Genomic DNA, 144,179 nt, shown 5'->3' with positions numbered 1-144,179 from the left:
GACCTCCAAGGACAACTCCAAATGTCCAGCGGTGCTAGAAGAGCGGAGGCACAGTCCGCTGGATCAGCTCCCGCCGCCGGCAAACTCCAACAAGCCGCTGACGCCATTCAGCATCGAGGACATCCTCAACAAGCCGTCTGTGAGAAGAAGCTACCCAGTGAGCGGAGGGCTGCAGCACATCTCTCCCGGAGAGAAGTTGCCCTCGGCGGGTCACAACCTGTCCAGCCTGCCGCTGCTGTGTCAGACTTCCCCGCTGTGCGCACTGGAGGAGCTGGCCAGCAAAACCTTTAAGGGCCTGGAGGTCAGCGTCCTGCAGGCTGCCGAGGGTAAAACCATTTTTTGCTTTTCTTTCTTTTTCATTTTTGTAATGGGTATTATCATCGTTTTGTACCACAATTAAAACAACATTTATTTATTCATTTAAACTGGTTAAAAGAAAAGGAAAGGAAACAAAGAAGTTGTTTCTTGTAAAACAAAAGTGCATTAGAACGGAATCTAACTGCGTTTACATTCAATATACTAGCAAATATAAAAATACTAAAAACGTTTAAATTAAAAACAATAATAATAATAATAATAATAATTACAACAATAATAATGTTATACATTAGTATCATTATTATTAATAGTAGCCTATTTATAGCGTCTACATTCGATTAACTAGTTTAGTGAAATTCTGACATTAGTAAAGACATTAATAATAATAACAACAATAACAGTAATACCGTATAACATTACAAAAACTATTGAACTAGTTGTTTACTAGTTATTTTCATAAAAACGAAAAGAACTGTATAATCTAAATTCATTTTGAAAATGAATGTCGATCTGCACATATCTTGTGAAGAAGCATCCTATAATATTAACAGTTAAAAGTTGTTTTTTTAATAGGCTACCCTAAATTAAAAAAAAATAATAATAAATTGTCCTGCAGTGATGTAACTGATCACATTAATCATTCTTCAGTATTACTTGAGCAGAATATCATTGGAGTGGCTCTGAAGTTTTGAAAGCTTACAGTCGTTCTGTGCGCAGGTGCGTTTCGTGAAGCCTTTTTTTTTTTTTTTTCTTTTAACCTTATATGACCTAATCTGTTCATAATTTCTGCCAGGTCGAGACGGTCTGACGCTCTTTGGCCAGAAGAACACCCCGAAGAAGCGGCGGAAATCTCGCACGGCGTTCACCAACCACCAGATCTACGAGCTGGAGAAGCGCTTCCTGTACCAGAAGTACCTGAGCCCGGCGGACAGGGACCAGATCGCCCAACAGCTCGGTCTGACCAACGCGCAGGTCATCACCTGGTTTCAGAACCGGCGGGCCAAGCTCAAGCGGGACATAGAGGAGATGAAAGCAGACGTTGAGTCGGTCAATGTCGCGGGCGCTGTAGCTCTCGAGAAGCTCTCCAAGCTGGCCGAGCTGGAGAAGTGCGCGGCCGGCGGTATGGGCGAGGGGACTGCATCCAGGCCTGAGCCGGTCTCCTCCCGGCCCCGCCACGACACCACCGAGAGCTTGGACTCCAGCAGAGCAAATGCGTCGCCTCCCTCGCCGTCATCGTCGTGGTACACAGACCGGCTGAGTGTCAAGTGTTGCTCAGAGGACGAGAATGAGGAGATTGACGTGGATGACTAGAGGCGCTATGTCAGTGGTCATCTGTGAAGGGCCAAATAGCGCGATGTTTACAGACAGAACTCTGGCTTCACGAGGATTTCTTCGTTTTTGGTTGGAGAGCCACAGGACAGCTGCGGGACACCGTAATAGAGAGATTATGAGAAGGAAAAAGACAACAAACATGCAGGTGCTTATTCTGGCTAATCAGTGAACTATATCACAGCATGTATAGGCTATGTTTAGATTTTCAAACAATACAAATCATTTTATAAGCTCGAGCCAACTGTTTTCACCTTTTTGATATATTCTTGATTAATTCTAAAATGGGAATTGCACACAGAAAATGTGAAGCTTATATCTTGTAATAAATCAAGATTTTAATATATTTATAGCTAATGCTTTGTACAGACATAAAGTGCCTTCAGAATGCATAAAACTGTACATATTTTTGGCCAATTGTAAATTTTACTGACAATGTTAAAAAAAAAAAAAGAAGAAGCTTTATCAAATACCAAGCACTGGGTACGTTTCTTTAAAATCTTGCTGTTGAACACATTTATCATATATCATATATAATATGTCGAATTATCACTGGGTCTTTCGTGTATTTGGGAGTCCTCTGTGGGAAACACACAAACTGATGTCGAGAGGCCCCGAAGTGTGTGTGTGTGTGTGTGTGCGTGTGTGTGTGTGTGTGTGTGTGTGTGTGTGTGTGTCTGTGTGTGTGTCTGTGTGTGTGTGTGTGTGTGTGTGTGTGAGAGAGAGAGAGAGAGAGAGAGAGAGAGAGAGAGAGAGAGAGATCCCGAGGGACAGATCTCCAGCAGCGCGCAATAAGGACACAAGCGCCGCACCGGCTGCCGTGTCTGAGCGCACAAAGGCGGCCAGAGGAGCGTGTTTCAGAGGCCATATGGTTTCAGGATTTTCCTCTCAAATACGAGTCACTTTGATGGATTGACTTTTCAACAATATAGCCTCCTTTCCTTTCAAAGCACACACGCGCTGTGTTAAAACACGGCTATGACTGTGAATGCAGCTCGGGGGCTGCTGGGGTCACCTGTTTCTTTCTCAGCTGTCTGCACTATCATTGTGTTTATGTAGCCTAGTTAAGACCAGAGTTCGCAAAAGAACTGCAGGTATAAATCAGCAACGTCAAATTAAGACGTCCCCTTTTGATTCAAAATAGTTCCCAAATATAAGTTTTGCTCACGTCCTAACTGGATAATAAACTGTCAAAACGTCGACATATTTTTGGGATAAAATATATGTACACAGTGTGAATTCAGCAGCACAGACACGGCAGAAAACGATCTGCAAAAAAACTCTAAAAACTAACTTCAAAATACAGTAAATCGACCTCCCCGCTGACGGTCCCGTACTGGGCCGCTGATCCATCCACTTGTGCTGAGTGAACAGAGTTTAGGCAGAAGCCTGAAAACAATCTTTCCCCGTAAACCATCAAACACCGCATGGATGACGACTTCTGGCTCTTTCAAACACGGCAGGGTTCAAACTATAGGCCTAAGTCCTATATTTCACATGTGGGTATGTATAAATGGCCTAAATCAATATATTTTTAATATGGTTAAGTAATACCAGTCTTTGGACGTGGCGTCGCCGTCTGATCACAACCATTACGCAGCCAAATACATTGTAAACCAAATGTTTTTAAATGTACACATGTTGGTTATAATATAATTAGTAGTTCCTGGTTTGTAAGAGAGGGTCTGACTGGACCATTAATGAATATGGAAAAAAAGTCTCCATCTGGCCTTCCACCTCATAAACACGATGCAGTTGGACCAGGGCCACTTTTGGCCAGTACAACGTCACCGTCCGACCAAATATGAATTAAATTGATAATTATTTTCTAATTGTAATGGAATTCCCAATATCATTGCTGTAATTTTAAATAAAATTAATCATTGTAAAAATGGTTCCTAGTTTGACAAAATCCGAACTCACGGTCGACTTTTCTTAGTCAGATGGAGCATTTCTTTTTAAACAAACCAACATCATGTCGATTTTCACCAGTGTATTGTTTCCATGAATATATGTAAAAATAATATTAATAATAATTACTACTAATAATAATGATTAAAAATAATTATGATAACAACAACAATAATAATAATAATAATAACAATAACACATACATTCATACAAGCGACCATCTGGCGGTACATTCTCAGTTTAAATCAAATGTGACTCATAAATTCATGGTTCAAAAATAAAGAAAAGAAACATGCATGGAAAAAATGTCTTATTTCTTGATTTTATTTGACTTATTAATGTATTTCTATTACTATGCGTTCAGGCTGCTTACACAATAGGTTATCATTTATTTAATCGGCCAACAACTAAACAACTGGCTTCTGTTTTTCTGTCATTTATTGTTATTTAAATTGTTATACAATTTCCCATGGAGTTCATCATTGTTTAATTTTTGAGAAATAATAATATTAATACTAACAATAATAATAATTGATAATAATTATTATCTTATGCCATTATTGCATTACAAAAAAACATTTCAAGTTCAATTGAAATATAGCCTATAAACACGATACAGTTACTTTCATTTAAATGAAAATTATATAATCTAAATCAATTTTAAAATTAATTGTTAGCCGTATTCATTTTTTATCTTATTTCATTTTATATTGTTTTTATTATATGCAAACACAAGAGACAAACAGTGTTGTTAAGAGGATGTTCCGTGACTAATGGTTACTGATGTAACACATATAGTATTCTGTTTTTACTACAAAATTTACATTAAAATAATAATAATAATAATGTTATTATCTATTATGTTCTTTACATAATTATGTAACTGAGTTATATTTTCTACTACTAATATATAGCGTAATGCAGTGCTGTCCTGTGTTGTGTTGTGCTCTGCTGTGCTCCTGTGTAGTACTGTACAGTACAGTACAGTACATTGCTGTGCAGTGCAGTATTATAAACTGTTCTGCTAGCAGAGGACAGGAATGCACTACACTTTACAGCACAGCATTGCATAGTACTATACAGGAATGCACTGTACTGTGCAGTGCTGTAAAGTACAGTACTGTAAAGCGCAGTGCTTTGCTGTGTGAGCTGCAGAGTAAGCGTGGGAGTCTGCAAGCAGTGTGTTAAGCATTTGCTTGTGCCCTGTGTTTCTATGTGACAGGATTGAGCTGGAAAAAATGAGCTGCCTCTGCCGCAGGGCACAGCTTGATTGATCACTAAATAGGGTGGATTTGAAAGTTTTAGTTATAACGTTCCTGTTGAGCCCCTTAACACTTCAAACTTCAATTTTACGGGCTATTGAACTAAGCGTGTCCCTGACAAAATTGATATATGTATTAATTTACTATAACCGGTGATTAATTACTATCCACAAAGAGAATTATCCTAGAAGTTCTCCCTCCCCCCCTCTAGATTTGCATATTAATCAAATTCTAGTTGATAATTCAGATGGAGAAATGGATTTAGCATTGCTGGAGGGCATAACTCACTCTCTCTGTTTCTCTCCCTTCCCTGGGGCCTGAGCTCTCTCTCTCCCTGGCTGCTAAGCTGCTTGTCGAGTGTATTAAAATCAGAGATGCAGAACGAGCTCGGCTGGCTATTTGGTGAAAACAGAAATTGCATGTCCACTTTTATGATGTGTTCATGCTGAGCAGGCTCTTCTTAATGTGGCCTGTCAGAGCAGCCTGGGATTTACTTATAGCAGGCAAGGAGTGTGTATGTGTGTATGTGTTGGTTGATTAGGGTTGTGTATGCATAGCATAGGCTTGTGGGGGTCACCTGTGTGTAAATCCAAGTATAATGATAAATGGAAATGAATGCTTTGGAAGATGTGAAGAAAGAAATCATACTGTAGATTATTCAAATAATGTGTTGACGGAAGCAGGAAGCTTCTGCATGCCCTCTAAGCAGCCTTATCTAAATACCTCAGAAGTTTAAATATATCAGTAATATCATCAGGTAGGAGCTCGCTAGTATCTAACTAATTTTCATGCATTTTTCATACATGCTTCCCTGCGTTGCACATAATCAAAGCGGACCATCCTCCTACAAAAAATGCTCATGTATGTCATCTGTGCAAGCAGCCTATTGTGAGCCATATTTGTATTTGTTGTATGCACTGATCCTCAGTCCTCTAGTGGCTGTAGTAATTATGATGTATGAAAAGGAGGAAGTCAGGTGAATTATTATAAATGGTGACAAAGTCCAAAGATGAAGCCAGTCAGGGTGGATCGATGGGTTAACAGGACTTCCAGGAGACCACTGTTTGTTTCCTGTGTGCAATGAAAAGTAAACATTAAATTATTTTAAATGGTGTTGGTATATTCTGTGACGTCACATAACCAAAACCATGATTTTTTTACTGAACATATCTAAGTAGTTTTGTTGTTTTAATCATAGAAAGGAGTAGTTTTGGTTGCCACTCCTTACCAGTAGTTCCGTTTCACAACGTTGTTGTCACATGGTTAAACTTTGACAGTGCAACTGTTTCACACAGTTAAATAGAATGGACAATAGTTTTGAAAGGCGATGACAAATGCATTTTTCTGTCATAAGGCAAAGGTACATGTTAAATGAAACATACATGTTGGCATGTGTGGGTTTTTTTTCTATTTGTACAGATTGTAGGTATAACTTACAGTGGCCGACAAGGGTCAAACGGACGGCAACGGCCCAATACGTCTCAGTTTGAGAAAACAGCTTCAAGTACAGAAACGATGCAAAATCACAAACTCAAACACAAGTCTAAACGAGGTACAAAACAAGGAACGTGGTGCAAATTAAAAAACGTGCTGCAAAAAACAAAGACAAATGCATCATCATCATCAAACGCGCTGCAAATGGAGAAACGATCTGCAAACCGAGAAACGATCTGTATGGGAGACTGTGATAAGAGGGCTTTTTAATGTATTATTAAAACGGGTGTTTTATGTCAAGCAGGCTAATCTACATGCAAACATATATAAACACATATATACATATATATAAAATCAAGTAAAAGTCACATTACCGTTCCCGCTGTATCTTCATACACTGTTGGGATTCAGTCAGCTGTTCTGTCTCTCTCCATCCCGTGTGTCTCTCTATTGAGCTGTTACGCTGAGGGCGCCCCCTGCAGGTTTGGAGCATGCAGCGTTTTTCGTTTGCAGATCGTTTCTCGGTTTGCAGATCGTTTCTCCATTTGCAGCGCGTTTGAGTTTGTGATTTTGCATCGTTTCTGTACTTGAAGCTGTTTTCTCAAACTGAGACGTATTGGGCCGTTGCCGTCCGTTTGACCCTTGTCGGCCACCATAATAACTTGTGTCCACTCAGTAGCAGAACAAAATGTAAAGAAAAATTACAAGAAAACAAACCACCACATTGACTTTATCAGCATGACATTGCCAAAACTGGCAACCATATATAAGTGTCTTGAAGAGGAACTGGATTTGCTCTGCTTTGCTTGAACAGTGGCTCTCAACATGTGAGTCCTGACCAACAAGGGGGTTGCAAGATCATTTCTGGGGGTTGCCAGCTTGAGCAAAAAAAACACACATTTTAGATAGAAAGTGGTTTACATTATGTAGACTACATTATGTACACTATTACTGTGTAGGTTTAGTTGCATTCATGTGCGTTATCCAGTGCGTAATTTGTTAATCAGGAGGTTCAACAATACAGAGAGTGTGCTGTTAAGATAGGTCAGTACGAGCCTGGTTACACTTTCAACACCTAGGAGCTGGAAATGGCTGTTAATTATAAACAAAACTGTCATCATAAACAAAGAATATTTAATTTACCAGAGCATTCACAGTAATAACTCAAAACCAGCAGGGCAGGCTATGTAGAAACAGCTGTTTGGATGTTGGATCAGCTAATCAACTTTCTTCACACAGAGGTCAAATGGCAATAGGGCCACTCTGAGTATGTTACTCATACCACCCTTTTCTGTCTTCTCAGTCCGTGGCCTAGAGGTTAGGAATCGGACTTGTAACTGGAGAATCCCGGTACTGACAGGTCAAGGACTGAAGTGCCCTTGAGCAAGGCACATAACCCCCCTGCATAGCCCCCTGGGCGCAGTTATGTGCAGCCCACTGCTCCTTGCATGGTGTGTTCACTTGTGTGTGAAAAAGGATGGGTTAGATGTAGAGGTTGAATTTCCCCATTAGTATTATTATTGTTATTGTTATTATTATTATTATTATTATTATTATTATTATTATTATTATTATTAATAATAATAATAATAATAATAATAATAATAATAATAAATACAATGTTTTGTGTGTATCTGCAGAAACACAATTATAAGTAAAGGTGGAATTGGTTTGATTTCATAATTAAATATGCACAATATGTTGTTGTTGTCTACAAAAGTCTTTGTAATTGATAATTAATAATCATTGAAACATATTTGGATTTTAAATCTATAAAATATTACATTATAATTTAATGAATTTCTGTCTCTGTCAATATGTTTATTATATATTTAATTATCCCCATCCCCTTATTATCACCATCACATTTTCAAGTGACATACAAGAGGTCCGTGGTGTATTCTTTATATTTTAGGGGATCCTTGGCTGAAAAAAAAAGAGAACGTCTGGACTTGTTTCATCCATCCAGTAGCTTAGCATGTGGGGACTTGGCCTGGGTACCAGAGGATTGCTGGTAAGTATTCTCACAGACCAAGTCCAGAGTGGGCACTTGTGTCCTGTGAGGCAGCCCCTTCGCTCTCTCATTTCATAATGCATGAGAACATGTGTATTTGGGCCTATGTATGCATGAATGTTGTCAATGTTGTTTGATGCAGCTAAAAGGCTGCATCAAATTAGGGAGACAACACAAGCTGGCTACTAATTAAAGTTATTTATTTGTACCACAGGACAGATCAACCAAGAGAAGTGGGAGAGACCCCATTACCTAGGGGGGTCTACATGAGCAGAACTACTGGGCCTGACCTGTCTTGTCTCTAACCATGCCTTGTTGGAGTTTGCCCGTGGCAGACAGAATACTAGGGCAGATTAGTATTCCACTACTGAGTGGTGTAGGGACTTTAAGTGTATGGATAGTTCTAAATGGGGCACCATTTATGTTGGGAACATATGATTACAAATAAATGAGCACTTGCAAATGGGCACTATTTATGTTGTCAAAGGCATTATCATAAATGCTATCAGTCACATGGGGAAATCAAATGGATGAACCTGAGCAACACTTGTGTGAGTCTCATGGTTCAAAAGTGTGGTTAGATGGCTATCAGAATTATTAGATGGCCAAACCGCATGTCTTCAGAGAAAGGGTAGTAAACCATAAAGATGGTTGTAGGGGAGGAATAGCCTCTCCTGTCTTGGAGGACAATGGGCCATGTGCCGAGGTGTAAGCTTTGAATTCTTCTCCAAAGCTGTGTCGGTTAAAAGCCATTAAAGTACATTACAGCCAGGTTAAAGTACATTGCATGTGAATTAGTGTGTGAGCAAATCAGGTAAGCTGGTAGAATTATTCTGCATGTGTAACTTAACTTAACGTCTGTGTAAAGCAAGATTAACATTCAACTTCAAGTGATGTGGCTACACAAACATTACAACAATAATAATTAAAAACACATAAACCAAATCACTGATTACACTGATCACTGATTTGCTTTCTTGCAAATTAAGTTTTGTTGAGGCAGTCTTCTCTGGCTGTTGCAGTGAAAGTTATATTCACAAATCCAACTTTTGATGCACAGATCAATCTGGAGAGTAGGTTGTAGGATACCTTGTTCCTTTCCTGCAACAGCATGCCTGGCAGACCTTACCTGACAAAAAGAGAAGAAAAATGCATTCAGCTGTCCAAGTAAAGAATAGTGGTGAGTTGAGATTCTGTTCTGTGGGGATGATACCTTGGACGCATTAACAGGCTCCCCATGGTTAAGCACTTAAGATTTTTGTAAAGGCTACTGGGAGGTTGAGGTTGCGAGAAGAAAACAACTGTTATGACAGACGGGGCCTCCACAAGTGCCGCACTAATGCACCTGAAAATCAGCACATGATGGATGATGCTCAGAGGGCTTCCATGGCAGTTATGCATGGTGTACCTTGATGATGTTCTGGTATACAGCTCCACCTTGAAGGACCCACTCTCTGCACAAAATTGTCTTCAGGATTCAGATGGTAGGTCTCAGATTTAAAGGTCCCCTATTATGCTATTTTGAATTTTTAATACACGTCCAATTGGCCTTTAAATCCAAGTCCACCTGAAGTGGAATAAGTCCCTGATTACGGACGGTTTTCTTTTTGTTGTAATCTGAAATTAGAGGAAAAATAGCGTATTATGTGAAATTTTAAAGGCTTTAATTTTGAAATTATACAGAATGTCCCTAGGGATGTCCACTGTCCACCTGAAGCGGAATGAGTCTCTGATTATGGAGGGTTTTCTTTTATTTAGGGCGAAACCCTCCATGCATGGTGAGGAGCTTTCTTGTCTTGATATCAGTAGCTTCTATCTCCTCCTTTGGCCAGTTTATGATCCCAGCAGGGTGTCTGGTGACTGGCTGTGTTGATGACTCGGACCTTATTCCTACCATTCAGCTGGCTTTTCAGGAGCTGTCTTACTCTCTGGAAGTATTTGGCTGTGGTTGACTTCCTTGCAAACTCCTCATGGTTTCCATTGGCCTGTGGTATCCCAAGGTACTTGTAACTGTCCTGGATATCTCCAATCCTGCCCTCTGGTAGGTCAACCCCTTCAGTTCTGATCATCTTGCTTCTCTTTTATACAATCTGGCCACATTTGTCCATCCGAATGACATCCCTATATCATTGCTGTAGATCCTGGTGGTGTGGATCAGTGAGATTTCTCGTTCATTCTTGGCATACAGCTTGATGTCATCCATGTAGAGCAGGTGGCTGATTGTTGACCCGCTTCAGAATCTGTATCCATAGCCACTCTTCGTGATGATCTGGTTGAGAGGGTTCAGGCCTATGCAGAACAGCAGTGGTGACAGTGCACCCCCTTGGTATATGCCGCATTTGATGTTAATTTGGGCAATCGACGTCAAGTTGGCCTCTAGGGTTGTCCTCCACATTCCCATCAAGTTCTTGATGAAGGATCTTAGTGTCCTGTCAAACTTATACAGTTCCAGACATTCCAGTATCCATATGTGCGACATTGAGTCGTGGGCTTCTTGTAGTCAATCCAGCCAGTGCACAGGTTGGTCTGTGTGTTCTTACAGTCTCTGTGGACTGCTCCCTCTGGTGTTACTGCCAATTCCTTCCTCTGCACTGCTCATGTATTTATCCATGTGCCTGCTCATCTTAGCTGCAACAATGCCTGATAGGAGCTTTCATGTTGTGCAGAGACAGGTTATTGGTCAAAAGTTGGATGCGGTAGTTCCTTTTTAGGGGTCCTTCATGATTAGGACCATCCTGCCCTCAGTCAGTCACTCTGGGTGGGTGCCATCCCTTAGCAGTTGGTTGAATTGCACTGCTAGGCATTCATGGAGTTCCTTTAGCTTCTTCAGCCAGTATGCATGGATCATATCGAGGCCCAGTGCTGTCCAGCTATTCATCTTTGACACTCTTACTTGGATGTCTGCCATTTAGATGGTTACTGGTTCCTATTCTGGGAGGTTGCTGCGGTCAGCTCTCAGATCAACCAGTCATTGGGCATCGACACTGTGGCCTTTCTCCCATATGGCCTTTCAGTATTTCTCCATATCAGCTGTTGGTGGGTCTGACCGGCTGCTGTTATTTCCCTGCCACTGAGAGTACACCTTGGCTGGGTCAGTGGAGAACAGCTTGTTTATTCTCCTGGCCTCTGCCTCTCTGGTGTATCTCTTCAGCCGGGTGGCCAGAGCGGATAGTCGCTGTTTGGCAGTTTCAAGTGCTTCTTGTATGGAGAGTTTGCTGTATTTCCTGGGCATCCCTATATTCATCCAGTTCTCTTTCTGCAGTTCAGCCAGCTGACTCTCTGTGTTGCCTTTATCTTGGCCTCTAACATTCTCTTCCATGGGAGGTACTGTCTCCGTGTGTCCATCTTGTACCCTAGCTTCCTGAAGATTACTGTTGCTGTACTGTGTATCAGCTTATTGGTCTCTGTGATGGTTTCTGTGGGGATGGTTCTTAGTGCAGCATTCACGTCCTCTAGCAGATCTTCTGAGGGTACTCGGCAACTCAGCTTCGGTATTCGCTGTGGGTTCCAGTTTTCTATCTGGTTCTCGATCTTCCTTCTCAGGTCAGCATCTCTTGTATTGAGGCTTCTGGGGCTTGGTACCCAATCTCGGATTGTGGGGACGATGATGACATCCCTCTGCTGACCTGTAGTCCTGGCTCTCCCCATGCCATAGCATTGTTGTAGTATCTCATCTCCTCTCATCAATCTCTATGTTGTAAGTTGTAATTTTCACAATAAGGGATCTTTAAACCTAAGTAGTACCATCCATCGAAAAAATCCTGATCAAAGGTAACCCAGAGATTCCTTGTGGTGGTGTTGGAGGCCAGACTTGTGACGTTAATTAAATATTTCGATTATGTATTGTGTATGTATTTTCCAGTCTTTTTAACAGGATGTGATGGTCAAGTCTAATGTACAGAGACAAATCCTTTATACGAAAGTCTGTTGTGTTTTAGCAATAGACATGGCAAGAGGAGACAATTTAAGTGACAATTTGAAATTGGATTAATTTTTCATTGACTGAGAATCCGTCCAAAACTACATACATACAGAGAGACGGACTGCAGTGCATAAAGCCCTCATTACAAAGATGTTTACACATTTAAGAGTTAATTTGCACTCTTCGACAGCGATGTGGAAAACAGTGAAATGCTCAGATGTGTCATCAGATGCTTCACCATATTCTCAACAGATGGGCAAGTGCATGTGTGGCGTCCACCAAGAGACCAGTACAGGCCTGAGTGCTTGACCCTGACATTGTTTTGGTCCACTCGGCCCCTCAGAGGTAAGGGTCACTGCAGATCAATACAAAGTTGTTCGAAGTGATCAAAGTTATCCTGTGATTAAATTTTTCAATCCTGATGGGACTGGTCTATCCACAATGCGCAAGGGCTCACTGAATGCTTTGATGACAATCAGTGTTTCCCCTAGGTTTACAGCTTTGAAGGGGGTGAGATAATTTCTGACGTGCATGCCCTGCGGGAGAAAATTTTGTACAATTTTTAATAAAATGTATCAATATTGTTCACTTGGAGAGAAAAATGTGAGCAAAATCCTCACATACATTTTTTCACAGTTGGGAGATACAGTGACGTAGAATCTTTATTGTCATCCTACTGTGTTACTGTGTTGCTGTTAACATGCTTTCCACTCGGGCATGGAGTAGCCAGCCCGTGTGGAAAAATAACTGGCTAGGGGGCATGCCCACCTGGAGAATGTTTTTTTTATCCATAAAAAGCCCAAATTTGGTGCCTCTCACACATTCTAATGGCACTATTCCATCATATACACTGGTCTTAATCATTGCATATTTTAATGAATTATTGTAAAAAAGAATAATAAAATAAAAGGGTATGTATTGTATGTTTTATTTTAGGCATCGTATTTTGACAGTCTTCTTGTAAATTCTGTAGTGGATTCTCTTAACACACACATTAGCTAACAATTAAAGTTGTATAAACTGACGGATGACAGACTATACAGACACTCTGCTGAGCAATGGCAACACAACGCAAAATAACTTAATATAATGAAAAGTGTAAATATACTTTCAGTAGCTTAAAATGTGACGTTATAGCGGCAAATTAGACTACACAGTCACAGTCACGCCACAGTCGATTAGTAATTAATAGGAAACCCTGGTGCGTGTGTTTGTGTGTGTGTGAAAAAATACATGAATTCTTAACACACAGATCCATCTTAAACTATCTACTACTACTACTACTCTCTACTCTCTCAGTAGTTTAAATATGTTAAACATTTTAAAAACATTTTTAACCTTTTTTTAAATGACAAACATTTTAACATTTTCCACAAGTTTTTAACAGGTATTTTTAAATCAATCTTTATGAAGTTTACCTATTTATGAATTATTTACTCTTGATTTATGCTCTTCTATGACCTATCATATGACAATAATCCATCTATCACAAAAACTCACTTTTTTTAGCATTTGTGCAAAGGCATTTGTATGTCTGTAGTGCCTACCAACACACATACTGTGAAATTAATCAACCCTGTCGTTTAGGGCCGCTAACATAGAAAACAACCAACAGGTAATGTTTTTTTTAATCACTTTTTGAAATGACCGAATTTGTCCCCATAACTTTTCAAAAGCAAAAAACGAGCATGAGCAGAAATCTTGATGAAACACATACACAATATTAAAACCAGGGGTCCCTGAGAGCCTTACTGCATTATACGTATTTGCAAATACTCTGTTTTTTCATTCACACAAAGAAAGACATTTCAACATACATTAGTGCTGACACAATGTATTTGACATAATTTTTTGTCTCCATTTTTATTTAATTTCTTAAATCATATTTATTCTTTTTTTCTCTTTTGTCCAATCAAACTGGTGTTTTGTTATTCTGATAAGATACCAACAAATATTGAAAGTTTTCTAAATCACATACTTTTTAAAAATTATTATTTCACTTTTTATGCCCTCAAATGACTATCAATAACGCTGGAGTTGGTTTATTAATTTTAAGATACCTTTTCTTTGTAACTTCCTGATGGCTTTTGGCCTTTGGTCCTACATGGGAACCCTTTCAGAGCTCCACTTTGTTCTGTTGCTAGGTGTCTTTTCCAGACTAAGCAGTCAGAATGTAAGGAAACTTAAATTGCTTGTTTCCACTGAAAGTGCAAGTAATATGAAAATAGTTTTTGAGTTTGACCTTCAGGCAGAACAGAGAATTTACACTTTGATGCACAACATGGGTCAAAAGTGATGTTCTATATCTTTGCAATAAATTAATTTCATCATTCAGTATTCCAAGTTTTCCTGAATTAACTTGATCATCGTGCATCCTTATTTTTTGTTTTCATTCCTTACTTTTGAAATAAAAAAACATTTTTGTATCACTACCCTTCTAATGCACAACATGGGTAAAAAAAATGACCCATATCCTTCACTGTTATTTCATGTATGGTTGAGTGTTTCTATGATACATCTTCAAAAATAAATGTATATTATGATTTAATATTTCAAATATTCAGTAAATATCTTGTTTTTGTTTAGCACAAATCATAATTTTACTTTATGGACAAGCACAGCTTTTGTATTTCCACATCAAGTTTGCACACATGGGTTGCAAATGACCCACATGCATTTATTATAGCATTTGGCGGGAACCTGTGAAATTAGGTTTTTTGCAAGTAGGAACATATTTCCCCGGACCACTATTCACCTGCCAGACATTTCACACCTCAGCACTCAGCATTTTTTCAATTATTCTAACCTAAGAAAATATTTTATTATAATTGTGAAAGATAGCAGAACATAGTATTTAATTAGGTTAAGATTACCTTGAGAGTGAGTGCATTACTTGTCAAAGTACAAGTTATAACTGTTACTGCTAGCTAACTGTTGACATATTCTTTTTTAGTTCGCTAATTGTATTGTAATGAGATAACTATTGTAGTTACAGTGTACCTGGAAAGTATTCACGGCGCTTCACTTATTTTCCACATTTTGTTATGTTACAGCCTTATTCCAAAAAGGGATTCAATTTATTTTCCCCTCAAAATTCTATATTCCCCACAATAGCAACATGAACATTTTTTTTTATTTTTTTTTTGCAAATTTATTAAAAGCTCCTGTTGCATCCTGTTTCTGCTGATCATCCTTGAGATGTTTCTATGACTTGATCAGAGTCCACCTGTTGTAAATTCAGTTGGTTGGACATTATTTGGAAAGGCACACACCTGTCTGTATAAAGTCCCACAGTTGCAAAAATCCAAGGAATTGTCTGGAAAGAGGAGAACCTTCCAGAATATTAACATATATGGAAAATGTGTTCTCAATTTTAAAGAAATTAATCTTAATGTTGTATTGTTACTCAGACAAACTTGATGGGAGAGAATAACTGACAATTATAACAGCCAATGAGAGGTGCTGTAATTGACGTGTTTGTGCATGTGTGTCAATAAAGTTTCTTCTTCCAGTTTGAGCAAGACTGATACCCCACTGTGTTTTTACTGCTCCAGAATCATCTTCGGTCTAGCACTGGGTAGGCAACACAGAAGGACAAGCATCTCTGCAGCACTCCACCAAACAGGCCTGTATGGTGGAGTGGCCAGACAGAAGCCACTCCTCACTAAAAGGCACATGACAGCCCGTTAGGAGTTTGCCATAAGGTGAGAAAGAAAATTCTCTGTTCTGATAAAAACAAAGATTGAACTCTTTGGCCTGAGTGCCAAGTGTCATGACTGGAGGAAACCAGGCACCACTCATAAGCTGGCCAATACCAGCCCTACAGTGAAGCATGGTGGTGGCAGCATCATGCTGTGGGGATGTTTTTCAGCAGCAGGAAGTGGGAGAGTAGTCGGGATAAAGGGAAAGATGAATACAGCAATGTCCAGAGACATCCTTGATGAAAACCTGCTCCAGAGTGCTCTGGACCTCAGACTCATCTTTCAACAGGACAACGACCCATAATACAGCCAAGATAACAAAGGAGTAGCTAAGGGACAACTCTGTAAAAAGTGGCCCAGTCAGAGGCCAGACTTGAACCTGATTGAACATCTCTGGAGAGATCTGAAAAGGGCTGTGCTCGCCATGAACCTGATGGAGCTTGAGAGGTTCTGCAAAGAAGAATGGGAGAAACTGCCCAAAAATAGGATTGCCAAGCTTGAAGCATCATACTCAAAAAGACTTGAGGCTGTAATTGAATTCAAAATGAATTGAATCCATTTTGGAATAAATCTTTAAGATGACAAAATGTGGAAAAAAGTGAAGCGCTGTGAATGCTTTCCAGATGCACTGTATGTGTTACAAAATACATAAACATGTTGCACATATTAAACATGAGCATTTGGCCCCATTCACTGCTAAAGTAATTATTTGAAACAAATTATTATTATTATTATTATTATTATTATTATTATTATTATTATTATTATTATAGTGTTAGGTCATTTAATTTTAAATCACATTTGGATGAATGGGTAATTTTTACAAAAAATATTTTTCTTCATAATGTATGGAAGGAAAAATGGAAATAATGATCTGTTGTAATCAAAAACAAGATATTTAAAGAATACTTGGAATATTAAATCATAATATAATTTTTTTTTAAAAGATAGAGCAAAGAAACACACAGCCAGCATGAAGTAACATGGGAAATGAATGTGGGTCATTTTTGACCCATGTTTTGCATTAGAAGGGTTGTCCATATGTTGTAAATCAAAGGGTTAAAAAAAACATAATATTTCATGTTTACCAGACTTGTCAACAGCAGCCTGTGGGGAAAATAGGGTACATCTCATGTCCCTTAATTGCATCCACGTTTCCCTAAGTTTCAACAGGAAGCCAGGCGAGGAGAGAGGAAATGACAGCAGCATCAGATCACAGCTGGATCAACTGTCAGTCGGCTTTAACAGCTGTGTTTGTTTGCACAGATACAGCCATGCACTAATAATAATAATAATGGTTATAATAAATAAAAAGTGTTTTCTCTGTTTAGCAATAACAACCTGCATTCTGTATTTAAACCTTAAACTGAGAACTCTGTCCAGCTCAGAGGCACGGGAATGTGTTATTTTATTTATTTATTATTTGCTTCGTATATATCCTGATTATGAATTCATTATTAAATATCCCAGAATATGATTATGTGTCTAATGAATACTGGGAATGTTTTATTAGGTTAGATGTTGAAAGGAAAACTGAAATGATGCTCCTCAGAGGTCCTTCAGAGATCCCCCCTCCTAATAAGAGCTTTGGTACATTCATAAAGTTGGCACACTAGAACAACTTCCAGTTCAAGTGAGGGACGAGAAGTGAGGAGGCATACAATAAGATAAATGAGATGCACCTGTAGTCTGCTTCACTTTAATGACCTCTCATGCTCAGAGCAGTGGTGCTCAAGCGACCTGTCTGTTATTCCTCTACTGACCCCTAGTGGTGATATAATAATATTACATGCAGGCTGCAAATTGTGCTAAAATTCAGGCAGGTTTAGTAGTTAATTTGCATCCTTTGTAAGAGTTATGTCACTGTTGAGACTGGAACATGAGGGACATAATTTCTGTGATGTGACATTGTACCGTGACATCATCTAATAAGAAGTATTATATTAAGGGACTTATATTTTGTTTATTAAAGTTCTTGTTTTTTAAACAACATAACTTGTTTTTAATAAAAATTGAGCTGAATTTCGAAGGGCATAGGTCTTTTAAGGTTAAGTAACTGAGATCCAAGCCCTATTTTAACTTACAAATTATTACAATACTACAACACGTAAAACAGTTAAAATATAGTTATCTTTTGTGTAGTTGGGATGATAGTCCTAATAAACAGATCAGTTAAAGCTTCGAGTCAAATCAACCGTGCAACAGCTTAGTCGACTTACAAATTGAAGCTACAACTTGGAATACTGGCTTTCTCTGAGGGGTGACTTCTCTTGGGAACAGAGTTAAATGTGCTGGGGTGAGAAGTTGGATTCTGGATCCTGTAAAGATGAGGAAATAAGCAGCTCCTAGATTTGAAAGAGAACTCCTGGTTTAGGCTCTTCTAGTTTGGAGTGTTAGTTTATGACTAATGAACTGTTTAGTGGGAATTTTACGTGAATGTTGGCATGTCATTTAATTTAACAGATTGATCTTGCTATATTATTTTGAACAATGGGACACTAATTGCACAGGGTTGTGTTTGTATAAGGGCATAGGTGACAGGAAGTGGTATGCCCAGGTAGGGGAAGCACGTACAGTTCTCACCAGACCAGCAGTCATTGTTTAGACCAGCACTCAGAGCGGCAACAGGAACTGGCTACATTTCATTGCATTTCACTGGAAAATGTATGTTTGTTATACAAACATACATTTACTCTGTTTTTCACATGGAGAATGTTCTTGCATTCGATGTAATAACAATAATGAGTCATCTGCATAAAAATGACATCTAACTCATTATCCCTCTAGGTCCCATGGTGGTACAGTTTTCTGATAAGTAAAAAAGGTATAAGTTTAACTGATAAGTGTATATGTTAAAAAGTCATTAAGATAAACTTGTATGATGCCTATAATGTCCAGTCTTCATTAGTTACTGTTGTTGTTGTTGTTGTTGTTGTTGTCCTGGATTTATTCATATATTGAGACATGTTTGTTGTTTTCTTTCGTGAAGGTAAATATGAGAAACAAAAATTACAACCCCTTTCAATATAATCCAGTCCAGTACAAAACCACGTTTAACTATGACTACAATAATAAACAAGTGATTGGATTTATACATTTCCAACATTGGCATTTAAAGTTGAATATTACCGAATTTTTGTTTTGGGCTATTATTTGGTGTCATATTGTCCTAAGGTTGTTGAGGCTTGAATTTTGAAAAAGAAGTGTTGTTCTGCTGTGAACCACAAGGGGGCATCTCCTCACTATGTATGGATTTTTATTTTTTTAAAGAATAACTGTAGAGTCAATTTTCTTAGTCACCACTAAAAAAACTTGTGAAACTCCAGTTATGTGTGTTCTGCTACAGGTTTGTTTTCCATATCAAAATAAAAACAATTTTCAGAACAGCTCACTGAGACTGAGACTGAATTTTTTTTCCTAACACATCTTTATTGATTGTGGCATTTTTCCTGGAATTATTTTCACTGTTTCAGTTGTTAAGATAATAGGATGTTCTTGTGGCAGTCAGAAGGAGAAAAGCAAACAAACAGGAAAATGTCTTCTCTTCACACTCCATTGTATAGGAGAACACAACTACTGGTTACAACCGCAATGACCATGGTGTTGCTGACAATCAATCATACCTGACCTCACTCAAGACAAGCTGTTTGAACTTCAAGCCAGTAGATAAAGTCAGACCTCTTTCTGAAGGCCAACGTTAGCTCCAATTCCCATAATGGGAACATCAGTGAATGTTCTGCAGCGGGATGTGAAGCAACACAATTAATAGTGTTGTCTATAACTGTTCAACAAAGGCAATGATCACACACCTCCATAGTTTTTACAATATTTAATCCATAATTGGAAAGTGCAAAAATAATAAAGAAAGTGCCACCTCATTTTAAATCCTTTTGTGGACTTAGAAGAGAGCAGAGAGTTCTAATAAATATCTTTCACATACTTCTTCATCTGACATTAAAGCAAACCTTCACACACTGAATATTGTACAACTTCGCAGTTCAGATCAGATGTATTTTATGTTTTATACCATTTTAAAATGCATTTTAAGACTTGAATGAAAATGGCTTTCAAACGTTTCCAATTAAGAATTAAAAAAAAAAAAAAATCAGAAATCTGACTGATACACTAGATGCCAAGAGTTTGATAGGGACACAAGCGCATTTCTAGACATAACTCCCATGTGATCATTTCCATCACAGACATACAGCATGACAGTACATCTCAGAACTTTGACCCTTTCACATTGTGTTTTCCATCATGAGTTTATTTGAACATTTTGTTAATTTAAAATGTCTTGTTCAGTGTTTGCTGTTGTACTAAAAGACACTCCAGGGACTTGGCTGTTAGGTTTTTCCGGTAGGTAAGTTACATTTTGTCTTGGCATTAAGAGTTTATTTTTAGATACATCCATCCTTGTGCCTCTCCAGTCCAAATACGGTTTCTGCCGGTTTCAAAAAACAAAGATGGCAGACTATATACAGTCTGTGGGTTCAACAGATGTTTCAAACATTATGTGCTGTCCATCTGACATCAAAAATTGAATGTCCAGATTTTTTTTAAAGCTCAATGACTCTATATCAGTGCTTATAATTAACCCCTCTATAATTCCCCCTGAGCATTGCAAATAACATCTCGTCTAATCTGGGTGCCCTATCAAAAAATGATTGCAAAAAGGCCTGCAACCCTGTGATTTATCATGTCCTTCGACTCATTAGGCCCATAGCAGCATAACTAGAGGTAGGCTTTATCAAAGAGGAAAGTTTCAAGCACACTGTAGTAAAAAAAACGGCAGCTGTGGTTGCCAGAACTTTACCGTAATAAATACGGTGCAACTTTTTCTAATATAACGGTAAAATCATATGAGCACTGTTGATTTCATGTTTAAAATTGCCATTTTATTCCATATTTTATCGTAAAAAATAATAATATATAAATACTATACTAAATACTATAAATAAATAATAAAAAAAACGCTGTTCTGCCATATAATTGACAAGAAAATACTTTATAAATGTTGCATAAATTGAAGATTTTTGAAGATTTTGTTAGAGATATGGCATTTAGTACATTTAACAGTGAGAAAAAGTATACATATATATTTTATTTTTATTTTTTTTAGTGTGCAATAATACAATACAGTGATATGGACAGAAAAAGTATTTTTTACAAAAAATGTACGCAAAAATTACAGTGATGGATTGTATATTACAGTATATTTTTGTTACAAACACGGTGCCAGTGGATTTTACAGTGGAGTAATGTTTTTTTTGTTTCTTTTTAAACTGTAAAAAAAAAAAAAAATACTGTTTTGGCTGATTTATAGATTTATGTTATTTCATTGTTACTGAAACATAATTAACCCATTTATCTTTTTACTGTCGTGGTTTAGCAGTTTTTCACCATAAAAAACAGACATTTTTTACAGTGCAGTAGGATTCTGAACCAAGAGTTTTAAGGGATTTATTGGAGCAGCCTGACTGTAGGGAGTTACAGTAATCTAATCCTGAAGTAACAAAAGTTTTTCTGCATCCTCTTGTGACAGGATGTGTCTGTTTTTTTGCCATGTTACAAAGGTGACAAAAGGCAGTCCTTGAAGTTTGATTTGTATCATTAAATCTTCGGATCATGATATGTTCAGGCCCCAGCACAATTTGAACAGTTTAATATAAGGGAAATTGTGGACCATCCGGTTTTAATGTATTTAAGGCATGCATGAACTTTTGAGTCTTCTTTTATGTTGTAGTTCTTGAATTGTCAGTTTAATTTTTTTCAAGGATTGAAAAAAAATAAAAAAAATAACCGGAGGACTCAGTAGGAAAAAAGTATAAAATAAATCTCTCTTATTCTGTTGTTTTCTTAACCTCCCTAGGAGATGAGGAGATGAGATCAGACGAGATGAAGCTCCACGCCAACCACAAGTATGCAGAGCAGTTATCCAGCAGTTATTTATTGTCCATTCAATAAAAATAGTTAATCAAATGATGAGTCCGACAAAATTACATTTCACAATTACCGCAATGATGTAAGAATGGATTGCCTCCAAGATATACATTTCACCGAATGCATTTACTAGCCCTTTAACTTTTCACATAAACAAGAGAAAACTGTTAGGACAAATTAGCTAAACACACTTAACACATAGCTAAACACGGCGATAAGCCCCCGCAACACATGCTCTCCAGGTAAAACGAGCAGCTAGCATGTAAACTTAGCCTAGCATCAAGGCCGTCATGGCTACCTCACCAGGTTGGTCAGTTTTCGTATCTGAGAATGCTGTCGGAGTTCACCACAAAGAATTCTACATGCCGAATAATTCTCTCTCTCTGTCAACTACCAACTTCAGTCTGAACTTACTTATGCTGTCCTCTACGCTGATCGGCAGGGCCCAAGGAACTAGCTGTTTCTCCTTTTCCATCTCAGTCGGATCTGCCCTCCCTTCGTGTTCTGTCTTGAAAATAATAAATATTAACATAATAAAGAAACAGATAAACAATGAAATTTTGTCACTTATGGTGCCTAGTCATGTGACGTGTGGTCATTGGCTGCCCCCCCTTATGTCATCTTTTTTTAAATGCCGTTTTGTGTGAAGACGTTTCATTTGTATTATCTTGCTAGCTAGGTTGAAATAAAGCAACACTAGCTTAACACAGTTAAGCACATTTTTTGCGCGGTTTGCACTTTCATTGTCTGTCTTGTCTCTAACTTTGTTAGCGGTCTCCAGCTGTGCTTCTTTGCGAATTTACTTGTAAGTTAATAATTATATAAACAGACAGTTGTATTATATAGCCTGGTTGGCTCCATGGGCAAACAAAAACGGGAGTTCCACCCTCCGTGAAACAGCAAGCGGAGCTGCTCAACACCAATGGATCTCGCCTGGGCACCAAATGGGCTAGAGCCGGCTCTGACACAACCACTAGCGGCGCCAGGATTTTGATCGTAGGTGGGCCTCCAGAAAACTGAATGGGTCAGTTAAAATAAAAAAAGCCCAATAAAAAAAACGTGTTTCCCTTTTATCTCCATTTCAGCGTTTTTCTGCAAAAGGCGAATCAGTAGCCTACCTGTGTGGCTTGTGTGTCGCTGTCCTCAGCTCAGTGCTGAAGCGGACAAAGTCAACTTCATTTATCACCTTTGGACGTTCAATACACAAAAAGACTGAAACGGAATTATATCTTTGGAGGGTCTGTTTCTCTCTCCATTTATTCACCCAGCAAGGTGGGCAGGGAACAGTCTATTTTACTGTTTTTTATACAGAATGACAGAAGAACTGAATCGACATGAAATAACAGCATCATTAAATCTGACACAGCTACAACACAAACAGCAAGAAAACGATCCAAAATTATTCATCCTGTAGCTCAGTGATTCCCAACCGGGGAGGCCCGACCCCCCGGGGGGGGGCGCCAAACATCCATGGGGGGTCGCGAAGCCCTCTTAATTTTAAGGGGTGTAATAAATCTAATGGGTTAAATATATACATTTATACCTATACATTAGAAAAAGCCAATCTACAAGCTCACAACACAATGACAAGGCTTCCTGCAAGTTTTAATGTCAAATGCTTTTTTAAGCATTAAGTAAGTAATTAAACCAGGCTTTAAAGTGAACAATTCATTGAAGAAAACAAGGGTCTAATAATTTTATCCATGACTGTATAAATCAAAGTCAAAATCTGGTTAAAATATCAGGTTGAAAAAGAAAATGAAAAATATTATATTATTTGGTTTATTTGTGATAATGTAAATCTATAACAGGTCTAGTATTTTTCACACTGCAATAAAGGTGTGTCTAAAAAACAGATAAAAACACTAAATCTGAGGGAAATGATCTTGCTGCATGTACAGATAATTTCACTTGACAAGATTTCTCAAATTAAGATTTCTAGATTTAATAATCTTCAATCTTTATGCAAGTTTAAATGTCTGCTTTTTTCAAAAGTAAGTAATTTAGCATGTAAGTGTAAATTTAACCTCTTAAAACCGAAAGTCCAAACAAACTTGGTGTCCCGTGAAAGCAGAAACGACGCTGATTACAAAGATACGTGTCACATCACTGTGTGGCAAAAACTTGGCGAGCTAGGCCCCAAAGAGGGAGGGGGGGGGGGGGGGGTCGCCAAAGTTTACAATGGTAAAAATGTGGGTCCCTCAAGAAAAAGGTTGGGAACCACTGCTGTAGCTTATTCCTTCAGAATAACTAAATGAATAACATATCTAACCATTTAAACAGTAGCATAACAATCCTAGATAGCTGATAGATAATCACACATGAACACAATTCAACTCAAACTGGCTTGTGGGACTTGGGGCTACTTACAGCAGGAGGCGGCTGGGTTTCGCGCTGAGGACAGCAAGAATTTCTTGATATTCTAGTGACTCAGTCAATTTCCTTTCAAATGAAAGCAGGGACAAAGAGTTCAGTCTACCTGTCAACATTGTTGCCCTGGTGCCTGTTTTTATCCGACTGACAGCTGAAAAGAGTCTCTCCACAGTACATGTCGTCATGGGAAATGTGAGAAGGGCCCGAAGGAGACCGTTCATGTTGGGGAAAATATCACAGGGGCATGCGTCGAGCACTCCTACGAGTGTTTCTTTTTTCTCGTTTGTGGTCTTATTTGCCTTTGCCTTTCTTTTAAGCTGCTGCACAAACACACTGTGCTCTGTGTCTTCCACGGGAATGGAAAAGTGTGCGCAGGCGGGCTGGATGAGAACCTTGTCACCAAAGGTGTCTGACCGTGGCAAGCAGGCAGCAGCGGCTCTCATAAAGCCGTATGTGTCTGGCTTAAAACGAGTGTTGAGCTCCATCATCTGCTTGTCCGGTATGCCATTCCATAATTTCTTGCATGATCCACTGATACCCCAGCGCACAATCTCATGTTTATTCATCAGCTCATCTGTCAGTGCCATTACTTTATCAAATGCATCATTATCATTATCATCACACTGAATTGTGTTTAGCTGTCCTTGAGCCCATCAGATCAATACATTCCGTAACTGATAGTGTGGAAGATTGCAAGCCCTTGGTGGCGTAGTCGCTGACTTCAAATAACTGGTTTGACAAGCAGAAACAAAAACTTTTTCAATCCAATCCAATCCAATCCACTTTATTTGTAAAGCACATTTAAACAACAAAAACGTCTCCAAAGTGCTGTACATAGAATCAACAATAAAACAAACATTTCCATATAACAATCAGCAATAAATAATAAGTGTATAAATCTAAAATGATGCTATAACTAAAACAACACAATCAAACAGATAAACATAGTAAAATAAATAAAAGACACAGAGGACCACAAAACTCACGCAGTGTTAAAATGCCAGGGAATAAAAATGGGTCTTAAGACGAGACTTAAAACACTCCACTGTGGGGGCTGTTGGGACATGGAGGGGGATGGTGTTCCAAAGTCTGGGGCCCACCACAGAGAAAGCCCTGTCCCCCCTGGTTTTAAGTCTCGCTCTAGGCACCACGAGCTGGAGCTGGCCCTCGGACCTCAATTCACGCACTGGAGTATAAATTTGGATAAGATCCTTGATGTACTGTGGGGCCAGTCCATTCAAAGCTTTAAAAACAAACAATAAAATCTTAAAATCAATCCGAAAATTAACAGGAAGCTAGTGCAAAGACGCAAGGATCGGGGTAATGTGTTCCCGCTTTTTTCGTTTGCATTTGGTGAAGTAGGGAGTCAGCTTCAAGTTTTGTTTGGCCAGAACTTTTGGAGAATGTGGCGAGGGTCTCCTAAATAGGTCCCAGGATCGTCAACACCTTACTGACTGCATTTGACCATGAGCTCCACCTCACACCTCAGGATCTCTCCAGCTCCAGTGTTTTCTGCCCTGGTCGCATCTGCTTTTGAATTTCCAGAAATTTGGCATGTCTGTGCGCCCCAGTCATGAAATTATGCTAGTTGTTTATAATTTCAAAACGTTAACGTTAGCCTAACTGTTACTTGCCTTGCTGGGGAGGCTGAGCTGGATGGTAAAATGGCAGGAGTTTCCTTGTTTCTTTGTTCATTTAAATGAAAGGAAGCTCCTTTGCTTTGCTATATTGAAGTTTTATTTTAGCTATCTACCATCTGTGTCTGTCTTGAGCTTGCTTGAAAAGCTTGCGTGCAAACTTAATTAATTTCATTGGATCACTTGCTGGTGACGATGCAGCCTGTGGGCGGGCTTAAGAGTCCACACGTGGGGTAGAAGCCGCTGATTGGCTGAGAAGCTTTCACTCACTTTCCTCAGGCTGGATGAACAGCTAGAATAAAAATCACTCACTACTCACTATAGGCCTGGGTCAAAATGGGTGGGCCGTGGGTGTACCCAACTCTTGTACAGCCTAATGTTTGCGTATGTGCAAACACCGCTCCTCTCACTCATGCTCACTTTGCCCCTCCCTTCTTCCTGTGCTGTGAGCTGTTCCTGGCGTGCATGACTCAGAGTCAGACTCAGCAGCACATTGCTGCCCACAGAGAGGAAGAGGAGCACTGTTTGGAATTACTTTATACTTAACTGCAAGCTGCGACATTTGCAGGAAACATGCCTGCCACTGTAGCAACACCTCAGCATGGTCAAGAATATCCAGGTCACTGATTTATAGAAGTGAAAGTAAGATTTAGTCATCTCCAGCAATAGTTAATATTATTTTTCAAAATTGGTCATCATAGTTGTAATTTTAGCAGTCTGAGCTTCCACAAGCTTAACCTTTTGGAGTCTTGGGCTTTCTTTTGAGTTTTTTTTCCTTCTGCCACTTAAAAAGATGTTTACCATGCCATGTTGGTTCAGTTTTTTCAGCACAACCTCACCTATATGACCTGATCACAACTTTTTCACTTTGACTTACTGGATCAACATTTTGAACCCAAAGGAAACAAAAAGAAAAAAACAACAAAAATGTTTTTTAAACTTTCTAAACACAATCATGCTCACTGAAGAATTTTAAATATTGTTTACAAGTATAACATATAAGAGGTAAAGTGAGGATAACATCTAGTTATACGTATATTTTGAGCAGATTTGGTTCCACCCACTGAGGTTGAACTCTTCATATCTTAGCAAAAGCCAGCCAAATGATCTACATATTTGATAAAGATAAAAAAAAATTAGTGCCCTCCAGCAGCAGTGAGTAGATGTATGGAAGTGCTTTTTGTGTGGATGATGTGCTGTAAACTGAGCCTGATGTACTCTGATTTAAACCAAACCAAGCATACTGATTCACACTGTGAACCCCATAACCATAGAAGCATGGGAGACATAGCAGAGTTAACACAAGGGTTGTGTGCGTTAGTATGTGTGTGTGTGTGTGTGTGTGTGTGTGTGTGTGTGTGCGTGTGTGTGCGTATGCGTGTGTGTGTGTGTGTGTGTGTGTGTGTGTGTGTGTGTGTGTGTGTGTGTGCTGAAAACAGAAAGAGAAAGAAGGTTTTTTGCTCATGTGTATGCATATCTGTGGTGTGTGTGTGTGTGTGTGTGTGTGTGCATATGCAGTGGTGCCTGTGCTCTGTCTCAATCTGTCAGCCTCTCTGACACTGAGATATATCAGCAGTGGGCAGGAGAGAGGGAAACCGAACAAGAAGACAGTAATTAAACCTCTTGGTGGATGGTGTGTGTGTGTGTGTGTGTGTGCGTGTGCGTGTGTTTGTGTGTATGTATAACATTTCTTCCTCTACGTCTTTATTTTTTGCGCACATGTGTGCAAACTTGTGTGTATGCAGGTTTGAGCCTGTATATGTGTGTGTGTGTGTGTGCGCGCGCACACGTGTGTGCGCATGTGTGTTATTGTATGTATTTGAATGTGTGTATGTGTCTATGTGTGTGTGTGTATTTGTGTGTGCTCGTGTATGTGTCTGTGTGTGTGTTTGTTTGACACTTTTATTGCCCGGGGATAGAAGCAATATCTCGTCTACGACGGCCAGACGTGGGTGACAAAACGGTGTCTTAATTTCCTTGAGGGAGCTGTGACTCTCTCCATCAACTCCACATCAGCGCTAAACTCAATCACCCAGCAGGCTGAGCGACAGGCCCAGGCCACGCTCTACATTTCCATGAGCTTAATGTTTATTTACAGCTGCAAACCGTTATTGTGCCCTGATCCCATTTCATCCCGTACAACTATAAAGAAGTCAGGAGTGGGTTAAGATGACGAGTGAAGCAGTGTTTGCTGGGTTGGAACTTGTTTAGGTTTCATTAAGGATTAATAAGTGGCTTCAGGATCCAGATGGAGGAACAGGATCAGGGCTACGTTCACATTGCTCAACAAGCTTGTTTTTTTTCTTCATATATATACTTTAATTTATTTTTTCTACAACAAAAAACAAAACAACAACTATAGAGATACAACAACACATAATAATAGAATAGATAGTTGGTCACCTACTTATTCACACAATAGTTTACTGGTTGAATGACAACACTTTGTTTCAGTACAGAGCAAAACACATCTTATGATGACACAAACATAGTCCATTTTTCCCAGTACCTCAAGAATTTACCGGCCCCTAGATTCAGTGAGAAGGTAATTCTCTCCATACTTTGAAGATTAGTAAAAAAGTATCTCCACTCAGTCTCTGTTGGAGAGTCGGACTGCCACCATTTTCATGTTACAGCTTTCTTGCTGGCAGCTAGTAAGACCTTTAATAAATATTTGTCCTGCACTAACAAGTTTCGATATTGACCAGATAAATTGTAGGAAAAGACCAGCCAATTCCATCAAACATTTTCTGAATTGTGCATTTTATTCTCTGCCAGTATGGTTGGATGGCTGGGCAGCTCAAAAATATATGAAAATGGTTTGCAAGATGTTCTCCACATTGCCTCCAGCATAGATCTATCTCCATATCACCTGCTTGTATAGATTTTAACTTGGGTGTTATAAAATATCTTGTCAAATGTTGCCAACAGAATTGTCTCCGTACACCTGAACTAGTGAAAGTAGACTGCACAGAGCTTATATTCAACCAGTACTCTTTTGAAAAAAAAGTCCACTTTCCTTCTCCCATTTTAATCTAATCATATTTCTCGAGTGTTTCTTAGTGGATTGTACGCTTGAGTATATTTTTGAAAAGGTTATGTTGGTATCACTTTGGTTGCTAGCTTTTATCTCATTATTAAAATAGGCCTGAGTTTGTACCTAAAAAGTCACATTTTTCCAAACCATGTCTTTTAGATATGTTCTTAAAGCTATCCAATTTTATTGTATTGAATTGAGCAACTGGAAGTAATGCCAATTCTGTACCAGTGCTTAAATCTCCCACCAATTGTAGCCCAGTTGAAATCTTGGTCAAAAGCAACTAATTTTAACAGTCTTGTCTGTCTTTCAAGTAGTGATGATTTACATTCATTAGGCCTGTCCATTGATTTAGGTTATTTAAGGTTTGCTGCTCAACATAGATTGTAATGGGATATCGATCTGTGAGCTTTCCAAGTCTTTCCACCTTGCAATATACTCTAGGATACAGAGTACAACAACTACAACAAAGTGCTACAGATTTTAATTGTGCCACCTAAAAGTAATCTATCAAGCATGGTGATGATCTACCTCTTAAGACAGTTGAAGTGTTTTAAACTGGATTTTGTCTTTTTACCTCCCTATATAAATCTTGAAATCCATTTTTCCCATTCATTAAATTGTTTTGGTGGTACTTCTACCGGCAAGGATTGGAGTCATCTTTATTGTTTCTATCCTATTATGCATGTATAAGGGCAGTTGGGCCAATCTATCAATGTCTGAATTGATGTCCTTGCATATGGGACCATAATTATTACTTTCAGATAATTTGGAAATATCTTTTGGTATTTGAATCCCCAGATACCTAATTCATGATGTCTTCCACTTAAATTCAAACCTATTAACCATGTCTTTCTCTGGAATATAGTTTACGTAAGGCTCTGTGTTTTTTGTACACTTAATTTATTTTCGGGAAAAGTTCCAAACTCTTTTAGTGAATCCATCAATGTAGGAATGGTAGCTTCAGGCGCTGTAGGACACAATAACACATTGTCCGCGTATAAGCAAATTTTCTGCTCTGAGCCTCTAATCATTATTCCTTTTATCACCTGGCTTTCCCTAATGTTCTGTGCTAAAGGCTCAATAAATAAGGAAAAAAGGGCAGGGCTGAGAGGGCAGCCTTGTCTGCAACCTTTCTCCAGGTTAATTGTCTGGGAGAAGTGTCCATTGGTCTTTATTCTAGCATTTGGTGAGGAGTACAATGTTTAATGCTTCTAATAGATTCCTCCTTAAATCCAGATCTTCTTAATGCCAGGTACAGATACTTCCAGCAAACGGAATCAAAAGCCTTTTTCGCATCCAAACTAATGAACATGGTTCTAGTACACTGCAAAAAAGCCAACTTGTATTTTTTGGCCTAAAACAGTGATTTAATTTGGTAAAACTTGGAAATATAAATTACTGACATTTAGGGCAATAACGTAAGCTAGCACAACAAAGGAAGCCAGTTGTATGCTCAAAAACAAGTTGGTGAGTTGTTGTTACTTATATCTTTAAGTTGGGGTTCAAAACAAGGGACAATAGTTCTGCTAACTCTTATTTCTTTGTTGTGAAATTCGGTCATTAGCGAAAGCTAGCGGCTAACTGATGCTAGCCCCGCTGCTTGTTAGAGCTACAAGAGTATTAGCGTATCAATGCTAACTCAAAATTGTGGTCACAACATTAGCTGACATTCACAGCGGCGTTACAATTGTGCCAGAGAAATTCGAGTTGAGCAAACTCAAAAACAAAACTTAAAATATTTAGTTTAATTGTCCAACTTAAAATGTTATCGAAGTTTGTTGCCTTGAAAATTTGAGTTTACCCAACTTTTCTTTGTTTGCAGTGTATTTCCCTTGGTCACATGAATAATTACATGCAGTACTCGTCTAATATTATCTTGTGTCTGCCTAGCCCGTTTGGTCTGAGTCCACCAACTCTGGTACTATATTTTCTAACCTTTTAGCTAATATTGCATATAATGCATATAATTTAAGATCAATCTCAGCGAGTGGCTGTAACTCTTTTTAAATAAAGTTGTTGTTAAATTGCTGCCCATTATCTGCCTCGGTTCCCTCCGAAATGCCATAAATGCGGAGGTTGTTTTGCCTTGATCATGCTTCCAGGTCCGAGAGCTTCACCTGAAGGCTTTCCTGGGTTTGCAGTGACTGACTCAGCACCTTCGAGAGGTCCACGGTCCACTCCTCAATGTCAGCTATCCACCCCTCTGCCTCGTGCACTCCACCCGTTGTGGTTTTGAGATCGGTTGCTACCATAGACTGTATATAAATAATGGACGTAGTGACCGTGACGTCACCCATTGGTTTGTGGCCCGTTGGAAGCCTCGAGTTCAGCGTTATACTCGTCGCCATCTTTTTTTTTTTTTTTTTAAGATATTTTTTGGGGCATTTTGTAGCTTTATTGAGAGAGAGAGATATTGAGAGTGAAAGGGGGAGACAGAGGGGAAGACATGCGGGAAAGGGCTCCGAGCCGGATTCGAACCCAGCCCGCCCGCTTACGAGGACTGGGCCTCTGTGGTACGCGCTCTACCAGGTGTGCCACCGGGAACGCCCCCTCGTCGCCATCTTGCGTCGCCATCTTGTTTCCAATACGCGGAGCAGACCATAATTGGACTGTGGCGGAGCACGAGGGATCTGACGACACTGACTACACGCCTCTCTACACTGGCAACCCGACTGAGAGAAGACGCTGCTAATTCATGTTAGAAATAAATGGAGAATTAACTGGGATGTTAGTTTTGGCTAGCAAAAAAAACAAAAACAAGAGGTATCTTTCTTACCTCAGAAAACTGAGCAGCGACTCCTTGGAGTGTCTGTTAGTCCAACCAAACACTGAACAAGACATTCTTACTGAACAAAACATTCAAATAAACTGTCATTAAGTGAAAATACAGTGAAAGGGTCAAAGTTATGAGACCAAATCAGTAAACGTCCTCTTTTATATCTATATAACGTTATATATAACTTTATTGGCACGTTGCCATGGATACGCATTGCTCTGCTTCTCTCCTGGTGACGGCTCGCCTTGTTAGTGACCTGTCAATCAAAGGTAGCCACGCCCCAAATCATACGATTCTTTATCTTCTATTTTCTTCTAAATGGGGCCATTATTAGAACTATTAACATCAAATTGTCTTGAAGATGATTTTTTACTAGCGATTGAGACCATAATGTTGTCCTGAAAATTTTTTCTGAGGTAATAAATCAAGTGAGAAGTTTTCAAATTTTGCACTGAAATGAATGGGCAGATTTATTTTGCAGCCAAACTTAGCACCCCCTACTGGAATTTTCGGTTTAATGCACTTCCTGGTTGGCCTCCATGCTCAGGCACGGAGATTGCCGCCTGGTTGCTACTTCTGTTAGCTTCTGTTGGATTTCCTCCCTAATGTCAGCTAATTCCCTTTTTAGATCATCTCTGATGATCGGAAATTGCGAAGCTCAGATTTAATTTCCATAGCCAAGTCTTTATGTCTGCACAAATAGCAGTGATGCTACCTTCCTTTTCCAGCACAGCTAGCTTTATTTGACCACGTCCACCATTACCCTCTCCATGATCCTCAGCAGTATCACCCTCATTATCTATTTTATCGACCTCCTCCACTCAGTTTTCCCTTGCCTTTCTTGATTTTTCTCCCTCCATCACTTGTCAAGATATAATTCAAAGATAATTGATATTTAAATTGTGGGATAATCTCTGATCGACCAGGAGGGATTGTTTATGCGGCCATGCGCTTCAGCCTTGCCACCAGAAGTCCAGATCTAATTTTTGTTTGGCTGTTCACATTATTGAAAACAGCATTACTGAACTGAACTCAATGTATTTAGACATGTAGACATGGTGGAGACGACCTACTGAAGTTCAAAGCGAGCATCAGAATGGGGAAGAAAGGTGATTTAAGTGACTTTAAACATGGCATGGTTGGTGGTGCCAGATGGGCTTGTCTGAGTATTTCAGAAACTGATAATCTACTGGGATTTTCACAAACAACCATCTCTCGAGGTGATATAAAGGTAACAGCTACTCAAATTACAACCAAGGTATGCAGAAGAACATCTCTGAACAACACCATGAACCTTGAAGCAGATGGGCTACAGCAGCAGAAGACCACACCACTTTATTAGGTACACCTTGCTAACTAATAAAATGAGTGTATATGGGTTCTAAATATCACAGGTCTCGGGTCTTCTCATGGATACAATAAATATATTACCAAACTGTATCAGATCAGAAATGACAGTCAATGGAAAAACAATATCTACTTCATACAGCACTGTAACCTGACTGATCTGTAAAGACAAAATCACACACACAACACAGCGACACGGACCTTGCTTCCCTTCCCTATCCAGCTTCCACCTGGTTCATCAGCTGTGTGTGTGTGTGTGTGTGTGTGTGTGTGTCTGTGTGTGTGTGTGTGTGTGTGTGTAGGTAGGTAGGTGGGCGGCTGTGTGGCCAGCTTTGAGAGGGTAATCCATCTCCATCACTTAAATGATTATCCCCATTAATCTGCTGTAAAGTAATAAAGTAAACACCATTCCCTCCTCCTCCTCTGCCTCTGCTCTGGATGAGTTCATTAAGTCTTTAGTACATTAATACGTCTTCATGTCTCCCTACTGTTCCTATCACCTGGTGTCTGGGGCCCCTTGGGGCCACAGTAGAGGTTCTCCCTCTTTCTCTCTGTCTCCGAGCATGAAAAGGGGAGAGGAGAATGAACGGCTGGTGTGTGTGTATGACTGTGTGTGGATGAGCCTCCTCTGTGTCTGATTGTGTGTTGACATGAGGGAAAATGGGTCAGAGCGTGTGTGTGTGTGTGTGTGTGTGTGTGTGTGTGTGTGTGTGTGTCATTGTGAGAGTGTCACATAGTCGAGGTGATGAGCTCAGTGGATTCAATTTTGCGATGTGGGACTCAGATGGCCCTGGCGGTCGCCACGGTAATTTGCCTGATCAGGTTTGAGAATCGTTGCTGTTGGTGATCAATCATCCTGGTTGTCACAGCGACTGGGGGCCCGGTCGGCATGGAGCCACTTGTAATTGGCGTTAGATTGATGTGACCATGTTTCCTTTGCATGTGGAACAACAGTTTGATCAATTAAAGGTTGTTAAATTTACAAGCCCTCCTACAAAAACACACACACACACACACACTCAGGTAGGAGTTTTGTGTGTGTGTGTGTGTGTGTGTGTGTGTGTGTGTGTGTGTGTGTGTGTGGGATAGAGACAGTGATGGGACAGTGAAGCAGGAGGAGGTCTGGTTTATTTTAAATTCTGACACTGTTTACGTTGTTGAGTGCTGCCGTGCTGCCTCTACTTATTACTGACTCAAACACATCATAACTCTATCACACACACACACACACACACACACACACACACACACACACACACACACACACACGTAGTGGGACAGTCATGTGACATGTGATCATAATGTAATGTGTTTGGACAGTAGCCACTGTGTGTCTTAGTTCAATAATATCATATGTGTGGCAACGTACCTCACCTTCCTGCTGAGCCTTAGAGGTGGTGGACTCCAAAGGTTTCGTCCCCATGTCATCACAGTGGGTGAAGACCCAAGAACTCTGTGTCTGACTTGAGAGAGAGGCCCAGGGCTAACTAATCTGTGAGAGATTTTTTTTTAAACATTTTTTTACCAAAGTTCAAGTCATTATTGCATCAGTCTTAATCCAACCCCTTTGTCCGGAACTTGGGTTGATTTCTTCCCCTTCTCTTCACAAATAATGCAAGAGCACCACTGTTCACCTGCACCACTGTGTTTGTAAAGTAAAATGCACCTCAATAGTACATAAACCTCTAGACAGATTGGCCCTCATTTATCAAACGAGCGTACGACAGAAAGTGAGCGTAAAGTGGGTGTACGATCATTTCTACTAGCCTCGGCATTTATCAATTTGTACGTGAGCAAAGGGTACGATCAGATCTCACGTCTGCTCTCAGCTCGTGTACAAAAATTTGAATCAGCATGAAGTCCACACGTCTGAGTCTGAGAATTGATCTTAGGCTAATGTATCGATGCCTGGAGCTGATAAAACACTGTGGTCTTTTGTAATTTAATGGTGACAAACCAAAGCATGTTTAGGCTACAACATTTATCACTAAAACATCATTAAAGATAAATTCATTCTGCGACCGTGAAATTCTTTAACCAGAATACTAGCCGAGGCTATTAAATGTTGTTTTCCTTTCAACACGTTTACCGTTATTATTATTATTATTATCCTGCTGGACACTGGAGCTTCAGCATCTCCTCCAGCAGCGGTTCTGACCCAATAGAAACATTGGTAATGCTTTATATTAAGGTCCTTGTAATAACCATTAATTAACAAGTAATAAGGCCCTTGTAAGTCCTTACAAGATGCTTATTAACATTACTGTTTATAAGCCTATATGAGTGCTAATAATGGCATTATAATACAGCTAATAGCAGGCTATAAGAGATGTATAATAAGAACATTAATAAAAGCCTCATGAGTATCTTATAATTCTTCATAATAGCATTACAAACACCCATAACCCACCCATTATGTCTTTGCCATGCCTTTATTAATCTTTTGTTTGCTTATTGATATTAGAATATACTTTATTGCTCATCTATTATAAGTTAACTATGCACTTGTTAACAGTTAACTATGTTTTTTGCAGCTAAAGGGATCTAAAGTGAGAACAATGCCTTATTACTTGTTAATTAATGGTTATTACAAGGACCTTAAAAAAAAGCGTTACCGAAACATTTCCATTAAATGCTGACACATACTCCTCTGACTGGGACACAATTCTACTAAATGTACAGAGGTGAATAATATCCCTCCATCATAATAATAATAATAATTGCATATTATATAGACTATTAGGCTTTATATATCACAGTGTGATAGGAGCTGGATGGTATACTCTGCTGACAGCACCACTGATTTCCTTCCTTTTCACTTTTTATGCTGCCAAACAAAACCAGTTTGTTGTGTTGCAGCTGTTGGACGTCAGCGTTTCACTTTCTGCCTCTGAGAAATTCTCTTCTTTTGGAATTTAAACTTATTTTAAAACATTGTTTACCTCCTGGCTGCAACCAAAAAGCTGTAAAAACTTTAGTTCTGTGCTCCAAATGTAAAATATTCAGTGAACTTGTTTAAGTTTATAAGTACTTTTATTTCATAAACCTCCGTTGCTGTGTATCTCTGTAAAATTTTGCTCCTGTTGTTATTTGTAACGGTGCACTTACTTACTCACCTTTATTAGCACTAACAGTGCTAATAAAGGTGAGTTTAAAAAAAAGGAAAGGAAAAAAAAAAGTCCTCTTTTTGGCCGTATTGTGTCCTTCGTTGTCGTAAACTCTCTGAATCGGGTATATATTATATATATATTAGGGTGTGATATTTAAATTACGCTTGTTTTGAGCTGCCACATTTATCAACATTATGTTCTAGATAAGCATTTAGTTGCCAGCCAGAGTTCAAATGATCTTTGCAATATTTTAGATATTGAAGGATAATTGTTAATCTTATCAGTGTTTCCACTTTCAACACACTGCTGATATCTTACCAGTGATGAGTTTTAGACTGAATAAATACAGCATGACATGACAAATTCATGCTGTTCTAAATACAGACCGCTTTTCTGTAAACAGCTTGAGAAGTTCCAAAACTTTTTTTTAAATTAGTGGTTCCCAAATTTATGGACAAAGCTCAGGCCTTTTATATTATTAAAAAAAAAACGATCTTTATTCCCTGAGAACCCCATGGAGGTCATTTTAGCTTCTGATCATCACTATGAAAATGTCTGTCACAGAGACAAAATGCTGTACAGCGACCACGGTTTTAGAACATACTTTACAGACCAGGGTCGAGGGTTAGTAACCATCATAAGTTTTGGGTGAGTGTGTTTCTCCAGCTTCCTGGGACTGGTCGGAAGCTCTTGACTGCATGCCTCTCAGGCTTGTCACACTCAGAGATATTTATGACCTAGAAAGCACAGAGTTCACACACTCTCTTAGCCAAACGTACACTGGTCCATAAGTACGTAATAGGGCAAAATGTGATGTGGCCCCTGACTCAGAAGCTACAGCAGTCACCTGGACTGAGTCAGTCCCTGGGAGGAGGCTCAGATAAAAACCAGTGGGCCTCGCTCTCTGCTTTGGTATGCTATTGTTTGTGCCAATGCTTCTCAAAGATCCCATTCTCTCTGTACCCTGTTGGTCCATGTAGTTCAGTAAGTTTTCCTTTAGCTTTCATTGAAGAGAATTTGTGCAGCCATCAGGGGAACTGATGCCTCAGGACACAAAAACTGACTGAGGACAATCTAGCAGGCTAAAGACAAGTATGGCAGTAAATACAACAGAAGCAAAATACAAAATGCTTTTCTTCTTTATGATTTCAAGCACTGCAGCTGCTTTATTGCCATGCTCTTATTGTCAGGACGATTTATATGGTATGCTTTCAAAATACTGAATAATTTGAATGCATACATGTATTTATTTATTTATTCTGCATATAGCCTATGACCCTTTTTTATAATTTTTTTTTTTTTTTTACAACTTTACAGTTGTACTTTCATTTTTGTCAGCGTTTGAATGCACATACTGATGGAATGGATGGAGAAAAAACCCAGAATGTTTTTTCAGTTGGTCGATGCGCGGACCATGCCCTGATTCCTGATACTGTCCATGCCTATCTTACTATGTTGTCTGGCTTGCTTTTATTTTACTGTAGGTCCATGTTTTATTGTCTGTTCTTGTCATGATGCACTGTCTGTCTTATTGTTGTAACTTTTAACCCTGCTGCTGTCTTGGCCAGGCTTCCCCTGAAAAAGAGGTCTTTGTGTCTCAGTGGGACCGACCTGGTTAAATAAAGGTTAAATAAAAAAATTAAAAAAATCCTCACCAGACCAGTTGGAAACCACTGACTTAGACTCATTTTGTGCAGGGAGATAGAATATAAAATAGGATATATAAAATGTGAATTATAATTAGCATGCACTTTTTAGAAACAAATTAGAAAATCTCCAATCATCATTGTCTGATAAAACAAAATGAAATAAAGAGTTGCAAAGTTGTTAATAATCTATTTCGGTCTGTTACAGTAAGTTCACTCATTTACAGTACAACTGATTTCAATTTTTTTTTTTCCAAATTTGTCTTTCTCTTGTTCTGGACTGTTCCACAGTCAGCACAGCAGAAGTCATTGTGGACTAAACTGGGGAACACCTTCATGCTTTGACACAAAATGCATTGGGTAATCACAACCACAAACAAACTTCTGTGTATTTTACATATTTTACATTTTACATAAATGTGTTAACTATATGTTCAAAGTACAAAAAACAACAACAACAATGATGGTAAATTAATTGATTCTGCTACATCTTCATGCATGTCAGGGGTGCCAGTGTGAACTAGGTTGATGATGACCATTGCCAATGCTGTTAGATGTTATTTCCTGTGTGGCATGCATAGCATTGGAAATTAAGTACTGCAAATTTTGCACTACTTTCTGTGTCCAGAATAGTGATGGGAATTTGGGCTCTTTTTAGTGATCCGGATCATTTGTCTCAGCTCACCAAGAGGTGAGCCTTTTGGGAGCCTTTGGGCTCCCAAAAGGCTCTTCATTTTACCACTTATACCTTTTATAATTCAGCCAAATTTAGTGCTGTTTTGACTTATGATTTGTATCTGACCACATATATCACTTAAATTTCAATAAATTGCTGTAGCCAATTGAATTTACAGTTGTAAAATCCCTTGTTAATTCTCTAACTTGCTTGAAGAACCACTCTGCTACACAAAGCAGATACAAAATGCATATAAAAACCTAAGCATATACATTAAAAAAAAAAAGGACAGCATTTTTTAAAAACATACTCAACTAACAAAACAAGTAAAGTACTGAAAAAAAGAAATTAAATACAGCAATCAAGTAAATGTGCTTTGTTAATGCCAACTACTGACATCTGGACAAAAAATAAAATAAAATGTTCTTGATATAGAGTAAAAATAATAATAGCAATTTTAGGTGGTAGGATCCTTGTCAATCTTCACATGATTGGTTCGCACAGAATGCATGTGACACCTGTAGTCAGTGTCCTCAGCACCCACAGGTACTTTTTCTAACGAGAAAAGTATTTTTTTAAAATAACGGCAAGAGAGGTCATGATGTGATGTGGATGAGAACGAGGCTAGCACTGTTATCATTCTATATTCTATAATAAGTATGTATAGTTTTATAAAAGTTGATGTCTTTTCTACCAAATGAGTTGAGGATGAACAATCTTTGGTGCAATTACAGCATGACTGCTGGATTTGCTGGTGCTTCTTTACACATTGTCTTTGACTGGAGACACTTCTGTTGTCAAGCAGCTTGTAGTGGAGTCTTTGTTCAGGATGCTAACTAACATGGACAACATCCTGTTCTCTGTCACCACCTCCAATCCCTGAATTTACTCACTGACTGATTGAGCTTGTGGGCCCCTCAGACTTTGGCTCCAGCACACAGCAGCATGGAAGATATTGTTGGTCAACAGTCTGAAGCCTTTGAGCCTCCGTAAAGATGAGGTGGTGTTTTTGGAAGAAATGCACTCTATATTGATTACATTGTTACATTTTGGTGGGAAATGTGAGTTTTAGTGAGATGTGTAACAGCTGTACAATCATATTGCACGTTAAAATGTATATTGAAAAAGCAGTATGGAATATGAACATAAATGAATGATTGTCAAAAAATATACAATAATATGCAAATATTAACCATCTTACCATCAAGTCAATTATATCATTCTCTCTTGATATAAGACATTTTGCACTTGTGTGGCAAAATGGTAAACAGCTACAAAACTCAACAAAAATCCCTTGTACCATCTGATCAGCTCACAAGTGGTGAAAGGTATATTCACATCATTCATTCATCATTCATCATTCATATCATTATGTGCAAGTAAGTGTACACTCAAACAGACACTTTGAGCAGTACGTACATACATTTTTATAGATGAAGCTGTGTTTATAGGGAGTGTGTCTATGTTCCCTGGGTCCTATGTTCCCCAGTCTCATACAAAGAGGGGGACATAGGACCCAGGGAACATAGACCCTTTTCCCCCGCTTTTCCCAAAAAGGGTCCTATGTTCCCCAGTCTGTTACTTTTTCCACCATTACTGCCAAATTCCATGGCAATCGGTTCCCCAATTTTGTCTTGTCCTGGGTTTGTTTTTTGTTTTATTTTGAAAATGTACTACTTCCTGTTTTATTTTGAAAAGTAATTCTCCTCTTGTTTCAGGTCACTTGCTCTTCCTCATGTGTCACCAGAGTGTCTTCCCTGATTCCTGATTGTTTCCACCTGTTCCCCATTACCCTGTTGTGTTTTATAGTCTGCGTCTCCCTATGTCTTGTGCCAGAGTATCTCATTTGTGCCGTGCACCCCAGCCACAGTCCTTGTCTTTCCTTTTGGTCTTAGTAAGTTCTTTTTCTGCCTTGAAACAAGTGATATTTTTGTTTGTACCATTTCATAGTTTAGTGTTGCTCTTTTGTTTATTTTCATAGCCCTTGTTAGCCTCCTTTGGAGTGAATTTTGTTTTTAGTATTAAGTTTCATAGGGTCTCTCTGAGCCTCCATTTTTTTTGGAGAGCGTGTTATTTTTGCCTAGTGTAGTTTTTTCTCCCATTTGGGACTGTTTTAAGTTGTCAGGTCATAGCCTTTCGAAGATAATTTCATAGCCTATTTCGTTTCACTATGTCAGAGGATGAAGAAATAAAGTCTGCCTGAACTGTGATTCCTTTGCGTCTGAGTCCTGTTTGAGTCCAGGCCATGTATGATCTGAAAGCATAGTTTGCTTTTGAGCAAAGATAAAATTGATTTGAGCTGATTGCTGGAATTGAAGAGGTTTTGTAGTTTTGAGTTAACAGATTTTTAGAAAAGCAAAGGAGAAACTGGTCTTAGTGAATACGAAAAACTGTAATGCCCCTCGTAACTGGTTTGTCTTTCAAGAAATGTGCGTCAGGAAAGGAGAAAAACAAGCAAATCCATCAACCCCTCCATCAAGACCTGTGAGTCCACAGAGAGAGCTGCTCAGTAACTTTATCTGGCTGCTGGATGGCAGTGTTGTGTCTAACACCAACCTGTTTACTGGTTTGTTGTTCCTCTCAGGTCTGCATGGCCTCTGATCTGGGCTGACCTCAGATCTGCTTGTTTTAGGTCGGGACAATCCATTAAGCCAATTAGGGGTGACCTTTGACATCTGCAAAAAAACAGTGAGACAGAGAAAAAAATATATTTGACTCACCACACACACACAAATTGTTTTGCCAGGGTTCAAAAACTTAAACTACATTGAGTGTCAAATGCTGCTCACTAATGTAACAGCCATGGACGAACTGTTTCACCACAACCTTCCACACACAAGATGATGGAAAAACACGAGTGACTGCTCTACTTAATGTAACTTAATGAAGTGATAGTGTGTCTTGGCTGCACTCAGACAGATCTGTTAAAATGGTTTAGAGAGGAGAGGAGAGGCAGAATAGGAAGGAGAGTAGTGGAGGTAGGAGGGAAGAAGACAACGGGAAAAGTTTAAAGACATCCAACAAAGAAGAGAGGAGCAGACAGAGAGAGGAGAGGAGTAGTTGCAGTGGTAGGAGGAGGCGGCACTGGATCAGAAGCTGTAGCTCCCTCCTTCCTTCCTGAGGCTCAGGAGACACCACAACTCGATCTGGATCTGAGCATGTCATTAAGGCAGCAACACACCCCCCTGGGGCTACGCAGGCACCAGCAAGTCTGTTTTTCAAGTGTGTGTGTGTGTGCGTGCCATCAATCGTTTCATGAGCCTCACTCTTGTAGGCAGGAGGACAAACCAAGATTTTTACAGCTAATTCAAGCAACAGACTGCTCTCCCTTCGAAAACTTCAATGTTTGTACAGGGAGCAAAATAGGACTCATATTCACGTTTTAAACTGTCGTCCACCACCATCTTGCCGACATAGTAATAAGGATTGACGGCAATGCAGAGTTTAATGGCAGATGACACACTTGGGGAGGGATAGGTCAAACAGACGACGGACGAAACTTTCATAACTTACATTTTTAACTACTTCACTTCTGGTATTTACATACATTTACTTACTTTTTAAACTGTCTTTTATAACACTTGACCAGAATTTTTTTTGCCCTAAACCTAGGTCAGTGGTAACCATACCGGTATGTATAATGATATGTGTGCTCATTTTATAACGATATCAATCTCCAGGGCCCCTAGTTTACTCTGAGTTAAAAATGTGCACCACTACTACAAAAAGGCTTTAATGGAGCCGCAATATTATGATTCACTATGACAAAAGCTAAAACAAATCGTTGAATCGGAAATCCTCATGTGAACGTAAGATGAGTTGGAATACATTTTTAGAAGAAAAAAAAGCACCACAGTTGCAGCTGCAAAGGAGAGAGAATCTGTGTGGAGGAAGAATTCAGTTTATTTATTTCAGATTGAATCATAAGTACAGTATTACAGGTGGAAACTATATGGCATTGAACCTAAACTAAATTTAATTTAGTAATCCTGTAAGTAATCCTGAGGTGGAAGCAGCTGAAAATAAAATCTAAAAACAGACTGAAGTGTAATAGGCTCATGGCTTATTTCATTTTATTCATATTTTACTGATTTAAGTAAATAAAATTCAGGGGCTATTTCAATGTGCAGTAGATGTTTCAGTGCCAGGGTCACTTTCCTTTTCACTCTGCAAACTAGAGCTTCTCTGATAAGCTCTGCATCGCCGATATTATAAAGAAAACTCACGTTTCCAAAAGAAAAAGACACAACGCAAAGCATTTTGTCTGACGTGAGAGCACGTCCATGTGCGTTATGTTGCAGATGTCAAGAGAATGTTGTTGAAATAAATTATGTTTTGTGAGGAAATATGGTAATGTCCCATAAGAAAACTACCAGGGTACCAAGCACATGAATTCAAGGTCTCAGATCCTCTCCTGACGTAAGGCTGTGGGTATAACCTCAGCTCCTTAACAGGACAAGAGAAAGGGACACCCCGTGACAGCAGCAAGCTGCTTCAGGATCAGCAAGAGTTAGGAGACAGGAAAAGATGAGGGTTTTTATAGAAAACCTGCATATTAATTTGCAGAGTGTATAAAGGGCCTGAGTCAGAGTGGAGGGTTCAAAGACATGACAGATGTGCATAAAAGTGTTAACCTTACACAGTCTTTGAGTAACAAACTAATATCCAAACAGGATTGTGATTCTGACGCACAGTAACCTGCTGATTAATGTGTTTCGATGCACGCTTCGAATCAATGAGGAAAGTAAACGGCCTGTCTGTCTCTGAAAGAGGGAGGAGACACAGAATAGAAACTCAGAGTTTGTTGAAGAAAACCTGCTCATGATATGGCCCTAATACAAACATTAGTAAACAGTGAACATGTTTAATATGAACATTTTTCACTTTGCTGATAAAGAAAATTTGGTCCAGGAGGCAGCTCAATAGTGAGACAGTCATAGTCCATCGCTCACTTACTGATGTGTGTACACACAAACACATTGAAATACAGCTTCAAAGTCATTTATAGCACTTGCCCTTTATTAATTTGTTTTTACTAATCCTGGTTGTTATTAAATCGCTGCTGTCACATGAATGATATTTGTCAGCTTACAGCCAATGGCAGATGTATATGACTGTTCAGCAAAGGCTGCAGGAGTCAGAGGGTTTGAGTCCAGCAGGATGATCCCATCTGTCTCCCTGCTGTCCATACTGGACAGATGAATGAGAACACCGCCGGCAGGAAGCACACACTCGACCCACATGGCCTCGGAACAGGATGGAGGCACCCACAATGCACTGGGAGGATGGTGGGGGTTGTTTTTTGGCCTCAGGGTGCTGACAGAGACTGCCATTCCACTGGACACAGTCCACCTGTGCAGCAAATGCAGCACTCTGACAGTAAGGAAGTCTCAGAAAACAGAGTTCAGGCAGAAAGGGGAGGCTTCAATCCGAGAGGAGCCTCAGTGCGTTCGGGGAGAAACGCCACTGGCAGGTGGCAGTGCAGGCAGGGGAGTGTGGCGAGCACGTGCAGCCGACTCTCACAGACAGTTCAGAGATCGGGGAAACTCCTAAGAAGCTGGGGCCAGGTCCGAGGCAGGTCTGGAGGAGGCGCCGTGTAGCCAGAGAGTTGAGAAGACCAGAACCAGGGAGGGAGCAGGCTCAACTCGAAGGCTGAGGCGATGACTGGGGCAGAGACGAGGGAGGCAGGTCGGGAACAGGCAGGGATGTTTACAGAACATTAGTCCAGGAAAAGACCACTGGAAAGTCTAACATATCACAAAGAACAGTCTGGCAGTGCAAAGCATGCAGCCAAGGTTTAAATACTGCCAGGGCTCATCAGTGCAGGTGAAGTCACAGGTGAGGCGTGTTTTCAGACAGGCAGGAGAGGAGCAGATTGTGACACTTGGGGCCTTTCTCATTTCACTTATTTTATGGCTCCTCGATCCTCGCTTGAACCGGACGTTTTTCGTGTGCACCATCTTTACGACCATGCCAAAGCTGTTATTTGTGCTCGGAGGGATATCAGAGGAGCCATGGAAGAGGATACATGAGAGCATCCTTTGCGGAAGTCTTTTACCGGTTGCCATGCACTGTACATCAGTTATTGATTGGACACTGCAGCTGATTGGACTGATTTTATACATTGCAACATTGCTGTAGTTTCATACCGGTGTGAGGACAGGTAACAGATTAAACAGATTAAAGTGTGTTAAAAGTGTGTCCCTCAGTAAGTTTTACATTTTATTTATCACCTGATTTGCCATGTAGCTAAAAATGTGTTTTATTGTGGGTCTGAACAACAAAAAGACCACAAACATCTTTCTACATTTCTAATAAATGAAAAAAAAAGTCATTCTAGAAGCTTTTTTTCCTTCCATGATCTGTTATTTCCCCCATTCAGATTTATTATGGATACTATTCAAGTCAGCAAGAAACACTTTTACATCATTTGTCATTTTCATTTAGTCCCACGTGAGGCTGATCATTCCTGAGTGTCCCGGTGGGCGGAACTGAGACGCAAGGAAAGTGAGAGAAACGAGGATGCAAATAAAAGAAATGAGAAAGGCCTTTGGTTTCACATTGAACCCATTCACATTCACTCCCTCCCACCCTCAGCACTGTCTTACATCTGTCACTCGAAGCATCTTATACTGCCACAAATGGATTTACATTAAAGTTAGTGGAAAGCCTGGTGCATCTCATTCACACGCTAAGAAATGCCTCATCTGTCTGTATATGATGAGTTGGGAGGGTGTCCAGGCTGATCAAACAGGTTGTGAACAAATGAAGGTGACAGTTAATAGACCTATTGCCTGCTTCATCTTTGACCTTCTGTACTTATGGTAGGGTAAAGTGGGGCACTTTATGAAAATGTACTCTCTGTGTCTTGAATACAAAATCATAACATAAACAACAACAATTATAATTAGAAAATTTCCTCTGGGGAAATTCTGAAAGGGCCACGGGTGCTACTGCCGGTGTGTGTATACTATGATGAGATTCGTCAGAGATTTTTAAACAATTAATACTAGTAATTTTATGATACTGTATTATATACAAGGAGCACACCTACAACAAGCATTCCTTTTCAAATATTAATTTATAAAGCAACCTATGCCCTTTAACCTCAAAATGTGTGTCTGTCTGTCTGTCTGTCTGTGTGTGTGTGTGCATGTGTGTGTGTGTGTGTGTGTGCGTGCGTGCGTGCGCGTGCGTGTGTGTGTGTGTGTGTGTCTGGTTCTCTCTTTCTGTGAGAGATGGATGAAAGGATGAAAAGCTTTGGGATCGAACAATCAGAGCAGAGCAATCAACGGAAATTAACAGCTGTGGAAACTTCCACCACAGTGAGGGCAGCCAGAGGTGGACAGATTGGAATTTCTGCCTTCGAACTGAAAGCATTTTTGGCAAAACCATAATACATATCATTGATCCGACTTCACTTTGAGCATCCTGAGTTCTTCCTGAACAGCTACATATGTTTTTTGTGAAGAAAAATGAAGAAATAGCTTTGTAAGAGCGATCTGAAAAACTGTTGAATATGCTTTTCTACAGAAATCTTCATGCGTTTTTAATATGGGAGTCAATGGGGCTGTTGGTGCGTGTTGGTGGCACATCTATGCGTCCTACACCCAAACTATAACTCTATAACTTCAAATTTATTTTTTGACAGTTTTTTCTCTCCATGTACACTACCTGAGCGATGATGTCACACACTCTGACACAAACAGTCCATGCAATACACACCCATTATAATCTCAGAAATTCTCCAAAAATGATCATGGTCATTGAACAGGGATTGATAAAAAAACGATATGACCTATCGAAACGTGGATTAATACACCGATACACAAGACTTGTGTCTACTGTTTAAAGTTTAAAGATAGGTGAAATTATGCCGGAGAAGTAGACGTTTGAAAATCTTCAATTATTGTTATTTTTCGCTCATTTTTTTCTGGCCGTCCCATTCACAATGCAAAATTTTGCACAGTTTTTGCAAACATAATTCGGATTCCATAGAGAAAAGTAATAGCACACCAATCCCGATCAAACCGCACGTTTTGATATATAATTTGTCATTATAGGATGAGTAGCGGGACAAAATTGTGTCTGGAAGAGGAAGAAGAAAAAATCCACAGTATAACAGCTATTGCAATGCTGTAGGGGCCAGTTCTTGGTGCGATTGCCCTGTGGCCCTAATAATTGACTTTTTTTAAAGGTAGGGTGCAGGAACAAAAGATTTGCCTTCATCACAACCCTACCTCCCTCTCCTGTCCACAATATTTTATATTGGGTTAAATGTATTAAATATAGGCTAAATTGAAATTGTATAAAAAGGGAACCTTCATGAAAGATCTTTGCTAATTGATAAGTTAATTAATTTCATACATTATTTTTATATTATTATCATTACTATGAGTGTGCATCGGAAGTTGTCAAATTTATTATCCAAACTAGCTTTTATTATTTTTTCATACTAACTAGCTCGCGATTAGAATTGCAAACTAGCTCAATAAAAGTAGTTCAAAAAATCTTTGTTGAAATATCTAGCTCGCTAGCAAGTTTTATGAGGAACACATAAAAAGGGAAGTTAATTCTCCCATTAGATGCCTTGAACTATTGTCCCAGTTTGCCAGTAACACTGTCCCAGTATAGCAATATGCTATTGGCAACTAGGACAGCATCAAAATCGCATTAAATAAAAAAATAAAATAGGATTAATATGAGCGTAATTATTTAAATTTCTGATTCACCATTACGTCCCATAATGAAATTTATGTTACAATTACAAACTATCCATCAGTCTTTTAATTTTTACAACCTTAACATTATTCACCTCGGGATGCTATGTCATTTTACTTTCCATTGTGATTCACTGCAAAGTTGTTGAATATGTTGTGCCACGCCACTCAGAAGTGATGTCATATCCACAGAAACAATACATTTTTATCTCATACTTGCTTATGATGAGCTCAGTGTTAGTGTAAGTAGTGGAAGTACATGCATGTGAAGATAACAATGATGTCCCACTTAACCAGTCTTCACCGTACCTACTTACTAAAATCCTTTTCGTTTGATGAAAACTACAGTGCAAACATGTGGATTTCTATGAGCAAAATGTAAAATAACTTATCCTCAAAGTAAAAGTGAGTAACAGTAGGTCAGGACTGTGAAGAGGTACACTTAAAAAATGTTATACAAATGGTTTCCCATCATGGCATATAATCAGTCCAACTTCAATCAATCATTGATCACTTTTCTCATTCACTATGGTTCATTCCTCAGAGCAGAGGTGAATCCTTCGAAACTACTTGTTTTATATTTTTCTTCTGTGTTGTGCAGTGCAACAGCTTTGTGTTCTTGTTTTCTGTATGACATGGTCTGTCAACAATGACAGTACAAACAGTGATGGTACAAATGTGAATCCTGTCCAGTCAATCTGACATGTAGTCACTAAAATTATGTTGGACGGAAAAAGTGCAGCTTACTTGAAGATGAACTGAGAATTTTTAGAGCATAAAGGTTTCTGCAGGTAATTGTATGCTGCAGAAATGTGGAAAACTGCTTTGTTAAGGATGATTTGAAAAATACCAAAGCGCTTGAGAAAATCTTTAATATTTTTTTTTCTTTTTGAGGGGAATGAACAAAAATAGAGTGGATAGTTTGCAAGATAGTGAGTTGTTAGTGTCCATATTCAACAAACTATTACAACATGTCAGTACTGGTATGACTATCACAATGATGATGTGACAATGAAGAATTTTCCAGATGGAGAAAAACTCCACATCATCCACTAAAACAACTTTTAGCAGCAATTGTATGCTGTCAGTGTTCCACTATGGAACATGAAAAACATACATTAGGGGGAACATTTAATACTCAGAATTATATATGTAAGCTCAGCTGGCTTTCAGGTCATTATGGTGGCACATGGATAGATGGTGTTTGGTCGAGAAAAGTAATGGACTGCAGTATCACACGTCTGTTGTTGTGTCTAGGATGTCACCTCTAATGACACATGTTGCCCTTATGGTTTTCCACAGAGAAAACAGTGAATATTGTTGACAGAATGAGTGCTGATAGGCTAATCAAATTGTATCATTGAAACAAACTTTTCCACAATATTAAGCTTTACTTTTCTATTTGACCCTTTAAATGTCCATTGTAATGCAACCAACTTTGTTTTTCACTTTGTGTTTTTTTCCCACACTAATAAAGCAGATGTGTTCATCTTATAATGCTCTGTGTTTGCATCTATTTCTGCCAGATATTTTGCTTGTTCAGTAACTTCCATCCTTTTTAACAAATGCCAGAATCTGTCCAGTCATAACCAGTGAAGTCAGTGTGTTTGAAACAAAGTGCCCTCTAGAGAAGATGAAACATGGAACTACATGCCTCCGATAAGTTTTGTACAATAACAACATAATATTAAATTCTCATTAGTAATGATATGAAAATGTGTCTATACCCTGTATAGAAGAAAATGACAATAATGTTTGTGTTCAGGTCGTAGCAGAGCAGAGATCAACAAATATGCTTGTTACATTTCCACAAAAGGTTTAAAAGATAAATAAAAGATAATGTGATTATTTCATAATCATTTGTGACACATATTCAATTGAAAACTGAACAATGACAATATATTAATGTTTACTGATAAACTTTTGTTTTTGTAAATATTCACTGAATTCTGAATTTGAAGCATTCTTCATTTATTTACATTTTACAAAGTTTCCCACCTTTTTGGAATCAGGGTTGTACATTAGGCTATTTATGGTTAAAGTAGCCCATTATATATTTAATATTAAGAAATATTTTGTAGCCTACTGATGTTTACTTAGCCTAAAGGGGGAGGGGATCCAGGAGATATTGTCTAGGTATTGTTCTCACGCTATTATTATTATTATTATTATTATTATTATTATTATTATCATTATTTGTAGAGCGGGTCATGCATAGGTTACAGCCTGGAAAGGGGGAGATATGTGATGCTTCTTCTTCTACGGCAGCTCCCGAGAATGAGACAGCGCGCCATCGCTTACCCTTCCTTCCATAGCAGCCATAACTAATCAATCACGGATCAGTTTTCTCGAAGAGGCTAAACGAACAGATCACGGATCCGATCTTTTACAGGTAGGCCTATATAAATGTTCTCAAACAGTATTAACGATGTTAAACATTTTCAAAAACGTTTAACCTCTTTTAAAGGACAACCATTTTAACATTTTCTACCAAGGTCTTTTTTGCATGCATCTTCTGGCAATAATCCATCTATCACACATACAGTGCAAGGTTATAATAGTGTTGGGTTTTTCATTAGTTTTAGAATTTTAATTTCGTTGTGATTTTTTTTTTTTTTCAAATTCAGTTAGTTTTGATTCGTTTTTAGAGTGAGTTTGCTCGTTTTATTTATTTTTTATTTTTTGGAAAATGCTTAGTTTAAGTTTATTTTTTATTAGTTTTAGTGTTAGTTTTAGTTTTTTGTAATGGGGTATTTGTTGGGTGCCAGATTGTCTTATCTATCTCAGCCCCAATAAGTTTACTAAGTCATAAAAGCAAATAGATTAAATAGATTTCATATCAACCAAAAAGGTTTAGGCCTATGTATAAAAAAAAGTTGACAAAGATGAAAACGAAGGACATTTTCACTATAATTTTAGTTAGTTTTGTAACCTCACAATACAGTTTCAGTGAGTCATCGTTTTTTTTTAAACTCTTGTTTTTAATTTTATTTCAGTTAACGAAAATGTTTTTTCAATTCTAGTTTTCGTTATTTCGTTAACTATAATAACCTTGACACATAAAGTTATTTTTGATCCTGTTAACCACGATGGAACTAGTGGTACCTTTTCTTAAACAGCCTGTATGCTGGTTTCCTGTGTCACCCCTGATGCTCACATACTGTATTCAAATGTAAGAGGAATCCTACTTCAGTCATCCATAAGGACTACAGAAAAATTAAAGGAGATTGAATGGATGAATAGAAAGAGCATTTCTGCTCGAGTAGAGAGTGTGACATGACTCTATTGGAAATAATGCTGTGGATGTGTCCATTATACTGAATGTATCAAGACAACAGGTCAACTTGGAGGACATGTCATGCATTTCTTTGACAATGTACTATGGAAGTTGCTATTGAAAACCAAAAAGGTTTATGTTATGTGGGGACACAGAAGAGGAGCATCATGGATGCTAATTTCGGTTTCATATAGTGGAGAATTCACATTTAGAATCCAATCAGTTAGATGGTCAGTGCAAATTAACACAGCAGCAATCTGTAATCTCTTCATCAACATCTAAAAGTCTTCCGTTCTGAAAGCTTGGGCCAAGCAACAAGCATTCCCAGTTTCCTCCCATCAGCCACTCAACAGGTCAACAACACTGAACCGGACTGACAAGATGCCTTATATGGTAAAAATATCAGCTCCAAATAAACCTAGTAAGGAAGACAAGAATATAATAAATCTGGTGAGAAAAAAACAAGAAGAAAGTTAACTATTTAAAAGTAACAGTATCTCTGGCTGTCCTGATAGCCACATCATGGTTAAGGAGCCTACAATGTAACTGAAACAGTGGGTAATGTAACAAATGTATGGAATGTAAATTTACTCAGGTACTGTACTTAGGTACAATCTTGAGGTACTTGTACTTTACTTGAGTATTTCCAATTTTCATGTAACTTTATATTTCTACTCCACTACATTTTAGAGGCAAATATTATACTTTTTGCTCCACTACGTGTGGCTGACAGCTTTTCATTACTTTTCAGGTCATGAAAAAAGTGATTTATTTTCATAAATTAAACCACAAAACAGAATATTGTTAGTTATAATGAGCCCTATCTTTAGAAAATTAAAACACTGCTTACATTACTACATTATTAATAATAATCCAATAATATATTTGGAATATATACAACAATCCGAGTGGGCCCATTCAGCATAACAAGTACTTTTACTTTTGATACTTTAAGTACATTTTGATGCTGATACTTTTGTACTTTTACTGAATACTGAATACTCCACCACTGAACAGCAACAACTCATGGTTGGATTCCAGCTGGAGCTCTTTTTTATGTGTCGTACCACCACCTGCATAAAGTTACAATACTGCATCATGTTTTCCAGGTAAAGTCAGTCAGACAACATGAACAGTCACATCGCTGTTTTACTTTCTGTTTTCACACCTGTATGGATGTATTAATGGGCTAAAGTTGAATGATGTACTTACAATAACATATACGGACAATGCCATATACAGGTGGTACTGGGACATGCTGTGGTAATGACAATAATAATTATATGCTCAACTGACAAATTTGCAAGAGAAACTTTATTTCAAATGAGTGGTTTCACGTGTATTCCTGAGGTTTGTCTTTTCTTGCTTTCTCTGTGACCCACTCTTTCTCCTTCAATCTCTCTGTCTCTTCACTTGCTCACTGGCTTCCATCAATCATCTGAAAATGGGATTTTCTGGAAGTCCTTGACGTTCAGATGATAAGTGCACTGATAGGGAGCTGTCAGTCACACCACAGGAAGGAAAACAGCAGCCCTTTGCCTCAGAAGACAAGAAAACTATCACAGTGGCAGATGGTGGACAAGTTGGACAAAAATATAAAGTGAACAAAGTTAGCTAAACGGAGAGACAGCAAGAGAGAGCCAAGCAGAAAGGCAAAGAGCTGGACACAATGAGAGAAAGAGACAGACTTTCTGTGGTGTTTCAACATGGCATGAATGGACAAAAAGAAAAAGCTGAAGAGCTCAACATTAAAATGTTTGATAGTGTCATTGCACCTATTGTGCTTTACAGTAGTAAAATATGATGTCAACTCAGTCATCATAGCTATATATGCCCCTTGGGACATTTTACATATAGACAAAAAAGCAGAACTAGGCAGATACCCACTTAAACAAACAAGAGCACTCGTTTTTTAATCATTTTAAATACAGCCCCCCAGAAGCTGTCCCCTCTCAGACACGTTCTGACCAGACTCAAAACAACAATGCTCTCCAAACACCAGTCAGAGTCAACCTTATTATAACAGAATGCAAAAAAAACTATTTAGAACACAAGAACCAAAAAGCCAAAGAAGAACATTCATTATCTGGCCCTAATAAGAGATTATGAATTGGCGGAATATCTCTTGTTGACAGAGATAAAAAGCAGAGACAGATCCTCACTAAGTACAGGCTCAGTGACCACAGACTGGTAACGAAACAGGGAGAAAATCAAAAATCCTGGCAGCCAACAGAAAACAGGATATGTGGTCACTGTTGAGGTGAGGTTGAGAAAGAGATGCATGCATGCAGAGAGAGAGTGAAGACTTAAAGACTATATATGGAGCTTTTCTTATTTATTCAACAATACGACTGAAAATGGACATGAAAAAGGACAACATGCAACTATGCACATGGGTTGGATTCAAACCTGCAGTAAGGATTCAGTATACAGGTCACATGCTCTACCAGGTTTGTCATGGACGCTGCGGGAGCTTCCTGCTCCTCTTTACCCCTTCCTCCTGCACTCACTCCTCCTGCTCATTCTGCCACACACCTAATGCTGGTCTGCTTGTTTTCTCCTCTGTACTTAAGCCTGTCAGTTTGCCAGATCTTAGTTTGTGCTCCTGCCTGCCTGTTAAATACCTCTCTTTTTGGATTTTTGACCTGTGCCTGTCACCTGTTGTGGATCTTGCCTGATGTCCCTGTACCTTTGCCTGGAACCTTGTTTTTACTATTTGTGGACAGCTTGTTCTTTGTGCTGACTGAATTATTCAGTAAATTCTGTTTTTTCCTTACTCCTTCCTCTGCCTGTGTGCCTGTTCTATGTGTGGGTCTCCTCTGATATGTAACAAGGTTAGCTACCAGGACACCCTACCATCCCTCCATCCTGAGTAATAAAAAGCAAACTAAAACAATGGATATTTTCTATTTTTCTGACCATTCTCTGTAAACCGTAGAGATGGTCGTGTGTGAGAATCGCAGCTGATAAGCAGTTTCTGAAATACTCGATACAGACCAGCCTGTCTGGCACCAACAACAATTCCACATTTAAAGTCAATTAAATTCCCTTTCTTCCCCATTCTGAACCTCTGTCTAAACTTCAGCAGGCCTTCTTGACCATGTGTACATGCCTAAATGCATTGAGTTGCTGCCATGTGATTGGCTGATTAGATATTTGTGTTAAGCAGTTGAACAGTTGTACATAATAAAGTAACCATACACCGCGTGTATAGATACTCCTCGTCAAATATTACTTCAATACATATGAAAGTTATTCAGTCACTTTTACTTGAGTTAAAGCACCGGAGTACTTCTCTAAATACTTACATTCAAAAGTAAATTGTCTTTTTTTAATGTCAACACATTGTTATATATTTTTTGCACAATTGATTTACAGAACAGATGATTCTGAAACAACCTATTGAGTGAGCTGACTTGCTTGTAGAACCTATATTATTACCATTAGTGTATGTTGTATTATTTGGTAGAATTGGCTTTTTACTGGCAAAGGTAAATATCTTTGAGTTATCTTGCCTTCACCTGGTTCAGCTTACTGTCTGCTCTGATGTCTGCTGACCTCAGTCTGCTGACCTCAGTGTTTGTGTGTGTGTGTGTGTGTGTGTGTGTGTGTGTGTGTGTGTGTGTGTGTGTGTGTGTGTGTGTGTAAAACAGCTTCATTTTGTCTAATCTGATGTGCATTCCTGCATGTATGTGAATCCAGGCAACATTTATGAAATAAATGTCTGTACTGTGTTTTAAATAGTCTTCCATCAGAATAATCACTTTCCCTTTTTCTCATTGTTTTCTCGCTGTTTTCCCACAGCTTGGTATATTCAGTGCGTGTGTATAAGTGTGTGAATGCGCACAAATGTCTCGGAGGAGGATGGAGAGGTGGGTCGGGGTTTTGACTGACTGACAGGTGACAGACACTGTGCTGAGCAGAGACACAACACAAAATATAAACTTTATACTATGAATCATGTAAATATACTTTCAGTAGTTTGAAATGTGACGTTAGTGCAGCACATGAGACTCTGCTGGGCCGCCATAGTCTAGGTCATTAATGGGAAACCCTTACGCCACTACCTCAAGAAGTAGGAATGTTGACAATATCATGATATGCATTTCTTTTACTCATAAAAACTATACCGGTATAATCGTGAACGATACGATATGGCACACCCCTACAACAATGGCAAAGCCTTCAAGTGCATAGTCTCCCACTTTTATAAAGCTTTGGAAGGTGTTTACCTGCTCACATTTCTCAATGATGTGACACAAAACATACTCCACCCAACAACCAAACAGCCCATTTCCCTGACAACGCATATGTGAGTCAACAACATGACCTTGTGTATGTGTTCCCTCCAGTTGTGGGGTGCTGTTGAGTCAATACAGCACTGGTTCCCAGGTTTTCCTGTGTTACTAAACAAACAGGATGATCCCTCAGTTATCTCCGCATCTGAGTACCTCAAACTGTTATTTCAGAGTCGACACAGAGAGGCTTTATTAACTACTGTCAGTCTCAGAGCACAGCAGCTTCAGGTTCCTTTTCTATTGAGCCAGGATCCACACTCTGCATACACCTCAGGCATGATAATGCAGCGTATATGTTAGCGGGTAAGATGAGATTCTCTCAAAAACTTGACTAAAAAGATATTTGACCTCTTTACAATGTTTACACCTATCATTATAATAACATATTTAATAAAGTCAATTGAAATTAATATATTGGTTATTGTATTAAAACATAACATGAAGGTCTATAAGTATGGAGTGGAGTCGATTTCCAGTTTTCCTGGTCTGGTCCGATGTTTAAGTTTAAACTATTTAGATTTTATGCAAACCCGCTGAACCTTAATTTGTCATTAATTGCCTTACTTATAAGCAATATGACACCGTAATGAACATAATATTATGTTTACCACCACCAAGTGGAGTGGAAAAGATACACTCATTCATGGACTCTGTTAGTCTCATTATGTTCCACAGCTGCTGAGTCAAGTTTGAAAACTATAGTGCTTAAAGTCCACCTACGTCCTGTCCAGTGTTAGGTTTAATGTCAACCAGTTTGAACATTATTGGAATCTATATTCAACAAACTCTGAGTCTATCCCTGAACTCTGAGTTGATTTACCCTCAGATGGGAAACTCTGAGTTTCCGGTTCAAGACAAGCTGATCTGAGTCAGTCATAAGGGTAGGTTCACTCAGAGTTACACGCATGCAACACTACTATAAAAAGGCAGCTTTAATGGAGCCTCAATATTACAATTCACCATGGTAACAGGTAAAACAAATCGTTGAATTATAAATCCTCACGAATGTACGGTGAGTTACAACACATTTTTAGAAGAAAAAAAAGCAACATGTTTGCAGCTGCAAAGGAGACAGAAAACAAGATTTAATCAAGTGTACTATTACAGGTTAAAAATGGCGAAATGGTATTGAACCTAAACTTTATTTCATTTAGTTGTAATCCTGACGTGGAAGCAGCTGAAAATGAAATATAAGAACATAGTTTAAACAGGTAGGACTGAGGTGTAATAGGCCCATGGCTTATTTCATTTTATTCATAATTGACGGATTTAAGCAGGTGTTAATGTTAGTTCCCATAGTAGCATTTAATTGCAGTGAAAGCATTTCTTAAAACTAGAGCTCACTTTATAAAATGAGCTGTTGTGACCTCGAGGATAATCACAGCCTCATGAAACTTTTTTAACAATCAACTATAGACCTAGAGCAGTCAGAATGTATACTGATGATAAGGGGGTTTCTCGAAAGTTTACAGAACAGAAGTGTTTGCCATCCAATTGCTGAAAAGTAATATTTGCTCAAAAATGTATCAAAATGTTAGAATGTTAATATCAGAAAAATGTAATATGTAACAGTTAAAAAAACAAATCACAGCATTGACTTTTCTATGGCGTTCCTCGAGATCTTGGTGTCTTAATATAATTCTAGTCATTTTTGATCTCTCTCTTTTTAACAAAAATCTAATTTAGCAAAATTGTGTGTAGCAATGGAATCGACTGGAAAATTACTGCAATAACTAATGAGACATAATTGAGAATAATGGGAATTTACTTTATTTACTCATAGTGTTCTTAGTCCTTATAATCCTATAATCAGAGTGTCTCATTCTTCCAGAGTTACCAGACTAACGGAATAACCCCTCAGGGATAAATAAAGTAATTTTGATTTGATTTGATTTGAATTGTGATTAATTGATAATTCATTAATTCATTAATGTATATTACAGATTTAAAGCCATGACAACTTGCCACATAGGAATGAGCTACTTCTGAGATTCATCTTCAGGTCCCCAACCTTCAGGTGATGTACACCACTTCTATCTGGCATCTACAGTTAGCCTGCTATCTCCGCCTGATGGCCTGGCATGACCCTCTGAAGTTTTGATTGATTTTGATTTCCAAATATTGATATCCAACCATCCGATCAAGTGACTGTCGCTCTACCAACTGAGCCCCAGATTGGGGCAGTGATTAGTCCATTTTCAAGCAGGACAAATAAGAAGAACTTTCTCAACTTACAGGTACAGTCAACCTGTAAATTAAAAGCTTTTCTGAAAACATTTGATGAGAGAAATAGACAACGCAGTACCATAATCTTGATTCATTTGATCAGCACTAACTGATTTGATGGTTTGATCTGAGTTTCATGAGTAGTGCTGTATGTGAGTCATCCTAGTGTGACCAGACTCATCTGCCAGAGTAAATAAAACATAAGCTTGACTGTTAAGGGGTTAAACATTGCACGTGCCCAATGATGTGTACATTTTTGTTTGTTTTGAGCCATTCAGAGGTGGACTTGCTCTTCAGATCGTAGCTGCATAACACAGAGCTTTTAAGTTTTTGAGCTTCAGATGACCGACTGATGAGCGGACATGGCAGTCTCCCAGGTTCTGAAGCAAAATATCCCTGGGTATGATGTTTTAATTGTTGAATGATGTGTAAGCTCTCTCCGTAGCAGGACGGAGAGATTCAAAAGATCCTTCGCTCCTACAGCCATCAGGTTGTCTCATTCTTCAAGAAATTCTACCAGACTATTCATCCCCAAGGGGAAATTCTTTTTTTTTTTAACCAAGTATTTATTGGTGTTCATATGCATTTACACATGTTTTAGATTACATACGGTTTTTCTTTCTGTTACAAACATATAAACAACTACACAAAGTTATTTATGAAATGTCCAAGGGGAAATTCAGTTGAAGTAATTTTGATTTGATTGATTGATTTGATTTAATGTCAGATGGAACTGTATCTTTGTCTTCCAAAAAGCTCCACTTCCGACTCATCAGTCCACAGAGAGTTATACCAAAAACCATGGCTTTATGTTGCTCTTGGTTAGCATGATTTCACTTTCAAACTTCAATTATGATGAAATCATGAGGGTTAACATTTACTGAGATGAGCGCGGCCTGCACTGCTTTACATGTTTGTCTGAGTTCTTCTGTGACTTCTTGGATGAGTCCTTGATGAACTAATTTTATTGCAATGAGAGAAATTACATAAGCCTACCACTCGCAGGAAGATTCTCCACTGTTAGAAAGAGCTTTGTAAGCCTACTGATATATTTCAATAACTTTCTCTATCGTTTCTTCCCATCGTACTATGCTGCTTGTTGAGGCCATATAGAGAACATCATGCTGAAAAGGTTCTGTTTCAGTGATGTGTACAATTAACTGGGTTAGCAGTATTCCAGCATGATTGTGTTTGAACCCAGTTTTAAATTAAACAATTCAATTGATGAATGAGTAATAAAGGAAACATTAAGTTTGTTTATTCTCTCACTTTATTACTTTTTAAATTAAATAATTTAAAAACTGTACGTTGTGTTTACTTATGATATATTTGGCTATATGTTATATGTATGTATATATATGTTGGTTTGAAGATCTGAAACAGTTCAGTATGACAAATATGAAAATGTAGGTAAGTACAGTGGGTAAGAGTCTGGATCCTGATGAAAACATGTTGTCCATGTCTCCTGAGTGACAGTGACTCTCTTATAATCCACAGCAATATTTCACAATCTAAAGCTACAAATGATTCAGGAAGCAGGATGTAACAAAAAAATCCAAAGGAAATTCAAATCCAATATGTGTACACCAATTAATAAGTAGACATGTTAGTGCCATCAGATTAATAAATATCATAATGTAAATATCATAATAAATAAGTAGACATACTCAATTGCAATCAGATTAATGAATAACAATATAAATAGCATAGTAAATAACTAACATATCAAAATGTTATCAGATTCATAAGTATAATAATATAGATAATAAATAAGACATGTTAGTGTCATCAGAGGGATAGTGTTTTATCTCTGCGATGGCCTCTTCACTGCGCTATTTGAAGAATCAGTATATGTCTGCTTTTGAAGTGAGGAGGTATTTTGAGGACAGAGGATAAAAAGAGTTAGAAAATATGCCACAGCTATATGACACACTCAAGTCAGGTTCCGGTCATGACATGAATTTGACCACAGCTCTGCTTTAATTCAACATATATCCGATCTTTAAAGTATGAGACGGTTGTTATTGTTTTTAATATTAGTTTAAAGAAAAAGTTTCTCTGAATTATTTCTCTATGTAATTATGAATCAAGCAGCGTATATAAATGCACACGTGCTGTGCGCATCATTACTCTTCAGTCCCTGATGTAGATACATTACTGGTGCACATTATAAAGAGCGCCTATCTGCCTCAGTGTGCGGATAGGCTGCCGCCTGCATTAAAATTTAATGTCGGTCAATTGGCCAATGAGAGCTGCTCAAGTCATGTGAAATATTAATACGTTAAGTAATTAAGTCCCAGTGGCTTTTAGAAGAAGAGGCAATCGGTGAGCCACAAGCTTTCACTTCTTGTGTTTGTGTGGAACATTAATACGGTGCTCGTTATTTATGATCTACGGATCAACACAGTTGCGTCCATTTATTACCGCACAATGAACATCCCTCTAATCAAGATGCATTCACTGATCATTTTCTTATTCATTAGTAATTTTAATGAATGTAGCCTAATACCAAATAATGACCTATCATTTACTTGTATTATTAAAATTGTGTTTCAGCTTTTATTCGAGAAGATGCCATAGAAAAATATTACAGAAGCCGAAGTAGCTACTGTTGTGTTCCCACAAACAAATGAAAAGGTTTCAGTGTCATCACTCTGAATATGAATTAATAATAGAGCCAGCATCATAACAATAAATGAGTAGCTACATTCAACATCAATAATTTCTCACTGATTTATAGTGATTTATTGTATACATTGTTTTATTGAATTGATGATATTAATTTACTTGAGCTGAATAACGTCACGGTGCGTGTGTAACGTTTAGAGGCTTTCCAATGAGCTCAGTGACGTAGGCTAAAACCAATATTATTAAATTAGTAACCTATGTATATTTAATTTGTGTGTGTGTGTGTGTGTGTGTGTGTGTGTGTGTGTGTGTGTGTGTGTGTGTGTGTGTGTGTGTGTGTGTGTGTGTTATTGATCGTGTCCAGCTGTTATTCACTGCGTTATGAACTGTACCATAGAGAGCTCACAGTCTTTAGCCAATCCGGTTTCAGGCCTAACATTGGTCTTAACCTCGCGCTGTCTATTTGGCAGTTTGATTGATGTCCTCGCGCAGCAAAGGGGGGTGTGAGGGTGGGGGGCCATTCCAGTTTCGCTCTTTCTCTCTCCACACACACACACACACACACACACACACACACACTAGATAACGACTGGAGCTCGAGCCGTAGGAGCCCAGACATTAAGAGTTGGGGAGCGGCGCGTGGAGGAGCCTGCGTTCCTCGCGCCGGAGCTTGGGGCTCGCGGAGGCCATGGACCACATAGGGATACTGGGCGCGCATCTGCAGCAGCACACGCACGTGGAGCCCATCAGCTTTGGCATCGATCAGATCCTGAGTAACGTGGAGCAGAGTTGCATGCTGGGAGCGAGGATGCACGAGCCGGACTACGGACACGGGGCCTACAACAGCGGCACGAGCGGCGGCTGCTATAGCTATGGTAACAGCGGATATAACGGCTCCAGCAGCTCGTGCGGGATGGCTTCCCTCAGCGGGGCTTATCACGTCAACACTAACGGGAGCTCTGCGGGGGTCATACGGGTCCCCGCTCACCGGCCTCTCAGCTGCGCGAGCTCTTCTGTGCCGCAGGTGAGCGGGAACATCAACAACCTGAGCGCGCTCACCTTTCCCTGGATGGAGAGCAACCGCCGGTACACGAAAGACCGGTTCACAGGTAGGCCGAGAGCAGAATATCAGATATAATACACAAACAAAATAGGCCTATATTAGGCTATCATATTATATCATATCAAATCATATCATGTAATTATACATTTATAAATTATAAATATAATTTTAGAAGGGGGCTATTTATATAGTTAGGGTGGATTGCCCTAATGTTTTTTTTTTTTTGCTTTTCAGTATTACGATGTGAAGGCAACACATTAAATCCACATCCAATACCTTTTTGAAACCCTCAGGGGGTTTCCTAATCAAATCAAAAGAGAAAATAACACATTCATAAAAGAAATTGTATAGATATCAGTGCTCTTGGTGCCAAACTGTCTGAGAAAATGTGCAGCTTCCTAATGTGGGACACTGTCAAGTAAAGGTCTACACCATGGTGCACCTTCATTCATGAATGCTAGTAAAACTTCCTTAATAAGTAGCCTAATTATGTAGGTTATTTTTATGTTAAGTCATTTTATCATTTGCAATGTTGTTTCTGTTAAAAAAAACAAGGTTTATGATGAACGTTGGAAAATTGAGCATCATCAAGCAAATAAAACAATATGAGGGTTTTGATGCATGTATTATGAACTCATCAAGTATATTTAAAGGTAAATATATAAAAAATGTTGCATAGGCCTATTACAATATAACAAACAACAGCAGATAAAAAACAACAGCAGATAACAAATGGCCCGCAGAGGTTAATAAGTCGCTACAATTCTGGGAACAGGCAACGTTTAGAAAGGCTTTTTCTAAGGGGGCTATTTATATAGTTACTTGTTCTTCTATTACTTAGGCTATTAGAAATCAATGATAAGTCCATGTCTGTTGTGGCTTACAGAATAACACTTCACAAGTGAATGATGACTCTATTTTTCAGTCAGGAATTATTTCGGGGGAAACATCATATTTATAAATCAGAACGGAACCTCAAAATAATGTTTTTTTAAAATGCCTACAAGTTAAATTTGTTTTATTCAAGTTATAAGCTTTTTATTGCTAATGATTTTCTATACAAACAAGAATCAACCTTTTACATTAAGAAACTTAACAAAATGAACTGCTTATGCTTTTATTGTCGTTTGTGTCTTTCGTCATTCAAACTGATGATTAATAATATCCATTAGTCCAATATGAGTAAATGAGCAGAAATCATTGAGGGCAAAACGACTAACGCCATGTCACTGTCACATATAGCCTATAATAATAAATAGTAGGCTATTACTGCACGATATTAAAGTACTCTGTCTTGTCTAGTCATGACACAATTAATATAATGATATATTTAAAGCATGGTTGCTAATATTCTTTAATGGTGTTGTTTGTCATTTCACAGCAATGTGGTTTTTATTGTGTCAACAGTAATCTGTCTGTCGCTGCTGCAGTATTTCTCTTCTTTACCTTTGTAACCTTTCCTTTTGTTACGCATACTTCTCATACAATATGCCATAAATACAAAAACAGAAGTTATGTTGTTCTTTTATTGTTTCAATAATATGCGTATGTGTGTTATAAGCCTAGTATAAGAAATAAAACAACAACAACAACAACAACAACAATGCTACTAAAAATATTAATAGCCTACATGAATAGAACTTGAAAAAAAATTTTGCAGTATTTTTCAGTCCCAACTGCTGTCATCAACAACACTTAACGCACACGAACATAAAATATAGACTTCTCTATTTTGCTGCTCTGTCAGCCCTCTCGCTCTGTCCCTGGTGCCTGTCCTTTCTCGTCCTGTCTCCCTGTCCTGACTTGCACTGTCCTTTTCTATCTCGTCCTGTCCTCTCCAGTGTCCGTCTCACCCCTCACTGTAACACGTCGTGTAGGTCATCCGTACCAGAACAGGACGCCTCCTAAGAAGAAGAAGCCTCGGACGTCGTTCACTCGGCTGCAGATCTGTGAGCTGGAGAAACGTTTCCACCGGCAGAAGTACCTGGCTTCAGCGGAGCGGGCCGCGCTGGCCAAAGCCCTGAAGATGACTGATGCTCAGGTCAAAACCTGGTTCCAGAATAGACGCACCAAATGGAGGTGAGATCCCGTGTAATTTGAGTCATGACTTGATTGTTTGTTTTTTGTTTAATGCATTGCTATCTGTGCAGAGCAGATGGGGGATTTATGAAAATAATATTTTCGATACACAAAGAGGCAGCGCTTTTTTTTGTGGAGGGCTGCAGGCCCAACTGGCTCCTAAAGGTCGTCCAGAAGATCTCCTTGGTCACCGTTTGTCAAGACAGAAGTCCACTCATCTCTTTTCATTTAGGCTATCAAAAAGAAAGATGGCTTCAAAAGTAGTATATTAGGCTATTATTATATTATAGACACGTTAATTCAATCTTACGTGATACTGAACATATTTTGACTGTAATTTCACTTTTTTTGGTGAGATTAGTTACAAAAAAATTTTCCGGACATAAACAAACCAAGGCGCTAAATAAGAAAAGCGATCAAACAGTCTGATATGTTGCGACAGCAATCGTTTTTGTGAGAACAAGAACGAGTAGGAGAAAATATTCAAAATAAGCAATTTTTTATTAATTTACGTTTTAAAACATGACGTAAGAAGCTGATTATTATTGGAATAAGAGTCATCACAGGCCATGTTCACTGTATTTCACTGCTTGTTTTATGACGCTGGTTTGCATTTGTTTAGTTTTCGTTTACAGTGATTGGATTTTGTAGCCTAATCCAATAATAATAATAATAATAATAATAATAATAATAATAATTTAATGGCGCGATTGTGTATTTTAATCGTCATTGAATAGGCCTAATTGTATAAATTACTTGATATCGTCTCGTCCGACACTTCACAGGAGGATACACTCCTTTTTAAAAAAAATCATAGGCTATTAGGCCTATAATAACAACAACTACAACAACAATAATAATAATTGTATTATTGTTGTTGTTATTGTTATTATTATTATTATTATTATTATTATTATTATTATTAGGGTGATATCAGTTAATTTGGCCACTTTTATGGTAAATCATTTGGGACAATAACACAATACCATGTCTTTTCCATGTGTTTTTATGATTAGTAATGACTGTTTCTGATCATTTTTTGTTGAAATTATGTAATAAAATATAATTATTTAGGCCCTATCGATCGGCTGTGCCAACTTTTTTTGCATGAGCAGTTTCAGGTAAGATGGGCCAGTCAGACTACAAAGGGAAACAGTAATTTATCATCAATTTTAATTTTAAAACAAAATTGCTTATACAGCCACATTTAAACTGCATTAAACAAACCCATAGTGCCATTAAAACAACAAGAACATCATAGATGAGTGAAGTTATTATTATTATGCCTACACTACATATTTGGGGGGTGTAACAGCGCCGTGCTTTGGCGTTTGCAGGCGGCAGACGGCGGAGGAGCGTGAGGCGGAGCGGCAACAGGCCAACCGGATCCTCATGCAGCTGCAGCAAGAGGCCTTCCAGAAGACCATCAACCAACCGCTGACCCCGGACCCGCTATGTCTGCAGAACAGCTCTCTGTTCGCCCTGCAGAACCTACAGCCGTGGACCGAGAACACCGCCAAGATCAGCAACGTGTCGGCCTGCGAGTAGAGCCAGCGCACGGCCTCCTGCCGGGGGAGAGGCCGGCGCAGACCTGACTGCTGCCCGCTGAGGAGCTCCTATTATCAGCCAGCGTCTGGCAGACTCACACCGGTGCTTCACATGGGGGTTTTCAGCACCACTCCCAACAAACGGGGGTCCACAGTCTGATTTGGATCAGGCCGTTCCCCGGCTGAGACCAGACTAACATTTTGGAGGCATCGTGATTAACATTGTGCTCCATTAAAGAGCAAAAAGTCCACATCGGACCAGGACGCAGTGGGATCATTGAGTAATTGTATTATAGTTGACTTATAAGAGACGTGATGTTCCATAAACAGCATATTTTCATATGTGGCCGATTATTTAACTGCCATTTTAATGGACTTTTTACTCACAGAGCACTTGTTTTAGCACCTTTGTCTGAATTCATATTCCTATGAACGGGTTCGTATGAGAAAACGTATAAAACGCATGATAGGTTATCAAAATAACTGTCTCTGTTTTAAACACGTGACGATTGTAATGCAACCATAATGTGACCGAAATAATAGATTTGAAGCAACAAACCAGGTGTCTGTTTCACCGTCTTATAAAGTAGGGAGGTCAACCAGCTTCTACATTTCTACAATTCTACAATATCATTTAGCGAGATTTAATTCAACGCAAGCAAACAAGTTAAGTTAAAAGACACGAGTAACACATGAGTAAGTGCCATGATTAAAGTTTAAGTTCAACAGTAGGTTCTAACAGGCAGTGCATAAGCTTCAGATTAAAGACAAATCATATTTAATTGCACATTTTAAAATGACTTCGCTCGACCACATTTCACATTTTCTTATAAACACTTTGCAAACTCTTCGATTTCTGTCATTTCTGTGTGTGTGTGTGTGTGTGTGTGTGTGTGTGTGTGTGTATGTGTGTGTGTTCATACTAATATATTTTGGACACTGAAATGAATTGTTCTCTCTGCGAAGTTAATTCAGCATCTCTTTAGTATGAATGATCTTGTGCATTTTTCAGCCACGTGTAACTTTTATTTTGCTCAGTGGAAAAACATTTTTAATTCTTGTTCATTTCCATGTCACATTTACATAGCCTATAGCCTATTGATTGTGTCTATTAAAAACGTTTTCTAGTTTCCACCAATATTTTACATTCATTGATGCTGTGCAATGTGCCAGTCATGGATCAACATCAGGCACAAAACCTATAAACATTAAATATTATGACAACAAATCAACTCATGTTATACACACCGCTGTGATATTCAAATGTAATAGAGTAACAGAGAAAGGACAACTTGGAAGCAAACCAACATGATAAAATAAAAAACTTGGTTTCAATAATTTACAACTATCTGGAAATATGGAACTATGCAGCTCTAATGCACAATACTGACGGGCATGATAAGAGCAATAAGTAATGACAAGTTGTGACCACTATGTTGCAGCCTGTTCTCCCCTCCAAAACATCAGTATAGGTCGTGTTTACCTAGGCAGCGAAAACGATACATTTACGTATTTAAATTAAGTTAAAAATGTGGATTCCCCTGTTTGGTTGGAGGCTGGGTTGTGGATGAGTCAAACAAATGCCTGACTGTCAGGCAAACATGAGTGTGGGGTTTGTGTCCTGTGTGAAAACACAAGTGAATGATTTGTATCTTAACTTACGTTTTATAGGCTACGTAACGTTGCTGTAGTCACGTGGCCCTTCACTTCTGGTATTACTACATTTATTTACTATTTAAACTGTCCTTTATTTTGCCCTAAACCTAAGGTCAATGGTTTTATAACATAAACCCACAGAAACCGAAGCCTTTTTTACAACCACAAGTGTGCGACGTGTGTGCTATATTTAGAATGCGACGCTGTCAGGCTAGGTGTAAGTTGTAGCACTGATACACAACCTCTTCTGTCATTCAGGTTCGATAACTTGACTGCTGACATGTCATCAACTTTTAAGTTGACACTTTGTGATTTTGTCTTGACCCTCCCAGTACAAATGTGTTTCTTTGAGCCATCTCGAGTGAATAGGCAAATAAGCATATCATTAGCAAATGCAGTTAGCATTAGAGAAAAGAAAAAAAGGATTGGTTGACCTCCTCTAACCCTTACATTTACTAACAAACCGTGCAACATGATGACTTTTAACCCTGATGGTTCCCTTCACATGCACTCTGCAGTATGACAGCCACTGAGAATCTGAAACACAATGACAGATAACATGGAAGTTCCTTTAGGGACTGTGAAGAATATGAGCAAAGCCATGTGGGTATTATGGCTGTCCAAAGTTTAGTCCCATCACCAGACAGCTGTAAAAGATATATGTTGAAAAGAAGAAATCAGGACCAAACGCAGCTGTTTGAGGTTATCTGAGCCTCTCTCTTTGCCAAATTTAGGAGCATATGGTCCTCTCCAGTGCTTAAGTGTGATTTAATGTCCCCTCCACTGAAAACAAAGTCATTAAGTTTGCTTTTAAGACCACAATTTCCATAAGATTATGCTACAAAATAACTTTTCTATGGTTATGTAAAGAAAATATCCTGGTTAGGCATTATAAAAGATACGTTTAAAATGTAAAAAAACTGAAAAAAAACTTTTTACAACATGAGTACTGGAGGCGACATAGTTACATAGGTCATATAAAAACATGATGCACAGAGGTTAACTGTTGTTATTACAAATAACATTTTAAACTTTTGTTTTGACTGTAGACAGGAATGCTGGTCTCCTGAGTGAATGTCCGCGTTTGTTTAACATCTTCCACCAAAGAGACCTTAATGTTCTTTATGCTCTGTTTCTCTGCTTCCCCCTCGCACTCTGTTACATCACTTCTACTTTGGCATCATTCGTAATCATGTATAGTTGGTAGAGGGCAGCAATAAACATAATATTTAATGAGCTGATAAGACAAAACACTGGACAGAATTCCAGTGTGAATGTCCATCTCATCATTTTAGAGGAGCTGATCTGAGGTCAGCAGTTAGACACAAAGCCGACACACGGGCCAATAATGTCTGTGAATTGTGGGTCAGCACTCTTTGACATGTTGTAATGTGTCTCTAATGCTCAGTCATGTTGAAGTGTACTGACACTGAAGTTTTTAAGTTTGAAATAATCATCACATCTACCGTATAAGTGTTCTCCAAAGTGAACGTGGCTAAAAAAAAAAGTGGCATTTAAAATGGTAAAAGAAGAAGCAGGAGAGCACAACATGCGAGGATGCAAAAAAAAATCTTTTTTTTTTAGCTAAGAATGTAACAAGTTCTGTTTTTTGTTCACTAGTATTTTATTCTTTTTTTAGAAGACACACATCCTGTACTTTTTTTCCAGATATGCCACTTCACAAAATGTTAACACATATATATCTACAAGCATTCCCTAATGAAAATATATATAGAAATGTACTTTTGTCCAAAATTATTGGGGTGTGAATAGGAATCAGCAATTCATGCAGAGCCAGCTGTGTGTGTGTGTGTGTGTGTGTGTGTGTGTGTGTGTGTGTGTGTGTGTGTGTGTGTGTGTGTGTGTGCGTGCGTGCGTGCGTGTGTGTGCGTGTGTGATGTGACATTGTCTAGGTCTGATTTTCTGAAAGGTTGAAGGGGAATGTAAAGGAACATTTCCTGGAATGACCTACAGCTGATGAGGTCAGTTGTTACTGTGTGCCAGACTGGATCACCAAAAGTGGACCTCACAGATCCTTGCAGCAGTGTCCACATCGGATTGTGGATTGGAGGCAGTTGTTGCAGGATTTCATGAGCATGGTGTTTGGTGGTTGGTGGTTTCCACATGAACATTTAATATACCTTATATCCTCATACAGTCACATATGACTCCAGCTCACTTTGGCTGCAGTTTGATGTGACACAGTAGACCACAAATCTGACCTCATGAAATGCTTTCATCACTGGATGGAGTTTCCTCGGTTGTAAAAGTGTCTCACTGAACACAGACTTAATTGAAAAAGTCTCAGTAGCCTCATGAGATTCTGCTGATTCACAGAATCATTTCAGTTTGATTCACAGGACGAAATTCACACTGTGATTGCATGGCTTGTGGTCACTCAATGATAACAAAAAAGACAAAAAGAAATGCAGTTCAATTTATTTATATAGGGCAGAAAGGGAAAAGGCAAGAAAAGTATGTAATGCATACCCTTGTATGCCGCTGACTCGTCAGAGTAATGGCAGTCCATGGCCCTTTGGGCTCCGGTCGGCAATGGTTTCAGTTCGGTTTTCAGGCAGAAACACACCACTAGCAGTCATAAGGTAATTTCTTAGCTGTACAGCCAGAAATATAGGAAGGAATGGGAGTGACTTGCTGACTTTAAGGGTCAGTTGAAGCCCTGTTTTGGCAATGACTCAATGGCATACTGCCTTTACTGCAAGACAAGCTTCTATGCCAAGTTGAGTAACATAAAAAAGCACATGTCCACTCAAAAGCATAAAGAGAGAGTCTAACATTACAATTCGGCAAAGCAGTCTACGCTGCCATTTATCAAGGTGGCTGAGGTAACTATGGCAACAGCAATTGCTGAGCACAACTCAGTCCTGACTTGTGATCATCTTGGCGAGGCATGCAAAGCTGCCATGGTAGATTCTGCTGCTGTCACACACTTCCAAATGCACCACACTAAGTTCACACAAGCGATTAATGGTTTTCTCTAATGGCGTCATATTTCTTAAATACGTTTAGTTGATGGTTTTGGTGACCAAAAATACAGTCTCTTCCCTGACGGATCCACTGACATCAGTGTGTCAAAATATCTTGCTGTGGTAATTCATTACTTCAAAAAGAAGAAAGGAAAGAGGATGTCCATGTTTTAGGGCTGGTTGAGCTGGAGGGTGGGGATGACAGGTCAATAGCCAGAGCGTTTTCTCAAAAGATGTGCCCTCACTCAAATAAAAGAACCTCCTGGGCATTTGCACACAAAATGCATCAGTGATGACAGGGGTGTACAATTAGAGTTGCCTCAAAAATCTGGTCCTCCTTGTGTGTGCCATTCTTTAGAGCTAGCAGTGAGTTCTCCCTCCAAGGACAATATTACACAAAGTGTGGAGTGTATGATAAGAGAAACACAACTGGTTCTGCATATCCCCGAAACGACAAGAGTCCTACATGGCAGAGACATTCAACTGTGGACAGAAGCCTCTGCAAGGTGTGTGCCACACGTTGGCTATTCATAATGTCTGCTGTGTCACAAACCCTGGACCAGTGGCAGGAGCTGACATCAAAAACATCCTGTACCTCTTTTTTCAGTCAGTTCTGACTGAAGTACAGTCTGCTGTCAAGGTTTTTTTGGAGAGAGAGCAAACGGACCCTCTGAAGCTGCTTATTTGATTAACTCGGCCTGCAACAGGATCATCAACCTATTTGCCAATATTGATTTCCTCAAAGAGCCCCTTGAAGGCCACATCAGCCCAAAGCCATACCTTGGCTACACATTTACACATTTGAGACCAGGGTTGCAGATTTGGGCTTCTCCACTGAAAAGGAGGATGAGATGTGTGAGCTGCACTATATCCTTGGCAAATGAGCTGAAGGCAAAGCTCCCTGATAACATGGAGAAAGTGCAGCATATATCCCTTTTCAATGTGGGGAAAACATTGAGGCACAACAAACGCTTGGCAGACATGTCATAAATGATCTGGAATACTGCCCTTCTGCCATCGACAAAGTCATCCAACAATGGAGGAACATCGACCTGCTTGAGAGGGAAGTGACATAACCCATTTGAGGAGTCAGATGCCGCAGCAGACTCTGTCCTCTCTCCCCACATTGAAATACTGAAGTAGAGAGGCTTTTCAGTCAAATCAGTGTGCTGAAAACCAAACTAAGGGACAGCGTGTCTCTGCAGACCATGTACAGCCCCCAACACCATCCTGTACATTAGATATGGCTTGAAGCTGGCTGGGGATGCATGCTAGGAGACCTTTACATTATTATAAATAAACACCAATAAATAGATAGCATAAATAGTTCACCATAAAAAAATATTGTTTCATAAATGGTTCATAGTTTAGCATAAATAAATAGATTTAAGACTTGACTATAATACAGTGCCAGTATATAAATAAATACCAGTTCATACAGTTAATCAAAAATTAATCATTTTTGGTTCATAAATAGTTTAGCATAAATAAATACATAGAAAATGATATCTCTGATAAATAAATTGAAAGGCTATAATATAATAGATAGGCTTAGTGATATCTAATTAATTAAAAATCATAGCCTAAATGTTTTACTTAATTTTTGAGTGTATAATATGACAGTTGGCTATTCAATATCATAATCAAATAGTTTATATTGATCTTTTAATAATAATATATTTAATAGTTAATGTTTAAGATAGTAAATATTTGCCTCAATAATACAGGCACAATCTAGAATAATAACTGCAATTTTTTTTCTTTTCGAAATAGTAGCCTAATTTCAAATTTATCTTAATTTATCTTCCTCCTAAGTCCATGTTGCTGACAATGTTGACCGGATAATATTCAAGATATCTGCTTTTGGATCGCTTCCATGAAGACGTTAGACTGAGTGGGGGGAAAATCACTTAAATGCACAGATATATGTCATCTATATAATTTAGGTAACAGAAAAATGTTATTTTTTGTTATAACCAGCCTAGTTTTTATAAGCTCTACTGCCTGTGCTAATATGAGCATGGGCTGTCCATGTGTAACAGTTCAATAACAGTTCTCCTCTTAGACAATATCCACAAGGATTGGTGCACATTTTGAGGAAGAGGATGAGGGATAGTGGTTACAAAAGTTTAAAGTTGACATTGAGGTGGAATGTGGTTATTGTGATCTGCACCCTGAAACTATCTCATATTTATTTTAGTCTTTTGAATTCACATACAAACTCTGGAAGGACATTGCCTCCTTTGTTAACAGAAATATTTTCACTGGTTTTATTTTTGCATTATAAAGATGTCATATTTGGCTGTTTTGATCACAAAAAGAAGGATAATGATGCATATTTTCTTATAATTTTTTTTTCTTTTTGCCAAATACCACATACACAAATATAAATTTTCAAGTAAAAAAACAAATTTATTTTTGTTGAAGTCAGAGTTTGAACAGTATATCTGAGCTCCCTTCTGTCTACACAAAAAAGCTGTGAAGACTGCCAACATATGCACTGCGTTTAATGTCTTTAACTAACATTTAATTTAGCGTCTATTTGTTTAATTATGATTTATTTATTTGTTTTTGCTTCATTCTTTTCCATTTAATTACTCTTCTATTTTTTATATATTAGCCTAGGCCTATTTGTTTCTATTTAATTTGTTTACATTCTTTATTTTTCTGTAACTAATTTCGTCTTCTTTGTTACTGTGCAATGTATTGCTGTTTGATATAAAGAAAGAAAGAAAGAAAGAAAGAAAGAAAGAAAGAAAGATTTTTTTTTTTTTTTTAAAAGGATGAGGGATGTTCCCGTCCATTCTATCTGTCCCCGGTCTCCCTTCCTGTTACCATGGACATGCAGTGCTTTGTCTCCCGCTGCTGGCGGTGAGGAAACATTGCACAGGGTTGCCGGGCTGTCGTCATTTCCCGTCGCTCGATGATGATGGAAATTCCATAAATGAGGCGCGACAAGCCACAACCCAACATCATAAAGCTAGTTGTATAAGCGTCCGAACAGCAGAGAGAGACAGCGGATAAAGCCGCAAACATGTCTGTCCCGCGGCTCTGTTCTTCAGCAGGCAGACTGTTTCTGTCCCGGAGTCCAGCTGCGGACTCTGTCCTGACAGGTCAGTGGTTTGTGTTAGCCCTAGTTAATGGAAGTTAGCCTCAGTGAGTCCCTGTGCTTGTTTTGTGTAACTAAACTGCATTGACAGAGATTGTTTGCTGTTTCCTACAGCATGACGTGATGTAACGATAACGTTACAGTTTTTCTCAGTCGCTTTGGTGCATTTCTCACATCACTATTAACAGTTAGTTCAACCTCCACAACATTTAGTCATTTTTGCTCATCATAGTAGCAGTTTCTCATTCCTTACAACACATTACAAATGCTTTTGGACATGCATCAAGTGCTTTCATACAACTCTCTGCTGTTTAATAACATTATCATATCATGTCAGACAAAATTAAAATGTGTGTTTAAAATATTATTTTAAAATATCATTTTTTTCATTAATCTTATGTAATATTCTAATTTTCTGAGACACTGAGTTTTGTGTTTTCATTACCTATAAGCCAGAATCATCAAAATTACAAGAAATACTGGCTTGAAATATTTCACTCTGTGTGAAATTAATCTAAAGTTTCACTTTCTGAAATAATTGACAAAAAATGTTGAACTTTTTCACGTTATTCTAATTTTTTTGAGATGTACCTGTAACTGTTATTAATCCAGCCCTGGTGATGTCTGCTGTGTGTTGTCCAGGGTGTTCCCGGGCAGCCAGCGGTGCAGTGAAGGACAAGGAGCCACTGAAGAAAGCTAAAACCCCGCAAGGTCGTTTTGACAACCCAGAGGAGAAGAGCACCGCTGTCCTGCAGAGTGAGAGACTCGCACCTCAAACTGCGACTAATATACCACCGTGACAACCATGATAAAGCTCTGCTGCATAAGGACATTAACTGGATCTGTAACTGCTCTAACTGAAAATACATTCAGCTCATCATTACACAACAATTTTAATAACGATAATACATTTCAGGGATGCACAGTATATCTTCCAAAAAAAGGAAATAATTAAATTGTTGATAATACTGAACCCTAGCAGATAGAGGAGTTCATGTTTAATTATCTGTATGTTAAAAAGCCTGTAAATCTGACATTTCTTGACGTAATCACATTTCTTTTATTGACTTGTGTGAAGCTGTAGCCTTTGATGTCTCTATTGCAGGAATAATTGTTGGTTCATCTCTTGGTATGCTGTTGGTTGCAGCTGTAGTCCAACAAACATGAAGTGATCATTTTGACAGTAAATACATTATGTATGTTTTAAAGGAAATCAGTTGTGGGAGGACTTTTTCAAACTGAACTGTCGCTCTGTTGTCCTGCAGAGTTCCCTGATGATGTGAACCCTGTAACCAAGGAGAAAGGGGGTCCACGGGGTCCGGAGCCAACCCGCTACGGAGACTGGGAGAGAAAGGGACGATGTGTTGACTTCTAGTTCACTACTGATGGGAACTAGAGCAACTCTTAGCATAATTATGGACATGTTAACTGAGTGGCTGTTCATGTTCTGCATGTTGTTAAAGAGCTCATGCTTTCATGAAAATTGACTTGAATGTGTCTTTTGTTGCAGGTGAGTGTGACATCACTGTATTCTGTCTATGTATGAATGTTGGGTTCAGTTAAAGGAAAGGTGATTTCATGGACAAGTGTCAGTCCATGTGTTGAGCATAATATTACATTATTATTATTATAACAAAATCCAAGTGTAAAAAACTGGCTTTATAGACTTACCAAAGGAATGTATCAATAAAATCAATAAGGTTAACCAGGAATTTTGAAACTGCATCTGATTTTTATTTACCACAATAGCAATAGTATGTTCCAGAAAGGGAGGTAACTTCAGCTCTGGCTGGGTTCCCTCCTCCATTTCCTTCAATCACAAATTAGAGCTTTGGGATGGTCTTAAAGATGGCGCACGCAAAGAACTTCCGGTTCAAGCGAGGATAGAGGAGACACAAAATAAGGAACATGAGAAAGGCCCATATTAAGAGAATTGAAAAAGGCCCTAACTGACCAGTTTACTTTAGCTGTGTGTCAAATATTTCCTAATGGGTGGAAACAAAATCCCAAAAGACAGTTCTGTCTAGAGGTAGACCAATATATCGGACAGCCGATATATCGGGCCGATATTTGCATTTTGTACTTGTATCGACATCGGCTGATATGTGCGTGCGTTCCTCGATCAATTAGCCCATTTCACTGAGCCAACACCAGGCAAGGCTGGGTGCTGATAACGGAAAAAAGAAAAACGAATACACATCGAATATGTGGACTCATCTGAGGCGCCACCACCTCGAGGCCTAGAACAACATACACATTGTTTGCTATCCAACTGTTAATGTTTTTTTGTTTTGTTTAAATTATGACTTGTGTAACATTTGTTATCATTGTGTTATTTTTATCATGTAAATGGAGGGAGAAAAGGCCATATCGGCTTCAAGAATCGGCCCAAAAATATCGGCAGCACATATCGGGGATCGGTTAAGACTGATCAAATAATCAAAATAATCATATCAGCCTTAAAAAACCTGTATCTGTCAACCACTAGTTCTGTCATGTTTCTTTTCACGCGACTTTTGTCGTGTCTGTTCTGAATGTTTAGACTTTTATGTGTAAAGTCTGGTTTAGACCTTTTCTTCTCACAATCCGAGTAAATTAAATGTGAAAAAATGTACACCTTTATTTAATTTAAAAGCTCAACATGTATAATTTAAGAAAAATGTGTAAACATTTTCTAGTAGTCCATTGTTCATTCATTTTGTTCTAGCTGTGAAGACCAAAAAAAACACCGTCTAAACCATGACCTTCTGCTGTGGTAAAATGTATACTTGCATATCTAGCTTCTTTGTCTCAAACTTAATTTATTACATTTATAGCGTTTTGTCTCCATATCGAGTTTTTGATTTTCAGTTCCCATTAGCATATGACGCTGAGAATCAACCAATCAATCAGTTTAGATCAACAAGATCTTGGAAATTGTGCTAAATGTAGACAAACTGTGCTAACTGTTGGCTAACTGAACTTCATCAATTGCAAATATGTACTGAGACATTCGCAATTTGATGAAATGAATGAGAAATTCAATTCTGCTGTGCACCATTGCCAAATGGTATGGAGGTTTGTCCATGTTATTTGAGAATGTAATTTCTGTTTCAAGAAATGAGCCAAACCAATGGAGAAAAACAGTAACGGGAGCCGAGCGTGTAGCTTCGCTGAGCAAACAGTCCTGTCTGTGTGACAGAGACCGAGGGTACGTGAACGCAATACGCAGGAGGCGGAAGGAGGCTGCAGAAGCTCCAACAGCTGCTCAGCGAAACTCCGGTAAGAGTCGGTTATGTTGCTCTTTTACACGGACGCGACACGGTAGAGCTGGTTTTACATACGTTTGAATGTTGGAGGTGTCAGAAATTTTAATGAGAGTTTATAAAAGACAGCGCAGCCTGCTACAGAGGGAAGATGTTTGTCTCCGTCGCTTATCTGCCATTTGCCATTACCAAGGAAACATCCTGTTGTCATTTTTAAAGAGTTTTAAACATGTTGCACATTTTTCATCTCAGTGAAATTACAAAGGCTTATTTACTGCGATCGACACAGCTGCTGTTTGGATGATGATGTGCTTCTATAATTGGTGTAACGGTACAGGGGCATAAGCAGCCGAAAAGGACAAAGAAAGAACCAAATTTCAGCCATATTTCTTACAATTGACATACCAAGTAAAAACGACATTATATTGCACATTACATGTACAGTAGAATAACCTCAAATCGTGTGTGTGTGTGTGTGTGTGTGTGTTTGTGTTTTAAGGAGCTCTAAAATTAAAATCTCTAATCAAATTTTGACCTGTCATAAAAACTTTCCTTTATAGGTTAGCTGAAATTTTCAATGGACTCCTTTTCAGGATGACCCCAACTATGATCATGAGACAAGTAATGTTAGCTTGTTACTGTGGATTCCTCCAGAGTCCCACCATAACCCCTATATATTTCAACATTAATGGAGTGGCGTGACATTAAAGACTGTCAGGCCCGTGGCTGTAGTTCATATGTTCCACAGCTTTACACAGTTTCGAACACAGCACATATCCAATGAGATGAGAGCGCAAACGAAATGACATATTGTTGTAGGCTTACCTGTAATTCCCCTCTGGGATTTTTTCATTGGGTCTTAGATCATCGCAGAAAATAAATACATTTCTTATGCTGAAGTGTTATGTTCAGCAGGATAATCTTAACAAATGAACACCACTTTTATTATGTTTGAAGCGCTATTGCAGCCAACAGAAGTAAAAAGTTAATGCTCAAGTGAACTACACCACGGTTGCATGACTTGAACATCACTACCGTTACGCTTCAGATGCTCTCCGACAAGCTAACCAGCAGTTTTGACAAGCTAGTGAAACCATAGCTGAATAAATTGTTTATTAACCTAATCCACAAGAGTTTGCAAGCACACTGAAAAACACGACTAGAGGCTGTGAGGCAGACTAGTGAGAGAGCTGCCATCCTTGTGCAACGTGATTATGTTTAATGTCCTTGACAACCACTGCAGTCTCATTTAGCCAGTTGATAGCAACCGTCTTTTTAAGGACACATAAAAACTTAAAAATTCACAGTGGGGGTATTTACTAACGTAAACATGCAAAGTTGTGAGTTCCAAAGGTTTATTTAGGCCAATATGAGCAACCAACATAAGAACAAAGAAACATGGCTCCTGATGCCTCTCTTTGCTGGTAAAAAACCATAGACCACCCAGGTGCATGCCGGCCCTCTGCCTACCCACATACCTATATAACATCAGGCGGCAACCTCCGGGTCTCAGCATGGAGGCAAACCAGGAAGTGCCTTAAGCTGCTTTCTACCAAAAATTCCAGTAGGGGGCGCTAAGTTTGGCTGCAAAAAAATTCTGTCCATTCATTTCAAAGCAAAATGAGAAAACTTGTCACTTGATTTATTACCTCAGAGACTTTGACATTTTGTTTTGTTTTTTTTGCTAAATCTAAAATCCAGTTAATGCTCCAGTTAATGCTAACATGAATTAGCAGCAGCTTCTCTCAGTCAGGTTGAGGTGTAGAGAGGTGTGTGGTCCGTGATCAGATCCCTCTCGCTTCTCCACAGTTCAAATATGGTCTGCTCCCTGTATCAGAAACAAGACGGCGACGAGTGTTACGCTGAACTTGATGCTTCTAACGGGCCACAAACCAATGGGTGACGTCACAGTGACTACGTCCATTATTTATATACAGTCTATGGTGCCCACAGTGTCAATTTTCATAAAAACAAAAATACTATGTAAACTAAATATGGCAAACAATAATGATGATTTATATTTTATATGATGTTTTATGAAAATAAAAGCAAATGTCTAGAATAATCAAACAATACTCATTATTATTAGTAAACTAAATAGACAACTAAATAATAACAAGAAATAAATAGCTCCAACAATGATGAAGGCTATTAGGCTATAAATATCACAGATGTATGAAATGAAATAGTTTGATTGTCCACTGCTATGCTGCTGACTGCAGTGGTGATTTCCTTTGTCGCCACTATTTCGGGCTGCCAAACAAAACCAGTAGATTCTAAAACATTGTTTACCTCATGCAACAAAGCAGCTAAAGTCGAAAAGACATTTTTACCTGTCAACACACAGCTGTAACTAATAACAGGTGTCTTGATGCTCAATTCAGATTTTTATAGCATATGGCCAAATATGAAATGTCAAATGTTAATGTGCTGATTTTTCATGCTTCACGCTGCGTCACTAGGACTGTACTGAGGCTCTACACTCTGACACCAAATGTGTGTAGCAGGGAATAGGCAAAACTATCTGAAAAAGTACTGGAAGCTGGTCATGTTCCTGTTCTTGTTGGTTTACTCTTTGATCAGAGTTTCCTCCTCTCAGGCCCCAGCTGACCTCTGATCAGAGATTATTTTCTTTGTGTTGATATGCTTTGTCTCTTATTTGAAACAAACCACTCAAATGACTTTTCTTCCACAAAGTTGGAGCACTGTTGGTGTGTGGCTGAGCAAACAGTCATCATATTAATCATCATAAAATGCATGAATAGCGCGAACAAGGCTCTCTGAGTTGTCAACATGATGTGTCCACGACAACACTCCTGCTGTGGATACACATCATTCTTTCTAGTTAGCCTGGAGATCACAGACAGGTCTGAGTATGCAGACTTAATGAGATCAGTCAGGTGAGCAGGAGTGTATCATTTCACTACCTAGACCCAACTGCAAGCCTGCTACACCTGCTGTTTACTGACATTTCAACCACTAAGCAACTGAAACTGTCAGATATGTGTGTTTATATGGATTACGTCATTGAGCTGTATGTCTGGGTGTCCGTATTATCCTTTTTTTCCCTCCGCTTATCCGGGGCCGGGTCGCGGGGGCAGCAGGCTAAGCAGGGCATTCCAGACGTCCCTCTCCCCAGCCACAACGTCCAGCTCCTCCTTGGGGACCCCGAGGCGTTCCCAGTCCACCGTTTTTTCGCCTTCTCCAAGTCCAGAAAACACATGTAGACTGGATGAGCAAACTCCCATGACCCCTCCAGAAGTCTGGCAAGGGTAAAGAGCTGGTCCGTTGTTCCATGGCCAGGACGGAAGCCGCATTGTTCCTCCTGAATCTGAGGTTCGACAATTTGCTGGAGCCTCCTTTCCAGCACCCTGGAGTAGACTTTTCCGGGGAGGCTGAGAAGTGTGATTCCACGGTAATTGGAACACACGCTCCGGTCCCCCTTTTTAAAAATGGGAACCACCACCCCAGTCTGCCACTCCACTGGCACTGCCCCAGACCTCCATCATCTTGAACCATTCTGGCCATTCTCCTCTGACTTCTGGCATCAACAAGGCATTTCGGCTCACTTGACATTTTCTTTTCTTTGGACCATTCTCTGTAAACTGTAGAGATGGTTGTGTATGAAAATCCCAATAGATCAGCAGTTTGTGAAATACTCAGACCAGCCTATCTGACACCAACAACCATGCCAGGTTCAAAGTCAATTAAATCACCTTTCTTTCCCATTCTGATGCTCATGACCATGTCTATACCTAAATGCATTGAGTTGCTGCCATGTGACTGGCTGATTAGATATTTGTGTCAACGAACAGTTGAACAGGTGTTCATAATAAAGTGTTCATACACTTACCAGCCAAACAGTTTTGAAAGAGATCCTTTTTTAAAATTGTGACCATTTTACATTGTAAAAACAAACGTTTCTGAATGTCCGCTTTAGTCTGCTGATTAGACTGATTCTGATCAGCTTACTTACACTCTGATACTAACACAGCAATAAAGCAATAAATATGCAGGGGGTGATAGGTCAGATACTGCCCACAGGTGGCCATAAAATGAATTAATGAATGTGTTACTTGATATAATGTACCTGTGTCATTACAGAGCTCCACTCACCAAAATGACATCTCTCCACAGAAAACTTCCTTCAAGGTGCATGAATAACACCAAAAGAGTCAATTAACTTTTCAGTGATAGAATAGCAACGCATTTAAACATTTCTACTGAAAGTTACTCAATTGTTCTGTTCCTTTAGGTGACAGGACCTTCCCACACTAGCTCTGTCCAATGGAAGCCAAGAGAAGCACCCAGAGGTGGAAGAGGCATATCCCCGAGTATAAACACAGCAGGAGAGACCTGAGTCCATCTCCCGAAGACAATGAAAGAGACAGAGCAGGGCCACAGAAAAGCGTTACTATGGCTCCGACCTGCAGGTATCTGAGCGACAGACAGTACGCCGTGAGAAAGCCTCTACTCTCTGGAGATCGACACGCATCTATCTTAAAGAAGCTGACGAATCAAGTATTTACTTTTAGATTCTTTTGAATCCATTTTTTTCTTGTGGAAATAAAACTGCATGCTTTAAATTGTAACTTTAACTACAAACTTTGATGATGTAAATGTGTTGTGTTTTGTTTGAATCTCAGTGCCACAATCTTTCTTTCAGTCACAGCTTCAATCTGACTAATACTTCAAAAACACTACTCCGGTCTGAACTGAATATTAATGGCAAGAGTTTAAATGCACACACAGATATTACATGCTTGCCTTGTTCTACTAGCGCAAGTGAGTGTCATAATAAATGTACCATTTAATTTTAAAATGTAATTGAAATACCACATTTTTCATATATAAGAGAATATTATTTAAAAATATACAAAATAAAGAAAAAGGTTTTAGAGGAACAAAAACGCTGTCAATTTTAAGAATTAAATGTGGATAATGAGATTTCATGTGAACATTGAAACATTTTTGATTATCCATATTAATTACTGTACTGTGACTGATATGGACCAGGCTGCTCTCAATAAAGATCTCATAATGTTAACACATTTTCATTCAACATTAAAACTTAGTCCAAGTTAAAATACTTCAACTTGAACTCTTATATATTCAATTTCCGTCTGAAAATTCTACTCTCACTTTTGTCAGCTGTTTAGTGTTCTTAGAAAGCACTGTAGATTTGAAACTTTCTAAAAAATAGGCAGCAGATTCTGAATATCATTCTTTCATTCTGTCCATTTCCTCCTTGTAGGAGAAACCGCTGGGTGTGAGCAGAAGAGAAGAGGAAGATCAGCAACATGCTGACATGGATGTTTTGACAAGACCAAAAGAGGAACTGACCCCAGTGAGCTTTAGACACTCTGCCAGCCCTCCTCTCAGGCCCCAGCTGATCTCCACTGTCCTGCATCCTACCTACACCCCTCACTCAGGCCACTCCAGACTAGGCAAGACCAAGCTCAGCCTGGGGAGGAGGGAAGGCTCTCCTGAAGGACACTCAAAAGAACATGCACTGTCTCCCTTTCAGGTGAACTACTGGGCCTGTGCCATCCCTAAAGCTTTGGCTCCATCTCCAGACAGGCACTCTGCAGGCTGGGACCCAGACAAGGAGTATCAGGCCCTGCTGGACTACACTTACCCTTTGAGACCAGGACAGGAGGTCTGTGAAGGGGACAGCTCCAAGAACCAGGGAGCTCCCTCACTCCTCCAAACAGAGTCCAACCTGCAGGACTCAGGGATTGAACTGGACCACCTCTGTAGTTCCACTAGCCTGTCAATGCTGGACTTTTCTCTTAGTCGGAGTCATATGTTACCTGACCTGCAGGGGCTCACCAAATCCTCACATGAGCCACCCTCCAGGACTTTCCTCTCCTCTACAGACCTGGCAGGTTTGTCCCTGGACAGTTTGAGCCACAGTAAGATCAGAGGTGGATTGAATCATCATCATCAAGTACCATCTTCCCCCACCTCCAGTGCTTTTTCACGCTTCACCAGTGCTTTTCCACATCCTAGGAGTGGATGTGTGGAGGTGGACGAGGAGTTCTTGGCTCTTCCAGAGCAGCTGGAGGAGCTGCAAATGCTCTCCAGACAGGTCAGTGCTGTGGAAGGTCTATACTGAAGGACATCACTGATGCCTCGAAATGTTGAGTGATCATTTTCTACAGAGTTGATTTTTATTCATTTCACCATGGTGTCAAAATCCACCAGCACACACTGCAACACTGTTCACAGTAGCTGTCTTTTCAGATCCTACTGCATTCACACCAACATTATACGTGTATAGTGTATACCTGTGAAACAGTATAATACAGAGTATACATATACATAATAATAATCCCACACTCCAACAATATCAACAATAAAAAGATTGAGATACAATAACTGATAACTGGAGAGCCAATGGCCAACATTACAAAAATGTGACATGATTTATTGTAAATGGACTAAAAGATGCAGCAGCACCACTTTGCTCCTTTGGTTCATGTAATGTACAGCTCCAGCAGGAAGGTTTTAGTTTGATCACTGTGGCATAATGTGGTGTGTTCCTATAGAACCATTCCATTTATGGATTGCTCTTGCATCAAACACAGAATATTCACATTTTTTTAATAATGTAGACATATTAAGTATAATTTCAGGTTGAATTTGGAATTTTCAAAACTTCTGTCAGTTAGAATAACTGAATCATGTAATATTATAGAATTAATTCAAATATGCCGTAGAGAAGAGAAAGAAAAGCAGTTAAAAGCAAAAACCAGACTTGCATGACACCCTAAACGGAGGGTATCCAAACCATCACATGATAAAACATGGGGGAAAAATGGATCAATTAAATCAGAATTGTATTATAGTTTTTAATGGTTTTGATCAATCTGCAACACGTTTTTCTTTTACTTTCGATAATTAGAAGCTGAATATTAGCTAGACATATAAGTCATGTTATGCTGTATCTCTTTCTCGGATGTGAGCTACTCCATCCGAAGTTTATTATATGTATGTTTATGTATATGTATGGAAGGGTTGATGGTTAATTCTTCCATCCTTGTCTTCCTGTCCTGTCCACCCCTATTGCCTGTTAAGCATCTTTGAGTGTCTAGAAAAGTGTTATATAAATTAAATGTATTATTATTATTTTTATAAAGTGATTGATAAAGTGTATGTGTTCTGCTCTGACTGAGTGGACGTAAAATTGAAGGTGAATGTCTCTGTGTGCCCTGGTTTGTTTATCAGTTCCTCTTCCTGATTATGTTAATCAGATACATTTCCTGTTCACAATACAGTCACATGGATGGTTGTAAGCATGCCTTCTTGAATTTTGGAGGCAAAATGGAAAGTTAACCAGGATGGTGGAGGGACAGACAGATACAGTGGATCAATGTATTTCAGCTTCAGTAGTTTCTGTGTTTCCAAAGATGAAAAGTATTTGGTCCTTGTGTGCAGGTGAGGGAGGTGACGGACAAGCTGAGGCAACCTGTCACATCCAGCTGGGAGTCTCTGGAGCTAGGCACCACCTCCATCCTCTCCTCCACCACCCTGCCAGACAAACAGGAGGCCCAAGACAACAATGAGAAGGAGGTCAGTCAGGATGAAGGAAAAGATGAGACGGGCAGAGAGGAGAGGAGTGCTGCTCACACAGGTCTGTTAGAACAAATGATAACATTAACTTCAATTAATGATTAATGACAAAAAATGCATGTATATAATAAAGAAAATGTTTTCATATTTTATCTCTCCACGCACAAAATTGTTTTGATTTTCTTTGTCTAGGTTCAGAGAAGTTCTGTCTCTCAGATTTCTGCCTCAACTCTAACACAATTGAGTTCAAGGAAATTTACTGAAAAATGGCATCTTAATATTTCAAAATCCATCTCCTGTCTGTCAGCAGCTGATCCCAGGGACTTTGAGGCTGTAAGCAGGAGTTGGGGAGCCTGGCCAGAGCCTGGAGGAGTGGGACTGAGGCCATCCAGTCTCAGGGAGGTGGAGGCGTTGGCGCAGCAGCTGTGTGGCCTTACCCTGCCTGGCAGCCGGAGGAGCAGCTGGGAGGCCCAGGAGCAAAGTGACTCCCTGATCAAACACATCCAGGTAGAGACTCGATCTGAACTGACAGACTGCTTAGAGTGTCTTAGGCTGCGTTCAGACTGCAGGCGAATCTGATTCAAATCAGATTCCTACTCAAATCAGATTTTTAGGGCTGACTGTCCACACTGTTTTTAGCAAGTGTCCAATTCAGATATGGCTCTGTTCAGACTGGGCCACATTATTGACTGATCTGACGGGTTGCCATAGTAACGGCGTCAGAGCGTCTGACGTCGCATGGCGTCAGATGTCATATAATTGCGACAGCGACAAGAACAACAACAACAAACATGATGGAGGCGCAGAACATCTTAGACGCACCAGGGGAGAAACCGGGCGGATGGACGCCCCCGTCGGGCCCGCATGAGTCGGGCGCGGCTGCCGGTGGACACCTCGTCTCTGCGCTGCCGGCGCTACGCGTGCTGCGTAGAGTGACGTCACGGACAGTCAAAACCCATCTGAGTGTTTGGAGCGGTTCAGACTGAGACGCATCTGTCCAAATGTGATCTGAAACTACCTCCCGAAGGTGGTTTCGATCCGGTTTGCAAAAATCAGATTTCACGTGATTTGTGACTGTTCAGACTTCAAAAGAGCCATCCAGTTCCAATCTGGATGGGCTAAAATCGGATTTTGGCTGGCAGTCTGAACGGGGCCTTAATATGACTGCATGAAACAACAGACTGTTTGACCTTCATAGTGACATACTGTGTTTGACTATTTTTGAAATGCAAAACCTGCAGGGTTCTATTTTTGATGCACATTGTGACATGAGCATCATATAGTGAAAGTGGCCATGACTGTCGTGTGTGTTTCAGGTGTTTTGCTCACACCTGGAGCAGCTCATCCAGCAGCTCTATACATTGTCGGAGAAGGTGGAGCTGCTGGCCGCCCCCACTGTGAACATAGACAGTGTGAAGTCATCTCTGGCTGACTATCAGGTGAGTACCTGTCATACTGGAGAATGGGTGCACACAGCAAGAAGCACATGTACACTGGCTGTCTGCAAAGGCTAATCTGACTCACCCAATGTAGACTTTTGATATAAGCCTGCCATTTGATGCCTTTTTCAGACCTCCTCCCCCTCTGCTAATGATGTAATTTTAACTAAGGTTCAGAAAGACTATTCCTCTCTCACCCACCGATTTAATATCTTTGCAGACCTGTATCAGCACGTTGAACCCTCTCTCTCCGTTTGTCATAGTTCTCATGATTGTTTATTCAAATTTAGAAAAGCTAATTGAGTTATGTAATGTATTTGAAAGACTAAGAGTTGGTTCCCAAACGAACGTTCCCAGTTCCAAGCAGTTGAATGTTATAATATTAGTGTGACAGTGTTAAATGTGCTAGTAGGACGTTTCTCTCTCTGCAGGGTAATTTGCCCACCAAAAGTGATCTTTGATATGTAAACATTTGTTCCCTGAGCATTAGTAGAACACCATTTTACAGTGAGCAGTATCTGTACTGTTAATGTGTGTATCCTGCAGGCCTATGGGCTTGCTTTGTTGTGCTGCATGTTACTGCGTTTATATTAAAAAGTGAAAATTGTCCATTCTGGCCGTCTTATGTTGCCTAACAGTTAGTGACGGCGAAAACCAAACGTCACCTCCAGAGTCTCTAAATCCCTCTGGGGGCCTTTCTGTAGTGGAGACACGCAGAGTGAGCGGACTTTTGAGAGGATGTGGCCTGAGACTTTCCCGGTGGCCACTTTCCCCCTAGTCGAAACACGGCTATAGATAGTGAAGCCTCACAGTGGTATGTCAGTGTTGATCAATAAAGAAATTAAATGATTAATTGTGTATGCAAATAGACTGTCAATGCTGAGCGCCTTGGCTGGAGGTAAGCAGTGTACATGTCTCTTACTGTGTGTGTCATGTTTATTTTAGTGGAACAGTAAAGTGTTTCCTCAGCAAGCCCACTTAAAAAATTATACAACTCATGCACATTGTGCCTTGCTGACAGTGTGATGTGATGATCTTGTTGTCAGAGTTTTCAGAGAGAAGTGCGCAGCCATCAGCCTCTGACCTCCTGTGTTCTGCACACTGGACAGCTTCTCCTCAGCTGCATCAACACCATGTCTCCATGTCAGTCTGTAACATCCAACATTATCTACAGAAACCCTGTCTTGTCATTTTCACACTTGGTCTTAATTAATGCTCACTCTCTCTCTCTCTCTCTCTTTCTTGTTCAGTTTTAAGAGACACCCTGCTGCTGATTGAGAGGCAGTGTGGCGCTCTAGAAAGCCACACTGAAAACTTGTTCTCCTGCATCCTGTCTGCCATGGACAGCCTCACCCAGCCGGGCCAGTCTATTCCAGTCCAGCAAAGCAAAGAGGACCCGGGCCCTGTAAGGGTCCAGGGGTCCACATTGTGAACAGACTGCAGGTCACATCCGTGATAAGATTTATTTAATTCAATTATTTTTGTTGTCGTCCACCTTTCTTCTAATGTCATGTGTATCAGACCCATATGTGTGGCATTGCAGGATGTTTGATTCCTGCTCTCCATTACAATGACAAATAATGAAGAAAACAGTTTTGTGTCTAAACTGAACTGATCACATTGAATAACAATGCATTATATACATGTTCTATCGTGTCTTTTTCTTATCATAAACACTATTGTATTGATCTGGTCAACCTCTCTGTCACTTGGAATGTGCGTTCAAAGTCTAAATGTTTTTTCACATGGAATAGATGAAGTGAATGTTTAAATGTAACTTGTCTGTTGGGCTCTCAGTCCTTTACTGATGTGGAAGAGGAAGTTAGCAGCTGGAACAGGAGTTGTGTGTGAACAGGAAAGATTAATTGCGTCAATATTTGAAGACAATATAACAACACAGAATTAATTAAATGTTTATTGATGCAACCCTTAGGCGACTAAACAGTTTTTCAGAAACCACTAATGATTGTGGCGGCACATTCCTGTGATGTCAGACAGTTCAGTCAGTGTTTGAGGACATGAACAGCTGTGTGTCTGGCCTGCATACACCTCAGTCAGTCAGACCTTAAACAGTTTGTAGGTTATGCTTATACACCATGTACTGTACTGTGGGATATGGCTGTTTGCACTATGATCTGAATTTGTAGAATCTGATTTTCTCACACGGATCAATAACTTTTGATGTTTCTTATCAAGTCTTTACAACCCAAAACGTTTCACTGTTACATTCAGTCAAAGTCACAGAATAAAGCACATTGTTTCAAATTGTTGTTTCTGTGTTTGCAGTAGTGTGTGCTGCAAACAGTTTTCAGTTCATCATTCAAGTGTTTCAGTATTTTTAAAATACAAAAAGAGAATGCTAAAATATGAAACCATTCCTATCAAATAACAAAATGTGTTTTTGTATTTCAAACATTTATTAGAAATACTGCCCATCTTAGCTCCCCAGACTGCAGAATTGCTGAGTGGCCAAAAAAATGATAAGTGGTAAGTCCACCTGGAGGTCCCAAAGCCTGACCACACACCTTCTAGCTGGAAGCCAAATGTAAGCTGAGTGTGTAAATCCCAGCTGGATGGAATGGGATAATACCATAGTGATAGCTGAGAAGATGAAGACTGATGATGCACAGTTGGTTTTAAAAGCAAATTATTTGAAATGATGGATGTGGACGGAAATGTATTGCTGCCACACACAAAAAACAGACGTAATTAAACGTTATTTCATGATAATGGTCTTTTCACGTTATAACGTGATAGTTTCACGTTATTTCATGAAAATGGTCTTTTCACGTTATATTCATGTTATTTCATGATAACGAAATGAGCAATGATAGATACCTAGAGGCAAGAATAGATAGATAGATGGAGAGATAGCATGGATATATGGATAGATAGATGGATTGGACAGATGGATAGCCTAGATCGATAGAGAAATGGAAATGGATGGATGGATGGATGGATAGATGGATGGATGGATAGATAGATAGATAGATAGATAGATAGATAGATAGATAGATAGATGGATTCAAGCATCCAGTAGCAGCAATAAACTTGCTATACTTTAAGCTTGGTTTGAGACATGATGACATACAGTTATTGAGCACAGTGGATGATATATTTTTTATAAGTATGCATACTCTGACAAGGATTTTGAAATGCAACGCTACTCTGCGCTGTCGGCTGTGGCTCGAATGCGCAGGGACCGTCTATAAAGTGCATGTTACCATGGAAAGGTGTAGAGTAAAAAACAAAAAAATCCATCCACACAATAATCCATCCCAGCTGGTAATACTACAACTATTTCTTGGGGGAAATATGCCTTTATGTTACTTATGTGAACATTTCAGACAGAAAATATTCAATAACTACACTATTGAAGCTTTAGTTTTATTTTTTGATAAAAGTCATCTTTTCCATTTCAAAACTAAGATTGTGGTTTCATACAATACTATTGAAGGTAAGATATGTGATGTAGCAGTTTAAGTAACCAGCGTTTGTTGTGATGTACATGACTAGTCATGTTATAACAACACAATAATATGAGGTTTTGAGACAAGGACGTTTTGTATCACTATTGTTTATTTCGGATTACATGCATCAAAAGATGTTTTTTCTTTGAGCAAATTTACATTTATGAACAACAACCCTCCAAAACAACTTAAAATCTTTATCCACATTGCTTGCAATAAAGTTACAATATCTATCCTGAGACCTTGGACAAAGGGACACTACCAAAATAAATGAGTAACAGTTTCAATATCAGTTCAGAACAGAAAGTGCATTTCACATCAATGTTTTTTTAATCTTCTAACAATATGTTGATTGGATGGATACAATTTATGAATTATTTTAAATGAAATGTCTCTCACTTTATTGGTTATCAAATATCAGTTGGGTAATAGCCAGATCTTCTTCCAATTAGTGCGTTCTATGTTTTTATCCCAGTATGAGAGCACATATTGAGCTGTGGTGACATCCTTTTTAAACAAGTTTCTGATTATTTTTTTATTACCATGACTACCAGTTAAACAAGCTTTACCCACTGGGATGTGGACAAATGTTGGCTTTCCACTCTAAGTTGAGATCTAAACATGCAAACACCAGATGGGATTGCTCCAAAAACTTTGGCAAAATCTACAGGAGAAACCGGGATACTATATTCAGGTAAAAATGTATTATACGAGTAGAGAAGACCATCCCTGTTGAATAATTGAGCCACTTTGCTGCGGATCAGAGGTGTGGTTGACGTTTATGTGGAAGTATTTGTCCGGAAGTTGTGTGTAGTGTGTAGTGCACGAGCCCTCCCTTGCCACGTTTCACTAGATGACGTAATCCCAGTAAGGCTGACAGCTCGGTGCTCTGCGGTAACCGGTAACACACCGACAGTCAGTCAGCTCAGAGAGCCGTTAGCTAACCTTAGATATCCTCTGTTCGGTTCAAGTTTAAATCCGTCTAGTCCGTTAACACAATCTAAAACACAAGGCGTCCGTTAAACCGGGTCACGTATTTGCTGTTGATCAGCTGGCTAATGTTAGCTGTTTCCTGGTCGGAGCTGCAGCCATTTTGGATTTCTACCGAGAAACAACTAGCCTGTCGTGGTGTGAGCAGTGTGAGCTAGTCACCGCTCCCCATTTCACAACTAAACACCGCTGTTTAGGCCTATCTGCAGAACTGGAAAAGGACTTCTGATCAGAGGGGACACGCTACACAACTAGTCCACAATGAATCCAGAATAGTAAGTATCATCATTAACAACGCTGTGGTACATCTAGCAGGATCACTAAGCGAAGCTATGTGCTAACAAGTAAGTTAGCTTTTTTAAATAACTTGATATTGGCATCAGAACTGAGTTACCGGCTCAGCTGACATTGGCCCTAATGTCCACCTCAGCCTGCCTGAGACACTGACAGAGACATAACACCGATATGTGTAACAAACACAATGTTCATGAGATGTTTGTGTCCAGCTGGTTGGCCAGAGGCACCTTCAGGTTCGGTGACTGGTGTCGGTTCACTGACATGCAACGTTAGCTATAAATACAGGGAAAAGGCGCTTTGGTGTTATTGTTTCTGTTTTTTTGTTAGTTGTCACTGCTAGGTCGTCACACTGTTAAAATAATCGCCTAAGTCATTTTTTTGCCTAAATCATCTCCTCATGACGCCGGCCACCTATGGTAAAATCGCCTACATCCTCAGTTGATCAGATCATGTGATTTTACCCCTTTAAGATCGTCACTTCTTTGACAATTTGCCACATTCATAGGCATCAGATAAGAACCCAGCAAAGAAGAGCTAGAGGGAGATTGTTTAGTTATCAGTTTAGTTTATCAGTGTTTTATTGTTGACACTGATATTGGTAACATTTTGTTCTAAGGTGTCTACATAAGAGTGACATGAGCGTGTCATAAACATAACATTGGATCTGTCATGAACATTAATGACACTTTGAAGTAACATTAATGCTCATGATACTTGTCATATCATGTTTCTGACAGGCTTGTGTGACTCTTATGTAGACACCTTCAAATTAAAGTGTTACCATATCTTGCTTAAGTCACAAAGGCATGTTCAAAAAATTGCTTAAGTCATTTATTTCTCTAAAGTTACATCATTTACACACAGTTTGTGTGTATTTTTTTGTGTTTCCTGCAAAACTTGAAAAAATTAGTTAGGCGATTATTTTAACAGGGTGGCGAAAAGTAACAAAAGCCTCCTAACATGTTGATGGATTCCTGTTAAACTATTATCAGCGACCCCCAACTAGCCAAAATAGGCTAATAACTGACTCATACAGTCACGATGAAAAACTCAACAAGGGTTCCCTGGATTACATTTTTTTATACTTCAGTCTGTGTGTGTCATTGTTATAGCCAACTTATTTATTTTCCCCTGGAATCAGATATACTGTAGCAGCAGTCATGTGTTATTTTCGTGCTGGTAATTGGTGTTACCTGGTGCTGAGCATGACTCAGTCTTCAGTCATATGGTGTAATAACGTTAGTTAGTGCTGAGGCAGCCTCTTATGTGCAGGTCACATGCTATAAGACATGCCCAGGATTTCATCACAGTAGCTTTGAGCAATCACTTATTTCAGCTCTCTTTGCTTTTGCATTCTTAAATAGTCATAAGGACAGTGGAAGTTTTCGACTGCATTTTGTTTGGGTAGCTGCTAATCTCAAAAAATTTAATTCTCAGGCTCACTCTTATTCAATGCGTCAGTCTTTAGATCTTCATCCTCCAAGATTTCTTACATGCAGAGGTCAATTTATTGTTCAATTTAGGGGGACTACATTTTGGAACACCTTTTCCCATCTGGCAAAGAACTCCATCTCTTTAAAATGTTTCAAAAGATGTCTAAAAGCCCATTTAACTGCTGTAATACACTTTTATAACATGTTCATTTTAGTTTTTTTATTGTTTTTGTTATTGTCATTATAACTTGTTGATGTTATACATATGTTTTTTCTATTATCAGTTTATTACTTTCTTATAACTATGAAATTTTAGGTGGAGGCTTTAAATAAGCCCATCTGGGTTTTCTGCCTCTCCCTGCACTTTACATTATATGTTATCTTTGTCATTTTATGTAATTCTAACTGTGCAAATAAAATAAAACCTAAACCTAATCAGGACTACTGTTAAACCAAAAAGTGTAAAAGGAGTGTATTTAAAAAAAATCTTGTTATTAATTTAAATGGTGTCATTCAGACTGCTTTATCTTGCAGTAATGATTTACCCTATGGTATTGACTATATGTTCAAATTCAAGGACCAAGATCTTATTCAGTGAGAGTAACTTTCAAATTGAGATTAAGGCATCTTTAGTTCATTTTGTGTTCAGTTCAGTTTGTTAAATACAACACTTGATGAGCAGGCAGTAATGGGCATGCAATAATTTCTCATCAATGGCACATTTAAGATTTTTTTTTTTTTACTGTTGACATGATTGTGTTAGGAGTAGAACATTTTAATCACATTTTCTTTTAGACCCATATGGTGATTATGATTCAATTTATTATTTAAGTTTCTTATATTCTGCATTATTTGCAATACACAAGCAATGAGTCATTCCGTGACCAACACAGCATTTAATACAGTTAACATATAAACTGACTGACAGTAGCCAGTCACACAAAGTGTAGAAATATCAAAAATAATAAATCAACACCAGGTTATGACTCCACCACTTGCAAATGAATAAATAACTTAAAACCGAGTGGTAACGTATCGATTTTGCAGATAACTGCAATATAAACTACCTCTGCTCCCCTAACACACCCGAGGCCCAGTGTGAACATGAATTCAAATATTAAACATTAAATATGAATATTACGGATCTCCAGTCAGTTACACTGACAATGGCTCTACTATTCCAAAATATTATAACATAATTCTTTGTCAACATGTTGTATACTGTTCAAAGGGGAGACTTTGTTTTGGCTCCAGGGCTGAAGTTGATGCTCAACCCAAGGCTGACCCTAGGGGTGTGCCATATCGTGTCATTCATTATACTGGTACAAAAATGCATATCATGATATTGGCAACATTCCTACTTCTTGACGTAATGGTGTAAGGGTTTCCCATTAATGACCTAGACTGTGGCGGCCTGCCAGAGTCTCATGTGCTGCACTTACGTCACATTTCAAACTACTGAAAGTATATCTACACTATTCATGATATAAAGTTATTTTGCTTTGTGTCTGTCACCCGTCAGTAAAAAACCCGACCCACCTCTCCATCCTCCTACGAGACATGCTCACACATTCACACACTTACACACTCATTGAATTTATCGAGCTTTCAAAATAAGAGCACAGGGTGTAAACAGAATCCACCACATAATTTACAAGAAGACTGTTAAAATAAGATGCCTTAAATAAAACCAAATAAAAACCTTTATTTTCCTTTACAAAATTTCATTAAAACATGCAATGATTAAGATCCATGTATATGATCTCCAGGGGGGCATGCCCCCGGACCTAAACATTCTAGATGACAGTATTTCCCAACTGTGAAAAATGTTATGTGAGGTTTTTGCTCACATTTAGCTCTCAAATTGCATAAGATTGATTCATTTTACTTACAAATCTACTAAATTTTTTCCCCAGGGGGGCATGCTCCCGCACCCCCTAGATGGTTATTTTTATTTTTTCATACATGTGGCGTGTGTGGGAAACAGTGTACACAATGTTTTTGTGCATACGCAGTGTTGATACATGAGGTCCCTGCTCTTTACAAATGTTGCTCCGGTTTTGTAAGCCCACATTGTCATCCAAACACGACATGTACAACACATTTGTGCTGCTCACCTTGATTGTTATGGATGCCGATTACACTCTTATTAACACACATAAGATTTTGATGTTGGACTTTGTTGTAAGCTAACTCTAGCCCGCTAACATAAGCCCGTAGCAATCACATTGCAGTTAAACAAACCAAATGAATGAATGAATGAATGTTACACATTTTGGTTGGTCTCTCTTAACGGCACTGAGCTGGCCTTGTTGGTCAAGATGATCGCGGTTTTGGAAATAATTTTGGCTGTGATACTGCAAATGACATAATACACTATAATACACATAATGCAATAATACACTGTGTACAAATTTACTACCCTTTCAGACCCTTCGGGCTGAAAGTGTCCACCTCCAAAAAAATGCTATAAAAAGTTTTTCTGCATAAACCTCTTGAACAACTTTCTCCCTGCTCAATACTACCAAACATGAAATTATTTTCAGGATTTTAACCCTTTAAATGCCAGTTTGATTCCATGATGTCACTGTTTTTCTAAGAAAAAAACACAAAAAAATTAGTTATTTTCCATATAAGAAATCACTTTTGGCTTGGGCATTTATCTTTTATCACAGCTTTGGATATGTCAAAAATTAGCAACAAAATTGATTTTGATGCATTGATCTTTTGTGTAGTGTTAGATTTGAAATGTAATACCTTTTTATGGCAGACATGTCCACTTTCAAAAAACACTATAAAACTATTACTGATATATATTTTTTTCAACTTTTTGGGGTTAAAATTTTTGATCAACTTCAGTCCTGATTAAAACTGCATTCTGGTCTATGTGTTCTTGTCTAGGGATGTAGATCAGTAAGTGATGTGGGGGACTTATTGTTTTGGGTGTAAAAGCAAAATTTGATGGCTAAATGAATGGCGAGTTCCAAAAAGTCAGGGCATTAGAATGTGATAGTGCAGTGGTGAGTCCAAACTTTAGGGATATCAATCTGTCCATTTAGAAATAACAAGGGATTGTGAATCAATTTCACCTGCTTTGTTGCAAATGAAAGTGACAACAGCTGCAATGGAGAAGCAAAAGCAAGACCGAATGGTTTCACATATGGTGGCCACTGACAATTTCTCTCTCCTTATTATGTTGACGGATTCTTCTCTAGTTTTGTGTTCTGCTAGTGTCTTTGTCACTACTGGTAGCATGAGGTCCTCCAGGATGGCACATCCATACGCATGGTTACAACAAGGCTTGCTGTGTCTCACAGTACAGTGTCAAGAGCATTAAGGAGATACCAGGAGGCCGACCATTACTCGAGGAGAGCTGGACAGGGCTGTAGTAGGGCATCAACCCAGCAGCAGGACCAATATCTACTCCTTTGAGTTATGAGGAACTGGAGGGGCACTGCCAGAGCACTACAAAATGTAGTTCCCTGACTGAAAATAGTTCCCTGATTGTTAGGTACCAGGATGAAATCCCCAGAGCAATTGTTAGACCTTACGCTGGTACTGGCTTCCTCCTGTTGGAGGACAATGGCCTGCTTCATGTGCCTGGAGTGTGTAGGCAGTTCCTGGACAATGAAGGCATTAATGCCATTGACTGGCCCTCATGTTCCCCTGGCCTAAATGCAATTAAGGACCTAATGGACATTATGTATCGGTGCAGCCGACACCGCCAAGTCCCACCACAGCTCACTAATGCCCTGATCCAGGTCTGGGAGAAGATGGCCTTACACACTACTGAGTCACATTATGAGTGTTAGTGATAAAATTCATGCAAGTTGGATCAGCCTATGATGTCATTTTTTTACTTTGAATTTTGGTGTGATTTTGAATCCAGCCCTCAGTGGGTTCATGATTTTGGTTTTCATTGACCTATGTTATGACATTTTGGTCTCAACAAGTTATACAGTGTACATCAGTAAAGATTCTCACCTTGAATAATTAGTTCATCAAGAAGTGATGTGTGATAAAAGTGTCCTTGTGAGCAGTGTTTACAACACAGTTTCAAGGTGGGCACCCAAGATTGTTGACAATTCAGCATCCAAACAAATTTTTCCCCTTCTGTTGCCGAATTGTGTTGCTAAAGAATTACCAGAAACGTGTTTTTGCAAAACATTGTGATGTCACAGTCAAGTTGACCTTCAACCTTTGGATATTAAATGACATCACTTCATCATTTCCGCCAACTAGTCATTTTATTAAGCTTTTATGATTAGCGTATGAATTATCATAGTGACCTTGATGTTTGACCTATGATCTCTATCAAAATACTATCATTTAATCCATGAGTGCAAGTGAGAGTTTCTGCTAAATTTGAACAAAATTCCATCAACAAGTTCCTGAGATATCCCGTCCACAGGAATGGGATGGGCATTAGAAACATACATCAGTTAAGCTGTGAATCTAATTGAATGTACCAAATTTAAAGCTGTTGGGAGTAAAGCCTAGAGACCAGGGAGTTTTCAATGATTTTAGGGGTTGTGGGTCAGTAAAGCAGCGTGTGACTACATGAACAAAGCAGATATCTCTTAATATTGAGTCTTCACAAATCAGTGTAGTGGGCTGGATAAGAGGAGGTGGGGTGGGGTATGGGCTTTTGCGTTGACTTAACCAAAGGTGAAACTGTGGCCGGTGCTGAGCATCTTACAGCAGACGACTGCAAAACAGGTGAAAGAGGAGATGGAGAACTGGCAGTTAAAATCCATGTACAAGTTATTTTTCAATACTTTTTCCTTGTAAAATGCAGACCAATCAGCCACTCTGCCGAATTATATAATGCCAGTAATGTGGATGAACATAATTGCATATAACTAAAAGTGGCATTAGAAGAATTAAAAGGACCATCAGTGCTATGAATGAACAGTCCCCAGACCCTTACTATAGCAATCATTTATGTAGTCAGGTAAACTGTAACTCAATCACAATTTTTTGATAATTTGTCAATATCCTCTAACTAGACTATGCCCTTTCCCTTTCACAGTGACTATTTATTTAAGCTGCTCCTGATTGGTGACTCTGGTGTTGGAAAGTCTTGCCTTCTTCTCCGATTTGCAGTAAGTCTCTCCAAAAGAACACATACAGTATCCTTTTCTGAACTCCATTTTCCCCCACAATGAAACCGAGTAAATGTATTAAAAGTTTCAACTATGCAGTGATTTCATGCAACCTGTTGAGGGGTTGGTACAACAGTTCTTTCGTTTTAAATTGTGTGCATGTGTGTGTATACAGCAAAGCAGGAAGTGAACAGGGTGTGTGAGCCCTAACCCTAACTCCGTTTGTTACTGTCTGTCTGTTTTTCTCTGCAGGATGACACATACACAGAAAGTTACATTAGCACTATTGGTGTGGACTTCAAAATACGAACCATAGAACTTGATGGAAAGACCATTAAACTTCAGATTGTAAGTAACCAACTGCTTCACTTTCATATCACTGCCATTCAGTAACCATGGCTTATTCCTAAAATCAGTTTTTTAGAACAGGAGAACATTTTTTCCTTCTTTGGGCATCTGTACAACTGGGAACATTGGAGGATAAGACTGTTATTCTAGATTTTTTTTATTGACAACATTTTCCATATAAAGACCCAAACCAGCCACGTGAAAGCCTCAGCTTCAAGTCTATTGGGTCCTACAGAAGATGTCAATCTTTAAACATTCTGCACAAATATACAGTTACTTTTTAAATGAATAATGTGCAATGGGCTTTTTTTACTCTATAACATGTGCAACAAGCTTTTTCTCTGTGTGACATGTGCAACAGTTTTTTTCCCTTTGTCATGTGTCTCTGTTTTCAGTCCTGTTTACAGTCCCCTTTTTTTCATTTGTTTGTTTGATGGGTGCATGCCTTGGTTGGTTATTTATTTAATATTTATCTTTTCTGCACTGACGGGAGAGCTGTTCCTCAATTTCGTTGTGCTAACGTATTTTTTTATACTATTGTGCAATGACAATAAAGACTCTAAGTAGTTTCCTTAAACAGCTTGTCACTGTGTTGTTATCAAACAAACAGGAGGAAATGCCGACTTTGTAAGGGACTACTTTCCACAGAGGATTAATCCACATTTGCTGCTCTACTTAGTTACTCAGTATTTGTGGCAGCAGGACAGTGCTGAGTAGTATGTGTGGGGTCATGGTTATAAAAAACATGTCACTCTGCAACAGTGTTGCTCATTGATGGGTTTTGTATAGTTTTTCTTTCTTAAATTAATTCTTTAATACATACCGATAACTTATTTGAACAGTTGGCTCTCTGAGATGGACAGTATTGTTAAGAACACAGAGAGACTAAGGCTACGTTCACACTGCAGGCCTTGATGCTCAATTCAGATTTTTTTGTTTAGCTGTTGACATTATTTTTTAAAAGAGGCCTATATCAGACTCCGGTGTGAGCTGCTCACGGCCCTGAAGTGAGCTGCATGCGCAGAAGAGCAACATTTTAACTTTGCCTTATAAGGATGACGTGGCTCCTTTAAGAGGCAGGACAAGTTGTGTGTGTGTCCTGTTTGGAGTGAGTGGACAAGCGAGAGAGAGGGAGAGAGCTGGCGATATGGAGCAGGAGATGAGGAGAAAGGAGTAAAGGTGGTCACTTAAGCAGTAAATGTGCTGTGCAGGTCAGTGCATGCATGGTGGAGCGTAGAGATGCGTCTGAGCACTACGGTGCCGGTGGAGGTTGATACATTGACTATAAGGGCATTACTCGCCGTGGACGGGCCCGGTGGTAATAAAGTATGCAGCTTCTCAAGACCAAGTTGAGCTTGCACGTATTGCATTCTGATGTTAAAAGTAAAGGGGGTTAACCCTGGAGGAAAACACATCTCCCCTGGGCTTTCAGACCACAGCCTGGGAGCTAGAGTGACGTTGAAGTCGGGTGAAATGTGACATGGAGAGCTCGCTTTGAAAAACATCAGAAATACAGTGGCTTGCAAAAGTATTCATACCCCTTGGATGTTTCACCCTTTTGTTGCTTTTACACATGAAATCATGGTCGATATAATTTGGCCTTTTTAAAAAGAATTTGCAAAAAAACCCTCTTTAATATCAAAGTGAAAACAGATTTTTACAAAATAGTATAAATGAATTAAAAATCTATAAGTTAAAATAAATGATTGCATAAGTATTTATACCCTTTAAAATAACTGAACTAATTCAACAAAGTTCCAGCTAGTTGATGCAGCAGTGTCACAGTTAGTGAAATGGAGATCACCTGAGTGCAGTTGATGTGTGTCGAGTGATCGTAGTATAAAAAAACATGTGTCTGGGAGGTCCAGTCTCTGGTTCATCACTATTCCTGCTACAATTGTACCATGAAGACAAAAGAACACTTCTAGTAACTCAGAGAAAAGATCATTGAACAGTAGGAGTCAGGAGATGACTACAAAAAATATCCAGCTCACTGGACACCCCACAGAGTTCAGTTAAACCATCATTAAGAAATGGAAGCAGTATGGCAGTATGGTTTAAATCTGCCTAGAGCTGGTCGTCCTCACAATCTGAGTGACCTAACAAGAAGAAGACTGGAGAGGGAAGTCACCAAGACACCTTGGACCACTCTGCGGGAGTTATAAGCTTCGGTGGCTCAGATAGGAGAGACTGCACATACAACAACTGTTGCTCTGGTTCTTCACCAGCCGGAGCTGTATGGGAGAGAAAACAAGCTCATGAAATCTCGCCTGGAATTCGCCCAAATGCATGTGAGACTCCAGGGTCAATTGGAAGAAGGTTCTACTGTCTGATGAGACAAAAACTGACCTTTTTGGCTATCAGACTAGACGCTATGTTTGGCGAACACCAAACACTGCACATCACCACAAACGCACCATCTCCAGCGTGAAGCATGGTGGTGGCAGCATCATGCTCTTGGGACACTTCTTAGCAGCAGGCCCTGGAAGCGTTCGGGTTAGGGTCTTCTTTTTGTCAGGTCACTCGGGTTGTGAGGACGGCCAGATCTAGGCAGATTTAAACAAGTGACATACTGCTTCCATTTCTTAATGATGGTTTAACTGAACTCTTTGTGATGTCCAGTGGGTTTAATTTTTTTTTTGTAGTCATCTCCTGGCTTATACTGTTCAATGATCTTTTCTCTGAGTTACTAGAAGTGTTCTTTTGTCTTCATGGTACAATTGTAGCAGGAATAGTGATGAACCAGAGACTGGACCTCCCAGACACATGTTTTTTTATACTACGATCACTCGACACACATCAACTGCACTCAGGTGATCTCCATTTCACTAACTGTGACACTGCTGCATCAACTAGCTGGAACTTTGTTGAATTAGGTCAGTTACTTTAAAGGGGATGAATACTTATGCACTCATTTATTTTATCTTATAGATTTTTAATTAATTTATACTATTTTGTAAAAATCTGTTTTCACTTTGATATTAAAGAGGGTTTTTTTGCAAATTCTTTTTAAAAAGGCCAAATTATATCGACCATGATTTCATGTGTAAAAGCAACAAAAGGGTGAAACATCCAAGGGGTATGAATACTTTTGCAAGCCACTGTATATACGATTGAGGACCATGTATGAAAGTGGCCTGGATCCAATTTGAAAAAATCTGATTTGTGCTGTTCAGAATGTCATAAAAAAATCTGATTTGGGTCTGATTTGCCTGCAGTCTGAACGTTGCCTAATTTTCCAGAGTTTCTTTAAATTAATCAGTTTTGTACGGCAGTGTTCATGATATTAACTGTTCATCTTCTCTGCAGTGAAAAGCAAACAACAATCCCTCCTCCCTTGCAGTGATGATGTTTTAGCCAGTCACCAACTGTCTTGATGTTTTTCCTTTGACAGTGGGATACTGCAGGTCAGGAAAGGTTTCGCACAATCACGTCCAGCTACTACCGAGGGGCTCATGGTATCATTGTAGTGTATGATGTCACAGACCAGGTCAGTACGACACCACACCATTCTCACCTATTACAACTGCTCATTTATGCACATGAAATGATATTATACGTGGACATGCTAATTACTTTGTGGGTGTTTAAACTTCCTATCAACTGACACAACCTTAATGACTGGTTTCTAAACTGAAATGCAGAGAGATGAAGCATTTCTGCATTTTGCTGGGCTTTCCCAGCAGTTAGATGACTGTTGGATATTTTAACACTTCACTTTCAAATGGACTTCCTGCTCAAAAATGTTTACTTCTCCCTGTTTCAGGAGTCCTTCAACAATGTCAAACAGTGGCTACAGGAGATCGACCGCTACGCCAGTGAAAATGTCAACAAGCTATTGGTTGGAAACAAGTGTGACCTGACGACGAAGAAGGTGGTGGATTACACAACAGCTAAGGTAAGGCACCTGGGTATTTATTACCACTAAACACAGAGACTGTTGTCATGCTTTCTCCTGGGGTCTTTGCATTAGTATGACATGTAGGACATTTTTGAAAGGGGCCCGTACACATACAGACACACAATGTTTTTGCGTTTGTAGTTTGTAAAGTTTTTTTTACATTATGTTGGCAAGGTTGGGAACACGCTTTCAAATTTGAATATTTTCCCTAAGAAATGCAGCATCAACGCTATCACTCATTTAAACCCAAAAACCACTAATAACTACCCTGAAAATGTTTGAAAATGTCCTTTTTACTCCTAAAATGCTGTTCAAACCCTGTAACATACACAACAGACAACCCCTGAAAAAAACTCAGCTCTGATCTGGATTTTTGGTGGGTAGGCAGATCTATTTCATGTTTTTTACCTGGAATAAACACTTCATGGAAATGTTTTGAATTCACTAAAAGACCAAGTACAAATTATAACTTATGGAAGACACAATAGCTGTTAACGTTGAAATATGGGTGAAAACACCTTTTTAAATAAAGTATGCGTGAATGTCATTAAAGATCATAGGGCATCATACATCTACATTACTCCAGTGTTACCGCATTTGTGCTAATAAGAGTTCGTCGAGGGAATTGGACTAATGAAATAATTCCTTTTCATTACGTTTGTCATAATTAGCATTAGCTGAATTTGCCTTCTCTGACAGATTTGTGTCAGTTTTGATGGACAGACGCACGATTGCAGGTTAATTTAAAAACAAACGTAATGAAAATATATTATTTTTTTGTCTGTTTCTTCTGCCATGTAATAGTGTTATTCGGCCCCTTGAAAAAGCTAACGTTATTTTACAGCTTCGTGTCTCATGTTTATGTCCTGTAAGCAGATGTTATTCATGTACACTGATACAGGAGATAACATAATGCTTGTACAGAGTTAATCCGTGACAGTCTGAAGGGAATCCTTCGTTTCTTTATAGAGACTGAAGCAATATCTCATCAGGTGTTTGTTATGTTTCCCCTCTATTCTTAGTGCAGGGCTGCATCCCCAATGTCCATTTATTTAATTTATTTTTTTTAGCGTAGTGGCATTGTTTTTACCTGCCTTCTTCATCAGCACTAAAAAACAAATGGGTTTGGAGTTACATGTAACTAACTTAAATGTTAAAAGGAGCATTGTACAAAATGAGGCAGAATGTTTTATTAAGCTTTTTTTTTATCCTATTAATAATTGCTTAATCAAAGTAATACTTGACAGATTAATTGATTATCAAAATAGATTAGGTTAGTTGCAGCCTGAGTCTCAGGTATGACCCAGAGTCATAGCCAGCTCCTACCTAAACAGAAAAGACCAAAATGATTGCTGTGCTTGTGTTTTCAAATGTATTTTCTTCACCTCAGCTATCCATCTTAAGGTGAACTTGCAGTCCAATTGCTTAAATATGAAAATCCAACTAAAACTTGCTGTATTTTACATGTTGCGTTTATTAAAATAACTTTAAAATTAGATGGGGATATTTCATTTTTTTTTCAGTGGGATGTTTTAGAGACTGACTCTTAGCTGTAGCTCATGTAAAACATCAAACCCTTTAAAGCCTTAAAGGCTCCGACATACTTTCTGCATAGCGTCCTTGGATAGCGGCTGACCTACACAGACATGCAGACACAGAAAGTATGAATTGGCCTTTACTGCTAACCTGACAACAGCATGCCTGCCTGTCCTTGGCTGCTGACTTAGCTTCTGCATCCCTCTCTCTTGCGCAATCACACACACACTTTACATTTATGTATATAGTCCTTATTGTTGGGACTGAAGGCACAGTGGCCCATATGACCGACATTTTTTGTGCACCAGCTCTTTCCCAACTCTGTAATGCCCTGTCATTTTTAATGTTATTATTTCTATATCATGATATCTTGCTTTGCAGTAATATAATACAAAAATGATTTAAAAAAAAAAGATTCCTAAACCCCTTTGCTCTATGTCCTCTGCTGTGTCCAGGAGTTTGCAGACTCTCTAGGCATTCCCTTTTTGGAAACCAGCGCTAAGAATGCCACCAATGTGGAGCAGGCCTTCATGACCATGGCTGCTGAAATCAAGAAGAGGATGGGCCCTGGGGCCACAGCTGGAGGAGGGGAGAAGCCCAATGTGAAGCTGACCCCCGGCACTACTGTGAAGCCTTCATCAGGAGGATGCTGCTGAGAGAGAAACCACTCCCCCGCCCTCTTTCTCTGCAGGCCTGTCACCTGGCCGCCATCCCCCTCCAACACCACCGTATCCCAGCGAAGCCCCCCCACATGCAGACAGGACAGAGAGGACACGTGAGAATAAGATGAAGTTGCCTGTATTTGTACTGTACATAGTATAGCCGCACTACCAAAAACAAATAAAGCATCCTTCTTGTACCCCTCCAGACCTATCAGAGGCTACTCTGAATGCAGGCTCAAAAGAACTCTGTGCGTGTGTCCTTGCATTCCTACAGCGGGGTTGGTGAATGAATCCATTCATTAAAGTTTTTGTTTGTATGGACCTTTTTTTCTTCTTTGCTTTTTCCTTCCTTCACTGATTATTTTGCTGTTTCTATCAGCATGTCCGTCAGTCTGTCCTCACCGTTTCTGTTTCTCACCAACCCATGTCCAGCAGTGTCTCACTGTCCAGCATCTAAAGTGTAGTGCAGTACATTATATGTACATAAAGTGTGTGTGTGTGTGTGTGTGTGTGTGTGTGTGTGTGTGTGTGTGTGTGTGTGTGTGTGTGTGTGTGTGTGTGTGTGTGTGTGTGTGTGTGTGTGTGTGTGTGTGTGTGTGTGTGTGTGTGTGTGTGTGTGTGTGTGTGTGTGTGTGTGTGTGTGTGTGTGTGTGTGTGTGTGTGTGTGTGTGTGTGTGTGTGTGTTCTCTCAAATCTGATTTGCCAGTTCTGTAGTGTTCAATTGACTCTTTATCTCTGCATTTAATTATTGGCTGAAGATAACTGTAAGTTTGTTGCGCAACATGTAACACCTGAACTGAAAATAAATCTTGTTCTACCAGACTGTATAAAAAGAGAGGACCTGTCTGCATCCTTGGTGACATGTTTGAATAGTTTATTCTACATTCATTTGGCGTATCATCCGCCACTTACATAGAGTCTGTTTGCAAATTGCTGTGTGATCTCACTACAGAATTGCATATATAAAATACAACATTCTCTTCTTTTCATAATAAAGGCAACTGAATTTAGACCTCTGGGACCAGTGTTTGCTACATGAATGTTACAACAGTGCTTTACTGTCCAGCTGTATATGAAGGCCGGGTCACAACCATAGACTGTATGGTCACAACACAATGCTCATTGATGTGTGTGGCCATACTCATTAGTCGTTAACCTCAATAAACCGCAACAGAGTGGAACACTTTCTACTGAGCACAAGCCTGAATCATGTCAGGACACAGAAAGCATCTGAGCCAGCACTTCTCTATAACATGAAATTGTTAATGTGGTGAGGAGATGCAACTAAAGACCGCACTGATGTGCACAAGTGATCAGACTTAATAGAAAACTTTTAAACTGTAGAAGTGCAATTTATGCTGTGAGCCTGTTTGCCAAAAGCAGATACTTGCTAGACAAAATGTGAGGCAGAACTTGTATCGGCATGTGCCAAGGGAATGAGAAAATGAATGATGGGAAGAAGGGGGGATGACAAAGAATGGAAACAAAGTGAGAAGGAAATAAACAATACAGTGAAGTAAGAAGGGAAGTGGGCTAAAGAGGAATGGACAGAAGAGTAAAGATGTGCAGAGGGGGCAGAAGAAATCAAGAGGTGAGGGGAAAAGACATTATTAGAGTGTCTACAATGTACCAATGTTATAATAATTTTGGATTTTTCAAAATGTCTTGGATTTTTTTGTTGTGAATTTTTGTTTTCAAATTCAGTTAGTTTTAATTAGTTTATAGAGTGAGTTTGCTAGTTTTAATTAGTTGTTTATTTTTTGGAAAATGCTTAGTTTTAGTTTCGTTTTTATTATTTTAGTTTTAGGTTTTTTTTATTTTTATGGGGTATTAGTTGGGTGCCAGATTCAATAAGTTCACAATAAACGTTTCCTTTATTTCTTTTGTCTGATCCATCACAGCCCCAATAAGTTTATTAAATCATAAAACCAGATAGATGAAATTGATTATTGATATCAACCAAAAAGGTTTACGTATGAAAAAAGTTGACGAAGACAAAAACGAAGGACATTTTCACTATAATTTTAGTTAGTTTTGTAACCACAAAATACCGTTTCAGTTAGTTATCGGTTGGTTTTTTTAAAACTTGCTTTAATTTTTATTTCAGTTAACGAAAATGTTTTTTCAATTCTAGTTTTTGTTATTTCGTTAGTTTTCGTTAACTATAATAACCTTGCAATGTACAGGGAACTAAGTCAGTGACAACTTTAGTTCAGTGTATTTTACATCACCATGGTGAAGACTCCATCTATGATCTTTAGTGACCTCTGCTACCAACAAGCAGGAACTGCAACAGCAGCATCAACTCAGAGCGAAGCCTCTGTGGCTGAGGACCTTCACAGAAGAAACATTTGGTCATGCAGTTCACTGATCATCACAAGGAGACACAGAGTAGACAGCAAATTGCAGCTGGTTCATAAAGGGAATGACATTGAAGGGGTATTCCTAGTTAATGTTGCAATTCAATTGCACAAGCAAATAAATGTGTTTTTGTAGCACATTTTGCAATATTGAGGCTACATCGTCAGGTGCACAAACAGGTCAGCTGCTACACAAATGAAAAAACTGGTGGTGCTGGGTGTAACCCTATGTCCAACCAATAATATACACTACACTTTCCATTGTTAATACAAGTGATTATCATTTTAAATACACACGCCTTTCTCAGTGTAATCTCACTACAAATAACCAGAAAAGAGACAATTCAGACAATTCAACAAAAGAGACCAACAATAAATAAATAGTGGTCATTGACAGGTGCAACGAGCATCAATCACATAACCTGCTACTTATTAAAGAAATAACCACAGAATAAAACACCAGCAAGGCACACAACACAGACATGAACAACACAAACGTCACAGCAGATTCTGTAGGGCACACTCACAACCACATGCTTGTACTTCTATCTTTGTGAGGACCCTTCATTACCATGCCCTTACCTTTACCATCACAACTAATTGCCCAACCCTAACCCTTACCCAACTCCAACCTAAAACTTACTGCAACCTGAACCTTAACACCAAGTCCTAACCCTCAAATAGAATAGAATAGCCTTTATTGGCGTTGTACATAGCACAACAAAATTAGAGAGCAACTCCCATAGTGCATAAAAAAAATTAAGAACAACAACACACAAACACTTAAGGACAATAAGGTAAAGAGGTATAAAAGGTATAAAATATCCCAACAAGAATAATTAATTCGAAGCGCAAAAAATACTGAATATAGAATAAATAGCTATGTATGTAGTACATAGGCCCAAGATATGAGGATCAGCTGAAATGTCCTCACTTCCCAAAAACGTCCTCAAGTCCCCCTCATTTAAAAACGTGTCCCTATCCTCACTATGATGGAAGTACAAGAACAAACACACACACACACACACACACACACACACACACACACACACATACGCACACACTGTGGTAGAGATCAGCAATTCAGCCATTCGGCCAGAACCTTGGCACGGTTGGTCTTGATCTGGCCTTCACTACTACTAACCCCCAAAGCTGACATTACACATGAAATTCCCATTTTTCAGCCTTGACAAAAAGTTTGTTTCCAAGTTAATGTTGCAAAACCAGTTTGACGTACTCAACATGTTCTTCAGGTGAGTGACAGACAATAAGAATGTTGTCCAGATATACAAAAAAAAAAACAACAACGGTTTTGCAGGTTGCGAAGGACATCATTTATAAGTGCCTATAAAAAGGGTTATTATAAGTCAGCCCACTGGCTCACAGTGTTAGCTTATGTTTCACACTGTAGGGGAGGTGATGAGAGACAAGGGATTCTGGACTGTATAAAACGTCACTTCCTTTGGATGTTCTTGGACCATGTGTCCTGAGTTCCTCACATAGAAATCAGTCTACAGGCAGTCATAGACAACCTAGAAACTCAGGTATGATCTTAGTTTTTAAGTTATTTTACAATCTGTTGACACATATGCAGTCCAAAGCAATTAACCACCTGTGATCCACAGGGGCTCAGTCTTAAGGCTACAGGAAAGATAGTGATATATGAGACCTAAGAAATATAATTTGCCAAAACTGAGACTCTTGCGGATTCAATGATCCCAGTTTTTTTCAGTTGTGATGTGAGTAAAAAAAATAGAGTAGGCAATGTATTGGACTGCATTTAAACTCAAACAGGCTGTTCAGCAGCTGATCAAAAGTTTAAGACCATGGCCCAAAAAAAACCCCAAAACACAACTAAAAGTGTCAAAAAGGGATTGCCTACTCTATTTTTTTGTCTCTTGTTCCTGTTTATTTCTTTTTGCATTTCAAAGCTACTTACAACCTGGTTATGTGAAATGTGAATACTTGAAATATTTCCCCCAGTCTTAAGATTTTGATCAGGAGTGTATTCATTTATTGATCCCCCATGGGGGAAATTTAGGTGTTGCAGCAGCACAAGTACAGAGTAAAGACAGATTAAGTTAATGAAAATAGAATATTAAAAATGAAATTGAATAAAAAATAAAATAATAAAATTTAAATAGAATAAAGATAAAAATATATAAATTGTATGAAATAAAAATACAAACAAGCAAATAACCAAGACCACATTAAAAGATCTCCTCCTAAAGAGGAGAGAGAGCCACCACCATATCAGAGACACACACAGACTGCACAATTAGCAGATGATCTGGGATCAGATCAGTGTTGCACTCACCAGAGACTTCACTCAGTAACTTGGAGTACCAATCCCAGCTGACACAGATCGCCAGACTGTGATAGGACAGACACATGGAGACAGACAACCATTCATGGTCACATTCATACAGGCAATTTAGAGTCACCAACTAAACTTTGGCTCCATGTGTTTGTACTGTGAGAGGAAACTGGAGGACCTGGAGAGAGCTCACACTGACACAGGAAGAACATGCAAACTCCACACAGAAGAGGTGCAAGTAGAGATGGGCTGTTTGACACTGAGGCTCCGAAGCCTGTTTCACTCAGTTGAAGCAGACTGGTTCAAAACACTGTGTTGAGACTCTGTGATCACGTGACCGATGGCGTTTGAGGCGTCACACGTCACAACAAAGGATTAAATGGTTACAGAAAATGAATGAGCGTTATTATATTGTTATATTGTTTAAGTCATTTTTCACAAATGTGCCTGTTTAGCCTACTAATTATTAAGATTAATTAATGCTTAGTTAAGTTAATATTGTCTTGCACAACCACATACACCAGCACAATCCCCTCATGTACACATGCACTTCATTTTTACACTGTAACATAAACACAATATTGACTTTTTTTTTTTTTTTACATTGTGGCACAAGGAAGTCCTTCAGAATCATTCAAACAAAAGTAATTCTACATTGTTGAAATATTTTCATATTATTTGTTACATTACAATTATGTTCTCTTAATGGATATCAGGAGAGGTATATGATCCAAATTCAGGGATGTCCTTATGATCATTACCACCATAAGTGGTTTCCACTGAATTGCAATAGAACTTCTCACAAACCTTCAGTCAAACCTCAAAAAAACACTGATGTTGAAAAAGCTACCATCTTACATCATAACACAACCCTGTCATATCAGGACAACACATTTAAACATGTTATCAGTAAATTGACATTTCAAAGTAACACTGTCATGTGAGGACAGTGATTCTCAGAAAGAAGACACAGCTGCTTACTGATTTTAATACTTTTGAGTTGAAACTGGAATCAATAACATGTGTGAATCATTTTGAAGTTTGTGGCTGCTATAATTACAGCTGACCACTAGATGTCACTGGTAGGGTCTGTCTTTAAGGCTTTGAAGCTTGAAATCTTTTTTCAATACAATCAGGAAGAAGCCTGGAAAGCTTCACAAGGCTTCATCTGCCCATCTCTAGCCGCAAGCCAGATTGTAACCTGCGACCACCTTCAGTGAGCCTATGTTATTAGTTGATTTCCAATACTAAAGCTATATGCATTTGCATAATTTATCATATCTGTCCACTCCACTGTTGATGAGTATTTAGTACATTTAAGAACAGATACAAAAAGTATGATTCATTTGCGATGAACTATGGACAATCATGTGATTTTCTCACACTCAAATATCTGAATGGATTGACAGCCCTAATATAAATAGCTTTACATGGTACTTCAACCCTTTAAGAATAAACATGCTGATAACCCCCTTTCGCGGGAAATATCAGATTAGGTGTGGCATATGTTTCCGCCCAGAGGGGAGGCTGTTTTATGAAATTATTTCTCTTTGTGCATGAAATTCTTTGTAATCTGTAAATATGTTTTTTTTTCACTTAATTTCTGTGATTTCCTACTAGTTATCTTCTTTCTGATGTTGGTATTCACTTCTTAAATACTGTAATATTTACCCTCTAATCTCACACCACCCTTTATTTTACAAAAAGTAGTTTCGTCCTAACTGGCGCGAAATGGAACAGCCCCGCCTATTATCAAACTCACAACTGCGTCAAGGTAGCGGAAATTAGCGGAGGTCAAGCGATTCCGTATTTAAAAAATAAAAGATAATCACGACGGTTAAAGCGTAATTGGTTTTATTTTGAAAGGCATTGACCGGACGTGTGTTCCCTGTTGGAAGCAGCTGAGCACTTAGAGGACACGCACTGTTTTACTGCAGAGCCGCAGACAAGACCTCAATGTTAAATAATACTAATATACCTGTTTACATAGTTTGAGTAAAGGATATATTTCTGAGTTTTGCGACACTCGGAAACAACATTTATAACAACTTAACTGTTGTTTTACACAGTTATAACATTAACCCTCGACAAGTTCGTTGTTCGTCAACGTTACCTGGAATCACTGAGTGAGTCAGATTGACGCTTCGCTGTTGGGACGATGAGCTGGTGAGTGAGATGATTTTCACTGAGATGAAATCTGTCAGTGGGATGTTTTATCGGGACTTTATGTCTCAAACAGTGGAGCAGCGTGGTGATGATTCAGAGTGGGTTCAAGTCCTGACCGACACAAAGATCTCAATGAATCTCCACATGACTTAAAAGTAAAAGCGAGGCTGCGAATACTGAGGCATTAGTTTATTGTTTTGTTGATGCTGAAAGTTTTCATGTTTGAATCTATGTTGTGTCTTAAGTTTTGTGTGTTGTAGAATAAGGTAACAGACGGTTTTCTCTCACATGTCCTGTCCCCGCCTCCTCATGTGAGACAGTTATGCTACCTATACACTAGGAGACTTGGAAAAGACTCCTTGAAAACTATCAGCTCACATCTGCTCGCATCTAAAGACAAGTGTTTAGAGTTTTTAGTCCCAGCCTAGTCTCACACTGAGATTTTAGACAGACTGTGAATCTTGCAGGGTCACTATTTACAAGACTACAACTAGATTCTTTTAGCATCTTTTTCATATGCATTTTTCCCCCATCATGCTCTTAGTAAAAGCTTACAAACTCGAGGAAAATCAGCTTTTGGCTACAGATGCACTAGTGTGTGCAGTGGTTTGTGTTGGAAAAAACACCCAAAAACAACAAAAAGAAGAGGAGAAGACGCCACAAAACGCCCCCTCACAAAGCTGAAAAAGGGTTTCTGTTTTTCTGACATGAAAAGCTGACTATTTTACAGTAAAAATAGATTTAAAAAAAAGAGAAGAATTTCCCCATTGTGGGATTAATACAGTAATTAATCTTAATCTTAAAGAAGAATAAAATAAATTAATTCATGATATGCATTTATGTCATATTTAATTATAATGTGTTGAATTGAATAATTATATTCATCAGCTCTATCAACTTTCATTTATTTAATCATACATTAATCGATTATTACTTATTTATTTATGTATACATTTATTTGTACATTTTAACTTGGTCTCCTTATTGTTCTCTTTACTAAGAAACAGCACCCCCAAAAATCTAAATATATGACATCACTATATTTTTTATTAAGGACTGAGCTTACTGGCATTATTATGATGTTACTTTTTCCTGTGGAAGTGGTTTTACTGGCCGGTCTGGAACCGGGGACCTTTCCCCCGCTCATCTATTGGTTGGTGATTGTGTTATGTCACTGAGACTTGAGATAATATCAAACACGTTTAATATGATCCAAACCCAAGACTAGGAAAAGACTGATATGAAACAGAGCAGATTACTACCTTAAGCTTAACCATGGAGATGACAGGAGCACCGTGACTCCAGTAAGACTCCTAGATTTACTAAAGTCTTTCAGTTTTTAGTCTGGGACTGTGAAAAACGTTTGGTGTAAGCCCAGCATAAGAAGACTTCACCCTCTGCTTCTGTTTGTCTTCCTCCTCATGCTGACAGCTTGAAGCAAGAAGAAACTAGAAGTGGGTCCCCACATTGCCCCAAGCCAGATGAGTCTGAGGAGCCGCTGGGTACAGCCATGGAGACTGAAACCGCACAAGGTCAGCCACAAAGCACCCAAGTCTGTGGCCCCCAGGGGCCACAATAGAGCTAACAGAGATTTATTGAGCTAATTCAACTGTAATGAATGAAGTGTTCCTGTCATTAGGTAGTCACTGTTATAAGGTAATTATCTTATATATCAGCTTACATATGCAGTAACTAATAGAAAGATAAGGAACTGGAAAGTGTCTGTCTGTGTTAGTGTGTGTCAAACGGTAACCACAGCCTGACTATCACTGTTGTTTCTTTGAAGATGTCAGTGTGAAATGTGAGAATTCTGAAGTGGTCATCACTAAGGAAATGGAGGAAGAAGAGAAGCAGCTGAGGGAGGAAGGGGAGCGGAAAGAAATGGAGATGATGGAAAAGGTGTGACATGTTTTGTCCCAGTTCTCAGGAATTGCTGCTTATTTGTTTGCTTGTGTTTCGCCAACATTTAACAATCTTAAGTTTTGGTAAATAAAGAACATTTTTTTGTAGGAGAATATAATCTTAACTGATAGCTAATGAAAAAATTTAATTTTAGGACAGGTAAGGTAATCACGCAGAATGTCATTCATGTATGATTATTTTCTTCCACACACAACAAGGCCAGGGAGTCCCGGGAGAGAGATTCTCATGACATGCGCTTCAAGAGACTGCAGCATTTGCTTCAGAAGAGCAACATCTACTCTAAATTCTTACTGACCAAAATGGAGCAACAACAGAATGAGGTAGAGTATGTGTGAGCTGTTGCTGCAGTAATTAGGACAGTATATGTGCCTGCTGTCTACAGCCTCACACACTCTGTCAACTTTGCAGGAGAAACTCCGGAAGGACACACTTGAAAAGAAGGCCAAGAAGGTGAGGGACTTTTGACTGAATATAAACATATATAAAACATTTTAGTTGTAGCAAATCTTATTCATACGAGTCTAATTGTCTTTGAAATGCAGAAAACAAGCAGTGCAGAGCCTGAGAAAGGTGAGTTAATCTTCTCATAATTCCATTTTATACTAAATATATTGTGAAAAGCTCCAATACACACTGATATGTACAAACTAACACTTTAACCCTTGGAACCCCATCAAAAAGTTTCATGACTTCACATTCTGTGTCCTTGTTTTTCCACTGCAGTTTATATAAAAATGTATTATATGAATAAAGGTCTTCCACCTCTACGGAAACAGAAAAATTATAGATAAAAGGAGCAGGAATCATAAAAAAATAGGACATTTTGATATATATTATATGCTCAGATTTGGTTATTTTTCTGATATGAGCGTTTATCACACATGATTTGTTCAAGCACCATCGGAAAGGTTTTTTTAAATTTTTTAACCACTACGTATAAATATGTGAAAGGTTTTTACTCGTTTATTCTGTTGAAGCAGATAAAAAGAAGAGGAAGAGGAATGAAGACTACAAAATAGCAGACGTCATGTCAAAAGAAGTAAGGTCTCACTTGACTTCTTGTTTAGTGTGTAGATTCTGCATTTACTGATGTGCTCACACAGTTTTCTGCTTGATTTTTGTCTTCCAGGAAATCATGTCACAAGCTAAAAAAGCAAAAGTGGATGAAGTGGTAATGGCAGATTTTATGTTTCCTTCTCTATGTATAAGTATATTAGGTGTCAGTATATTTTAGTAATCTAGAAAGGGAATCAAAACCGTAATGCATTTAACCAACGCCTGTATTGATATCAGGACAAGGCACCGGCCAGGAAGAAACTTCAAGCTGAAGATATCGAGAAGATAAGTGATTCCAACCAAGATATCAAGAACCGTCTGTCGGAGGCGGTGCGAGAAAACGCCAAGCATCTTCTGCATCCTGACAGGAAGGTGAATGGCCAGCCGGTCCCCGCCCAGCAACCTCAACTCTTCACTGGGGGCGTCATGAGGTGGTACCAGATAGAAGGCATCGAATGGCTGAGGGTGAGTAGTTGACAAACTAGAGATTTTTTGCCTTAAATTAACTGGCGTGTATTTTTACATTTTGTTTACTCCAGTGTCATGAGGGTGTCTTTGTTGCTTTTTCTTCACAATAACATTTATGCTAACCATTAATCTGTGGTGGCCTCAGGATTCTGGACTTCTGCTTTAGGTGCCTTAAGAGTGCTTGATTTTTTTACTCTGAAAAAGCTGTTTGTCCAATTGTCATGGTGTTGTAAATGTCACAGCAGCACTGAAAGGCTTAAAAGTTGAATTTCAGAGTTCACTAAAATTTGCCACAAAGTGAGGCCATATCCTAGGGCTGGGCGATATGGAACAAAAGTCACATCCCGATATATTTAGGTTGAAAATCGATATACGATATATATCCTGATATTTTTATAATAAAGTAGTTTTATTAAAACGGTTTATTTAAGTGAACATAAATACTTATTTAACAACAGTTTTCAAAGCTCCATAAAGTGCACATTTAAACAAAAAAAAATCTCTAATAAAAATAGCCTATGAAATGAAATAGGCCAGTCCTTTTCTGAAATATATTTATATGAGAAAAGAATAACGAACATTACAAAAGAACTAAATGTGACAAACCCTAGTAAGGGCAGCAGTTATATATTAAGAAGCAAGAAAGGAAAAAAAACAAAGAACTATATCGATATATGCGATATGGTCTAACTCCATATCACATTTAAAAATATACCTATATATTTTTTATATCCTTACCATATCCCATGATGCATATGTGTCTACAGCAAAAAAAAGACAAAAACAAAGAAACATTCATCACACCGTCATTAAAGGACACTTTCATAAAGTAAAGGGACTTGAGGGGCTTCTCCCCTTAGATCGTTCCACTGCTCTCTTCATGATTCATGCAGTGAGTAGATGTTGTCTAAAACAGTAGTTCTCAACCTTTTTGAGTCGCGACCCCCAATTTAACAGGCATGTTGTCCGCGACCCCCGCTCACTGAACAGAATCTCACACGCACGGTTCAGATCACCCAAAAAAGAAACAAAATGACCAAAAAAAGTAAACAAATGACCAGAAAAGACACAAAATGACCAAAAAAAAGACACAAAATGACCAAAAAAGGACACAAATTGACATAAAAAGATAAAAAATGACCAAAAAAGACACAAAATGACATAAAAAGACACAAAATGACCAAAAAAAGGACACAAATTGACATAAAAAGACCAAAAATGACCAAAAAAGGAAACAAAATAACCCAAAAAAGAAAAAAAAAATTACCAAAAAAAAGACACAAAATGACAAAAACAAGACACAAAATGACTAAAAAGAACTCAAAATGACCAAAAAAAGACATTAAGTGACCAAAAAGACGAAAATACATTAACACATTAACACTTTTAACACTGTGGAGACAGAGCTGACTTCCAAAATGATTTGGCGACCCCCAGAAATCATCTCGCGACCCCAATTGGGGTCCCGACCCCAAGGTTGAGAACAGCTGGTCTAAAACACTAACACTAAATTAAAATGTGGCTTTAACTCTTTTAAATAGCAATTTGAGTTTTTACCAATAACCGTGTGTGTTTGAGATTGAGTTGTGAACAGGCCCATCAGTCTGTGTGGTGTGTGTGTGTCTGGCTCAGATGCTGTGGGAGAACGGCATCAATGGGATCCTGGCTGATGAGATGGGACTGGGAAAGACCATCCAGTGCATCGCTCACATCGCCATGATGGTAGAAAAAAAAGTAATGGGCCCCTTTCTGGTGGTGGCCCCTCTCTCCACTTTGCCTAACTGGATCAGCGAATTCCAGCGTTTCACCCCAGAGGTAGGAGTCCTCGTCTCACTGGAAACACAAACTCACCACAGCGATGAAATAGTTTGAGTCCAGTCAGGATACTGTGTGAGTAGTATCATGTGTGTGTCCCAGGTGTCCGTGCTGCTTTACCACGGCCAACAGTCGGAGAGGGCCAAAGTGCTGAAGCAGATCCGCAGCTCTCACGGGGCCCTTGGCATGTTTCCTGTCGTCGTCACGTCCTTTGAGATCGCCATGATAGACAGAAAGTTTCTACAGGTTGGTACCTGCTCATCCTCTACTCCAGTGGTTCTCAACCTTTTGAGCCGCGACCCCCAATTCATCATGCATTTTGTCCACCCCATCTTGTTTTAAGAGTCAATTTCGTATTTTAAGCGTTCAACATGCTTATTTCTAGATTTAATAACCTTGATTTAAGAAATCTTGTCAAGTAAATTATCTGTCCATGCAGCAAGATCATTTCCCTCAGATTTAGTGTTTTTATCTTTTTAGACAACACTTTTTTTTCACTGAACAGAATCTTACGCGCACAGTTCAGATCACACAAACCAAAACATCTCCCTGTCTGAAATTATGTAATTTAATATGAATTTTATGCATTTATATTTTTTCCAAAATGATTTGGCGACCCCCAGAAATCATCAATTGGGGTCGGGACCCCAAGGTTGAGAATGGCTGCTCTACTCAACAAAGAAATGCTTGTATGGTTTGAATATTACTGAATGCATCCTTCTGAATGCAGCTTCTGGTTGCTGCAGGCACTTTCATATGGTCACACGATGCTGAACTTCAAGAACACTCATTCGTCTAGCCAACGTTTTCCTTTTGCTCTACAGCAGGGATTCCCAACGTGTGGTGCATGCACCCCTGGGGGTGCGCGAGCTGCCGCTAGGGGGTTTGCGAGATTAAAATTGTAATGGCGGTCTGATAATTGCGCAATTACATTTTTTCCCCCCACACAATAAAGAAGTGTAAATAAACATTTCCTTTGTAAAATGTAAAATCAAAAACTGTAATATTAATTAATAAATAAATGCAGGCTATTCAAAATGCACTTCATCTGAAAATGAAGCGTAGAAGCGGTCATTTAAACTTGCTGCAATTTTAGTTCAACGCGGCTCAAAATATTACAACATTTTCCCAACTTATGTGCTTTCTGCCTCTGATCCTGAGCCTGTCATCATCCTCTTTGCTCTTAAAAGTGGAAGCTTGCGCATAACTTTGTTGCATAATATTGAAAATGTGTTACAGTGTTTCAGGTGAATTCAAATGCGAGACCGCATTGTTGTGATCATGATTATTTTATTATATGTGTGTTCTGGTCATTTGAGCATGATTTAACATGCCGCCTTTAATATGGCTATAAAAAAGCTTATTGCATTTTTTTAAATTTTTTTTTTGAAGGTGTGGGGGATTGGGGCTGCGTCAACCCGGTTGGCACATAGAAGGGGATGCGCGGCGAAAAACCGCTGCCCTACTGTAACTGCCAGGGCCACAAAATAATGCTAAATGTAAAAAAAACCCTGATTGGACAAGTTTCCACTTCAAGGATATGTAGGTAGATGTGTAAAGCCCAGTGCGCGATATATTTCTCTCTTATTTCACATTAATACGACTCGGGCAGTTGGCAAGTCTTATGGTAGGGAAAACCCTGGAGTGTTGTATAAGAAGCAAGGTCATGTTTGTGTTTTGCTGCAGCGCTTCCAGTGGAGGTACCTGATCGTGGATGAAGGTCACAGGATCAAAAACCTTAACTGTCGGCTGGTGCGAGAGCTGAAGATGCTGCCCACTGACAACAAGCTGCTGCTGACGGGCACACCGCTGCAGAACAACCTGGCTGAGCTTTGGTCCCTGCTCAACTTCCTCCTGCCAGAGGTCTTTGATGACCTCAAGAGGTAAAGAGCCACGCCATTTATTTTAGTGATTACTGAGTGCTGATCACAGTGCTGATATTCTTCAGTGTTTGCTTATACGAAGAACTCCACAATTTGTTTTTAATGTTGCAAGCGCAGACGTCTGTACAGCAAATCTATTGAGGAACTGATGATGTCCCACCTCCCACCCCCACATCAGTCAGCTGTGAGAGAAACTTTGTCAAATGTTTGGTGATTAATCCAGCAGTACTCCTGCATCGCTGATGGTTGATTTAAAAAACAGACTGACAGCGTCACAAATGTAGAACACACATTTTTAATACTGTTATGACCCATGTATAGAAATACCAATCACAGGGATAGATAGCAGGTGGATGTCACATAGAAGTGATGTACATCTTCTGAAAGCTGTAACCTGAAGAATTATTTAAGGTGCAGCTCAGCACTGTGTGTCAAGTTTTTGTTGTCAGAAATCTGTAATAGATAGATATATAGATTGATTGATTACTTTCTTTATTCATCCCCGAAGGGAAATCCGGTTGTCACAGCAGTCCGGTATTTAAATACAATACAGTAAAAATACTGAGGTAGGATAAATAGAAACAACAATGGAAAAAAACACAGAATAGAACAAGGACACGTAAGAGTTAAAAAGAAGATCCGTTGGTAGGTAAGGTACAGTGGCAAGATGATGGTAATTGTACTGATGATATGATGGTAATAATGTTATTGTGACTAGACAGTATATAATAATAGTACAGTAGATATACAGTACAGTACAGTAAAAGGTAGTAAAAGGCCAGTATGATAATAGCTGTATATCACAGTATAAAGTAATAATAGTAATGGCAGCAACAATATATGTATATAATAATAATGATAATAATGATAATAATAATAATAATAATAATAATAATAGTAGTAGTAGTAGTAGTAGTAGTAGTAGTAGTAGTAGTAGTAGTAATAATAACAACATAGCAGTGTGTCATATATTAGCCTGTGCAGGATGTGCATACATACGTAACGTAATCAAAATTTATGAATGTAAAAAAGAAAAAGCTCAGATATCAAGTGATATTCCATTTATGCAATTCACAGAATTATAGTGAGCCCAGTACGCAGACATATTCAAATACAACAGGCCAAAATAAAATAAAAACATTTTAATGCATGAGAAGAACTATGTGGTTTTGTTATTAGTATGGATGTAAAGAGGAGCTTTGTTGGCACCCATAGAGCCCATTTTCATGCGGACGTTTCATCTTAAGGTTAAAGCCAGTGGTCCCTTTTGAAAATTGCATGCTTGTTTCCCCCCCTCACTAAATAAGCTATTTTTATAACACAATAATATGACATGGTACCAATGGATTTCTTAGATCTTCTCATTTTATATGACCTTTCATGCAGCTTTAAAACTGAGCCCGCTACAGCCCAACTACAAAGGGGAAAAAAATCACAATGGGTTAATCTTTTCGTGTGCTGTTTGCTTATTAAACTTTTTTAAAGGGTCATATGTGTGCATCAAATGGGTATCCTTCAATAACCAGTAAACCCGGAGACACCTACTGTATCTATGAATGGTTAGGATTAATTTCTGCTGCTGATTGTTCAGTTTCAAGGCTTTTCTCAGGTTTGACTTCTTGTTGACATGTTTTTTTGTGTAGCTTTGAGTCCTGGTTTGACATCGACAGCATCGGTGAAGCAGAGTGTGTGGTGGCTACTGAGCGTGAGCAGAACATTCTGAGTATGCTGCACCAGGTCGGTCCTCCAAACCATCACAACACAGTGCAGCTATCGCACAATATCTCACTCAACATTGTTTCATCTAGTAATTAAGTGTGTTTAACAAAATATAATATGCAAAATATCCTCATTTCATGAATGATATGGAAGTGTTGGTATTAACCGGAGAGTTTTGCGCCTTTTCAGAGGGCTTTATCAATCAGATGTTTATAAACTACACAATAATGAGCCAGGATGTTGATCTCCTGCAGTGAAACAGAAAGCACAAGGACCAACTGCTTCAAACTGTTTTCAGCTGAAGTGAGCAGCATGAGAATAAAGATCTGCACAGTCAAACAGACATGATGGCTACAGTCAACAAACAGTGTCCTCAACACACGACTTTATTCTGAAATATCAAAAACACAAGTTCTATCGCATCGTTTTATTGCAGACACTAATTTGCTGAGACGGTTAACAAAGAAAAGGGGAAACTCAAGCTGCTGGTATTTTATTTTTCTAAAATGAATCACTATTTTAAGATGCACAATTTCAAATGCTATTTTATTAATTTTCTCTATGTTATTTTTAAATGCAGCCTTAACCTAATGAGAGAAAAAAAAATATTATGTGTATAGTGACAGTTATATGAATACGTGGACACATGAATATGTCAATGTTTAGTGACAATAGATATTTTTTAATTGTACTTTGTTTAATTTAATAGTCAGTTGCAGATGTGCAACTATGAGGCTACTTGTATATATCAGTCACACTAATTCATAATGTTTGACATTATGATGTTCCGGACCTTTGCTTGAGGAAATAATGTTTCACTGGACCTCTTAAAATTCCAGTTGAATACCTCTGGTTTACTGTATCCTGTTGAACACTCTCCTGGGGAGACTTTCTAAAGGGTTCATCTCTTGTTTCAGATTCTGACTCCGTTCCTGCTGAGGAGGCTGAAATCGGACGTGACGCTGGAGGTTCCTCCGAAAAAGGAGATGATCGTTTACGCTCCTCTGACAGCCAAACAGGAGGCCTTTTACACCGCGGTGGTCAACAAAACCATTACCAAGATGCTGGGCCAGGAAAAGGTCAGAGGACTGTGAATTGGTTTCTGTGGGTTTATTTTTTATCAGTCAGGCAGTTGATTCCCCAGAGCTGCAGTGTCACTCCATGTCACTACACAGTGTAGTCAGTGGTGGAAAGTAAAGTAAGTGCTTTTACCTAAGTATGGGATTTGAATACTTCTTCCACCACTGAATGTAGTTCTATTGTTCAATACGAAATTTCAAACAAATTTTTCGGTGTCTTTTTTTCCTTTGGCCATGTCGGTATATGGGTTGCTAGTGTCTTATTGTATATTGTTAAGTTATAGTTCCACTCTGTACATACTTTAAGATTGGACATTTGCATTTTTTTCTTCCTGTTTGCATGTCTTTATAAAATGCCTTGTTTCTTTTCTGTCGATGCGAAAGGCTTTGGGTTGTAGTTTTAAAGTGCTGTGATTTTTTTTTTTTTGAATGGTGCTTCAACTGCAGCAACAGGTGTCACACCCTTATGAGTGTAGCCATGTTGTCTCTTCTGTCACCTTCCATCTGTAGGTCCCCGAACATATTTCATATGTCACTTATTCAATCTATCAATTTATGTTCAATTTATTGGCCATAAAAATAGTCTGTAAAGCTCAACGATTGAAACAGTGCTCTCCTGGGTTATTCAGATAGAAGCTCCTGTAGCATTGACGTCCAGCGGCAGGCCGAAGCGCCGCAATCGGAAGGTGGTGGACTATAAGGAAAGAGACGGAGACTCACCGTATGACCTAGAGAAATATCTGGAGATGGTCAGCAAGGAAGCCCAGCAGAGGTCAGCCCTGCCTGCACACTCGGATCATTCATAGAATCTGTTTTTATACTGTAATGTTTGCTTAAAAGTTCTGGTTGTTTGACAAACCTTGCCATGTTGTGAATACATGTCCACTCCAAGAAGGACTCTCATTTCATGAGAAGCACAGCCTGTGGCTGGCTATCAGTCGAACTTGAATCCTGTCATGTCCTGCAGCTCCTGTCCAGCGCTGGATGTCCACACCCCGAAGGACGCCGAGGTCAACCTAAAGTTGCGGAATATGCTCATGCTGCTAAGGAAATGCTGTAACCACCCATACCTGGTGGAGTACCCCCTGGACCCTGCCACACAGGAGTTTAAGGTAACAACAGTACTGTGGACCCCATTAGTACAGTAACTTTAGTTTAGAGCAGAACAGAATGAAGAACAGTTTTCTGTAGTGATATTCATGAGATGCCAGTAATTGTCTTTTTCTTCCATTTGTGGCATGTTCTTTTCTTCACATACTGTCTGTGCTGCTCTCCTCGCACAGATCGATGAGGAGCTGGTGAAGAGCTCTGGGAAGTTTCTAATCCTGGACAGACTGCTTCCTGCACTAAAGGAAAGGGGACATAAGGTGAAACAAGACTCTAGTATGAGAGAGCAATAGTAATTAGTTTACATTAACTATTGCCACAAAACACATAATTTATAGCCTAATGTCATTTAAAATGCCTGTCCCCAGATGGGCCTTTACAATAATCATGGCAAAGCCTTTGCATGCATCAATGAGCCTTGGGCACCCATGACTCTGGCAGGTCCCTTTACAAAATAACTAATAATGTTATGGCTGATAGGTGTAAGTTTAAGATTAGCAAATTTGTTACATATGTTGCAAGACATTTTCTGAAATCAAAAGATGGCTAATTGGTTTGATGTTGTGGTCCAGGTTCTGATCTTCAGTCAGATGACGTCCATCTTGGATCTTTTGATGGATTACTGCTATCTGCGGGGCTTCAAGTACAGTCGACTGGATGGCAGCATGTCGTACTCTGACAGAAATGAAAATGTGAGTTCTGGACATCAAGTTGAGAAAGACTGCACACATTGTTTGTATAGTTGTAAAGTGTTTTGAACAGCTCACTGTGAGTGGCTCTGTGATATATTCAGCTCACTATATAGGGCATATAGAAAACTCTATTGTGTGGATGAACCTTTCCCACACAATAGCTTCCCTCAGTGAACCTAATCATGTAACCCCCCCCCCCCCCCCACCCCCACCCCCACCCCGACCAGATGACCAAGTTCTCCACAGACCCAGAGGTGTTCCTGTTCCTGCTGAGCACCAGAGCAGGAGGTCTCGGGATCAACCTGACAGCTGCTGATACTGTCATTATCTTTGATAGTGACTGGGTAGGTCAACCTGTTTCTGCAACTATTACCACTCTAAATGCTCTTGTACATGTGCTAATCAAGCCCCTTTCAGACTGCAGTTTTAACTTGAGATATTTACGCCTTTGGCATTTCACCTTCAATCTGAACGCGCCAGAGGCATAATGGGGGTACCAAGTGATCCTGGCTCTGTGCTGCCTTCGGGGGTTATAACACCGGTGTAAAATTGGCAGGACTTTTCGAGGCAGGATCAAAGTGAAACAGCGGACGAAAAAATATGATATAGGTTATGTGCGACCAACATTAATGGGAAAGGAAGTGGACCACACAACCAAAATGGAGAACAACTTTGCTTGAGAATCTCTACAGTGATAAACAGCATGGGGTGCAGTTCTTTCCCGATTATTGTTTTGAAGCCACTCGCAGCTGCGGCTGCTTACTGTACACTAACTGCCGTCGCTTATTCTACACATATTGCCGCAGCACATGCATACTGTACTGTACTGTGCTGTGCTGCCGCTGCTCCGTTACACTCCACCCACTTTGTTCAAATTAGCCGAAAATCCAGCACAGCTTGTTACAGCAATATAACAGGACTTTTGCAGAAATGCAGGCTGAAAGGGGCTTCATTGTGTGCTGATGTTCCATCCCCTCTCAGAACCCACAGGCTGACCTGCAGGCTCAGGACCGCTGTCACAGAATCGGGCAAACCAAACCGGTGGTGGTGTACCGCCTGATCACAGCCAACACAATCGACCAAAAGATACTGGAGAAGGCCTCGGCTAAGAGGAAGCTGGAGCAGATGGTCATCCACAAGAGTGAGTGGCTTCACTGTAATGGAAAACACAGCGAGCACTGCAAAAGTAGATGAGACAAAGCAGCTGATCTAATCTGAAGAATACTGCAAGTACTGGATTAAGGGTGCTCTGGAATATTTTCCAAATGTGATGATGACATTTAACTGTTTCTTTTCTTTGATTGCTTTCCTCCACAGATAAGTTCAAAGGTGGGAGGGCAGAGCTGAACCAGAGTAAAAGCTGCATTGATCTGGATGAGCTGATGGAGCTGCTCAAAGCCAGAGGCACTGAGAAGTAAGAAATACTCCTCCACCCAGTCGAAATGTTTCAACAATGTAAAGAACTAAAACTGGGGTTATCCACAACAGTGGAGAGTAACATTTGGCTGTAACTATGTCCCACTAAGAGAGGTGAAGGCATCAAAGGGGAAGGTGATCAGCGACAAGGACCTGGACATTCTGCTAGATCGCAGTGATCTGCTGGGTGAGGAGACGCACCACTCTGCACTTTAGAGGGGGACTTTAGAATAAACAGTTCTTACAGCCAGCAACAACACAATCTGTTAAATCATCTTGCTTTGTGTTAAAGTACAACTTCTGTAATGTTTCAAGGACAATTTGAACAATTTACAACGTTTTAGATGACACACTGATGTGTCAAAACTAAAGTGAAACCCTAATGTTCTGTGCATCTCTCTCTCATATATCGTTTTTCTTAAAGCAATAGCAGTCAAGGAATTTCAATATCGTTCAACCTTAGAGCATCATTCACCCCTGTAAACCCTGCCCCAATAGGTGCTGCCCAGAAGTTTAGAAACTAAAAACACTGGTTAGACACTGAACAGACTAAATGGAGGTGAATGGAAATTAGTTTGCTGCTCGTACATGGAGAAGAGGATGAGATTTCTCTGCAGAGCTGTTGGTTAGGATACAATGTCTATACAGTGTTTATCTGGATAAGTGAAAGGCTTTTGTTCTAGTCATGGGGGTGAACTGACTGTCCCTTCAGTTGACTGTCAGTGTGCCTTGTGTTGTGATTAGTCTGTTATCTGCACTGACTAAGTTTGGCCATGGTCTTTTGACTGTTGAACTAGTGAGCTCAAGTAAAGAAACATTTGTATTTTCAGACAAAAACAAGGGGAGCATGAAGAAAGAGAAGGCGGGAGTCTTCAGAGCGATCGATGCCAAAGAGATGTCAGAGATCTTGTTGACCTGAGAACACCTTTGTGTTGACTCCTAAAGAAGATTTAAAGATGCAACTCAACTGCTGTCACTTGTAATAGAGAAAACCTCCTGAAACTGCTGTTTGTGGACTTTGACGTATGTTTGTCTTTTACTTTAACCACCTTGATAGTACCCTGTTTAATTACCTTTTTGTCAACCACTCTACCCTTTTAAAGAGTCGTTTTTTTATGGCCACCAATGATGATTTTGCTTAATGTAAGCTAAAATATGAGGAAAAATTTGTTTTGTTTTTTTGACAGATTCTTCTACATTTAGTCCAACTGTTAGTTAACTGGACACTAGAGTAAGAAGAACATTATTTTTGTTAAAGGAGAAGTAAAGAACTGCATCACTGCTCAAACTGTCCTGACTGTTTACATGATCTATGCATCTGGTTTAAGAGACTGGAGTGACATGGTTAGGTCAGGTTGGTCCTCTTATATTTTCATTTAGCCATTCCAAACATTTGATCTGTATTATCTTTAACTATGTTTTAATCAAAGCACTTTACTCCAGGTAAAGCCTACATGTTTTTCTATGTCTTTTTATATAAATAAAGTATGATTTGTTAACTTTGGACTATTTTTTTTTCAACATTTGGTGAACATGAGTAGAAATGCTCTACATTTTCCTTACAAGTCCGTGCTTATTTTTTGGCCTTTTCCAGAGCACAAAACCACACAGATTCCTTTTGCCATAATGTGGACAAAATGGTTTTCTATTCACACCAACCATACTGCTGGAAACTTTCCAAAATGTTCTTTAGAGTGGGTTAATTTGAAAACTCCAGTCTGGGCTGGTAGTGTACATAACCTTGCATGATAAATCCCATTTTAGCTATCTATATATCTATCAACAAAATCAAATGCCTTAAAAAAAAAAACTAATTGTAAGGGCTAGTTCAGCAATAATGATTTAAGTTAAAAACTGTAAAAATGAATAATGATTTCATTGTAATTCATGCAATGCTTAGAGTATGTTAGTTTAAAATATCCATGTTTAAAGGGTTAACATTTCTATGCTCTAAAATTTACATTCTGATGTCACTATATAGTGGTAACTACGGCAACTGTGTGTACCTTAAGTTCGTTTTTTAGAGTCAGTACCACAGACAGTGGACATCACAGTGACGTCACCCATTGTTTGTGGACTGCCCGTTGAGATTTCCATATAAATTTAAAGGTTTTACGTATGTTTTCCTGAGGTAAGTAATTAAAAGAAAGAGTCTGAGTTTTCTCTGTTCAGTTTGTATCCTGAATAGAAACCATATTGGTCATCAGGATATCATCTGTGTATCGACATACAGGTGCTGGTCATATAATTAGAATATCATGAAAAAGTTGATTTATTTCAGTAATTCCATTAAAAAAGTAAAACTTGTATACTGTATACATTCATTCCACACAGACTGGTATATTTCAAGTGTTTATTTCTTTTAATTTTGATTATTATAACTGAAACTAATGAAAATCCCAAATTCAGTATCTCAGAAAATTAGAATATTGTGAAAAGGTTCAATATTGAAGACCCCTGGTGCCACACTTTAATCAGAAAATTAACTCAAAACACCTGCAAAGGCCTTTAAATGGTCTCTCAGTCTAGTTCTGTAGGCTACACAATCATGGGGAAGACTGCTGACTGGACAGTTGTCCAAAAGACGACCATTGACACCTTGCACAAGGAGAGAAAGACACAAAAGGTGATTGCTAAAGATGCTGGCTGTTCACAGCTCTGTGTCCAAGCACATTAATAGAGAGGCGAAGGGAGGGAAAAGATGTGGTAGAAAAAAGTGTACCAGCATTAGGGATAACCGCACCCTGGAGAGGATTGTGAAGCAAAACCCATTCAAAAATGTGGGGGAGATTCACAAAGAGTGGACTGCAGCTGGAGTCAGTGCTTCAAGAACCACCAGACAGACGTATGAAGACATGGTTTCAGCTGTCACATTCCTTGTGTCGAGCCACTCTTGAACAAGAGACAGCGTCAGAAGCGTCTCGCCTGGGCTAAAGACAAAAAGGACTGGACTGCTGCTGAGTGGTCCAAAGTTATGTTCTCTGTTGAAAGTAAATTTTGCATTTCCTTTGGAAATCAAGGTCCCAGAGTCTGGAGGAAGATAGGAGAGGCCCAGAATCCATGTTGCTTGAGGTCCAGTGTAAAGTTTCCAAAGTCAGTGATGGTTTGGGGTGCCACGTCATCTGCTGCTGTTGGTCCACTGTGTTTTCTGAGGTCCAACGCAGCTGTCTACCAGGAAGTTTTAGAGCACTTCATGCTTCCTGCTGCTGACCAACTTTATGGAGATGCAGATTTCATTTTCCAACAGGACTTGGCACCTGCACACAGTGCCAACGCTACCAGTAGCTGATTTAAGGACCATGGTATCCCTGTTCTTAATTGGCCAGCAAACTCACCTGACCTTAACCCCATAGAAAATCTGTGAGGTATGGTGAAGAGGAAGATGCTGTAGAGTAAATAATGTGGTGAGAGTTAAGCTAGTATCTCTTTATGAGGGTCTCTAGAGGGACTATGTAGCTATTTGTATGACAAAGTGTGATTAAATAATGTAACCCTGAGTGATCTATATGATGTTATATGTATAATCAATATGCTGCAGAGATTTAACTGAAAGGTGGAGAAGTACTGGAAGAGTGGAGAAGTAAAATAAGGCCCGGATAAGAATGTTAAGTTTGTGCCAGAAAAACACCTGTGATCTTTCACCAGAGATGTTCATTAGAGTGCTGGTAAGAATAAGAGAGAAGCAAGAATAAGAATAAGAAGCAAGGTTGCCCAGCTGGGCAAGAAGCAGCATTTACAAGGGCTAAATACAGTAGCATACTCTGAGTGAGAAATGAAAAATAGAAAAGGCTCTGTATATGACAAACAGAGATGAGTGAGAGATAAGAACAGAGAAAGACTCTGTGGGAACTAACGGATCATTTTAAATCATAGTAAATAAAGCATAGAAAGGCCCTATGAGAACCAATGCGGGATTTTAAATCATGGTAATATTTTCAACCCCTAAACATATTGATGTCTCTCTGCCAGGGGATGAGGTAATGCCACCTGCACCTAGGGGGGGGCGGATTTGGAGCAGCCCCTGGGAGGAGAAATCTAAAGAATTAACAAATTTTATTGGAGGAAAGGTCATAATAAATATTAATGATGGGATGGACAGATGTGTGTGATTTCTCTATAAAACCTCATGTAAGTGTCATTTCGAGTTAGAGAGCTTATGGACTGCACCTTGTGTGTATTATATTTGTTCTCTCCACTTTTTATCGATAATAAAGTGTGTCACAAGATCTTGGACTCCTGCTTGAAGATTTTTGAGACTTGTTAGAGAGTTTTTTTGGAGCTGTTTTCCAACGGGGCTTTTGATTAATTGTTAAAGATAGAGAAGTAATTTTTTCCAATTGGACTCCTTTAAAAACTAATTTATGAGCTATTTGACCTACAACTTGGACCAATAAATTACACAACATTTTGGCGAGCTAGCCAGGAGGGAAAAGGATCCGGGAGGCATCCGTCACCAGCGGCGTCATCTCATCCTGTCATCAGAACCACGGGCCCACTAAAAATCAAGGTAAGCAGAACGTTGTCTCTGCAAATTTGATCAAAGTGGTGTCTGAGTGACAGGTGAGGTCCGCCCAGGTGAGGAACTGCTTTCTAAACTGTGATTCTTCCCTCTTGAACCCAATCTAATTTGAATTAATTAACCCAAGTTAACCATTGCAGGAGATAACAGAGATTTTGTGACAAACCATGTTGTCTGTCTAAACTAACTGTGTGTGCTGTCTATTTTACGTTTGTCCAAATCTGTCTGCATGTCTCAGCAAAACCATGGCGCGGAGAGAGTGAATGCGTGTGATCAGATACTGTTCAATGTTTGCATTGTAATCTGGTTGCTGGCAACAGCCGCGTTTGACAGAGGTCTAATTTGGCAGGTGCTGAGACAGTGATAGTTGAATAGATAAGAAGTAGTAAGTCATAAAAAAAGAGAGAGCTGTGTAAGTGAGTGATTGAAGTTCTTAATGTTGAGTCTTAATTAAAATGTAAATGTCTAAATTGTTGACTTAAGAACACCTTTTTTAAAGAAAAAAAAAAAAGGGTCTGACGGAGAGCGCTAGATACTGTTGTTAATGTTAGGGAAGTCTATTTAATAACGTACTTGTGCTAAAAGAGGTTGAAAAGAATAGAGTGAGAAAGGGAAAGAATTTTGATAGAAGTATAAGGAGTCAAGGCAGGCAAGACTGTTGGTGTTTTATGTTATGAGGAATAAGAAAAGACGTCTCACTACCCAGCGGAGGTAGCTAAATGATTTGAGGAACAAATCATTTAAGGCATGCGACTGTCCAGCGGAGGCAGCTACCGTCAGAGTGTACGGTATTCCTAGGCGCCCCACTTCGTTTACAGTAGGGGCAGTATATAAGAAATGTATAATAGTGGCAGCAAGCCCAACTAAGTTGTTCTCCTTGCTCTTTTGTAGTTTAGTAATGTGTATATAGACGCTGTTTGAGTGTATATAAACGCTGGTGTGAGTTAATAGCGAGCCTGCTGGAGCCGGCTGGCTGAGAGGGCGAGAGAGGAAAAAGAGAGAGCAGAGAGATAAGACACACACACACACACACACACACACACACACAGGGGAGAGATAAAAACGGCACACACACACACATCCACATCCACCTTAACAACAGACTGCTTAAAATACGCACACACATTTGTATAAATCTGACTTTTTCGTTTGAAGGAGCAGAAAGGATTGAAAATTTACAGCCCATAACGCGTCAGTTGTTACGGAGCAAATAACCTTAGGAATTCTAACTATTCTGAGCTTCATAAATAGGCTCTTAGTGGAGTTATTTGGAGAGTAGTTGAGAGTTGAAGTGAAAATTATATATAAATAAATTTAAATATAAATATATACATATAAATAAATAGAAATAAATAGGCTCTTAGTGGAGTTATTTGGAGAGTAGTTGAGAGTTGAAGTGAAAATTATATATAAATAAATTTAAATATAAATATATACATATAAATAAATAGAAATAAATAGGCTCTTAGTGGAGTTATTTGGAGAGTTGTTGAGAGTTGAAGTGAAAATTATATATAAATAAATTTAAATATAAATATATATATATAAAATAAATAGAAAATAAATAGGTTAAAGAAGGAAAAATACACAATAGTACAGTAAGAAGGTATAAAATAACCCAAAATAGTGAAATAAGGAGGGGTAAGAGAATATATGGCCAAAGATCGAATGAGTAGTGAGAGTGAAGAGGAAAATTAACCCCTGAACATATTACTAATGAGGGAGACATTGAAACCCATGGTATCAGAACTCATTTGTTGTTGGAACGGTCATAAATTGACGTATACGGCATAGAGCACTGGCAGACAGAACAGAAGATCTGTCAAAAGTTGTGACACCTCACTCGAATTCTTAATTTAACCCAAACCAAAAAGGAATTTCCTGCAGTGTCGTGGGAAGGAATAATACGTAGAATCTGGGCACCACCCTAGCCACAATATTAGAGATTTTGTGCCAAAATCCCCTAATTACAGGCACCCTCCCGTTGCGCCCGTGGCTGGGCATTCCTGACGATTTAACCATCGCAGGAGTATACAGGAAAGTTTGAATACATAGTGAAAACCCGAGCCAAGGACAGGACTGAGAATTTGCTTTACAACTCCCCCCAATGGTGGAAAAAAAAAAAAAAAAAAGTTGGGATAACTGTTAGCAAAATAATAGTTCTTATCAGAACCAGAGAAGAGGGACAGCCGGAACTTACTAGGCAGGATACGGGAGCTAAACAAGAGATCATGGGCGCTAAAATGATAAAAAGCGGAGGATTGTTAACCCCAGTAGAACTAGTAATAAGACAACACCCGGATTATGCCAAACAGATCCAAAAGTGCATGAAGAGGTGGAACAGACGTACAAATGGCAGACTGTGCTGGCCCACTAACGGGACGTTCGAAGCAGCATGCTGTAGAGAGGTGGAGGCCAACATCAAGCACTTTAAGGCCAAAGACACAAGTAACAGCAGAGAAGGGAAACGGGCCAGAGAAAGAGAGGTGCTCAGCTGGTTCAGAGAAACAGCCAGACAACATGTGATGGACGTCAAACAGATGCCAGCCATGATGGATAAAGAGGAGACGGAACAACAGACCACGCCTGCAGCACAAGGGGAGATGACTCAGCCTCCACCATATGCGCCCCCTACAGTTCAGCCCATGATCCCACCTGTAGCTCTCACCACTGCTCAGCCTCCTACGGCTCCCCCTGCTGGCCCATCCGGGACAGGACAATATCCACTAAGGGCACAGGGAGATACCACTGAAGGACGACTGATGGAAAAATTTACAATTAACTGGAACACACAACCAAATGAAGAAGTATCTGGAGAAGAGGATAAAAAGAACATGACCTCCAGTGACATTGTCCGAGATAAGGTGAGAAGATCTGGCAACAAGGCACACCACACTGAAGCTGAGCCTGACACAGTGTGCTCCAGTGATGACTCTTCTGACACAGAAAGCAGCAGCTCCGAGGGAAGAAGAAATAAAAGAGAGTATCAGGCACGTTTCTCCCGTACTAGCCACAACAGAAAAGAACCTGGCAGTGATCAGAAAATACGCCCATCAACCTCTTGGGACGAGACATTTTGTGCCCGCTGAAAGCGACAATCATCTGCACAGACAAAGGCCTGAAACTGGACTTCATAAAAGAAAAAACATCTGGAATGATGGTGATGCAGCGTGCTAAAGAAATCAGCAAACGACAACAGGTCCAGCCTACAGTGTATTGGCTCCAACTACAAAATCCATCACGCCTTGAAGAAAAATGGCTGAAGTGGAGGATGTTTGTTGAGAAACAGCTGCCTCCAGCACAGGAGCCACGATTGCCGTTGCACTGCACAATGATGTTTGATGACAAACAACAACATCAAGATTACAGAACCTGTTGGACAGACTTGCTGTGTCAAAAAGCTCCTGTGCACATAGCTTGTGAAAACATATACATTGGACCACAAGGAGCGGCGGCAGCCGTTAACCTGAATGTGTGTGGGCGTGACTTAAGAGACTGGTTTGCTGTGCCTAACTCTGCCCCACATGTTACACTCATGACAACCAAAGGCTATGAGTCACACGATCTGGGACCAATGGTGAAGGCAGCGCAGCAAATACAGGAATGGAAATTCACAACTGACACACATGTGCAGACATCCCTTAATGGACAGTTCATGAAGATATCTGTGCACACCTATGAAGAAGTACAACCTGTTCAGGTGCTGCTCAGTGAAAGGCCGCCTACTCAAATGCCACTTTCAGAAAAACATAATGAACTGATAGGTAACATACCATCCGGGTTGTGGTCAAAACATAAAACAGATGTAGGATTAGTAAAATCTGCACAACCAGTAAAAATAAAAATAAAACAGGATGTTACCCTACCGTACAGGAAACAATATCCTTTGAAACCACATCAAGTAACAGGGATAGAAACAACAATCAAGGGCCTGGTAGCAGCAGGTGTGTTAAAACCAACCAAAAGTCCCTGTAACACTCCTATCTTTCCTATAAAGAAACCAAGCTCAGATGACTATAGACTGGTGCATGATCTACGCGCCATCAATGCAGTAGTGGGTGCAGAGATACCTATAGTACCAGATCCACACACATTACTTTCAAATATCCCTCATGACGCCTGCTGGTACACAGTCATTGATCTATGCTCAGCATTTTTCAGTGTGCCATTACATCCCGCATCACAGTTTCTGTTTGCATTCACATTCAAAGGACAACAATACACATACACACGCCTCCCACAGGGATATGTCGAGAGCCCATCGATTTTTAACAAAGTATTGTCAGATGATTTACAACACGTAAATGTCACTAGCATCGTTTTGCAGTATGTTGATGACTTGTTAGTTTGTAGCACATCTCAGGCGCAGTGTGAGCATGACTCAGTCCTGGTCCTGCAGGCTTTAGCAAAGGGGGGACACAAAGTAAGTAAAGACAAATTACAATTTTGTCAGCCACAAGTTGAATATCTGGGCAGGCAACTGTGTGGCAGCAAGCGTGCTATTGCACCCTCCCAGATCGAAGCAGTGACAAAAGCCCCTAAACCACAAACGGTGGGGCAAATGCTCTCCTTTCTGGGGATGGCGGGGTTCAGCCGCCCGTGGATCTGCGACTACGCTATTAAAACAGCCCCGTTAAGAGGTTTGATACGGGCCTCGGGTCAGACGGACGGCTCAGCTACGCTACAGTGGCACCCTGAGGCAGAGGGAGCTTTTGAAGCCCTCAAAGCAGACATGCGAACAGCGCCAGCACTAGGTAATCCTAACTATGCTAATGTGTTCCATTTATATGTTGCAGAAAAAGCAGGTTATGCGTGAACGGTTCTGATGCAGGACACTCCCAGTGGTAAGCAACCATTAGCATATTATAGCACCAAGTTGGATAACATTGAAACAGGTCTTCCTCCATGCTATCAGGGATTGGCAGCGGCAGCTTTTGCCTTTCAGAAAGCGTCAAGCATCACAATGGGACACCCGACTATTTTGTATACGTCACATCAATTACATGCACTAATCACAAGTCCCAGATTTGTTTTGACACAGGCTCGACGGACAGGCTATGAGGTAATCCTTGCTGCCCCAGAGCTTACAGTACAAAGATGCACCACAATCAATCCTGCCACCCGGATGGTGACTCCTGTAGACGGGACACCACATGACTGTCTCCAGACAACAGATGAGTTCATGAAACCACGTAAAGATCTAGATAATCAACCAATAACTGCTGAAATAACTCTGTTTGTGGATGGTTCCTGTTTTAGAGATGCAGCAGGAAACCACGCTGGTTACGCCATAATACAGTTGCAGTCTGACGGCTCTTTCTATGAGGTACAAGCCACTAAACTTAACCAGCCTTGTTCAGCGCAGCTCGCAGAAATCAAGGCTTTGACTGCAGCATGTCACTTGGCAGCAGGTAAGACCCTAAATGTATATACAGACTCACAATACGCCTATGGCGTGTGCCATGTTTATGGCGTCACGTGGAAGCAAAGAGGTTTTTTAAGGGCAGATGGCTCTCCAGTAACTCATGGGGAAGCTATTTCAGCTCTGCTAGAGGCCATACACCTCCCTAAAGCACTTGCTATTATCAAATGCCCGGCCCACCAAAAAACTGACTCCCTGATAGCCAAAGGCAACAATTTAGCAGATGAAGCAGCTAAACGTGTAGCTACGCCCACATGCATGGGACCACTTTTAATGGCAGAGAATCTGGAACCTATAACAAACATAACATCTCTTAAAGAAGCACAGGAAAGAGCCGGTCCGTGGTCACATCAAATATGGATCAAAAGAGGCGCAGTTAAAATCCAAAATAATCCAGACCCACATAAAAATGGCCTCTGGCTCAGTGCGCAGGGTCAATTTGTCCTCCCACCGGCATTGGTATCGATTGCCATTCAGGAAGCGCATGGTCAAGACCATGTCGCTAGGGGGGAGATATTGAGACGACTGCAAGCAGTCTGGTGGTCACCAATGTTGGCACACAGAGTTGATAGATGGATAAATGCATGCACGGTATGTAACACGAATAATGTCAGGAGAGCGTTCACGACACCGTTAGCACATGTTCCGGTGCCTGAAGGGCCATTTCACCATCTACAAATGGATTACATAGATATGATAGACAGAAAGAATGGTTACAGGTACATTCTTGTGGTTGTGGACAGGTTTACCAAGTGGGTGGAAGCAGTTCCAACAAAAGGTCCAGATGCGAGGTCAGCAGCTAAGTTTCTGTGTAAAGAAGTTTTTCCACGGTTTGGAATACCAGATGTAATGAGCTCTGACAATGGTCCGCATTTTACAGCTGATGTGATGAAAATTGCCATGAAAATGTTAGGAATTAAGCAGAAGTATGGCTGTGTGTATCACCCTCAGTCACAGGGACAAGTAGAACGAGCTAATGGAGTTTTGAAGAGCAAAATCACAAAAATTATGGCTGACAGTGACCATAAGCTAAGCTGGGTGGAGGCATTGCCACTTGCTTTGATGAGCATGAGAACACAGTGTAACAGACTAACCCACCTAACACCGCATGAAGCACTAACAGGGAGACCGATGCCGGTCCCCTTTTACAGAGGACCCTATGAGGGGCCTCCGCTTGAACAATATCAACATGAATTAACCTATTATCTGAAACATCTAACGCAAATATACAAGGCTATCTTCCAACAGGTCAAAACTGTGATAGAGGCTAAGGCCACACAGTTCCCACCACTTCCCTCAGCAGGCGTGGCTCCCAGGTGACCCTTCTGAGCAATGGATGTCTCGGAGGCACGACCCGTCTCCTGCGCAGGGACCGAGCATGCTGCAGGTGCTGTTGGAACAACCCGCACCACCAAAACCAGGGCCAGGGAATCATCAGGAGAGACCATCCAAGTCTACTGCCAAAACTCCCCGGCACATGCAGCTGCCAGTGGCCCAGAAGTCTCTACAGCGCCAGTGGGAGGAGCAGATGATGATTGGAGAAGGAAGGCCGGCGACTGAGGATATTGACGAATCCACCTCATCGGACGAGGAGGAGAAGGAGGCCAACTACGCCCTACTGCTGCAAGAGGAAGGAGCAGAGGCATTGGCAAAAATGACCATGGCGGCATTCTCCAGGTACCTGAAGGGCCGTACCCCTGAAGAGGTTGCCAACCTCCGTAAGGAAAGGGCCAGAATCAAGGCCCGGATCAACTGGGCCGCAAAGCGTGACCGCCTCGAAGCGGCTGCAGCACAGAAGAGAGTGTGGGCTAGCACCAGGAAGACGCTGGAGAGAGCATGGGCTGTTGAAAGAGAGGCAATGAAACAGGAGTGGGCCAGCGAGCGGGAGAGATTGCTGGCCAGATGGAGGCACGAGATGGAAATCCGGGTTGACAAACAAAACCTGGTGAGGCGCCTCCTACGTGAGCTGGAAATCTACAGACGCCACACTCGGGAACTCTCCCCTAATGCGCCATGTCGTGTGGCACTAACTCGGGCATTGGCTGATATGATCGCCGACGAAGACAACCTGCCCACTCACCGCAGCCCAGCACCCTCTCCTCGAAGCCCATCACCCTCATATTCACCCACCACTCCTATCCGCTTACCAAGCCCTGATGAGGGACCCGGGGTCCCTATCCTCTACATCTGAGACCTTCCTGGACTTGAGGAACGCTGAGAACCCCATCACCAGGCATCACATGTAACCTCTCCCTGGTGGTGGCGCTCCACTGTGCGTCTGGCACATGGAGCAAAAGATCTTCATCTCAGCAGATTTAATTTCTTTTTACCATGGTATAATCATGTTTACTTTATATGACTCAAAATGTGTGATGTATTGTAGCTCCCTTTTGGAGATTTCATAGTAAAGGTTTTAATTGTCACATTATATTTGATGAAGTTAGTCAAACACTGGTAAAGGTTTAATTGTCACATTACATTTGATAAAGTTAGTCAAACACTGGTAAAGGTTTTGATTGTCACATTACATTTATCTACTGTATCACCGCACTAAGATTTGTGTGAAAATATATACTGGACCAGTGTGCTGGAATTATATATCCTGTGTGACCTCATACATATACTACTGTAACGCTAAAACGCTTAGGAAACGAGTTTAAGGCTTGCACCTAGTCCTTGTGAGAGCTGGCAAAACTCCCACTTAAGCCGTAAAAATGGATCCTTGTCAATAGTGATAAAGTGAACCCAGTAGGGTGGCTACGGCCATCTTTAGACGGCGACATTGCTGAGATGTGACTAATTAAGTCACATAGGGGGGATAATGTAGAGTAAATAATGTGGTGAGAGTTAAGCTAGTATCTCTTTATGAGGGTCTCTAGAGGGACTATGTAGCTATTTGTATGACAAAGTGTGATTAAATAATGTAACCCTGAGTGATCTATATGATGTTATATGTATAATCAATATGCTGCAGAGATTTAACTGAAAGGTGGAGAAGTACTGGAAGAGGGGAGAAGTAAAATAAGGCCCGGATAAGAATGTTAAGTTTGTGCCAGAAAAACACCTGTGATCTTTCACCAGAGATGTTCATTAGAGTGCTGGTAAGAATAAGAGAGAAGCAAGAATAAGAATAAGAAGCAAGGTTGCCCAGCTGGGCAAGAAGCAGCATTTACAAGGGCTAAATACAGTAGCATACTCTGAGTGAGAAATGAAAAATAGAAAAGGCTCTGTATATGACAAACAGAGATGAGTGAGAGATAAGAACAGAGAAAGACTCTGTGGGAACTAACGGATCATTTTAAATCATAGTAAATAAAGCATAGAAAGGCCCTATGAGAACCAATGCGGGATTTTAAATCATGGTAATATTTTCAACCCCTAAACATATTGATGTCTCTCTGCCAGGGGATGAGGTAATGCCACCTGCACCTAGGGGGGGGCGGATTTGGAGCAGCCCCTGGGAGGAGAAATCTAAAGAATTAACAAATTTTATTGGAGGAAAGGTCATAATAAATATTAATGATGGGATGGACAGATGTGTGTGATTTCTCTATAAAACCTCATGTAAGTGTCATTTCGAGTTAGAGAGCTTATGGACTGCACCTTGTGTGTATTATATTTGTTCTCTCCACTTTTTATCGATAATAAAGTGTGTCACAAGATCTTGGACTCCTGCTTGAAGATTTTTGAGACTTGTTAGAGAGTTTTTTTGGAGCTGTTTTCCAACGGGGCTTTTGATTAATTGTTAAAGATAGAGAAGTAATTTTTTCCAATTGGACTCCTTTAAAAACTAATTTATGAGCTATTTGACCTACAACTTGGACCAATAAATTACACAACAATGCGATACGCCAGACCCAACAATGCAGAAGAGCTGAAGGCCAGTATCAGAGCAGCCTGGGCTCTCATAACACCTGAGACGTGCCACAGACTGATCCACTCCATGCCACGCTGCATTGCTGCAGTAATTCAGGCAAAAGGAGCCCCAACTAAGTATTGAGTGCTGTACATGCTCATACTTTTCATTTTCATACTTTTCAGTTGGCCAACATTTCTGAATATCCTTTTTTGTATTGGTCTTAAGTAATATTCTAATTTTCTGAGATACTGAATTTGGGATTTTCATTAGTTTCAGTTATAGTAATCAAGATTAAAGGAAATAAACACTTGAAATATACCAGTCTGTGTGGAATGAATGTATACAGTATACAAGTTTCACTTTTTGAATGGAATTACTGAAATAAATCAACTTTTTCATGATATTCTAATTATATGACCAGCACCTGTATATGTATTCTCTTCCCTTAAATGAGAATCCCATAATTTCTGGGTCTTCCCTGTTTTTTTTGAGCAAACAGCTCTACAAAATGAGCAAACAGGATGGGGCTCAGTGGACAGCTCTGTTGACATCCTCGTTCCAAAGGGATTGTGCCTGAAAGACTGCCATTTATTCTGATCTGGGCCACTGGTGAATTATATATGGATTTAAAATATCTTATAACCGTATCGTTAAAGCCAAAGCTTTATCTGCATCAAAGCTAATTGCTAGGGACCTCTTGTTACTTCTGCTCAAGGTGTCTATCAGGTGTATGGCTCACCTGACGTTGTCTTGTGTGCACCTATTTTTAACAAATCCCGTCTGGTCCGTGTCCCTTTCCCTGGTTTTGGTATTGCAGATATTATGGTTTGTTTCCAAGATGGTGGGGTCGCTCCTCTCTTTAGCACATAGTTAAAACATTTTAATAACGGTGGGGTCAAGGAGTCTCTTAAAGACTTATACCACTCTGCAGGTAGTCCGTCTCCCCCAGCTGCTTTGTTTATTTTCTGTTTAGAAATGGCCTTATCAACCTCTGTTTTTGTAATATCTGCAGTTAACAGTTTGTTTTGTTCTATGCCGATAGATGGCAAAATCTATCCATCCATCCATCCATCCATTTTCCTCCGCTTATCCGGGGCCGGGTCGCGGGGGCAGCAGGCTGGCAGACGTCCCTCCCCCCAGCCACTACATCCAGCTCCTCCTGGGGGACCCCGAGGTGTTCCCAGGCTAGGAGAGAGATATAGTCCCTCCACCATGTTCTGGGTCTTCCCCGGGCCTCCTACCAGTTGGACGTGCCCAGAACACCTCTAACGGGAGGCGCCCAGGAGGCATCTAGAGATTCTAAAAACTGCTTTACTGTGGCGGTTATATAGTGTATAAATTCCTGTAATATATTTCAAATGACTTATGTATTTCTTCTGGTTTAAAACACATCTGGTTGGTGATGAATGGATCTTTCAGACTTGTGGTGTGTGGAGGCTGGGGGTTGGTTTCTGTGTTTCTCTCTTGGCAGATGTGGGCGTGGCTTGCTGGGTGGCTGAGGAGCTGGCTGCACACACCTGAGGCTGATCATCGTCTGCCACGTACAGAGAGAGAATGAAGGTATAGTAGTATGTAAGGTAGAGAGGAAGTGATAGCAATAGGAACCCGTGCTTTGGTACTGGATGTTTCTGTATAATGTTGTAACACTCAATTATTTGACACGTTACTCGCAGATAATGATAATGTTACTCAGCTCCAATTACAGGAGTCAGAGATAATTTCTATAGAAACCAACTGTGCAGCAAATTAAAAACTAACAGACATACTTGTCTATTGCAGCATAAAAAGCTAAACTGAAAGAACTGGAGTCACAGAAAACTCAGCTGGAGAGGCTAAGGCACTTCAAGGTATTGTATGCAGAACATGATGGCTCTTAGCAGTGGCGTCCCTAGGCTAAAACATACGGGGCTACAGCCCCGGATGTTTTTTCATTAGCCCCGAATGTTAATTTTTTAATTTTTTTTTTTTTTAGATCACATCCTTAAACTACATCTTATGTTGATGCTTTGATAAAATAGTGGTTTTGGACAGGTTTGAGTAACAATTCATTATTTTAGTTTTTAAAAAGCCACTACTTTGGCTTTGGCGCACAAGTGCTTAACAGCTCCAGTTCGCACGTGACGTCATTCACCCAAAACAGCGACGTCAGGCAGCAGGCGCACTTGACAACAGGCAGCTTGACAACAGCAAGCTGTTCAGCTGAAGTGTAACAAGATATCATGTCACAAAAAAAGATTTCCATGTTGTTACCTAGCTAGCAAATGTCAGTACATGGGTGCAAACTAAATTCAAAATGGGTCATTCATTTGATGATCTGTGGTTATGGGATTGCATCGTTTTCACCTTTTTCACCTGTGACATGACAGGTTTGCTGTGCACCCTTGTACTTAACCAAGCATTCATCTCTGAATGCAAGTGTGGTGTGAATTGTGTGTTCTTCGCCTATGTGGAGAATGTCTCTATGCCTAAACATTTTTTCATCTGCTTAACTCTTCTGGACTGAGCCCCGGATGTGTCAAAATCCTAGAGACGCCCCGGGCTCTTAGTGACTTATAATAGTGTATCATAAGAAAAAAAAGGTATCATATACTGGTCAGGGGAAAAAAACAACAGAACTGTATGTGCGTTAACATAAAGTCTACATGTTCAGTGGTAAAACTAAATCTTGTTAACTTATTTTCTTCCTGTCGACCATGCAACCTTTGTCCTTCATGGTCAAAATGGACCCCGTCTCGTTTGACTGTTCATAAAGCATAAATTATCACCTAATTCTGTGTTACATCTTCTTGGCAAACTTCATTCTAACACATTACCACAAGCTTTACCCCCTTTTCCTTTTTTTGAGTAAATAAGCAGAAATCACGAACTCCCTTGTACCATTGAGGTGTGTGTTTGTTTCTCTTTGGTTCCCATTGAGGGAAAAGTTTTAATGAAACCAGATCATACACTTGTTACTTTGCCCTGTGGGGAAAAAAATCACACTTGTTATACATTTGAATAAAACTTCTATGAAAGTGTTGATCAACTTTTTTCATTGATTAACTTTTTTTGTGTAGAGCATGGTAAGGAACTGTCCATGTTTTTTAAGGCAATTAGGCCACAGTAACCCCTATTTGATATATATTTTAATTTTTAAACAGTCAAATGTGGACAGAGGACAACGAGTCATCAGTCATTTAATATTTCAAAATTTTATTATAAAAACAAACAGCAATAATTATGAATTTAAAAAAAAGAAATGTTCACATTTTTTATCCACACTTATTAGAGAATAGGAACATTGGGCCTCATTCACCAATATCTTCTTAAGAATCTTCTTAGATTCTTTCTTAAGTCCTTCTTAAGAAGATTTCTAAGAAGACCCTACGCCAGATTCATCAACGTGTTCTTAAGCCGCTGAATTGTTCGCAGCCGTGTTCTTAAATTGATGAATGCCATCTCCTCGTAAGTTGAGCGCGCGTGCCAGGTGAGTCTAATTAACATAGGATTAGCATAGGTAACCGCCCATTAATGCCCATAAAAGGACCCATTAAAAGGACTGCAGGACGGTGTGTAGACGTCACACAGAGGAAACATCAACGGAATGCCTAAAGCATAGCGTAAATCCGTTGGAGCACAGGTAAAAAAAAATAAAAAAAAAATAGAAAAAATTAGCAGCATTAGTGCAGGTTGCAACAACACAAACAATTTATTTTCTGGCATAATACCTTGAAACCACAATAAGTAACTGGCCGAAGAGGCCAAACTGGTCAGAGAGTTGGACTGTGATTACTTTATCAAAGACTTTTCCTCAAAGAAGGCCAGTAAAAAGCCGGTGGTTTAGGTGAGTAGTTTCTAGGACTGTAGCCGGTATCTGAGTAGCCTACTCGGCATCCGAGTGCCGTGTTCGGTCGGACGGTCAGTCTGAACACATTAGCGCGATTTAGTGCATTTTTTTTATTACCATTACAACATGACTCCTCCATGGCATGTGCCTGTATTTGTGTGTGTAAGTGCGTCTGTGTGCGCCGGCCAGCGCGAGGGAGAGAGAGAGAGTATTAATGGGACACTCTGGATGCGCTGATTGATAGTTTTTGTTACCTATATTTTAATTAATACTACAAGGGCTGGCTATTTGAGCGTTCTGTCTCTCCCATAATATATGTATCATCCTGTACATGGCAGGTGCCAAACAAAACAGACCTAAACTGACAGTAATGTTGTGTGGTTGTGTGTGCCGGTGTTATATGCGTAATGGAAAGAGCGCCGTTGCACGCGCACATAGTGGGCCTCATTCATGAAACGTTAGTAGATTTGTGCGTAGATTTGCACATAAAAGCCTACGCTACTAAAAACCTACTCCGGATTCATGAACGCCGCGGGAAACTCAGATCTGATCGTAAACACATGTGTATGATCATGAATGCCAATCCATCGTAAGGTGGCAGCGCGCTCCCGGTAATCAGCAATTAGCATGAACCCCGCCCATGAATTGCTAATGACCACCATATAAGGAGGTGTGTAGAGGCATCCTGTCGACCTGTCAGTCATGGCACAAAGAAAAAAAGAAAGAGAAAGAAAAAAGGATTTTTCCGAAGCGGAGATTGAAATTATTTTGGGAGAAGTGGAGTCCAAAAAAATTTTTTTTTTTCATCTGTTAGTAGTGGTGTGACAGCTCCTGTGGTGTCTGCGGGCTGGCCAGTGGGGTCATAAGCCACGGCGTCAGTGGGTAACCCCTATCCCCTATGGATATAGAAAGGTAAGTCCATATATAACACACACATGTGATTATGCAGGCTATATTCTTACCAATGAGCCAGCCGTCTCTCACAGCTCCATCCTCCAAACGCGTGCCAACTGCGCAATTACGCAGGATGAATGCGTCATGCGTCCCACCGGGCCACCGTGCCACAACGTTTAACAACACACACTTTGCGTCACAGATCGGTTGCACATTCACGGAATGAAAGTTTTTCCGGTTAATGTAAGCAAATGCATCACCGGATGGAGCCTTGATGTGTACGTGTGTGCAGTCTATGGCACCGATAACACCTGGCATGTTTGCAACTGCGCTGAACCCCTGCATTACTTCTGTCTGCCGTTGTGCGCCATATGGAAATTGGATATACATTAATTTAATGATACCTCTGAGAACTGCAGGCAGGATGCGGCTCATGGATGGTTGCGAAATGCCGGACCTGTCACCTATCTCCCGCTGGAACGTCCCTGTGGCTAGGAAGCCAAGCACAGATCATGGCATGGCTGCGTTTTGTTGGCCTCGTCAGATTAGGCTCCATAATGTTGCATAAATGCAACAGAATTGGTCTCGGTAGTCTGAAACGACTAATCAATCTCCACATAGCGCCTTGCGCCAAATCATGTAGAAGTGCAAGTTCAGCCATGGTTACCATTAACTAGGACTGAGGGCCTTTTATACTGTGGGAGGTTTAATTAGAATTGATCCAGATATGGTAATGGTTTACATCCTTTTTGTGATTTTATTATTAGCCTATATTTTTATTATCATCATTTAACATGTAGAAAATAACGCGTAATCTATTGAGTCAATTTACATAGATAATTCACAATTATGAGTTTAATCTGAATCTTAATACCGCCAATTGCCAACTAATTTAACTAAATATGTTATATTTTTAATCGTTTGTCATGTTTATATCACATGTTTCAAAGGCATCTGCGTATTGTGTACATAACAGAACGCATTATGAATTAAAATTGTAATTTCCAACAGTGACGAGCATTATTTATATGCGTTCTTAAATTTACACAAGCACTACGTGTGGTCAGCAGCATGTGTAGATTTTGTTAGTAGCTACGAAAAGATCGGAGCTACTAAAATATTGATGAATGCGGAGATGCACGTAAATTTCCGTCTGCGAACGGTTTACACACAAATTCGTTCTGCTCACGTTTCATGAATGAGGCCCAATGCGTGTGTAGACGGGCTCGTTGTCATGATAATCCGTCTTTGTTTATATCGTCATGTACGTGGCAGGTGCCAAACAAAACAGACCTAAAATGACAGTTATTTTGTGTGGTTGTGTGTTGGCCAGTGTTGTTATGTGCGTAATGGGAAGAGCGCCTTTGCGCGCACACTTTGCGTGTGTAGGCAGGGGCCCGTGGCGAGTTTGTGTCCAGAGGTTGTGGGCTGAGGGGTTGCAATCTTGGCTTGATTTTATTTTATTTATTTTTTATCACAGATGAAGTCCCACAGAGCCAACTTGCAACAGAACCAGAACAGACAGAGCCCTCCTGCAGCAGCAATATATATGCCATTGTTTTGTAGGGCGTGGAGAAATGCGACCTATAAATAGGGTGGTATCACTAATGGACGGCATGATTTCCAATTTACTTGATTCATGTTAAAGCTTTGACACATTCAATTTAATTAAAATGTAAAATGAAAAAAAATTAAATGAATAAATAAATACATAAATATGACGGAAATGTCACTGTAATGGATTTTATTGAACTTAACAAAAGAAGACAACACAACCATGCCAACATGTCAGCACTGAAATGTGCTTAAGAGTACTCTTGAGTGTTCGTAGGATTTGTTCTTACCTAAGAAAAATCCTGGCTAAGAACAAAATTCATGAATGCCACAATCTTCTTAAAATCTTCGTAAGTAGGACTTAAGAACAAATTTGTTCTTAAGAACGCTTCGTGAATGAGGCCCATTGCTCTCTCTCTCTCTCTCTCTCTCTCTCTCTCTCTCTTTCTCTCTCTCTTTCTTTCTCTCTCTCTGTCTCTCTCTCTCTTTTTTTCTCTCTCTCTTTCTCTTTCTCTTTCTCTCTCTCTCTCTCTCTCTCTCTCTCTCTCTCTCTCTCTCTCAGTCAAACAGGTAGCTTTCTCAGCCTCTCTGTTGGCTTCAGGCTCGGAAACTCTTGGACCATTTAACACACACACTAATCTGGCCTTGACATGTTGTCACAAACATTTGAAATGCCTACAACCCACACACAGGTACTGGAATTCTCAAATATAAATCATTAATTTGTGTTCTGTTAAAGCTATATTCATGTTAACCGGCTATATATGATTATCTGATAACATTTAGTGACAAAAACTGTCCCACAGTGCTATGTTAGTTAAGAATGGAGATCATATTTTTATTGCATATGAGCATCAGCCGTCTTGTTATGGCAGCTCTGCAAATGGTGTCACGCTGCTTCTAGAGGTCGGAGATGTTGTGGATTTGCGTCTGTGGATTAACAGTGTATGACAGTGAAAATCATCACAGCACCTTCAGTGGCCATCTGCTTTTCACCATGTGAAAGAGAAGCAGGACTTCTTTTTCTTCAGCTATATGACAGCGTGCACACTGCAGCAAAGTGTCAGTACTGTTGATGATAATGTTTTTCTTCATATGAAAGCTGATTTACAATGCTTCACAGCTGCAATACTTTTTAATAAGGAAAGATTTGTGAATTTTTCACATGAATTCACATCAAACTACATAGTGATATACAGTGTGGGAATACTTGAGATACATGTTTTTTTTAACATTAAGTACATAAAACTCATGATAAAATATGTGTAAAAATTCAAAAAATAATTTTACTTAAAGAAACACTAAAGTAAATCACCAGAAACGACTCACTCACTCACTTGGACCGTAGCATCCAACTAAACCACGTCACTTTACTGTCTGACTGTTTTTTACTTTGTTCTCTAGAAACTTGAATGGTCTCGTGCTGTTAATGTGAGAGGGAAATCCCCTTTGTACCATCAAATGCACGACACAGTAACCGTACTGGTTTTATTAGTCAGTATAAAAATCTAGACATACAGGAGAACTGTATCAGTAGCAGCTAATTAAATGTATTTATTCTGTGTATGAAAGTTTAATGACAAAGATTTATAACATGTTTGTAACTAACATATTCAATTTTAATCTTATGCTAATTTTAATAAAACATTAAATTATCACTGCAGTACCAACTGTTGTCTTTTCTTCATCACATGGTGAAATTAGTTTAAAAAAAAGATACTGTCATATCGATTTGACAATAACAAACTATTGCCCTGCTTAGCCTGCTGCCCCCACGACCCAGCCCCGGATAAGCGGAGGAAAATGGATGGACAAACTATTACACGTGACAAAATAATTTTATGTTTTATCAATAGTTAAATCAACTAATTAAACATAAATTGTAGTTCTTCTCCACACAGTGAGTCATAATAATGTGATTAAGTTGTGGTCATCAGTGAGATAATAACGAACATGTTATTCAGTACATACAGTACAGTACTTGTATTTTCATCTCTACTTTTTTAACTATAATGTTCCTTTCTCTTCATTCACATTTTAAAGTTCTGTTGTCACAGCCGTTGATGAGATACAAGCT

General features: G+C 39.4%; 7 protein-coding genes across 11 annotated transcripts in view; all 7 read left to right on the top strand.

Moving 5' to 3' along the window:
- lbx1a (ladybird homeobox 1a) overlaps positions 1–2,076 on the top strand; it is a 2,168-nt gene extending 92 nt beyond the window's left edge. Inside the window, exons 1-2 of the mRNA XM_059359882.1 lie at positions 1–326; positions 1,112–2,076. The exon at positions 1–326 is cut by the window's left edge and continues 92 nt beyond it. Coding sequence (XP_059215865.1) covers positions 1–326; positions 1,112–1,629 — 844 coding nt within the window. The 3' untranslated portion in view covers positions 1,630–2,076. The remainder of the gene's footprint in view (positions 327–1,111) is intronic.
- A 58,197-nt stretch (positions 2,077–60,273) lies between these two features.
- Positions 60,274–64,275, top strand: tlx1 (T cell leukemia homeobox 1). The gene is made up of 3 exons (XM_059359894.1): positions 60,274–60,694; positions 62,490–62,727; positions 64,065–64,275. The coding sequence occupies exons 1-3, from the start codon at positions 60,274–60,276 to the stop codon at positions 64,273–64,275; spliced, it is 870 nt and encodes a 289-aa protein (XP_059215877.1).
- Positions 64,276–71,835: 7,560 nt separating this feature from the next.
- sdhaf4 (succinate dehydrogenase complex assembly factor 4) lies at positions 71,836–73,736 on the top strand. Its single transcript, XM_059359495.1, has 3 exons — positions 71,836–72,030; positions 72,669–72,782; positions 73,292–73,736. Exons 1-3 carry the CDS (start codon positions 71,952–71,954, stop codon positions 73,399–73,401), a joined length of 303 nt encoding a protein of 100 aa, XP_059215478.1. The 5' UTR covers positions 71,836–71,951; the 3' UTR covers positions 73,402–73,736.
- A 1,415-nt stretch (positions 73,737–75,151) lies between these two features.
- Positions 75,152–86,550, top strand: cep68 (centrosomal protein 68). 3 transcript variants are annotated; one of them, XM_059323813.1, is made up of 9 exons: positions 75,230–75,287; positions 79,376–79,423; positions 79,527–79,792; positions 80,526–81,362; positions 82,712–82,907; positions 83,154–83,353; positions 84,163–84,285; positions 85,332–85,428; positions 85,536–86,550. In XM_059323813.1, the coding sequence occupies exons 3-9, from the start codon at positions 79,559–79,561 to the stop codon at positions 85,715–85,717; spliced, it is 1,869 nt and encodes a 622-aa protein (XP_059179796.1). In that variant the 5' UTR covers positions 75,230–75,287; positions 79,376–79,423; positions 79,527–79,558; the 3' UTR covers positions 85,718–86,550. The 3 variants fall into 3 exon arrangements, with proteins under 3 accessions (XP_059179797.1, XP_059179796.1, XP_059179798.1); XM_059323815.1 differs by having other exon boundaries at positions 75,231–75,287; positions 83,157–83,353; XM_059323814.1 differs by lacking the exon at positions 79,376–79,423 and having other exon boundaries at positions 75,152–75,287.
- A 2,054-nt stretch (positions 86,551–88,604) lies between these two features.
- Positions 88,605–102,860, top strand: LOC131993487 (ras-related protein ORAB-1-like). Its single transcript, XM_059359422.1, has 6 exons — positions 88,605–89,020; positions 95,508–95,580; positions 95,833–95,928; positions 99,323–99,418; positions 99,695–99,826; positions 101,821–102,860. Exons 1-6 carry the CDS (start codon positions 89,007–89,009, stop codon positions 102,019–102,021), a joined length of 612 nt encoding a protein of 203 aa, XP_059215405.1. The 5' UTR covers positions 88,605–89,006; the 3' UTR covers positions 102,022–102,860.
- Positions 102,861–108,531: 5,671 nt separating this feature from the next.
- hells (helicase, lymphoid specific) lies at positions 108,532–123,527 on the top strand. 2 transcript variants are annotated; one of them, XM_059323811.1, is made up of 23 exons: positions 108,532–108,870; positions 110,302–110,402; positions 110,657–110,769; positions 110,991–111,113; positions 111,202–111,243; positions 111,336–111,363; positions 111,774–111,832; positions 111,923–111,964; positions 112,087–112,314; positions 113,950–114,132; positions 114,235–114,378; positions 115,819–116,015; positions 117,659–117,752; positions 118,652–118,813; positions 119,443–119,585; positions 119,781–119,925; positions 120,097–120,180; positions 120,493–120,612; positions 120,840–120,956; positions 121,594–121,753; positions 121,930–122,026; positions 122,139–122,215; positions 122,859–123,527. In XM_059323811.1, the coding sequence occupies exons 1-23, from the start codon at positions 108,863–108,865 to the stop codon at positions 122,945–122,947; spliced, it is 2,556 nt and encodes an 851-aa protein (XP_059179794.1). In that variant the 5' UTR covers positions 108,532–108,862; the 3' UTR covers positions 122,948–123,527. The 2 variants fall into 2 exon arrangements, with proteins under 2 accessions (XP_059179794.1, XP_059179793.1); XM_059323810.1 differs by having other exon boundaries at positions 111,771–111,832.
- A 9,766-nt stretch (positions 123,528–133,293) lies between these two features.
- LOC131993648 (uncharacterized) lies at positions 133,294–134,771 on the top strand. Of its 2 annotated transcripts, none has more exons than XM_059359638.1 (2): positions 133,294–134,379; positions 134,430–134,771. In XM_059359638.1, the coding sequence occupies exon 1, from the start codon at positions 133,306–133,308 to the stop codon at positions 134,158–134,160; it is 855 nt and encodes a 284-aa protein (XP_059215621.1). In that variant the 5' UTR covers positions 133,294–133,305; the 3' UTR covers positions 134,161–134,379; positions 134,430–134,771. The 2 variants fall into 2 exon arrangements, with proteins under 2 accessions (XP_059215621.1, XP_059215622.1); XM_059359639.1 differs by having other exon boundaries at positions 133,294–134,429; positions 134,479–134,771.
- Positions 134,772–144,179: the final 9,408 nt, after the last annotated feature.

Source organism: Centropristis striata, chromosome 20, assembly GCF_030273125.1.
Source record: "Centropristis striata isolate RG_2023a ecotype Rhode Island chromosome 20, C.striata_1.0, whole genome shotgun sequence".
Lineage (NCBI taxonomy): Eukaryota > Metazoa > Chordata > Actinopteri > Perciformes > Serranidae > Centropristis > Centropristis striata.
The sequence above is the reverse complement of the archived record's forward strand: the minus strand, read 5'-3'. Positions and strand labels throughout refer to the sequence as shown.

What these genes read in the sequence shown, in the direction of transcription:
- sdhaf4 (XM_059359495.1), top strand. Translation starts at nt 71,952, where the DNA reads ATGTCTGTCCCGCGGCTCTGTTCTTCAGCAGGCAGACTGTTTCTGTCC. An exon ending in TGCGGACTCTGTCCTGACAG is followed by an intron (nt 72,031 to 72,668) that starts GTCAGTGGTTTG and finishes TGTGTTGTCCAG; the next exon opens with GGTGTTCCCGGGCAGCCAGC. An exon ending in GAGCACCGCTGTCCTGCAGA is followed by an intron (nt 72,783 to 73,291) that starts GTGAGAGACTCG and finishes GTTGTCCTGCAG; the next exon opens with AGTTCCCTGATGATGTGAAC.
- cep68 (XM_059323814.1), top strand. Translation starts at nt 79,559, where the DNA reads ATGGAAGCCAAGAGAAGCACCCAGAGGTGGAAGAGGCATATCCCCGAG. An exon ending in CATCTCTGGCTGACTATCAG is followed by an intron (nt 84,286 to 85,331) that starts GTGAGTACCTGT and finishes TCTTGTTGTCAG; the next exon opens with AGTTTTCAGAGAGAAGTGCG. An exon ending in CATCAACACCATGTCTCCAT is followed by an intron (nt 85,429 to 85,535) that starts GTCAGTCTGTAA and finishes TTTCTTGTTCAG; the next exon opens with TTTTAAGAGACACCCTGCTG.
- hells (XM_059323810.1), top strand. An exon ending in CAGACGTCATGTCAAAAGAA is followed by an intron (nt 111,833 to 111,922) that starts GTAAGGTCTCAC and finishes TTTGTCTTCCAG; the next exon opens with GAAATCATGTCACAAGCTAA. An exon ending in TTCTGAGTATGCTGCACCAG is followed by an intron (nt 117,753 to 118,651) that starts GTCGGTCCTCCA and finishes CTCTTGTTTCAG; the next exon opens with ATTCTGACTCCGTTCCTGCT.
- LOC131993487 (XM_059359422.1), top strand. An exon ending in TGTATGATGTCACAGACCAG is followed by an intron (nt 99,419 to 99,694) that starts GTCAGTACGACA and finishes TCCCTGTTTCAG; the next exon opens with GAGTCCTTCAACAATGTCAA. An exon ending in TGGATTACACAACAGCTAAG is followed by an intron (nt 99,827 to 101,820) that starts GTAAGGCACCTG and finishes TGCTGTGTCCAG; the next exon opens with GAGTTTGCAGACTCTCTAGG.
- tlx1 (XM_059359894.1), top strand. Translation starts at nt 60,274, where the DNA reads ATGGACCACATAGGGATACTGGGCGCGCATCTGCAGCAGCACACGCAC. An exon ending in CACGAAAGACCGGTTCACAG is followed by an intron (nt 60,695 to 62,489) that starts GTAGGCCGAGAG and finishes TGTCCTCTCCAG; the next exon opens with TGTCCGTCTCACCCCTCACT. An exon ending in AATAGACGCACCAAATGGAG is followed by an intron (nt 62,728 to 64,064) that starts GTGAGATCCCGT and finishes TGGCGTTTGCAG; the next exon opens with GCGGCAGACGGCGGAGGAGC.
- LOC131993648 (XM_059359638.1), top strand. Translation starts at nt 133,306, where the DNA reads ATGTCTCGGAGGCACGACCCGTCTCCTGCGCAGGGACCGAGCATGCTG.